General features: G+C 44.7%; 10 protein-coding genes across 12 annotated transcripts in view; 6 read left to right on the forward strand and 4 right to left on the reverse strand.

Moving 5' to 3' along the window:
* The first annotated feature begins 28,867 nt into the window (after positions 1–28,867).
* fgd4a (FYVE, RhoGEF and PH domain containing 4a) lies at positions 28,868–39,659 on the forward strand. Its single transcript, XM_079288094.1, has 15 exons — positions 28,868–28,962; positions 31,156–31,567; positions 34,066–34,155; positions 34,311–34,456; positions 34,643–34,799; positions 34,976–35,114; positions 35,211–35,269; positions 35,364–35,510; positions 35,876–36,048; positions 36,382–36,412; positions 36,538–36,618; positions 36,707–36,832; positions 37,084–37,221; positions 37,312–37,452; positions 37,564–39,659. Exons 1-15 carry the CDS (start codon positions 28,892–28,894, stop codon positions 37,831–37,833), a joined length of 2,181 nt encoding a protein of 726 aa, XP_079144220.1. The 5' UTR covers positions 28,868–28,891; the 3' UTR covers positions 37,834–39,659.
* Positions 39,660–40,071: 412 nt separating this feature from the next.
* On the reverse strand, positions 40,072–55,090 carry nup205 (nucleoporin 205). 2 transcript variants are annotated; one of them, XM_079288339.1, is made up of 42 exons: positions 55,057–55,090; positions 53,779–53,921; positions 53,465–53,636; positions 53,116–53,260; positions 52,828–52,987; positions 52,420–52,648; positions 52,093–52,257; positions 51,790–51,965; positions 51,551–51,667; positions 51,253–51,390; positions 50,966–51,116; positions 50,404–50,609; positions 50,136–50,318; positions 49,806–49,856; positions 49,181–49,390; positions 48,841–49,078; positions 48,552–48,741; positions 48,229–48,349; positions 47,727–47,808; positions 47,413–47,577; positions 47,184–47,308; positions 46,945–47,059; positions 46,536–46,685; positions 46,261–46,335; positions 45,991–46,148; positions 45,812–45,892; positions 45,405–45,596; positions 44,974–45,175; positions 44,779–44,877; positions 44,524–44,669; positions 43,904–44,095; positions 43,679–43,800; positions 43,129–43,261; positions 42,898–43,024; positions 42,697–42,770; positions 42,450–42,578; positions 42,021–42,147; positions 41,558–41,730; positions 41,275–41,404; positions 40,965–41,093; positions 40,730–40,806; positions 40,072–40,580 (listed from the first exon to the last, which is right to left on the reverse strand). In XM_079288339.1, the coding sequence occupies exons 1-42, from the start codon at positions 55,082–55,084 to the stop codon at positions 40,428–40,430; spliced, it is 5,979 nt and encodes a 1,992-aa protein (XP_079144465.1). In that variant the 5' UTR covers positions 55,085–55,090; the 3' UTR covers positions 40,072–40,427. The 2 variants fall into 2 exon arrangements, with proteins under 2 accessions (XP_079144465.1, XP_079144464.1); XM_079288338.1 differs by having other exon boundaries at positions 44,524–44,672.
* A 460-nt stretch (positions 55,091–55,550) lies between these two features.
* Positions 55,551–61,393, forward strand: agk (acylglycerol kinase). Its single transcript, XM_079266313.1, has 14 exons — positions 55,551–55,793; positions 55,878–55,917; positions 56,016–56,095; positions 56,190–56,265; positions 56,367–56,492; positions 56,589–56,683; positions 56,831–56,900; positions 57,209–57,288; positions 57,373–57,430; positions 60,313–60,460; positions 60,622–60,719; positions 60,851–60,921; positions 61,031–61,115; positions 61,246–61,393. Exons 1-14 carry the CDS (start codon positions 55,684–55,686, stop codon positions 61,378–61,380), a joined length of 1,272 nt encoding a protein of 423 aa, XP_079122439.1. The 5' UTR covers positions 55,551–55,683; the 3' UTR covers positions 61,381–61,393.
* A 1,267-nt stretch (positions 61,394–62,660) lies between these two features.
* dennd11 (DENN domain containing 11) lies at positions 62,661–68,381 on the reverse strand. The gene is made up of 9 exons (XM_079266215.1): positions 67,982–68,381; positions 67,319–67,418; positions 67,008–67,166; positions 66,388–66,541; positions 66,163–66,301; positions 65,895–66,026; positions 65,617–65,767; positions 65,355–65,423; positions 62,661–65,195 (listed from the first exon to the last, which is right to left on the reverse strand). Exons 1-9 carry the CDS (start codon positions 68,361–68,363, stop codon positions 65,000–65,002), a joined length of 1,482 nt encoding a protein of 493 aa, XP_079122341.1. The 5' UTR covers positions 68,364–68,381; the 3' UTR covers positions 62,661–64,999.
* A 1,055-nt stretch (positions 68,382–69,436) lies between these two features.
* Positions 69,437–72,807, forward strand: wee2 (WEE2 oocyte meiosis inhibiting kinase; the record flags this gene model as incomplete). The annotated part of the gene is made up of 11 exons (XM_079265235.1): positions 69,437–69,730; positions 69,833–70,041; positions 70,321–70,378; positions 70,688–70,857; positions 70,970–71,091; positions 71,216–71,362; positions 71,465–71,569; positions 71,647–71,732; positions 72,099–72,269; positions 72,366–72,514; positions 72,645–72,807. The coding sequence occupies exons 1-11, from the start codon at positions 69,446–69,448 to the stop codon at positions 72,805–72,807; spliced, it is 1,665 nt and encodes a 554-aa protein (XP_079121361.1). The 5' UTR covers positions 69,437–69,445.
* A 1,317-nt stretch (positions 72,808–74,124) lies between these two features.
* Positions 74,125–86,095, forward strand: bida (BH3 interacting domain death agonist). Its single transcript, XM_079275024.1, has 4 exons — positions 74,125–74,215; positions 74,600–74,840; positions 76,325–76,458; positions 85,584–86,095. Exons 2-4 carry the CDS (start codon positions 74,618–74,620, stop codon positions 85,779–85,781), a joined length of 555 nt encoding a protein of 184 aa, XP_079131150.1. The 5' UTR covers positions 74,125–74,215; positions 74,600–74,617; the 3' UTR covers positions 85,782–86,095.
* A 147-nt stretch (positions 86,096–86,242) lies between these two features.
* Positions 86,243–99,935, reverse strand: bcl2l13 (BCL2 like 13). The gene is made up of 7 exons (XM_079269710.1): positions 99,808–99,935; positions 98,694–98,900; positions 96,977–97,063; positions 96,276–96,432; positions 94,874–94,946; positions 94,625–94,753; positions 86,243–88,735 (listed from the first exon to the last, which is right to left on the reverse strand). Exons 2-7 carry the CDS (start codon positions 98,836–98,838, stop codon positions 87,716–87,718), a joined length of 1,611 nt encoding a protein of 536 aa, XP_079125836.1. The 5' UTR covers positions 98,839–98,900; positions 99,808–99,935; the 3' UTR covers positions 86,243–87,715.
* A 642-nt stretch (positions 99,936–100,577) lies between these two features.
* On the forward strand, positions 100,578–104,767 carry atp6v1e1a (ATPase H+ transporting V1 subunit E1a). Its single transcript, XM_079280202.1, has 9 exons — positions 100,578–100,724; positions 101,165–101,230; positions 101,557–101,666; positions 102,554–102,620; positions 102,805–102,894; positions 102,995–103,063; positions 103,205–103,299; positions 103,448–103,535; positions 104,234–104,767. The coding sequence occupies exons 1-9, from the start codon at positions 100,692–100,694 to the stop codon at positions 104,294–104,296; spliced, it is 681 nt and encodes a 226-aa protein (XP_079136328.1). The 5' UTR covers positions 100,578–100,691; the 3' UTR covers positions 104,297–104,767.
* A 15-nt stretch (positions 104,768–104,782) lies between these two features.
* On the reverse strand, positions 104,783–110,750 carry slc25a18 (solute carrier family 25 member 18). 2 transcript variants are annotated; one of them, XM_079280185.1, is made up of 9 exons: positions 110,634–110,750; positions 110,273–110,398; positions 108,513–108,568; positions 108,208–108,298; positions 107,677–107,792; positions 107,260–107,446; positions 106,557–106,720; positions 106,325–106,400; positions 104,783–106,223 (listed from the first exon to the last, which is right to left on the reverse strand). In XM_079280185.1, exons 1-9 carry the CDS (start codon positions 110,651–110,653, stop codon positions 106,082–106,084), a joined length of 978 nt encoding a protein of 325 aa, XP_079136311.1. In that variant the 5' UTR covers positions 110,654–110,750; the 3' UTR covers positions 104,783–106,081. The 2 variants fall into 2 exon arrangements, with proteins under 2 accessions (XP_079136311.1, XP_079136312.1); XM_079280186.1 differs by having other exon boundaries at positions 110,273–110,395; positions 110,634–110,702.
* A 4,048-nt stretch (positions 110,751–114,798) lies between these two features.
* The window catches only part of cecr2 (CECR2 histone acetyl-lysine reader), a gene marked incomplete at its 5' end in the record, with an annotated part of 32,309 nt that continues 6,737 nt past the window's right edge, over positions 114,799–140,370 (forward strand). Inside the window, 13 exon segments of the mRNA XM_079277955.1 lie at positions 114,799–114,918; positions 130,497–130,591; positions 133,180–133,363; positions 133,616–133,743; positions 133,954–134,037; positions 134,651–134,718; positions 134,862–135,022; positions 137,482–137,571; positions 137,810–137,957; positions 138,908–139,037; positions 139,133–139,170; positions 139,262–139,353; positions 139,496–139,622. Of these exon segments, the coding sequence (XP_079134081.1) occupies positions 114,799–114,918; positions 130,497–130,591; positions 133,180–133,363; positions 133,616–133,743; positions 133,954–134,037; positions 134,651–134,718; positions 134,862–135,022; positions 137,482–137,571; positions 137,810–137,957; positions 138,908–139,037; positions 139,133–139,170; positions 139,262–139,353; positions 139,496–139,622 (1,465 nt within the window).

The raw sequence follows: 140,370 nt of genomic DNA on the forward strand, positions 1-140,370 counted from the left end.
TTAGGACTGATAATGAGGATATGGAGTGATGGTGCAAGAGCTGTCACTGGCTTTATTTCCAGACTTTTCTCATTTACACAGTCCCTATGTGTAGGTAGTGAAGATTTGCCGAGTGAGGTGACTGGAGTGTGTGAAAGTCCCCATGGTTACTCCTCTGCTCCAGTGAGCTCTGATACTCTCATCGGACAGCTGTTTACAGTTTGTATGCGGAATCTGTCACTATGGAATAAACCATAAATGAATAAATAAAGTTGTTTTGACTGCAGCGATTTTACTCACAAACACTTAATGGAACTAAGATGGTACTTGGTGATATACGCACAGTATTGGAAGATTATTGCTCTGTTCTGCAGTTCTTTAACGCTAGTTGACGTTATCGTACAGATGATGATGATTTCATCAGCTGCTCCACAGCTGACCACCCAGAGGCCACACGTCTACCGCTTCAGAGCCGGGAAGGCCCAGAATAACATCCAGAGACCTGAGGGCGGGAGACAAGCATCTATTATTAGATAATAATAATATCTGTATTAGTGCGGGTATATCAATTCATTGATGAATGAGTTCCAGAGGGACAGGGCGGCAATGGAGAAGGCCCTGTCCCCCCAGGTCCGGTGCTTGGATAGAGTAGGGGGGTAAGGAGGTTGGCGTCGGTGGGTCTGAGGTTGCGGTTGGGAGTGTGACAGTGCAGGAGGTCTGAAAGGTATGAAGGGATGAGGTTGTGAAGGGCTTTGTATGTAATGAGGATAATCTTGAACTGTATTCTTTGCTGTATGGGGAGCCAGTGGAGGTTTTGAAGGACTGGGGTGATGTGGTCTCTGGTGCGGGAGTGGGAGAGCAGACGGGCAGCTGAGTTCTGGATGTATTGTAGTTTGTTGATGATTTTGGTGGATGAGTATTTCAGCGGCTGAGGGGGAGAAGGGGAGAGGGGAGGGGCGTAGAAGGGCAATGCTTTCAAAATATCTCACAACATTTAGCGAACACGTAGAACATACATGTGCAGAAATGCACAGTTTTCTACTGCTTGTCGAGCAGCCGTCCATCCTCGTCCACTGCAGGTAACGTTAGCGATGCCATGCAGAGTTTGATAACAGGAACAGACTAATAAATGAAAGCTACTCACTCAGCTAATTGTTTTGCTGCGACTGCGTTTTAAGGATTTGGGAACTTTTTGTAGATTGTCAGACTGAGGCTGCAGCCATGACCCAGCACGTCCCCCCTCCCCCAACCCAAGTCCCTCACGCGAGCAGCTCCAGGGAAGATGACACAGGAGAGGGTGAACCTGTGTCAGAGGGCTGTTACCCAGTGTATTGGTAAAGACAGAGGACTTCTCAACAGAGGAGTCAAATGGATTTAGGTAACTACCAATAAGTCTGTCATGGTGTGTCAATTGAGTTGTTTAAGTTATTAATAATGTTAGTAGCTGTGTTGCTATAAATTAGTGTTAAAAGTTATTTTGAAGCTGCTACTGACACTACAACTCCAGCCCACACACCTTAACAATAATAGTTTACTGTAAAGAAACGACCAATGCTCTCAACTCCAAATATACTCCTGTAGGAATGTTCTCAAATGTACATTTGTTGTTGGCATTGACATATTATAGTCAACAATAGTGAGTTATTTAAACATTTCTCTTGTTGCCGTTCAAGAAAGACTATTTGTTTACATGTGAACAATAAAGCAAGATTTATTCTTTTTTAATAGATTTTTTTATTATCACAAAATAATCAAAAAGAACCGATAAGAGTATCGATAAGGAACCAAACCGATAAGCAGTGTCAACAATAGTACTAGTATCGATCAAATCCTAACCATACCCATCCCTAGTCTGGTAGGGGCGTCTGTGGTTGGAAAGGATTGTGTGTGGAGGTGGTTGTGTTGCTCAGTTGATAACCACAGTGGGCGCAGGCTGCACTCAACAACCACTACATGTGTTTGTTTGTGTGATATCCCTCAGCGGTTCCACAAACATGCTCTCGCGAACAACCAGTATTTCGGATCTGGTTCGGGGCGCTCCAGTTTGCAAGTGTTCCAGTAGGTGGAGGTACAGGCTCAGAAATGTTTCACCCATCGACCAGCAGGTGGGCCGTCGGGCTCAGCGTGTGATGTGGACTCATGCAGAGTCATGTTCTCCTCTGCAACAAAGCAACCATCCACATACACTATATCTCGGCATGATACTGCGCTGCTGTTGCTCCCAAATCAATAAGAAAACAATCAACATTCATCAGTTTTGTTAGATTGTCTCTATAAAAACCAAGAGGTCCTTCCATTTGAAAGCACGTTGTCATGCTTTTTTAATCATTTCATTTTCACTAATACATGGGAACACTGACAATTAGAAAACCAATTATGCCTGCTGGAAAAACAATGAGGAGACTATATCAATGAGCTGCTTTTAGACTGTTTGTATAGAAATGTGTAACATTTCTCCAGAAAAGAAACGAGTATGTTGACTGTATGTGTTTGTGCGTGTGTCACACACCACGCAAGGCCAGGTTGTACTAATGGAATCTGTAATTTACTCTAAATCTATTTCTTATTTTGCCACCAAACCTTCTCGGCTTGGTTTGACACACTGGGAAACACTGTCAGTGTTCACTAGCCTGTATCAAGCCAGTAGAAGCCTAAATATCCGCTGTGTTTCAGCCAGGACACACTGTTTCCTGACTGTAGCGTGTGTCCTTTCCCCCTCCTGACTGGCATTGTTAGCCTGTGAGGCTCTTCCCAGAAAGCTACTGTACCTTACAAGCTCAGTCTGAGCTCTGACAATTCAGACCCGCTGGGCAACGAGGGGACCAAGACGGACTTTGAGGAAGTAACTTTACGGAGAAGATGTGTTGCCCAACCTTTTTTTTTTCTCACCTTTGCGAAATTACGGACATCCCATCTGCAAGAGGACGGAAAGATGTGAAGGTGTTGGTGGTTGGATGACTTGTCTTCCTGTACGGTGCTGTCTTTCTACTCTTCAGTAGAGTGTAGTAGGTCTCAGCATAGCGGACTAACCGGAGGTGTATTTTAGGCCGCCGCTTAGGGACTGAAACTTTGATTCAAGTTGTTTATTACTTTTCGTCGTCTGTTCACTTTCTCTCTCATCTACTGTCGGACACAGGATGGACTGCCTGGCCGCTTGTTACCGGAGGTGTCTCAAACACGTTGCCTCGGGTAGGTGATGCTTACAGGCTGGACAGCACAGTGAGGATGAACACTGTTCATTAGTTGAATATTAGTAGAGGGCCGCCCGTGGGTTGATATTTTCATTTTCAAAATAAAAGATACTGACGTGACAATGAAACTACGGCGCAAGTACTGGTTTTGGAGGCGGAGAGGTAAAAACGCAAAGATGTGTCCGCTCTGCTGTTATGGTAAGAACTTTGAGTCTCCATGTTTGGTTTTACACTGAAAAGTCAAGGAGGAGTTGATGTTAAATTCTGAAAATTACTTGCAAAAAGTTATTTTTCTCTGCCCATCCTTTGGCCATCACCTGTGAGTCATCTCTCATCATTGCCATAAAACATTCCTCGACTTGCTTAGTCCCTGCTGCTCTGTTGCTCTTGTTTGAATACCATCGAGCAGGATTCATCTTCTAATGTTATCACCTGGCTGCTCTCCCCCATACACCGTTTATTTTGCACACTGCTGATGTGCTGCTGTTCCAAATTATCATGATTATTGCAAATGATCTGAAATGTCTCCCTCCCCCCTCTTCAGTACATGTGTGTAATTGTTTTTTTTAAATTTGGTTCGCAGTCAGTGGTTCACCAACGTGTGTTTGGTAAATGCATTTGTGTCAGTATCACTTGTCAGATAGCGTGAACATACTTGGAGTGAGCGTGTTGATTCACTAAGTCGCAGCATTGGTCTCCATGTGGACCGGGCCTGCTGCTGTGTGAGGGAGCATTTGAATCCACCAGGTTGGAAAAAAAGGAAAGTTTTGTTCTCAGAGGCCTGGGAACCGTTTCCCCCCTCCAAGACCCTCTTCTAACCACTCTGGCCTTTTGGCAACATCTCTGATGGCCCATTACCCAACTGCGTTTGTGCTGTGTGTGTGTGTCTATGGATGTGTGAGTATGTGTGTGTTGTAACATTGCAACCCCTCAACTGTGCACCTTTCTTTAGGGTGGTGTGTATTGTTGGTGAGCTGTGGTGAGTCACCCCTTATTTAATAGCGGACGAGAGGAAACACTGTGAGGCATTCTGCTTTCATTCTCATGGGCAGGAAGGAAAAGGCTGGGAACACCAGCAGGCCCGAGTCCTTTCACCACGCTCATTGTTTCAACGTGGGAGAGGGTGTCACAAGTATACCAGGAACACAACTTGTCCATATGAGCGCGAATACACTCATATGTTTGGATTAGCCTTTCTCTATTTTTATGTTAGCCTTCAAAGGGTAGTTCCAGCAGTTCTGGGAAGTGGTTGAGAGTGTGTGGTGGTCTTGCACGTAATGACAGAATTTTCATTTTGAAGTGAACTTATCCTTTAAAATGGATTATGGTCCGGGATGGGGGGATTATATATATATATATATCTATCTATATATATATATATATAGATAGATATATCTATATCTATCTATATATATATATATCTATCTATATCTATATCTATATCTATATAGATATATATATATATATATATATATATATATATATATATATATAATTTCTTTATTGAGTGAGTAAGGGTCTGGGTATGATGCATATATTCAAACACAATAAATCAAATTTCACAATTTCAGTTTGAATACACTGCAACCCCTCTCACACAGACATATATATGCTTGTCACACTCTTAGATCTTAGCACTTAGTCTGGAGGCAAAACAAGAAAGTCAGGTGAAGATGATGATGATGAGCTAAAGTTAGTCATGTTGTTTGTTTCCAATTGGCAAGTCTCGTTGTGTGGTTGTCAGCCTCATGGAGGTGCCTCCAGGAAGTCTTAATTTTTCTTACCTCCATCATATTTTCTACAGTTGCTATTTCCTCTTTCTCCCCCTCAAGTTTCTCTCTCTCTCTCTCTCTACATTGATAAGCATTCCTCCTGGCATGCCTGAGTCCTGACATCATGCTCAGGTTGTTTTGCTGACAGGTGACTAGAGATGTGTGCTCACACTCACCAACAGACACCGTGAGAAATGTTTGCCACGAAGATACACTTACTTAAAAAATATGCTTAGTCATAGATTATATTCTCTCTCTTTCTGAGAATTCACTAATGGGTGATGTACAGCACATTGAATGAAAAAAAGGACTCACGTGAACTGTAATTTTGACTGTGGCCACATGAGGGCTCGCTGTCAACAAGCTTGTCAGCTGATCAAAGGCAGCCGTGCACCACCAGAACTCTGTGTTTCTTGTTGTCCATCCTACCTGTGCTTAAGAGTGATTGTGCAAATAGCGCCACCCACAATAATCAGCATTTTACAAGCTGACTGTATGAACAACTTATGAAGGCCAATCTCAGCACATATAGTCTGAATCACCAGAAGTAGACTGGGGGCATAAGCGGCCACGTAGCGGCATTCGCCTCCCCTTCCACTATGTGCAACACTGCATCTATTTTGCAAGGACATTATCGCTGCATCCTGTGCTTAGCGACGGCATGGACGATTGTGATTGGTTTAAAGAAAGACAAAGAGCACCATAGTGTTTTTTCTTCCCTATACCAGAATGATAATGTGGAGGTTGCGCACTATAAATGCTGAATTACATCTAATTCTTCCAAGTTTCCTGTTTCCAGTGAGAACAGAGCGTCCGATCAGCCCCGTCTGCTGAAATGTGATTGCCCTGTTCGAGCGTTAAATGATGTAGAGGGGAACGTAGTCAATCCTTTTAAGCCAGGATGTGATTTATAAAGTCTGCACAGAATATGATTAATTCAAGCAGGCAGAGTGGAAAGGTCAGTACATGCATGAGGTAGCAATCTAAGTTCAAGCAGTGAATTCTTACAGCACTATTTTAGCAATGCACTTTTTTGACCAAGAAAGGCGAATCAATAATAAGTGAAAAATAATGCGCGTATCCGCCCTGTGCTTGGGATCTACTCCAAAATGTATTGGGTTCTTCCTTGGCCCATGCTACACCCTTCCACAAAGTTTCATGCAAATCAGGCCAGCGCTGGCGGAGGTAACAATTTCATCATGTGTGTACTGTGTAATCATGCACACAGACACACACACACACACACACACACACACACACACACACACACATATCATTAATTAAACCCACGTCCTTAAAATGCATGCACATGTGCACGTTCACCAGCACACCAGCACACACACACACACACACACATACATTTTGCATGCACACACTGCATTTGAGCCCTGGCCGTTTTCATTGACTACCCCCTCCTCCCGGTGCACCACGAACATTATGACGGACAGTGATGAATGATGGGTATTGTCTGCAGACACACACACACACGTGTCCATAGACACACACATGAAAGAACAACATGCAGCTACAAAGACACAGAAGACTAATTACAGAGGCTGAAACCCTACAGCAGCAGAGCACATCTGTCATGAGGGCAGAGCAGGCATCTGCCCCCCCCCCCCCCCCCCCCCCCACATCAGAAGAACAGCTCACCTTGGATTGGTTCCCACAATCAGCCTGGCAGACACACACACACAGACGTACATCAAGCCATCCCTGCTGTCAAATCTGCCCCTGAAAAAAAAAACACAACAACCTGCCAAAAGCGAACGCTGACTGCAGAGTCGGTCCTGAAGCTGCACTGTGAGACGGGTAGTGATTTCTAGACACCAAATTGATTAAACAATTAGTTTACCATCTCAGCACAGAAGACGCTTGGTTGCTTTCATTATCCACCTTATCTTTCTCATCTTTCCTCGCAGTGAACACACAGAAGAAATCCCACTATAATCCACCCTGAGCTCACAATAAGACTTGAGAGCGATCACTGCGAGCGATACGTACTTCATTATTTTCATGTTTGGGAGTGCATCAGTGACAGTGTGTGTGTGTGTGTGTGTGGGAGGCCTGTTGTTCTATGCTTATAGAGATGTGGTAATGGCATGGAGCCATGCTGCTCTCCTCCCATCTCCTCTCTTATCAGGCCAAAGAGAGAGAGAGAGAGGGAGGGATGGACTAGAGTGGTAGGTGGATGTGGTGGAGAGGTGGGGGAGTTTGCGAGGGGAGAGGGAAATGCCAGCTGCAGTGGTACGAAGGTAGAAAAAAAGTGTAAGGTGGGCAGTGTGTGTCTGTGTGTCTGTGATGAGTGGGTGGAAGGTGGTGAGGCATAAGGAAGAAAAAGGACAGAAGAATATATATATATTATGTTCTTTCACGCTTGGAAGTGGGGTTACAAACAGTGACTAACGGCCACTTGAAATGCACCGAGATCAGGTTTAAAAGCCAACTGAATCAAATTGGAATCCTTTAAACTCAATATGAACTGAATTTGTTGCTTTCTAGCTCAGACATATTGTAAAGTTCAAATGTTTTGACAGGTTGTGCAGAGCCATACAGGAAGAGAGAGAGCGTCACCAGGAGGAAACTGTCGAAAATTGCACAAAACCAAACTGAGCTGATTTTAACCTGAAAAGGTAGTTATTTGGACTGGTGCCTTAAAAAGCTGCACTCATCAATATGTTTATACTTACCACAGATCAAATGTCCAAAGAGTCACTCGTAATGATGCTTTGTTTGGTCCCTCTCCATAAAACTAAAGTGTCCCAACTATTCAGTGGTTGGAGGAGTTGTTTAAATAATTAAATAATAATCGAATCCCTCTTAAATTTTAGCTCCAGTTGATCATTTAAATGACCGTGAAAATGTATCGTTAGATTATACTCTCAACAGCTTAACAAACCTGAGTGGGTCCATCTAATGCATATATGCGAATGATTTCAGAGCGCTGATAAGTGAGAGATAAATCTCTCCTCTCTGCTAGCAGCCCGTCCACACCGTCATGAGGATGTCTACATGTCGGAGCATGTGACACCTTCAGGGAAGGCAAAGAAGCGGAAATAATTAAGCTGCACAAAACTTGACATGCTGGTCACGCATGATGCGTTTCATTACTTTTTGAATTCGAACTGGATACCGAGAATCAGGAAGAGTTTGTGCATGTGCGTGAGCTGATGTTCACAGCGCGTGACAACAGATTGATCTGTGGTTGCAAAGCAGCAATGAAGGCCTTATCGACAACACCATGCAGAACGCGCGGTAGCTGTTTGATTGCATTTCTCGTACCAAACAGTGTGCATTTATGAGTCGTCTGTTTCTGCATTCATTTTGTCTGCCTCCTCCCGTGTGAGCTGTGCATGAATCCATGGATTTGTGGGCGGGTCCAGTTCGGTTCCCCTCTGCTTTTTGTTTGAGTTCCTTTACTCTCCTGTTGCTTATTAATGGCAGACCTTTAACTGTTGCAGCACAGTTTTTGGGTCCTAATGAGCTATGAGCATGGACCCTCGAGGCTCAAACAGCAAGTGTTTTTGTGTGAGCGTGAGTGTGTGTGTGTGTGTGTGTGTGTGTGCATGGCTGCAGGCTGTCTGACCTTAGAGCAGCATGTACTGACCTGTCTGTGGTAATGGCTCTGCAGGAAATGACCAGAAAGAAACTGAGAATGCAGTTACCGGTATTTCTGTAGCACCATGATATCCTGCATGTGGTAGACACACGCTCACAGTCCGCAGAGACATGCAGGCAGCACACGTGCCGCTGCTGATGGTGACGTCTGGATAGAGTTATCGACTCTCTGGGCCTTCCGGTCACTCATTACTGTGCTGTGTAAGGAGGCCTGCACAGACTCACAGTGTGTATCAAGGTGTGTGTGTGTGTGTGTGTGTGTGTGAGAGAGAGAGAGAGAGAACATGTGCGTATGTGTGCCGGCTGTGAATAGGTTACTGCTGAATGGATTTCATTTTAATGGGGATACATGTCCGGTTAACAATAAAGGGTGCTGCGTTTGATCATTATACAGAGAATCACCAGCACCATGCTGAACACGTTAGAAATTTAGGAAGTGAGAAGAAGATCGGGAAAGAACAGCTAGTTAATAAATGGAGGGTTTAGGTTAAAAGAAAAAAAAGGGTGAAAATATAGATGCAATGACAGAGAAGGGATGAGAAAAGAGGTCAGGACTGTGATGACTGCCAGTCTGAATTATAAACGAGATGGACGATGAAGCTCCTTCATATAAGGATTTATTTTCAGGCGAGTGCCGGAGGTGTAACTGTGTCTGCATCATATTCAACCGAAAGCTTGTTTCTTCACACGTCTTGTGAAAGCATCACTTCTCTCTGCGTGCCACTGTCACACTTATGGGCTTGCAGGTCTTTTTCACAAACAGGTTTGATAACTTGAGAACAACCGAGTGCTCTTTCTCACCACGTCAACACTTCAGCCACTCCAGCCAAGCACAACAGAGATCTGTCTGCTCTGTAGTCCGCTGTATTCAGCGACAATGGAGGGAGACGACGCAAATACTGATATATTTACTGCATCTATTGATTTTTTGCAGTCCCGAAAAAGACATTTTTGTATTTTATCATGTTTGCACCTCAGCTGGAGTGTTGGTGACGTTGTCTCAGTACTTCGGCTTATGAAATCAACTCAAACTCCAAAGATGAAGGGACAAAAAAAAATTAAAGTTAGTTCCTTAATTGAGACACTTTAGAGTCTTTCACAAGAGCTGTACATTTGAGACTTGAACGTGACTCAGACAGACTTTAGGCTTTAACTGGACTTCACTGCTGTGAGACTTGCCTTACAGAACTGACTTTAAAGCATTCAACACAAAGTCCGTGGCAACTCACAAGTCTGAAGGAGCCTACGCCCTGCTACCTCCTCAGCAACATGCTCACTTAATGGCAATGCTTTGACAATGATCTTTAACAGGTAAGGATTATATGTTCACCATCTTAGGACCAATTATATTTTTGGACCTAATGATGGCACTCTTAAGATAAGTGACGTTATAACAGTTCATCCTAAGGGGAACATGAAAGTCTGCATCAAATTTCATGGAAACCCAATGGTTTGAGCTTTATATAAATACAAATATTAACAGCTTTGAAAGAAAAATGATCATTTCAATCGTCAGTTCACAACACGGATCTGGATTGAAACAACATCTGAATATCTGGATCTATTTCAAATATTTCTGCAGGTGACTCCTCTCAGCAGTGTGTAACCACTGTTTGGTTGTCATGGGGAAAGAGTGGGTGGACTTCACTTCCACTTCTCCGACTATACCTCCAACCTGCTATGTGCTGCTCAGTGTGAACCCTGGAAGAAGGGAGTTCAAAGCCCATCGTCACACACGGCACAGAGAGACGTGAAGATGACTGAGATGAACCTTTCTATAAACCTTTACTTCAGGCCTCTACTTTGTAACACACACACGCATCAATTCTTCATCATATCTCATCTCCAGATGCCTTGTCTTTTTTGGTGTCACACCCCCTTTCCCCCTCTCTTCCTGGAGGGGGTTGTTTTTGTGTCACGCATAGCACCTATATCTGCTACAGCAGGGACAGCAGATGAGTACGGCCATTGGCTTCTTCCCCTCTCACTGGCCCTCCCCTCGCCCAACACAATGGGACCGATTGTCCATGCGACACACACTCACACACAGAGGGGGCTTTACTCTGGGGCTGAGTGTCGCTCCCCCGCCATATGCCCCATCTCCGCTGGAATGTGATTATCTTCACTCGCCACAGAGAAGGAATGAGGAAAGGGTAATAGAAGACGGATAGCATCTGAGGAGGCAAGACGGGAGGTTGAGTGAAAGGGCGAGTCAGTCTGTCACTGAGCGTGCAAGTGTGTGTGTGTGAGAGAGAGAGAGAGAGAGAGAGCGAGAGAGGGAAGGAAGGAAGGGAGGATGCAACCAATGTAGCGAGGCAGCAGTTTAACACAAGCCTGAACCTGACAGTGCGAGCGGCAGAGCGCAGAGAGAGAGAGAGGAGGAAGAGGTCTTTTCACTTCAGTGTAGCAGTGGATTTTAATTCTTTCACTGGACTCCACCTTGCTGCTCTCACCGGACTCAACCTCCACTCAGGTTAGTGCCTCTCTCCTTTTTTATAGACCGGCCTACCAGTCAGTCACCGGAGCACCGGAGCCATCGAGCGCACAATGCAGCCGTGGGGGCGTTGGGTTAACAGAGCTGAAAATGTGGGTGGTTCATGACCACAGAGGCACCCAAAAGCCGTTTGCTATGCTGCACAGACCCACGTCGCCTGCTGAGGCTGATGGTTAACAAAGAGGGGAGCACACATCACAAAACACAAACCCTGGATCTCACCACAGGATGTTCCTCTGGTGCTGTGTCTAAGTGTGGCAGCAGTGTGTGTGTGTGTGTGTGTGTGTGTGTGTGTGTGTGTGTGTGTGTGTGTGTAATAGAGAGCTGTGGGTACTCTAAGCGGTGGGAGCTGTATTAGCTGGAGGGCACTATTCATTTTCTTTAAGGCGTTGTATACTAAGCCTCTCAGCTGTCTCAAGATATTCACATCTGCAACTCACACACACACACACACACACACACACACACGCACGCACATGTTTGTGCACGTAGAGGTGCTGATTTCAGTTAACTCTGTTTGCCATGATTGGCGTAATCAACCTCAGCTGTCTACAGTGGGCTGTGGGGAAATTTGCAGAAGTGTGTGTGTATGTGTGTGTGTGTATATATTGTGTCTTGGTGTTCTTGAACCGTCTGCAAACTATGATTTAAAGTCACTTGTCATTACAGCTGCAATACAATGGCTTGATGATGGACGCAACCCTGACTGCTTGTAGTCGCTGCACCCTATCCTGGTTCCTAACAGCATGAAAGGAAAATTGCTTCGTAATTTGTAGTTACAAAATGATAAATTGTTGCAATGATAATTCTTATTATCGGACAAATAAAAGGGGAAATTTGCCTCGTGCTCTTTTTTCTCTTTAGGCTCGATATCCCGTCGTGTGCACTCACTGGAAGTCATTTGGCGAGCTATCTCTGCAGTTGAAACCATTAACTTTATCTGCAGCAATATATTTTCTATATACTTCCTCCGCTCTCTGAGCTTAGGTCCCCCATACAGGCGGGCGGTGGCAGGGGTGTTATCCTGCTGTACCGTTCAGCGGCCCTTAAACTCGCTGGGTCTGTGTGGGATATCAAGCGAGGGGGCTTCTCCAGGATCAAGCTAGTCTCCGAAACAAATCCGAGAGCTCGGGTGGAAACAAAGAGAGGTTAAGAAGACGAGAGGCCTCTGTGGCTCAAATAGAAATCAGTGACGGGGGTTTTAAAGGGAGACTCGTCTGTAAAAGTTGTGCTGGGGTTTGGTGTTATCAAGATTGATTGCTCCCCAGACTTCTCTAGCTGTCACATTACTAGATTTCATCACAGCAAATTAAGCAAGGGCCGGTATGTGAGCCAGTGAGCCTGGTTTGCACCTCTACTCTAACATGTTTTCATAAACAGACCCTGGTGGACGTCGGCAAAGGCAGATTTTTAGGTGTGATGACTTCCAACATGTCCTTTTCATCACCTTGCTCTTCACTCCCTGTTGGCGGATGAAGTGGAAATGGGTTAAATAACTGAGTAACAGAGGTTGACGTCTTAGCTCGCAGTATCACTGCTCAGGGGGAAGGGAACCTATCATAAAGGTGGCAGGGGCCAGGTACGTGATGTGAACACGTGATGTGATGTGATGTGAGCGCTTGATTCTAAAGAGAAGCTAAAAGGAGGAAGGAGTGCGAACAGCCTCATCACAATGAATACTACTGTCCACACATGAACATTACAGTCTGGTTCTAAGAACGAACGCTCACTTCCTCACAGTATGACTTGCATTTATTACAAGGTATTTGTGTATAAGTGTGTCTGTAAGCAAAATATAAACCGCCCTCCCGCCCTCCCGCCTAGTATCTGCAGCTTAATCACTGTGGGATTGATCCTCCTCATCGTCCCTGCTTCCTTTCTCTCCCTTTACCTCTTGGAATATTCTGTTCATCTTCTTTCTCCAAATGCCAAAGTAAAAAAAACGCTGTGTCATTTTTGCACACGCATCACCGTGTGTGTGTGTGTGTGTGTGTGTGTGTGTGTGTGAATTCAGAGAAACAGGAAAGAAGGTGACCCACTGTGGGTTTAAATGTGGAGAGCGCAGATCATGTCTTCGGAGAATATTTTTGACAATCATGGTGACAGAAATAAGGAAGCGTGGCCATAATTTGAGTTCAAGTGTGAACTGTTAAAGAGGAAGTTTGAGTCATTTGAAATGTTAGTTTCTCTCTTTCTCTCTCTGCCTCATTAGGCCCCCGAACTTGGCTGCAGGCCCGCCTGCAGGCCCGCTTTCGGGATTGCAATGTTTTCTGTGCATTCCAGCTCCGCGCTGAGAATATGGGCACCAGTGCCTCCGGTCAGAGGGGTTCATTCATACCGAGTACAATGATCCTGTTTGAGCCACGGCTTTTTACCCACGCTGTTTGATTGGCATTATATTCAGCATCTATTTACTTCATCCATAATGCATTAAGTCAAATCTGTTCAGCATTAATGAATCTCTGTTGCTTGCCGTTGCCACAAAGCACTGGAATCAAATGAAGGAGATAAACAAAAAGACATTTAAGACGGATCGAAATGAAGAATGAATCAGGAGCACGTTAATTTGATGTGTTGAATTAACTGAGTGTTCGGCGAGCACCAGCCCTCGTCGTTGCTGTTGCTAAACCTGTCGAGCTTTCCGTTCTCTGCAGATGTACCGCTTAAAAATGATTTGTGATTTTTGAAACAATGGGCCCTTGATTTCAGACAGAGGTAGAAAAAAAAGCAAGCTTCTCATTTCTATCCGGCAACTACGTTCAACTGTCCGGAGCAGTTGCACAAGCAGAAGACGTAGAAGACACGGAAATAAAGAAACAGCGTTGTTGTTGTTTGGCAGTGTTGAGCTAGTGAGGAACTATGGAACGCAACACTATCTCGGATAACTAGTTTTGCTGGAGTTGCCCAAATATAATAAAGAGCCGGACATAGTTAATTGCTAATATGTGAAAATACTACACAGAGCTTCTTTTTTTTTAAACGAAAATTCAAACTGCCCAAAGTAAGAAATTCTCCGAAGCCAACTTCTGTTGGCAGTACGCTAGTTAGCAGGCCAAGCTATCATATACAGCTTACTTTAGAGCCTCATGCAGTCTATGGTTAGAGCAGATAAACATACCATTTCTTTATATACATTGTTCTGACTACAGTCAGAACAATGCATCACTTCAACATGTGCAAAATGCAACATCTTAACAGTCCTGTCAGCTTAGCCGGTCAATATGGATATAGTCGTGTAACATCACAATTTCAGTTTTTATTGTATTTACTGGACAAACGGCAAAACCTTCTCAGCGTAATCATCCCTGCAAACAAACTGCACAACAGTTAAAAATGACCTTTCACGAATGCCACGTGCTGTCACTCCTCTTGTGTACAAGGCCTCTGTTGTAGCTCGATGCCTCTTCCTCGGTGCATTACAATATTAATTCCAAGTGCATTTCTATGTTTTTTTTTCCATCTTCAGACAGCAGGAGTTGTTGCCAGCATCAGATGAGTAACAACTCACTAAGCAGCATCGGATTGTGAGAATTTCTCATGGGGTTATTTTTGGAGAATGGAGCTATATTTGAAAGTTCATTTACTTTTGCTGAGCTGATGGAAATTTGAATGGCTATTTTTGTAAACATATTTCCTAAAATATGGATTGCGTTGAACGGAAACTCAATTATAGGAAGAAATACCCTCGGGGCATCACTTCACTGAATTAATACAAACACCAGAGTGCAGCTGGTGTGCTTGAGTTGACTGTGGTTTATTGCTTTTTATAGTGACATTCAGATTTCTTTTTTTTTTACACACAAACAGAATACTTTTCTTCTCAGCTGGACGGCCGTCCCTTCCACATATCTGCACTTGATCTGAGAGACATTTCAAAAGCATTCGCTTCAGTCTTATCATGAAAGAGCACGCTGTGCGATAAGCACTGTTGTTCATTTGTGAACAGACTGGCCTGCTGGGGCCCACTCAGTCGTGGTGATTGGGTGGGACAGGATATTGATTGACACATTTGGGAGCTCCTGCCCAGCAGCTGTGAGCTGTTGTCCGAGGTTGACAGGCAGCTCACAGGGGGGGGGGACTAGAAGGAGAAAGAAGGTGATAGAGAAAGAGACAACAGGCTGGGAGAGAAAAGAAGAAAAGAGGTGAAAGGGGGGAGGTAAGAGAGATAGAGGAGGAGAGAATGACTGGCCTGTCGATGTTATCGCGTACTCTACTTCCAACAATCGATCCTTTTCTCAGTGCCCAGTGATCCCAGAGTCCACTATTTCCACACTGCTGTTTGGATCTAAATTATAGGAGTCTCGACTATTTTTTTTCTTCTAACAATTCACCCAAGGTTTCATACCTGCTGAGATCAGTTATGGAACTAAATGTGTAAATGCAATCTGATATCCAGAGCACGATTCGATATTCAGTTGTGGTCAACCTTCTCTGAATGATGATTATTACTGCCGTGACAGCCAGGGAGCGTCCGTGTTTCTCTCCCTCTCTTTCTCGCTTTCTTTATGTGTTCTCGGAAGTACGGACAGGAAGTGTTTAACAACGGGGGGGGGGGGGGGTGCTGTTCAGGTTCAGGATCACACCACGCCCAGTCTCCCGCTTGGCCTGCCCTCATTAGACGTGGGCCACAGAGCATGTCCAGATCATGCTAAAAGCTTATCTTCACATGCTGAGGCAGTACAGGGAGCTCCCTATAACAATCCCTTCCCCTCAGCTCTACCGTGCATTTTAGTGTCTTCTAACGGCTTGTTTTGGTCGCATTAACTATTGATTCACTCTCATCAAACTCAATAACACAGACAAAGTTAGTGACCAGCTGGTGAACATAGTGGAGCATTTAGCAGCTAAAGATCCGGCTATGTCGTTGGTGGAGACCAAAAACGAGCTAAAAGGTGTGTGAACATTGGACTTCTTCGCGTTGCTAATGTTGCTGCGTGTTTGCGTGATGTGACATTTTCCATATGAACTATATTATAGTATATCAATGTTGTGTTAGCAGCTTGTTGTGCTGCACTACTGCTTGAAAGGGACTATAATCAACATTTGTATTTTACCATATGACTATATATGTATCAGTATGTATCTATATGTATCTATGTATCTATGTATCTATATGTATCTATGTATCTATATGTATCTATGTATCTATATGTATCTATGTATCTATATGTATGACTATCAGTATGTAAAAGGTGTCCCTGTTGATGAAGCCACAGAGAATTAGCATCGGACTCTGCAGCTCATTGTTTGCGTTTAAAGTGTGCCACTGTTTTTGTTCACACTTACCAAATTAGTTTTTGGCCACAGCTCGCAGCTGTTTCCAGGTCAAAACAAGGCTAAAAGGAGAGCCATAAATATACTGTAGACTTGAATAACTGGCTAATTTTTTGTACAATAGTGGAGAGTAAACTACATCATATGTCCATGCTCGCTCCATGCGCTGGAGACTGGGGTCTCATCTGGTTGACCACATAAAGGCTGTAGGTCTTTTCATTTTCACTCTATTATGTTTGTGGCAGAAAACCATAACTCTTTTGGTAATTGTCCATGATGGAGGGACAAGAGAGAAGGGAGACAGACGCATCTGGTCTTATTCAATAGCCAATCTCTTCTGTGTCAAGCATGAAAACCTCAGACATGTGCTCACGCTCACACACACACACACAGACAGACATGCATTATCACCATGAACCTCAGTATGATTAAAGGGGTGTGACTTGGCATATTAATACATTCTTTCCTTTCCATTATTTATGAGTGACATTTGAATACGTATCTCGATCTAGGGCAGACATGCAAATGAAGCTGAGGTTACTCGGTCCTTATAGGCAGAAAAAGTATTTTTCTTTTAAATGTAACAGTATCTGTTTCTCATCATTATAGGATGATAAGTGCAGACTCCCTTCTGGGATTTAGGTATTTTCATTCCAGAATCGTATTCATTTCTGCTGCAGTATATCAGGGCTTTGGATGGGATGATGCAGAGAAAGTGTAATACAGTTTGCATGTGAGAAAATACAGTTAGGATGCGTTAGCAGCAGAACACAGGCAACACAATACTGTGGTTCATCATAGTAGAACATTTGTTTAATAATGGGCTGTTAGACTGTTTGGCAGGGCTGCAGATGGTTATTAAATATTAACGGCTGGTTTATTTACACTTCCCCATCCACGCGTTCCTCTCCCATCCTTTCTCCACCTTACCTCACCACTGATTTACAGTGTTTCCACCTCCTCTTTTAGTTTCTCTCCCCTTCCCACTCCCTCCTCCTCTCACCCTGGGATGCCTTTGCCCTTGAGTGCTGGCTAACCCTTACTTTTCATGATTTCCATAATAAGGTTTGTTATGGAAATCATTAAAAGTCACTGCGACATCTTAAAGGACGACTTCTCCCTCCTCCCCTTTTCTCCCTCACAACTGGTGACTCTGGTTTCCGGGGAACCGGTTGGTACAGTGACGGTACAGGTACTCCAAGGGTTTGATGGGTAAATACAGACATTAAGTAACCAGGCGACAGAGAAACTTGTATCTGAAGAAGGGACGTCAATTTCCGCATCGATGCTAAATACAACTCGACATTCTGCGATGGATAAGCGTCGCGTGGCTGCCAGGATGGCGGAAATGCAGCTGTACTGGACAAGAGTGGTCGCAGGTACCGTAGGGATGTTTTATTTTCTGAAACAGTCGAGCAGCTGAAAAACAATCGAGGAAGTACAGTTCGTTTCGGAGGAACCGGAGGTATCGCCGGTTTTCACACATTCACAGGTGCTGCCAGACAAGTGGCCCAATTAGTGCGGGTGCGGTCACCATAGAAGAACATTCCAAGCATGCAGCTTATGTGTGGTGGAGAAGCGGATTACTCATGACATGGTGAAAGGTGAATGACACAGAGTCTGTATTGTAGGTCGGGCAATTTCAGCTGCGGCTTAACACACATTTACTGCTCTGTTGTGTATTTACGGCCGCAGGGAGGCGTGTCAAAAACTGAAGCACAGCGATGCACATTATGATGGTCGTGAAGGAACTTTATTTAAAGATGCAATATACAGGATGCATTAATATAGCAGCATACAACTATCGGCGTAAAGATATAGTGAAGTCTACCTCGGTTGCATTGGTGTTAATTGTTAGTAGGATCAATTAATTGTGGACTTTTCACAGGATTTGTTGACTTTAAAATATGTTGAAAGATACTTTTTTATTTCTTTTTTTACTCACGCACAATACTTCCATAGTAGGGTCAGAGTAGACTATTTCTGCTCTGGCTGCCATCTGGTTCTACGAAATACAGTTCAACACAGTTTAACACAGTTCTGATGATTTGATAAACGTCGCAGCTCATTAACTTGTCTTTATCTGCTCCTGTGACTTTGATCAGCCCCTGTCTTTACAGCTTTATATCAATAAAACTCAAACCACCAGTTTATGGTGGTATCAGAACGGTGGCCACTCTTATGTAACACACAAGCTTTACACCGCCCAAAGACATACAGGGGGCACATTTAAGATGTATTTGTGTTTAGGTGATCGGTTTTGTTCAATCTGACATGACAGAAATGTGTCAATACATTTGTATTCACCTACTCCTGTGCAGTTTGTGCTACAGGATCTGTCACTTGGACTGCTTTGTTTTCCACTGTTACTGCGGATCATAAAGCTTGAGGCGTCTTTCGCAGCAGTCTTTTTCATAAAAATGTCATGATCACTGCTTCAAGGCTGGATGCAGCTCTGAGTTTCACTATCAGTATTCAGACCTCATAATGAACTGTGTTTCACATCGCTTCTGACATCCTGCCTCACCGATGTAAGATGCGTGTTGATATGTGCACGTGATTTCTTGCAGTTTCTCTTTCGTGTGTTGGTCTGCTTAGAGTTGGGACTTCAGATTATAGAATATGAAAAACAGGAAGTTGACAGACAGGAAGAGGAAGTTGAGGGTCAGGCCAGTAGCTGGACCAGTAGATTCTCTCCATCTTTATTATGTAGGACTACATCATTTTTCAATGCTGACATATAACACATCCCCCACTTCAGGAAACAATAGGCGTGTGATGGCTCTGGTCACATGGCCGAGAGTGGAGGAGGGGGTGGGGGGGGGGTCACAGTTGATGAAGTGGGTTGTCTTTATCGAGAAGTCTCTGATATGTACGTAATGCTTTTGATAAGCTGCTTCCGTGTGCTACAGTCAATTCTGAATAGAGAACTTGTATAACAGATTGAAGTACAATTTATGTATTGTTTATGGGTGTGCGTGTGTGTGTGTGTGAACAGCAGGCAGGCCTGTCATGAGGAGACCAGATGGTGAGTGGAGAAAGCCCTTCTTTAATCCCTGAGCCAGGATATTGTACCCCCCTTCACACACACACACATGCACACACACACACACACACAGTCTGTACCTCCCCTCAACTGGTTGCAGGACCCCACACTGAGCGTGTCCACTTTTCTTTTACGTGGCATTATCCACACTCCATTATGCCGGCCTCGGTTCAGCACTGCTGTGTTGATGTGTCCCAACTGACACTGTGCTGAATACTCCATGCCAATAATAGTTCAGGGTATTCAGGGAAACAATGATGAGTGATGCACAGACAGTCTACGAAAAGATGAATCTAATGACAAAATGTGTGTAAATAGACCCACAGGATATTGTCACAAATAAACAATTACATGTCTAAACAAAAGAGAGACACATTGATTTGCAGCCTGTAGTGATTCTACAGTTCATTGATGGTTTGATGAGCACAGACTATGACCCGTCCTCTATTCGTTAGGTAATCAAGGAAAGAATGAGGCTGATAAGACAATGAAACAGGCTTTTCACTGTTGTGATTGGTTGCTGACAATGTCATCATCAATTTCATGTCATTGCCAACACGATGAGTGAGAAAAAAAAAAGTGGAATGAAGTCGGGTCAACTTTAATTTGTTGAGCAATTGTACAGCTGTGTCACTTGCACATGTTGCTGCATGTCAACAGCTACATTGATCATCATCCTACAGCGTTGCTGCTTCATATTAGATCAGACAGAGCGTGTGTGTGAGTGTGTGAGTGTGTTTTAGCCCATCATTGTATTTACGCCCGTTGCTATTTTCTCTTTAATCTTTTATGTGCATATTAAACGGCTGTGTTGAAAGAGTGTTCGCTCTCCCTGCAGACTGTGCCCTACATATCACAGACAGGCTAATTACGATTTCCATCTCCGAGGGGAGATGTGTTCCCTCTTCATCCTCAAAACAAACACAAGTCCACCCCTGATCTTGATAAATGCTGCTGTTAGCTATTGGAAAATAAGAGGTGTGGCTCTATTTATTACCGAGTCGGTGCTCCACTTAAATAAAACGGGGGGGGGGGGTTGCCTGAAACAGCTTGAAGCTCCTGCCTCAGATGAGTATTCAAAACATCCGCTGGTTTCTTCTTTTTATGGAGAATTGTGTTGCTTTTTGTTGTTGCAGAGAAGAAAGGCAAAGCTGACTGTTTCCAGTCCAAGAACGCTGATGAGGCCTGCGTGGCGGTGAAAATTGAACACTCCAGAGGTAAGCAGCATCACCTGCACTCACCTTACAGCCGCCTCCCTGCTTTTTTTTAATCTCTTTCTTTTAAATGCAGCTGTTTATTTGATGATTTTGTCCCATGAAGCCGCTCCGGGTGTTCAAATGAAAGGTGTATAGCTTCTCGCAGCTCACTTGTGTGAGAGGGTTCTTAATTTTCTGTGGCCGGTGTTTTTAAGCTCTTCATCTCTGTTCTCGTCTTGTGATGTGTGAGAAGTGGCGTCGCCACGGGCCGAAATTGAGATGCGAAGCTTTGTTACTTGTCAGTTCTCTGATTTCACGGCAGGAGGGCTGCCACATGTTTGGCATTTGAAGTCAATACAGTGCCACTCTGGGGATTTTAAGCCGTTCAGTCATATTTTTTAACTTGACCAAATCTGGCAAAAGCGTCTCCTTCTTTTACGGCTGCAGTGAAGTGAACTTTAGGACCAGGTTGATATGCAGAGAGGGGATGCAGGATGAGTGCTGTGAAGGGCAGAGCACTCCTCCCGGCAGCAGGGGTGTGAAGAAAGCTGCTGGTCTCTCCTCTATTTTTATATCAAACCTGTGTGTGTGTGTGGCTCACAGCCTGCACCTGTGTGATGAATGGATGCATTCCTCCAGCCTCTTCCTATTTTTCACTATTTTTCATCATTTTCTCTCCTCTGTATGTGTACCGTCTCATCCTCTCCTGTCACTCCCTCTGTATCCTTTCACCCCTCTTCCGTCGATCCATCTTCTGTGTGCTTGTCTATTTCCATCAAGCCCTCACTGTTCCTTCCTGTTATCCTATTTTTCTTCAGCACTGTTTTTTTTTTTTTTTTTCCCTCACCGTCTGTCTTTTGCTCATTGCTGTGAGATAAATGCCCCCCGACAGTTATGTTCCCCTGTGCGCCTCCTGGTTTCAGCACAGACTGGGGTTCTAATCTCACGCTGGCCCTTGGATTAGAGGATGAGGCCGGGTTAATCTGAAGAAAGTAGTTGAACAGAGGCAGCTAATCCCCCATGCCTGGTGGTAATAGTTATCTGTCACCCTGTCTGTCACACAGGCTCTCACAAACACACACACACACACACACACACACACACACACACACACACACACACACACACACACACACACACACACACACACACTGTCTGAGCTAACAGGATGGAGACAATGAACATCAATGAACTTCATGTACAAGTGATACACCAGACACACTCTAATCTCATTGAGTGATGTATGGCACCAGAAATGGTTAGAAACTAGGTAGTGTGTGTGTGTGTGTGAATGTGTGTGTGTGTGTCAGTTTGTGTTGCTTGTGTGTGACTCTGTAAGGTGGGAAACAGCAGTCAGTGTCACTTTGTCCTTGTATCTGGTATATGTGCGGAAACTATTTTCGCACCTCCTGTGTGTACTTGCACTGAAGTAACCTGGTTACCTTGATCGTTAATGAGTACGCAGGTCTCTTTAATCATGATGTGAGAACCAGGTTAACACGGCGGGAGAAACCTGGCTTATTTTGCCGTGTATGCATTTTGACGTTTGTGCAAGGAGAGGAAAATCTGAAAAGAAAGATGTGTTCTTGTGCCTAAAATAGATGAATCTACTGAAATAAATAAATACGCCAATTCTGCAGCTAAACAGCTGGTTAATGGTGTAATTCAACCATGTGCTCTTCCTGGATTTCCTGTATAACAGTCAGTGTAAGGAAGTCTTTGAGTGCATGTCTGTGCAGCCAATGTTTGGGGTCAGAGGTCGGATGCCACTGGCAGCATCTCTGATGACACCGGTGAATGCTGAAGGTACGTGAGACCCTGCCAACAACAAGGCTGCAGGAGGTTGGCTGCATCAAGTGTTTATTGGCACCGACCTATTGTTGCACCACCGATCTGTGAGCATGAGAATGCAGTTCTGGTCATTCAGGATGTTTTGTCAGTGCTTAAAAACGTCTGTTTGCTGCATTCATCTGGAATGTTAACTGAACTACTGTGCTGCTGCAGGTTCAGGGTATTTAAATGGCATTTAGTGAATGGAATTCCTACTGGTCAAACTGGTTTACTGGAATGCCTATCATTCCCTTTAATCCTGCTCTGGTGACGCGGAACGCACGCTGGTGAGCATGCAGGAGCAATGTGTGTGATATATACATGCGAAACAAGCACACACACACACACACACACACCTTCCACATAACATTTAACTTGTGTTGACTTGCTCAGTTTGTCGACTGGTTCTTCTCAGTTGTCTTGTTTTAATATCTCAAATATTTGCACAGAAAATGCGCCAGAGGAGAAGAAGTTGACGGGACGATGGTTTAAAACAATAGATTAGAGGCTTTGGGCTTGATTTACATTTTAGCAGGCAGATGAGGGAACTGGTGCGTGGCGCTGCAGGCTGCTTCACTGTGGTGTTTGTTAATCATTGATCAGACGGAACGAGGAGTGCAGAGGCTGCTATACAAGCCGTTTGTAGATTTGCAACTTTTCAACTGTAAATGTGCAGATCCTGTCTGTTCCTGAGGTGTGTGTTGTCAACCTGTGTGTGTGTGCCTCTATACTTTTTTTAAAAGCCACTTAAAAAGGGTGTGTGAGTGAAAGTGAAGGAGGAGTCTTGAGCTGCTCTGCGAGTCTTCTCTCTCGGCTGAGTCACTCAGTGGTGCTGCCTGGGAAGATTGCATGGGACCTAAATTTAGTGCTCTTCTGGGACTCACGCACTCGTCTGTCTCAAAGTCCAGGGTGAGTTCTTTCACTGGGATTTTTAACTTAACAGAATATTTTACTTTCTCTGTTCGAGTCCTCTTGGATTGCCTCCTCTGAAATTTGGGCTCCTCTAATTCTCTTTGATTTTAGATGAAATCACACTTTAGTGAAGTCTAGAACAAGCTTGCATGCTCTCATGTTGACCTGCTCTTTTTATCTGCCAATGTACATTGATGTGGCAATCTTTACTACAGTAGCAGAGCATTTTATATGATTAATAGCCTACATATTCAGACTTGTAGTCAGGCCAACTGAAGACTGAATATGTGAAGATATTCTGGACATGACTGTTTTGCTTCAGCTCGCTCACATTTCTTCTATCCGTCTCCTTTCATATTTTAAGGCGTTGCTATAGCTCTGTGGAAGCCACCCCGATGATATTTTAATATGCCAACCCATGTATTAAGAAGAAGCAGAATTGGTAAAAAGCCTTCTCAGACATTCCTTTTGATATGAACGTGGGGCCACGAGGCGAGAAGGCGAAGCCTTGGTTTCAAACTGGACACACACACTCTGCTGCTAGCAAGGTTGGGACGCACTGCAAAACACTCACAGGTGTGCCTTTTTCGTTTGTTGATTCAACCCTCGAGCTCTCACACTGAAGTATTAGCACACATTTTACCAAAGGGGTTTTTGGACGAGCAACTGTCAGGTGAAAACACTGTCAGGGAGGTGGTGACGTCATGAGGTAGAAATGTCTCGAAGGTTCACTTAATAGTGTTTGACTGAGACGCTGAGTGGAGATCAACAGAGTGGCACACCTACCCACAGCCGCGAGGAGTTTGTTTCCGTCCTTTAAAAGAACAAGAAAGAGTCTGACGCTGGTCGCATGGTGTTCTTCTTTGATTGTGCTTCTTTTTTCTTTTTTTTAAACTCATGGAGTGTGTTTTGAGCCATGCATAGCTCCAGATTATCAGGCTAAAAATGGACTCAAAAGCACAAGTCAGAGACAAAAAGTATAAATAAAAGCCCGTACTTGGCAAAAACACAGAAGCTCAGAGGAGACTGTCCAATAAAGACAGACGGCAAGTACCAAAAAACACTGGGCAGAGTTAAAGTCAAAAACACCATGAAAATGCAGAACTAATCGCTGGACCGCTCACTCAAACAGTGAAGACAAAGTGAGCACACTGGCTAAACACCAAAGAGGTGAAACTGATCAGGGTGGGTTATCACACCAGCGAGGAACACACGAGGGGAGGAAGTATCTGAAATAAGAGACAAAAGTGAGTCCCAAAACAAATCAGGAAATAACTTTGTGATTGCCATACAACTCTGCACCAGATTGTACACGATTGATTTCACGTCAATCCATCCAATAGTTATTTTTTGCTGAGGACCAAAATGTTTGACCAACAAACCAACCTTGGCTTCCCCGGAGCCAAACGTATTTTCGGCACTAGTTGGGATGATTCACTATTTTCGGACCCTGTTTTTTGTTTTGCGGAGAAAGACGTTTTGTGTCGGAGAGTGATGCATTCCTTCAGCCTCATTCCTCCAGTGCTTTGATGTGGCAGAGCTGTCGGGCTATCGATGTGTGTGATTGGGTGTGATGTCTTCTATGCTTGTAGTGCCACCACAAGGTTGGCCACACACGTTCTCGGGCAAACCTTGTTGATTGTCTTTGAAAAGGAGATGGGTCTGCTCGGATGTCCTCGTCTTCCTGATAGACTCGCGCATTAAGGGAAGCTGCTGTTCACGTGTGGGGGATATTTGTGAAATCAAAAGACGCTGGGTTCTTTGCAAAGCAGCATTTTGCACGAGTCTTTCTTTTTCTCATCAACACTGCTGCTGACCCCTGACCTTTTGCGAGAGCATTTCTCGTTTGTAGCACTTGGCGTGCGGTTTTGCATGTATTGAGATTGAAGCGGATGCCTTCAGGCTCAGTCCACTTCAGTCGTGAAGTCAATCTTCAGAAGGTAACGGGGTAGTTGCCATGGCAGCAAGTCTAACCGTCCTCCAACAAGGACGCAAAGGTCTACTCTCAGTTTGACTTGTCAACTCCCCGCTTCCTTGACTGCAGCAACGTTGTTCCGGTTTCTCTGCAAAGCAGATTATCGATGTGGAACGTCGTGATGCCATCAGTTAGGATACAAAGATGTTAAGTGACATCCCATAATGTACTTCCTTGGTGTTTATAAAACGAGTCCAGCAGAACTTCCTCTGTTGTTTCTATCATCTGCTTAAGTCTCAGACAACAGGGCTCCTTCGCCGTCACACAGCTGGAGGCGGTGAATCAAAGTGTTGCTGCAGGGTGGCGGCTGGCTGCTACTAATTCACATGGTGGTCTGTCACTTGTGCCAAGCCAGCTTCAATAATGAGAAGATGCCAGAACAGGCATTACCAGCAGTTCCTGGCAAGCACGCCGCTTCCGAGAAAGTAAAGTTCCTGTTTGTATTGTCACAGAACGGAGACTTCATTTTTAGCCATTTATGTATAATAGGGTGCATAACTTTCTGCTGGATATTTTCTTATGATCTCTTAATGTGGCCATGAGGGAAAGCCAAGCACATAATCAAGAGAAATTCCTGAGGCCGACTTCAGAATTGATAATTGGTCATTTTGGGGCCACGCTTAGAGAGCCTGCTCTCCCGAACACAGCGTGGGACCGTTTCCAGTCAGACAGTTCGAGCTGTTGTCTTTAATTACGGTCGGGCTGTAAAAATAGAAACTGTGACTATATGATTCTGTGGTTGTTGTTTTTCTCTTTCTGTTTCTAGACTGGTAAGATAAAGATAACGTGAGCGAAAATAAATAAGGGGCCCCAAGCGCAGTAGTAGCAAACAAACACTAGAGAACCCAACACACCGGTGTATACTGTTTTCATACACTTTAGGGCTGCTACTAACAATCGTTAACATTTTCAATTAATTTACCGTTTATTTTCTCGAATAACCGACAAATCATTTGGCTGATAGAATGTAAAAAATGAATAATTCAATTTTAAATGAATAAATAAATTAAAACTATCAAGCTACTATCACATAAGACAAAGAACATCAGCACGAGCGGCTGGGCCTTGGTAATGTCAATTAGCTGTTGCTTAACTAATGAAATAGTTTCAGATATATTTTCCGTTAATGGAATAATCGATTAATCGACGAATCGTTTTTTAGCTCATACCAGATCATTTTCTGAAAGAGTCATCTTGTTTTCCCGTGTTCTTCTCAAAGCACAGATGCTTTCAGTTTGATCTATTTTGCGACCTGAAACCGTGTCTTTCAAGGAATTCAGACCTCTTATCAATCATTTATATTACAGGGATGGAAATGTCTCTACATGTTAGCAGCAGTGCCAAAAGGAGGAGGAGTACCTAACTCTCCAGTCCATGTACTGTGGACCTTGAAAACAGAACAGATACAAATACAAATAGTCGCAAGTTTAGTTTTTTGCGAAAGTGTAAGTTTGTATCCTTTAAGCTCCACTCTAGCTATTCCACCACACACACTGCTAATCCATACCTGTTAACCAAGCTAAACTAAACTGCATCGACTTCTGCATCCAACTCATACATCAGTGCCACTTGTTAAATCACACACACACACACATGCATTGAAGTGACCACCTTAACTGGAGACTAATGGACGTATACCGTGTAAAATAATGAGAGCGCCGACTGGCTCCTGGCATTGTAGGACCATATATGGAGATTTGCCTAAGCGTACACACGTTTCACTTGCATGTGGTTGTGCATGTGTGTGCGCTGTGAGGTTTAGAGAGAGAGAGAGCGAGAGAGAGAGAGAGGTACAGTATATTCAGGCTGTAGACACAGACTGGCAGTGTTTACTAGCGCCAGTAAATCAGTCTGTCTGCTCTATCTAAACACCGATGCTGTTACCATCTGTGGCCAGCTGGTAACCGCTCCGCCGGAGCTGATCATCAATTGGATCATTAGCTGGATAATCAACTGAACTGTCTGACACTCTTTTAATATTTAGCCTGCAGCTGTTTAAGCATATTTGCAGCAATGAACATGTACAGTATGCCCTGTAGTATGACGGGATGAGATATGAGATAGGAGGAGTTCTTTCTCAGTGCGTGAGACACACTCAGCTTTTTTTTAGCTCTTGAGTGTTTACAGCATTTCCTTTACAACTGCAATCCCACTTACTGTAGGTCAGATATACATCTGCACTATTGCATCAACGGGAGAGTTAATATCTTACTGTCATTAGAAAAATGAAAAACCTGCCAGAAAGAAGAACATTTTCACGTAGTTCACAAGTGTGGAAAGGATACAGCCGTGCCTCACGATCATCTGAGAGACAGTACTGGTGCCTGTGTGTCTAACACTGTTAGACACACTGTTGCTCCGTACAGTATTTGTGTAGTGTCATTTGTGACACAGGAGTCTGTGTCGATGGAGCTGCCGAAGTGTTTTGTGGTTAAAACGAGTGGACTTTGGTGTCCAGGTCATTCACCATCTCTCATTTCCTGTCACCTGTTGTCAACATCACAATATTTGTTTTGTCTTATCAAGAGCCTGTCATAATCTGTATCATCAATCTCATTTTCTCTCTCTCTCTCTCTCTCTCTCTCTCTCTCTCTCTCTCTCTCTCTCTCTCTCTCTCTCTCTCTCTCTCTCTCTCTCTCTCTCTCTCTCTCTCTCTCTCTCTCTCTGTCTCTGTCTCTGTCTGTCCTTCAGCTCTCGGCAGCAGCCCGGCGTGCGAGCGCAGCAACCCGCCCAGTGTGCAGGCGTGTCTGAGTCGAGCGGGCGGTGGGACGACTGACAAGAGCAGGGGGGGGGGTCAATGGAAGAAGCTCTTGCTGCAGGCCCCGGCTGCTTTCTAAACCACAAGGTACACGACGACAGCTCGCAGCCGTTCGACAAAAACACTGCGTAGTGGGAGCGTCAGTGGACACAATTGTATCGGTCTGTGATTCATAATGTCAACGCTGATTGCGCTAACCCTAACCCTAACCCTTTCTCCCACTGTCTAACCGGAGTCTGACTCCAGGGAAACAGTGAGAACAGGAATAGCGTTCTGTAAATTGGCCTGGGATCGGTGAACCTTGAGCCTTGTTCCTTTTTTTCTTTTTTTGAGTTCAGTAAATCATTCTACACAGATAAGACGAGAGACAGAGCTCTATTCTTTCTGCTGCTGTAAGTCACGCAGGGAATTTGGTTCCTAAAACATATATGTGAGACGAGTAAAACTGCTCAGTTATTCTATGCTGAGCTGGGTCGCTTGTTTGTCACTTTCAGGGTGTTAAATACAGCTCAGTGTGTGTGTGTGTTTGTGTGTGTGTGTGTGTGTGTGTGGTAACATTTGGAGTAGCTTATGCCGCCCTCTTCAGGTCCAAACCGACATTGCAGAGACATATTCCCTTATGAGAAAAATACAAGGCAATCATCTGAATCTACCAGCATCCAAGACAGTCTCCAATGTTCAAAGTGTTCCTCTGTCTTCTCTGCAGTGCCTCCAAAGCCGTCACACCTCCAGAGCCCGGTGACGGAGGTCACGTCCCTGCTGGGCCACATCCAGAAAGCACCACTAAAACCGGGCATGGAGAAGGGAGGAGGAGGAGGAGGAGGAGGAGGGGGGGGGAGAGGAGCTATGAACCGGGAGAAAGTCAGGGAGAAACACTCCAAAGTCTCAGACCTCATCAGCCGCTTTGAGGAGAACAGGTAGGGGCTCTTTATGGTTGGTGTGTGTGCCTTTTTTAATTTTTTTAACCATGACACAATAACTCTCTACGCCGCTTCACAGCTTAACACAACCTCACTCTGGCTCTCGTAATCACAGTGACGGAAAACTGTTTCCCTTCCTAATGTTTCCCCTGCCGGTTATTTCAGGGATGAAAAGCAGAAGTCCCTCGTTTTAAGTCTTCAGCCTGACTCACTTGATAGCGGCGCAGACGAGCGGCGTAGACAGAACAAGCTGAGATTAGCCACTTGCCTCGCAAGCCACGCGTTAGCAAAGGGGATGAAAGGAGATTTGCACAGGCGAGGGGAAACACAGATCCTCAGTCAGTTGTGGGACAGGACTCAGTGTTGCGAGATGAAGCCCAGGAGAATGAGGTAGGATCTCTCCCACTGTCTCAACTTGAATGCCTGTACTTTGACAGTTACATGGTGATTTAAGTATTCTGTTGGCTGTTGGCTTACCACTGTCTCCCCCCCCCCCCCCTTTTTTTGGTGCATCACTTTTTTGGTTGTAGCTGAAGCCTTGTCTATGCGAGAGAGGCCCATTGAAAGCAGCGCGAGACACAACAATGGTGCCCTGGTCCTAGCTGCTCATACAATTGAAGACAAAACATATTCGATCTGCAGCAGAAGCATGCCCACTAAAATCTCACTCGGTATCTCCAGTCTCTAGCAGCCTCATAGTCAAACTCATCACTGGCTTGGAATCCCTAACTCAATCCCAGGCGTTCACCTTACCTTTCATCACATTTAGCAGTGTTGATGTGAGGTTAAGCAGAGAAATTGGGTGTATCCTTTTCATTCAGACTCTGTGGGGATTAGCCCTCTAGTGGCCTTGGAACAGAAAGAAGAGAAAGGCCCCCCCCAGCTTCCGAGAACAGAATTAGCCTACTAATATACTAATCTGGTTCACATGGCACTTAAAGGCACAGGACTGCCACATTGGCAAGTGAAGCTGCTCTTAATTCTCCCCTATAGCCTGTTTTAAAACTCTGCCATGTACTGGAGCGCTTACTGTGCTATTGATATGCAAGCGAGGAACTGCACCTACACGCCACAAAGTGTGTTTCTCTGAAAACGGTATTAAACTGCAGCGAATCGTGGTATTACTCGGTCTTCCTGTGGATAATGTCATTTTACGTTCAAACACACTCAGGTAGCCCGACAGCCCAGAAGTGATTCATCTGTGGAGTGTTTCACCAGCCCGTTGTTGTTCCTCTATTGATCATACTTCCTGTTTCTACTGGGCACTGTAAGCACAACAGTTGAACGTCGCAGAGGTTAAATATTTTCACCTGCTTGGCTGGTGTTTTTTGTAAAGGTTAGATCACATATGTAGTATATATCTTGCTTCTTTCTTTCTGCTAGGAATAGTAAGTGCTATCAGTTTTGCCTAGATCTGACAGTTCTGCAAGAGATGTGAGAGCAGCAAAACGGAGCTAAGATACAGTAGCTGCTGTCGGTCGCCTCTTGCTGTAAGACTGGAGGTCCGGAGGGTAATTTACAGGGAAACAGCTGGACTGACTGACTACCGGCCCAGGATGTAGAGCAGCTGAATGGTGACATTGTACATGCATATGTGTGTGTGTGTGTGTTAATCTTGCTTCCGTTCATGTGCTGTATTTCAAATTGTCTCGTGCAAACAGTTTAATTTCATTCATGTTAGAGCAAATAATGGTAGAGATGTTACAGTGTGTGTGTGTATATATATATATATATATATATATATATATATATATATATATATATATATATATATATATATATATATATATATATATAATGTGGGTTCTCCTTGGAAGTAGGACAGCATCTATCTCTGGGGAGTAGTGTTGTACCTCTCCCCCTCCTCCTGTTCTCCTAATTACTGTACCTCCATTCCATCTTTGCTCTGCACACACACACACACACACACACACACACACACTTCCTCTGCAGTACACCAGCTCTCAGCAGAAGGAAGTTTCTGCATCGCCACAGTTTTATTTTTAACTCTCACTCGAGTGCAAAACCTCTCTGCTTACCGACGCATCCATTCTCCCCGAACAAGCGTGCCGGCTTGAGCAGCTCCTGAACCGACTCCTGTCATTTTCGACGACTTCTTTTCCCTTTTTCTCAAGTGTTCTTGTTAGTCAACTCTCTTTTTTTTTTGTGCTCTTGACCAACTTCCTCCAGCGGCACAGAGAACAAGAGAGACTGCTCTCCGCTCAAACAGACCAGCAAGTCGTCTAACTGCAGCCCGGCTCACCGCGCCTACCAGAAGCAGCCGGAGACCGCCGGGACTCAGGAGAACCACACCTCCGCGCCCACCTCGCCGCAGGATGCCCACGAACCGACGGCTAACGGGACGCTAGCTCAGATGGAGCAGGACAAGGACATGGTGGATGAGCCGGAGACGAACAGTGACAGTGTGAGGATAGAGACTGCTGAGCTGGTAAACGGTGATTGCCGGAGCACAGAACAGACTGGTGATCATTCACCTCCACAAACAGACAGCACTGCGACAGAAAGCCACACTGAGAAGGAGGACAGTGGGACTGAAATAGAAAGTGAGCATCAGAACGAAGAAGGGAGCACCGACCACAAGGTACGTTTACCCGAGTGGTCTGTGTGTTTACAGCCTTTGTGTTACATGTTTACAGCCTGACAGCTGCCTCGTTGCTGTGACTCTGCAGTCTCTGAAAGACAAGCTGTCAGCATTTATTGATGCTCTGGGCTTTCAGCACAATTAAATCTTCTGAACCAATTCAACTCTGGGTCACTCCACCATCGTCAGGGTAGAGTTACAGTGTGTGTGTGTGTGTGTGTGTGTCTGAGCAGTTATCTTCTACGAAAGCTGAACAGATGTCCAACGCTTGAGCATCTGAGTTCATGCCTCATCGACTCCCCCCCCAACAGATTATAAATATCTCAGGTTCAGATTAATCTCTGTCAAACAACAGTCTCTATGGTATGAGAGAGGACGAGCCATGAACGGTGCTTTCATTCACCCCCGTGTTCAGTTGTTGCTGTCTGACTTGAAAAGGACCTTTGACACTCTGAGCCATTGCATGTTCTCCAGTCAAATCTAATCGCTGGTCAACATATTATATACATATAAAGTTTGAGTCGCTTGGTTCCTAGTATTGGATTTCTGATCATTTCTTCGTGCTGTTTGGAAACATATTGAATTAACATACGGTAAAGCTTCTCTTTGTGTTGGCTAGTTTAAAACAACTTCTTGGATACCTCTGCCACTTTATTGCACTTTATTTCTGCCTTTTGCGTTGGTGGAACAAGTACTCCGATCCTTTACTTTAGCAAAAGTACCAATAAAACCATGTTAAAAAAAACACAATTCAAGCAAAAGTCCTGCATTTAAGTAAAAGTATTAACTGCACACTGTATTTAAAAGAGACAATTAAAAAAAAAAAGGATCAAGTAGATGGAGCAGAACCAGAGATGTCGTCATGATTTTAATTTCAAGCATTCTTCTTCCCTGTCAAAAATTGGCGCCTACATTTACCCACAAATCAAATTGACCGCTGGCGGTTTGGTCAGAGATTCAGGTGTGTTATGCGAGCAGCTAATGTAGCATCGAGCCACTAGCCTCACGTAGAGATGACCCCTCCAGATTCTTTTGTTTTCAAACTTGTAGTCTTCAGCCCCAACTGACACCGACTGAAGTGACATCACTTGAGGATATTTATCAGACTAAAAGTGTGTTTGGCAGACAAATGCCAGTTAAGTCCAGTGGTGGGACCCTGCAATGGGTGACAAGATATACCTGAGGGGTCGTGAGCTGATTTGTGGGGCAGGAAAGAATAATTGATTTTTCTAATATTTGCATTTTATGTGGAATATTGAAAACAAATGTTGGCCCTGAGCAGTTGCTGAAATGAAGCGATCGGACAAGTTTCACTCTGGAACTGCTCACAACTCATAGACATCTGAAACACGAGGAGGGGCCCCGACTACACACTGCTTCTCTGTCAGGGGTCACGAGTCTAAAAGATAGGGAACAGCTGGTTTCATCTGTAACAATGCATTGCAAACGCTTAAACATATGCTTATCGTGTGTTTTTTTTTAAATATTTAACAACTTTGAATGTCTCAGAGAATTAGCAACACTGTGGATGTATTGACAAGTGAATTGTGTAGAAATATGAGACTGATTGCTGTCAGATCATTTGATCATATATATATATATATATATATATATATATATATATATATATATATATATATATATATATATATATATATATATATATATATATATATATATATATAAATAAATAAATAACCACAAGGACTTCTTATCCTGCTCTCAAATGATCTGACAGCAATCAGTCTCATATTTCTACACAATTCACATACAAAAATATATATATATATATTTTTTATGTTTTTTTATATATATATATATATATATATATATATATATCTCGCACTAAGCTCTGTTAGAGGTAATGGTGTCTTTGTTCGATTTGGTGTCATTTCCCTTCTTCCATAATTTCGTTTCCTGTTCTGAGGGCTCCTGCTGCACCACATCCCGGCCCAACATCAGCTCAGTGTTAAGGACACACACACACACACACACCAGTGCTACATGCTGCTGTATGCCGCAACAGTGAGACAAGGTTTAACACAAAGGCTGCGCAGACGAGTCACTGAGGCGTTTAGCCTGAATCATACGATAAATGCATGCTTTACAGTGAACGTTTTTTAACTGAAATGCAGCACGTAGATGAGATCAGTAACCTGAAATCAAACAGGAACTTGCAAATGACAATGATATGGGAATGAGCACTGAGCTGAAACAAATGAATGCGCTTCAGACATTTTGTCCCACACTTCTGCATTATTCTCATTCAGCTCAATTTAACTCCAGTCGCTGTGTTGAAAAAGCCAGATTTTCCTTTAAGACCAATTTCTCATTAGAAAATGATTAGACTGAAACGGTCATTATACGGACTTCTGACTCTCTGGCTCAACAGAATAATCTCACTTCCTGTCATACTTCACTCATTCATCTACGAGCAGATTTTTATTTAGGATTGCCACACGTGTAAAGACTCCGATTAATGTACCCTCTGTTTTCAGGAGACGAATGAACAGAAGCTGTTTAAGATCGCCAGTGAGCTCTTGCACACAGAGAAGGCCTACGTAACGCGACTTAACCTGCTGGACCAGGTGAGGAACTCTGTGAAAGCGACAGTTCGCTTCTGTTTTTTTTTTTTTGACCGAGTCTGATGAAACGGGGTTTACACGACACGGGGAAGGAAACCTGATTAACTTCTCAATCGTTTGTCACTTACCAGTTCCGCGTTGTACACAACTCTTTTCAGGTTTTCTGTGCCAAGCTCATGGAGGAGGCAAATAAAGGGATGTTCCCTTTGGACGTAGTGAAGAACATCTTCTCCAACATCAGCTCCATCAACGCCTTTCACAGCCAGTTTCTGCTTCCAGATCTGGAGAAACGCATGGGAGAATGGTGAGCTTCATTAAAAGACAATAACTGCAATGGGGGTTCTGTATCAAACTGTAGCTGCCTGCACATTGTCTCTCAAACACTGCTGCAAACTCATGTACACAGAAGCATGAGAATGATAACCAATACAAACCAGAACATTGTGGTTCCATTATTTACCTCCTTCACTTCACTTCTCCCCCCCCGCAGGGAGTCCACACCTCGCATCGGAGACATCCTGCAGAAACTCACGCCCTTCCTCAAGATGTACGCAGAGTACGTGAAGAATTTTGAAAATGCCATGGAGCTGCTGAAACAGTGGAGCGATCGTTCGCCTCAATTCAAGGCCATCATTCAGGAGATACAGGTACTGCACATCAAATTCCAGTCCAGGAAAAAAATGCTGTTTTATTATTGCAAAATCACTGTGATGTTATGACAATTTAATAGGATCAAATTATGAAATTTGGGACAGACGACTGCAACATGACTGGTTGGTATTGGCGTTAATTCTAGTTATTTTTGGGGGTTATTCCTGGACAGAGTCAAGAGGTCTGTGGCTGCCTGACGCTTCAGCACCACATGTTGGAGCCCGTGCAGAGAGTCCCTCGCTATGAGATGCTGCTTAAAGACTATCTGAAGAAGCTGCCTCAGGACGACCCTGACCGACGAGATTCAGAGAGTAAGTCGAGATACTTCAAACTTCAAATTCCCACTCCAAGGAGTCATTGTTTATCTCACTATATTAGGTAAACCATCTTTTTTTCCCCCCCCACAGAATCATTAGAAATTATCGCCACAGCAGCTACTCACTCCAACAGCGCCATTCGAAAATCTGTAAGTCCAGACGTCTTAAACCTTTTTTTCCTCTTAGACTTATAAGACAGAATATCTTAGACACATTAACGTACAACTAACGTCCTCATTTTAGGATAATCTGAAGAAACTGATGGAGATACACGAGATGCTGGGTGAGGAGGAAGATATTGTCAACCCCTCTAACGAGTTCATCAAGGAGGGCCACATCCTGAAGCTGGCGGCCAGGAACACCTCAGCCATGGAGCGATACCTCTTCCTGGTGAGAGAAACTGTCGGGCATGAAAACATCTTCTTATCGAATGAGGGAAACGTGCTGAAGCGAGACTTTGTCTGCACAAGTCAATTGAAACAAATGAATAATTTCCAGCCAGGATCACCTCTGCGTTAAGACACATCAGGGGCACGTGAGCAAGTCTCTCAATTACTGAGATTGCCAGATGATGCGATTACGTCCGGGTCGGTTTCTTATTAGCTTCAGGCTGAATGTCTCCCATCTGTGTAATTCAGGTTACCTGCAGTGTTGAGCACGGCCCCCTTCGGAAAACGAAACAAAGCCAGGAGGCTAAACTGGAATAGCGCTGATCCGTGCTGCAGTGAAAACCTTTTGTTTCTTGTTCTTGCCAGTTCAACAACATGCTGTTGTACTGCGTGCCCAAATTCAGTCTGGGAGGGACTAAGTACACGGTGAGGACGCGGGTCGGCATCGACGGCATGAAGGTCCTGGAAACGAGCAACGATGACTACCCTCATACCTTCCAAGTGTCGGGGAAGGAGAGGATGCTGGAGCTGCAGGCCAGGTACAGTTTATGCAGAATTATTAGAAATAACACAAGAGGAGGTCATTTAAAAAATGTCCTTTTTGCAAAAACATCCCAGCCCCTCCCACATTGAAGGATGTAATTGTAGGTAATCTGGACCCTATACAGTATAATTTTACATATCAATGGAAGACCACTTATAAGCACAGTCAAAACGCCAAATTTAAATCCTGTAAATCTCTAAATGCTCTTTGACCACAGCTAATTGCTGTGTTGATATGACTCGGTGTTATAACAGGACTATCACATGAAGTTATAGCTTTACTTGCATAAATACGTTTGAACGCTTATGGCTTTATTTGTCTTCCTCAGCTCAGAGCAGGACAAGGCAGACTGGATTAAGGTACAATCAATGTACTTTCATTTGATTTTATATATATATATATATATATATATATATATATATATATGTTTGAACGCCATGTAGAAAGAGTGACTCGTGAGTCCGTTGTTGTCCTTGTCCTTCAGGCTTTCCAGGAGACAATTGAGATCTTCCAGCAGAAAAACGAGTCGTTCAAGAATGCTTTGAGGGAAGTGGACGAAGTGTCGGTCAGTGTTGCGTCACAGCTGCATGCACAGTTCAACTTTCACTCTTCTTTGCCGTCAACACCCGAGTAATCTTTTTATTTTGATACAGAATGCAGAGCTGGGGAAGCGTGCCCCTCGCTGGATCCGCGACAATGAAGTGACGATGTGTATGAAGTGCAGGGAGTCTTTCAATGCTCTGACACGGCGGAGGCACCACTGCAGAGCCTGCGGCTATGTAAGTAGTCTTGATGCTGTTAAGCCTCGCGCAATGCATGAGAGAGCGTCCATACGGGCAGTCGAGAGCAACGGGGAACTTCAAACATTCAGAGGGGAAAATGTTGATTTGATCAAGTCTGTATGATGAGACCAGTCACCTTTGAATTAAAGGGATTAAATAAGATAATACATTAAAGTAATAATACAGCATGGTCATGGTCATAGTTGATTGAATGATGCTTGAAGATCTTCTCTAATTTTCTCCTGCAGGTGGTGTGCTGGAAATGTTCAGACAATAAGGTTGCACTTGAATATGATGGCAACAAGGTGAACAAAGTCTGCAGTGACTGTCATTCTATCCTGAGTGGCAAAACGAGATCCGAGGTCAAGAAGAAGGGCATCCTGGAGGTGAGGAGGAGATGCTGATGCAGACATTTTAGAGTTGCTCGAGTTGCTTCATGATTTTCTCGCTAATGTGCGGTCGTCCTCGCTGTGCAGATCGAGGCGGCTCAGTTCACAGGCAGCAGCATCGTGTGCGGCTTACTGCAGTACTGTGAGAAGAACAAACCTTGGCAGAAGGTGTGGGGCGTCATCCCCGAGAAGGAGAGTCTGGTGCTCTATCTCTACGGCGCTCCGCAGGTAAAACATCAAGAGAACATGAAGGGAAACATTTGATCCCCCATATGAATTTATGAATCTATGCATACAGATAGATGACACTCTCTTCATCCCTGATTGTCCTCCTTTTAGGACGTGAAGGCCCAGTGTACTATCCCCCTGCTGGGCTACAGTGTGGATGACAGCGCTCGGCCCACGGACCCCCCTGCCAGCTTCCGCCTCTCCCAGTCCAAGTCCACCCACAACTTTGCTGCCGATTCGGAGGAGCTCAAGCAGCGCTGGCTGAAAGTGATTCGAGTGGCGGTGACGGGAGAGCTGCCCGAATGCCCTCAGACCAACGGGGGCAATGCCAACATGACGGACAACAACAACACACAAGAGGCGGGTACCGATAGCTCATAAGGGCGTGTTTTCTACAAGCCAACTGCTGCTTGGATTGCTCGAGAAAGACGGGATGTGCAGATGCACACTCGCCGTGCTGTCCTTGAACCTTAAAGACAAGTGGGAAAAAGAAATCTGTGCTGGATAAGCTGCCCTTCCTTGCCACTCTCCTGTTTCTTATTTGGTCTCCTGGATTTTCTCATAAACTCCACATAAAGAACTTCTGATTCACTGCTAGAGCTGTGCTGGATTACTAAAGGACATGTCTAGAGCAGAGGGGCCTCAGGACTGATCAACTTCCCTCAAACAGGCTCCATTAAGGACAGCTCAAAGTCGATAAAGACTTTGAATCTGTGTCGGCTCCTCTTGAGCTAATGGATACCACAGCCGTACACAGCGCCCTGGACAGGATGTGAATCAAAGCGAGAGGACGGTCCGAACTTAGTCTGCTGGTGCTGTAACGCAACTCTGCGTAACCCTGTACAGGATAAATGTGTTTCCTTTTCAAAAAGGAACATTTGTGTTGTTATGTACAGAAATCAATCCCAAACTTTGTTTTGATAACATAGAAAACATCTAAGTATGATATAAAGTATTTACAGTATGTTTGCAGTTCTTTGCTTGAGGAGATGTTTCCAAAGCTGTGAAAGGTAATCACGTGGTTGAATAGTGACGGTCTCCGTCTCTCATCCCTCAGTGAAGCGTCATCATCTGTCGAATGCTTTTCAAACTCTGGATGCACGTTGGCGGAGCCGTCTGCTTTGCAATTAGTTGCACCTGGCGTAGTGTGTATTCTATGAAGCAGAGGAACTAGTTTGCTAATCAAACACGTTTTGAATACAGTTTAAGTTCTTTTTTTATATTTAATCCAGAAAAACGGTCAAGATGGAAGCAGCAGAGGCTGAGATATCCTCCGAGTAAAAAACAAGCTTAAGCAGACTGGAGCCTACAATTCCCACAATGCAACTCTATAGCAACTTACATGAGGCCTTCCCGGCCACTTAAATGCCGACGTTTTGTCAGATCTACGAAGCCTGAAGCCTAACTCAAGATAACCCTGATGACGTCATCGTGACATCATCCAACCGTTTCCTCAGCTTGAGCAGCACTCTCCATGACAAGTAAAGGTATCGCCACCTTGGTGGGAACAATATAATAATGCCACAAATCGCTATGATCCAACAATGTGTATTGTCATACACATTGCCCAAATCTATGGCCCGGACCGTGCAGTTTGTATTAAAGTAGCGCGCTGAAATCAGGTGTATTCTATGTGGTATAATAACTGATGGATGATAGTTGTTCATATGCAAAGCTGAGGAGGATGAAGCTAAATGTTTGACGATCTACAGGACATTCATGACATTCAATCCATGTAGAAGGGAGATGAACAGGGACCATCAGGTTTTCTATTTAATGCCAACGCAGAACAATCACAGATTTAAGCAAGCTGCTGCGAGAAATGTAAATGGTTTTAATGCTGTAATTAATTTTCTTATTTAAAGTAATTTATAGAGTATGATGAGCATGATCTGTTAGAGTAGCACAAATGTGTTCCCCGACTGTCGACTAAGAAGCACAGTAGGTAGATTCTGAGAGCAGATGTTCCACTAACTAACCAATCATCGGTTCTTCAGTGTGACAGCGACACACATGCTTGTGTGCAGAGTTCCCCCTGTGCTCGCCCGAGTCTCACCCCTCTCAATGCGTTCCCCTCAATACTCAAAGAACAAGAGCACAAAACTTCCCCATCTGAATGTATATCCAGTTTTTTTATGCCCCCCCTCAAACGTTTGAGAATCTACGCACTTTAGTCTTAAAGTGTACCTTAAAAGAAAATAAAATGATTAAATACTCTATGGAGATCTTGCTTGTTTGTAATGTTGCATTGCTGCTTGACCTACGATGTGTTATGGCGATATAAACCAGTGCGACGCCTCAGTCATTGTGATGCTACTTTCACAGAGAAATGTCCTGTTTTGGTTCCTTGTTTTGCTTCTCCCAGTAATATGTTTTTCACAATGAGTCACCCCAGACATGCACATGGAAACAGGTGAAGTCAGAAGTGGTGAACACTTTGAAGATGCGATAAGTAAAGCCCAAAGATATGGTGCGATCTGTAGCTTCTGTCACAAAGTGCCAGCAAAGTGAGAATGTCAGCGGAACAAAGAATCCTCAAACAGGAAGAACCTGTCTATTCATAGTGTACACACACTGTATGGTCTGTTGTCTAGTACACACACATAACAAGTACTCCAACAGATTTAGAAAAACTTTATTTTCACAAGAAAAACAAACAAGAATATCAAATTATGAGTAAAAATGTCCGTGTTGCGCCGGTTACTTTCCCCCGCTTCTTTGAGAAACACTACTTGCACAGCGCTAGTCAAACAAAATTAGTATAGCTCACAAAGAATGCACAATGATGCCGTTTACATCTCATAACACGAATGGAGCTGCAACAGGTCGGTAAGAAGGAGCGATGTTGCCAGAAAAAGCCACCCGACAGAAAGTTGGGATCCTCAGTAGTTCTCCGGCGTTGCTTGACAGAAGTTGAGTCAATATGAAACAGAGTTTGGGGTTTTGAGAGTCTTTGTATGTGTAATGTGTCTGTCTCAGCTTTTGGGCTGTCGGAGCAGGCCTCGGATCCTGCGAACCAGGGCCTGGATGAAGGTGTAGCGGGAGCGAACCTGGCTGTACAGACCCTCCACCTCCAGCAGCTTCCTCTGCAGAGCCTCCCCGAAACCTGCCGCCATGTCGCTCTTCAGCTGCAGTCACACAAACAGAAGCAAAGACAAGAGGGATCAGGAGTAATGTCGGTGGAAACGCATGTAAACATATGTACACACACACCATGATGTTTGTCAGAGCTGCATTCAAAGTGTAAGACATTTTGCCCACGTGTGCCGTTTCTCACCAGGTCGAGGTCTTGTTGGCTGACTCTGGACAGGCCGAGGCCACGACCTCCACTTGCCTGCAACCCGCCAAACGAGTCTGAAGAACAAAAAAAATGTAATGAAATAAATGCATTAAGCTAAATTCGCTCAATTCCACAACCAGAGACTCGAAACAATAGCTTATGCAGGTGAGTTTTCTGCTCATTATGTCAGGTCTGCTTAACATGTGCGTATATCTGGAAGGTGTTTTCTCACCGTCTGTGAGGCGAGATCTATACAGACTGGCTCCGGGCATCAGGGAGTCTTTGGGGTCGGTGGGAGTGCAATGCAACAGGTAGTACTCCAGGTGGCGCCACAACACAAACAGACACGTCTCGATAACATCTGAGGAAGAGGCCGGTCAAGGCATTTCAAGGAGATTCATGATGCGGCGTTTCTACACACGTCTAGCTCGTTATCCCAACTGACTGAAGAGAACTTTCAAAGACAGATATAAAATGACATTCTGATGCCAATATGCGAGTGCTGGGACTACAAACTGTGCCTGTAAAAGGCCAAAGGATACAGGAGCACAGGGACAGCAGCTTGGCTCTGTTGTTGATGAGTTGGACCAGTCGTCTCTTGGCCAGCAAGCTCCTCTGGACCGACGAGATTTTCTCCACCCCTCCGGGGCCCGACACCAGGCCTTGGCACAACTGCAGAGAAGATGTGATTAGAACCGAGGACAATGCATGTTGGAGCAGAAGATAAAGAACAGTTACTTTGTATTTATACCTTTGTTTAATTTCCATGTACAGCAGTGTGGTGAGAGTGAGACAGAGTGAATCAGTGTATTGGTCCTTCATTACCTCCTTCAGCTCCTCAGGAGGCAGCTGATCCAGGGTCTGCAGCTTGCCCAGACTTTGTCTGTGACTCTGGTGGAACCGGAAGAAATCGGCGGTGCTGTTCTTCAGCAGGTACAGGACCAGCCCCAGGCTGGGGACCCGGGAGTAAGCCATCGATGGCAGAGTGGATGACAGATCTTTAAAAAAAAAAATAAGAGCTGCGGTTCAGTCTCGTACTGTGGAAGTGGACGCGAAGTGCTGCTGGACACAAAAAGCTAATGTGTGGTAAAAGCTAACCGACATTAATCTCATCAGCTATCAGACACTGAAAAAAGGATATTCTTAAAAAAACAAAAAAAGGACAATTCACAGAAGGAAGACGACTAATAGATTAAAAGAAGTTTAAAAGTATGCTTGTTCACACGGTATACAGCCGCATGATTTAAAGTCCTTTTCCTCTTCTTGCTACTGGCAGAATCTCACTGACCTGAGCGTCCTCCGTCCCTGCCAGCTGGCTCGCTGCCTGACGGGCTGAACAGGCAGATGCTGAACTGGGCCTGGGCTGAGCTCTGCAGCAGCAGGGTTTGGCAGTACTCCATGATGTTAGCACACACCTGAGGACAGAGGACAGCACCTCTCAGGTCAGACTGTGCAGTACTGAGGAACAATCATGACTATGCATAAAACACTCAACACACATTGTTTCAGTGTCATTTTTAATCTCTTTCCCCTCCCTGTCCATTTTACTGTTGGTGTTCTCAGTAACTTCTCACTAGGAAGATACTACTGACATTCCGAGACAAGCTCACATAAACTAAACTGCTTCAGGAATAACAAAACACGAAGTGATCACAGGCACCAGCACCCTCGTCATGCATCTCGCACTACTTCATTCACAGAAGGCTTTTCGTCCGACCTGCTGCATGGACACCTCCATCTCCTCTCGTCTTTCTGCAGAGTCTCCAGGTGCGGCGATCTCAGCCTGCTTCAGCAACCTCTCCCGCTCGCTCCCCGCCAGACGGCCAAGCAGCGACAGACAGAGACGCTGGAACGCGAAGAGACGCATTAATCAACTGGACAACTCGCACACTGGAACGGGTGTGCATGAGCAAGAAGACGACATCGATACGACGCATGATTAAAAAGAAAGGCAGCCGTCTGACCTGAAATCTGTTGATGTGTCCCTGGAACTCCATAAGAGCAGCACTGTTGATCTCCCCACCGGTCTCAAGGGCACCTGAGAGACCAAGCAGAGCATGAACACCACCATTCACGCAGTCCTCTGAATGTCAACATGTGGCTTGCACAATGGAAACACACAACTACAATAGATGGCTAAGAAGAGAAGGACGGTAGTATTGTACCTGGCAAAGCAGTCTTACTGATGATGCCAGTAAGCAAAGAGAGCTCCTGCAACGCTCCCAGACTGAGCTCCTGACAGCGCAACAGGGACTGGATGGTGTCGGCGTGCACTATCAGCCACTGGAGAACCTACACACACACACACACACACACAGAAATGAGAGCGTTAGGATGCTTGTGCAATGACCAAACAATACAAACAGTCTTGGCGATATCAATAGCTGTGTGCTTACCTGTGCCGCCCCCTGCTGGTGATTCATTGTTGTAGAGGTCAAGATCACCTGGAAGAGCCTCAGGGTTGGGAGGAGAATCTGCCTGTAGCGGTCCATGGGGCTGGGGATGAAGCCTGACGGGTCCCTCATCACCCTGTTGGACCATCGGGGGACACACACACACATTTAGGGAATGCTATTAATAGACAGCTTAGGAACAGACGTCATCTGAGCGAGACAGTCAGTTAAACGCGCCGGGATAAAGCAAAACAACTTCTATTTAAAAGTCCTCTTGAGGAAGACGTTGCTCGCTCACTATAATCACTTGCAAGCTTTTCATTGTGTTTCTTTCGACAGGAATTATGAAACAAACATATAATATCCATTATTCTTTACATTCATTTGGTAGAAATCAGGTCTGAGTGGAAGAAACTGACTTATTCCGGGGGCATTTTATCCAAAATTACCAATTTGAAAACCCTTTATCAATAACATCACAATTTCATAATAATCAAAAAAAACACTTGGAAGTTACTTCGCCCCCTCTTTCCTTCCCTCTTCGCTTCCATACCTGTGTGCATCGCTGTCGGGTACCATGTCAAACACCTGACACTCTATCAGCTGTGCCACCAGGCCACAGCGCAGCAGCTCCACAGCTCCCTGACCCGTCTTCGCCACACGAGTCAGCAGAGCCTGAGAACACACAGCAGAGTCCGTTCCGTCATAAGAGGATTGAGACCGAGGCTACGGGTCGACTTTTCAAAAGAACACGGGTAGAAGTGCACATTGTGCTCACCATCTTGCTCTCGTAGATGTAAAGCGGTTTGAGGAGTGGTGGCTGAGGTGTGAGCAGGCTCTGCAGGGCGACATCGTCCTGCCTCAGGCTCTCCACTAGCGACCGCAGGTAGCCACTGTTGCAGACATAAAGCAGCCACTGGTTCTGGCGGTCTATGGAAAGGATCCGGTCCAGCACCGCCAGAGCCAACATCTGACAGACGGGGAGAGGAGACAAAGCAAGCACAGAGTCAAACAAAGAGCCTGGCTAGACCACATTAACATCATGTCAGTATGAGGTAGGGGTGGGCGATATGACCTAAAATTAAAAAAACATTGTAAATATATAACGTGGGTTTTTTCCACCTCTTTTCATCACAGCCAAAATGGGAATATTACACTTAAGAGAATTAGCATCTTTGAAGAAACGGAAAAGATGCCCAAAGAGCACGAGCAGTGCGGCTGTTCTAGAGATTCAGCGTGTGTCACATAGTTTTTCTCAGCTTTGTGTTGAATTGCAAAAATCCATGTCGCGGCAGAACGTGACACCGGTGATGGTGATGAAACTGGGATACCGCCCACCCCGAGTGTGAGGGGTAATAACTCGTATTGTTGCATGGACCTAACAGTGTGGCTCTTTACCCGGCTGATTTCATGGCCGTCACAGGCGTCCCGACACACCACCTCCATGAGAGCGTTGCCATAGCTCTCAATGATAGCCAGGTTCTCTCGCTGCAGTTTGGAGAAACCATCTTCGGGGGCTGTGAGACGCTCCCACATTGCTTTCCCTGCTGGAGGGACGGAGAGGGAGATTTTCTCAGATGACCAAACAACATCTGTACATTTTCCCTTTGCATATTTCCCAGACTGTCTGTATTCATGTTTCTGTTGTTGTACCCGTCTGCAGAGTGTCTGGTTCTTCGGGTTTCTGGGCGATTTGAAGGTAGTACAGCAGGGAGCCATACAAGTGAGCACGCAGACGCTGGTATCCACCGCCTTTAAATGCAAAAGATGACATTGTGAAATCTAACCTCACCAAGGTTTATCAGAGCAACAAATGTGTGAGAAGTGAGTGCTTATGTCATCACTAACCAGTACAAAGGATGAAGTCCAGCAGCTTGCGGAGAATCAGGTGCAGGGCGGAGTTGGCGATGGAGGCAAAGCCAGAGGACGCTTCGAGTCGCGCCCCCTGCTGCTGCTCAGACAGGACTGATTGGCTGAGGTGGGCTGTCAGAGTGAAGACTGCCCCAGCAACAATGGGCATCAGTTCTCCTGCAGCCTCCTCAGACAACACCTGGGCAACGAACACAACGTTTACATTTGTCATGTCAGCTCTTACAGGAATTAACAATTTCTCAGGTTTTTCTCTACTTTGATTGATTGATTGATTTAATACACATGTAATGAGGACCACTGAATAAAAGCAATGACACCCTTGAAGACGTTGCGCACTAGGAGTATGGGGGGGGGGATTCAGATTGTACCTCTTCATAAATGACTGCATCCAAAGTGCAACAGCTGACCTTATCATGCAGGTCTAGCAGCAAGTCTCTGATGATGAGCTGCCTGTCATCGGCAGGTATGAGATCAGCAGGGCAGGCGGTCAGCAGCGTCTCCACCAGGCTCCTCCAGGACTGCAGCGCATGGCGCTTCGCACTCAAACTCCTGCGGACGCGATTGCGCTCCACCACCTGCTGCAGGATGGAGTTCACCTCCTAGAAGGACACACACAGGGACACATGGGAGTGAATTCACCTCTGAGAGAGCGACTGCATTCGAGAAGGCTGGTTGGCTTTTAATCACAGCATGGAGTCATTTTTTAAATTTGAACTGGAAGTTGGAAACCACATTTTCAAAAGATGCCACTGGATGATGGCTTCTTTCTGGTTATTGTGGCCCCACAACATGCCGCTAAGTTTAGTTAACTAACCTCCATCAACAGGGGCCTCTGTCCAATGGCTGCCATTCCCTGCAGTGCATTCACCTCAGCAACCAGCACTCTATGTAGCAGCTGTAAGAAAACGAAAACAAAATATGACACATTGGCGGAAGATCAAACACAAAGTAAATAGTTGAAACAACACAAACGTGCTGAACCTGGAAACCCACCTTCACGTTGCACACGGTGTGTCCTTTCTCATTGACATGCTCACAGCTGGAGATCACCTGCTCTATCTGAGTGCGCTCAAAGAAGTCCAGCTGCAGCAGCTCAGGCATATCCTGACTGAAATCGATGGCGTCCAGCACACTCAGCAACTTCCTGCGCACTGACGGCGTCAAACAAGGACAAGACGAGAGTAAAAGTAGAGACCCATCTGGTGTCACTCTAAAAGAACAAGAACGATGTTTGATTTAAATGTGTACTGAGGTGGCACAAACCTTTAGAAACTGTGTCAAAATGCAGGAACCCGCTGACAGATCTGGTTTCTTCTTCCATTCCTGATTCCCCATCAGCTATAAAGAGAAATTATGAGGTTTTAGGTTCATACAGTAATGAGCGGTCATGTGTTTGGGAGTTTGAGTGTGTGTGGTCATTACTTTGTGTGCCTGTCATTTTAAAACATTTTAGACCATAAACATTGAAAATGAAAGGCCAGAATTACTTCACTTGTTTCAAAAAGCTTGAATAAATTGAAATGTGTGCGACAACATACCTGTATGTTGAGTGTGTGGCTGGTCGTCCAACAGGAGGCTGACGAGGCGTTGCGTGTGTGAACGCTGGCGGTTCAGTGAGGTCACTCTCAGCTCAATGGCAGCTGTTTTCATGAGCCAAGACATCTGGGAGAGGGCAGCGATCTGATTACCTGAGGAGAGCAGACAGAGTCCAATCAATGAAAAGACAAGTCATTCTACTTTCACTGTATTGTCATAAACACACACCTACAATCACATTCTAACAGTCATACGATACAAAGCTTTGCAATATTTACTCAGCCTTTCAGCCGGAACACAAAACAACCACTAATTTCCATTAAGGTTCCGCATTTCCTGCAGAACATCCTGCCTCCTTCCCTAATGTTGATATATATTTTTAGGGAACAAGGGGATCAGTACTGTACTCACTAGGCAGGATGAAGGGTAGGTGCTGCAGGTGAGAGAACAGGAAGTCCTGGCTAGTCCTCAAATAGCGCATAGTAGGGCCGGATGTGTCTGAGCAGGCGCAGAGCTGGTAGATCACCTGAGAGGGGGAGACAATGACAAGCAAACAGGAACAAATAATCAGCCCACACACAGATTCCATGTTTACTTTCCACCTACGAGGCATAAAACGCAAGTAGTAGAGAGTAGAGGATGAGGAGTACCTGGTAGCAGAGCTCAGCCAGGTGTGGGGCCTGCTGTGTGAGGACAGGTCCGGATCTCTTCTCCGTGCCTCTCTGCAGCAGACTCAGGATGGCGTGCAGGCAGCTCCGTGGACATCCCAACACACCTGTAACCGCAAAGACTCACCGTCAACTGACACATTACACTCCAAACCAGAACCACCAAAATATTGCTAAAATCCAATGCCAACAGCTCCGGTGGTGGTCTGACCTGGGTCCTGGAGGTTGGTGGAGGACACGGGCTTCTTGACTTCATAGCCCAAAAGATACAAGGCCAGATTTGGCGTCTTCAGCTCCAAGGAGGTGATGAGCAGGTTCAGCATATGGATCTGAGTTTCGTGTCGGATTCTTGCGACCTTCTTTTGTGGGTCTGAGTCTGGAAGTAATAAAGTAGGTGAGTTTGATGGTTATGATATCAGCTTTAGCTTTCACAGTGTTAAAACAACAGGGTTCAAACCAAATGCAAAAGACGGACCGGCGTTCAGGCCGTTTCATTTATGATGGACAACGTGACTCGTCTCTCACCATCTCCGTTCTCTGTTCCCTCCTCTGCCTCTTCACTGTCCAGACACTCCACAAAGCCGGCCATAAGCTTGTCACTCACAGACTGAAAGACGGAGACAAAAAATGCTCTCAACTTCAAACACAACACAAGTGTCACACATCACCAGAGTGAAGGTCGCCAACACAGACACAGCTCAGGGGATCAAGTTCCTGAAGCCTCTCGGATAGAATTACATTTTGACTTTGATATTACGCCAGACATTATGAGTACTGGGATAATGCACCAATACATTCTAAAGAAAATTGCAGTGTCTACACTTCACGTAATACATTTTGGGTTTATATAATCCACATCGAAGGGTCTATATAAAAAGTAGATTGGCCTCCGGGATTTAGTTCTAGAATTAAATACGTAATTAAGAAGATATAAAGCAACTGTACGATATTTTGGTTTTCTTGTTCTTTTGCTTAATGCTTATCATTTTGTGAAGTATAGTAAATCTTTGTGGGAATATAAATATACCTGGTCGTGTGTGAAGTCTCCCACCAGCCTCGTCTGAATGTTGGGGTAGTTGGAGATACGACGCAGGATCTTTGCGCTGTGGAAAGCAGCCTCTGGGTTGGAGCTGCTGTGGTACAGATACCTGCACGGACAAACATAGGCCGCCATGAAGTTACACTCATTCTGTACAAACTAGCCTTAGTTTTTACCCTACAATGACTTACGATTAGGTTTTATAACATTTGATCTCTGTTAAGTAACAGGAACATACGAGAACAGACTCAACAAAAATCACAAGCACGGCGTCAGTACCACAGTTGGTATTATAACCGGGACACCCTTACCTGGCAATATTGACAATGTGATCTGCCCTTCGAGTTTGAGGACTGACCCCCTGGAGGAGCTGCTCCAACGGAGAGACCAGCAGGGAGGCCTGGCTCTCCCTGAGGAGGTCCATGAACACCACCTCCTTCTGCAGAGCCAAGTCCAGCAGGCACAGGCAGCGCAGCACCGCCGACTCCAAGTGCTTCTTACCTGTAAGGGAAGAGCGACGGAGCACGTGGTCAGAACAAACACACATACACACACGAGCGATCTCTCTTTCCCCGACAGCAGCTGCAGATGTTCTCTCACCAGGGAAGGGTGCGTAGGTGTCCAGCTGGCGTACGCCCTCCTCCAGCAGGCTGAGGCAGAGCGCCAGCACGGGCGAGTCGTTGAGCAGGTGGAACATGATGCTGTGGCCGGGGGGCTTGTGGGCCGCGACCTGCTCGCCCTGCAGCTCCATCATCTCCGGGACAAAGTCTGACGGCTGGGGCTCGTGGTCCCGCAGCAGCTTGTGGAACACCTCCAGCACAGCATCAGCAACCTCCCACTGAGAGATGGCACAGACGGAAAACCAAATTAACAGATGTTCAAAGAGCATACATGCACACTGCAGCGACACGTCTCCAGGGAGCACTACACAGCACTTTACCTTCTCGGCTGGATGGCGATATGCTCTGGTGGGGAAGGGGAGGAACACAGAGTCACGCAAGAAGTTCAGGTAGGGCTGAAAGCCTGGCACGCGATGCCCCGCCCCCAAGTTAATGGGCAGGCTGCTCTCGACCAATGTGCTGATCAGATGACAGAAGCCTCGTGTCAGGGGATACTCCTCGGAGCTTGACTCAATCTCATTCAGCTCCACCTGAGACGAAAAACAGAAAAAAAGTCAGTTTACCACCCAAATGTGCATCTACTTACAGGTTACACAACTTTTAACAGGAAGTGTTCACTTTATGAGAGGCGAAAGTCTCCGAGATGTTATCTATTAATGTTACTGTGCTAGATTCAGTAAAAAGCTATTCTCTTCCAGTCAGCATTATTTTGCAACACATTCGAGTCTTAAAAATATTCCCTTTGGGCATCAGTCAAACGTTATCTTAAAGTGAACAAGTTAAAAATGGTCCTGGCGGCTCCACGTGGTCTACTTGCTCTCTGTGGCAACTAATGAACCGTCTTGTTTGCCTATAGTTAAGAGAGACAGAACTCATTCAAAGCCTTCCTTCACATTGGGTTGAATGAGTAGTGAACATCAAATTCACTAACCACAAACATCTCACCTCAATTCCAGCTGCCTGCCTTTGTCCTGGGGCTCGCACTGTCTGAAGGATCTGTGGTGAAAATAACATGAAGTTATAAAACTTTAAAACTCAAAACACTGTCTTACCACTACAAGAACACGATCTGTCAGATGAAGATGAGAAACACTAAACCACTTGAGAAAATCTGACAGCCACATAATATGCGACTAAAGCTAAATTTAAAATTTTAAGATCACGTCACAGACTCGATCCTGAGCTTGAGAAAGATAACAGAGTTCCAGTAATAATGTTTGTACTTGGCAGACTTTACTTCTTATAAACTGTCCTACTCATTAAGTAACGGCTAACCTGTGTGTACTCCAGTGACTGCCAGAGCGAGGCAGCGATCTCCGGTGACTTCCCAAAGGCCGCCAGGCAGAGCAGGAGCTCCGCCTTCAGGACGGGAGGAACGCTGCACTGTAGCAACCCCAACATCACCACAACCGGGGTCCACTGGGGATGCTCACACAACGCCAGACGAGCATTTTCACTCTAGAGAAAAAAAAGAAAACATCATACAAAACACACCCCAATAAAGTTGGATAAGAGAGATCTCAGCAACCTGAATGTTCTGTACCCATGTAATGATGGTGGTCAGCAACTGCAAAAATGAGGTGAGTCCTTCCATCTCCCTTTGGGTGATGCCCCTTAGTGATGGGTGGCGGTACTGCGATGCGTCTGGATTTGGAAAGTCTCGCCGCAGGTTCTCATGGTAGAGCATGAGGGAGTGAAAGAAATGTTCCCAGGACACCGGGCTGCCTGAAACGCCCTGGATGTTGTCACCTGCATACATGAACATGAGGTTAATATCCACTCATGTGGATATGTATTCAACTAAAGCAGCAGGCTTTTGGAGTCTGATGTTCACATCACCTACATTTGAAGGTAAATTACTCAGGATTTGAAATGGTCGACATTCCTTTCTTATTTACTAAACAGTTACATACCGCAAAAATAGTCAATACACTAATTACAAAACCAGATTACCACAAAATCTAATCTGCAAGGAGGCCAAACTGCACATCAACTGTTCAATAGCTCCGATTTCAGATATCGATCTGAAAATATGTTCATCCTTATTCGATCACAGACGACAAGTTCACGAAGTCTTTCTCGTGATAACAACGATCTGCTCTTACTGTGCGAGGCTCCGTTGGTTTTAAGCAGACTGAAGGAGTAGTGGGCACACTGGGGACCATTGGCGAGGCCTTTCAGCATCCGGAGATAGGAGATGTAGAGCGTGGAGGGGAGGAGGTCTCCCATCTGACGCACAAACTTGGACAGAACCACCTACAATAAAGAAAAGAGAAAAACGTTCAACAGAACGCCAGAGTAATGCAAATTCAACATTTTAAAAACATCCTACTACAATTCTTGGTGCGAGGAGACACTTGTGCTACAAGGTTCTAGAAAACACAGCTCCTACCTGTTTATGTGGAGGCCTTTGCAGCGCCATTCCCAGGTAAGATCCCTGCAGGGAGGTGTGTTGAAGAGACTCTGTGTGACCCCAGAACTCCAGACCCAACTCCAGCCCAAATGAGTCCTTACTGTAAAACTCTCCGATCTGGAAAGACAAAGCAGTAACCAACACTGTTACAAACTCAAACCCACAGTGACTTATTCTCCTCCTGCTCAGTACCTCCATTTCAGTTATCAGTTCAACTCTTAAAATGTGAAAGGTGATGTTGCTAAATGTGTGTGTGTGTGTGTGTGCAAACACTGACGAGGATCATGAGGTGTTCTAAGTCCTTGCGCATCGATGATGGAAGCTCGCTGTCCATCTGTAAGGACATGTGCACCAGACGGGCATCCTCATCAGCGCGGTTACGAAGCTGTTTCACCTACAAAACACAGTAAAAATATGTTAAACGATTTAATCAACATGCAAAACAACAAAACAACAACCTGATAACTCATCAGAGAGAAGCTAACACTACAACATGACATCTGTAGCATCTCTCACCTTCATTGGCATGAGTGCCAGGAAGTCTGTGATGAGTGAATGGAGGCGGCGGATGTAGAACTCTTCCTGGGCAAAACTCTCACATCCCAGAATGCCCTCCTTCATGAACAGGAAGACATCTCCCAGTAGAGCCTGGTCAGCCAGAGCCTCGTCTGCCTCGGTGAACTCCACCAGGGCTGCGCATCACACATTTTAAAATATACTCCTTTTAAATGGCTATTATCTTTGAGATCTCATTCAAAACGTGTTCTTAAAACAGCTAGAAGGTATATTTAATGCATAGCCAAGAACAAAAACCCTTACCACATCCCTGTGGTAGCTGAGAAAGGACCCTCAGAGACAGAGCCCAGGCCAGACGACACACAGCCTGCAGACCTGGAAGTTTCCACGGCTGGCCGTCCATCAGACGGTTGTGTACTGCAGCCACATATTGCCTCTCGGTCAGCAACGGCAGTGTCTGGATGAGATCTAGAGGAACACAGAGATAATCCTTCACCAGCTGTAGAAGAGATTTATTGAAACCAACAGCAATCTTCTGCATAGCAAGGAGTCGTACGTTTAAGTGGATTTGACAAGCAACTTCGATCAAAGTTCAATTATACACACAATATGTATTCAACATGTTCTCACCATCTCTATCTTCTGTTCCCTGTTCTACAAAACTGACATCCAAGCAGTAGAGTAGTGCCATGACCAGAGCCAGGTTCACACTGTCCAATGAGCCGTCAGCTTGAGAGGTCACTGTCTCCAGGTGGCCGATAAGAGCCAGGGTGTCATCTTTAGACAAAGGTGATTGGCAGGTCCATGAAAACAGGCTGTCTGCTAGGGCCTGTCGGCACTCTTTGATGAGGTCAGAGACCTTGGGACAAGAGAGGGAGTTAAATGCTGTCCATATTCAACTCGCCTTATTCTTCTCCTCCATGTTTCTTCTTCGGTGACAACAGAAAGCTCTTGGCTTTACACAAGTCGAGTAAGATTGAACAGATTGCAAAAAGATGATTATCTCTGTTTCAAGTCAACACAAAGATTTGCTCCCACCTCTTTCCTGTGCTTCTCATTGCCCAAGCCGCGCTCCTTCTGCAGTCGTTCAAACTCGCGCGTCACATTTATCTCCGACACCAAGGTTAGGATGCGTTTGGTGAGACCCTGGATCATTAGTTCATCTGTAAAACGCGTCGTCAAAGCCACCAGCTCTGCACTGAATGAGAAAAACAAACAGTACACGTCAATCAGGGGGGGGAATCAGGACAATAACATGCTCATCATGTGGAGCATTAAATGCACATGTCATTGCTTGTATGTGCTAGTCGTAGATAGCTTTATTACCTCAGGTCCAGGGTGAAGGTCTTGCCATGGCGTGACTGGATGAGTGTGCGCAAGGAGTTGGCCACGCAGAGCTTTCCATCCCAGTAGAGCAGCACAGCTACGAGACCTCGTGTCAGACCTGGGAAATGGGGCTGCTGTTGCTCACCTGGAGACAGATGAATATATTTCGAGAATAAATTGCGTGAAACTTCAATGTCTTCTCTGAAAGTCATGCAAGGCTTTGTCTCCAAATCATGGATTTGATCAAGACGAACCTAAAACAAAATACCACATTATACACACTCACCAAATGTACGACATAACTTCCTTTATAACTTTGCTTCCAGTCTTTTTCTTATGTCCACTTTACCTGCTAACAGAAGCTCCAAAGCCACCAACTCTCCAATATCAAACAAATCGCTGAGGATGAAGGCCTCTGAGAGGAGCTGCTCTGGAAGGAGCCGGGACCCCTGCTGACCTTGGATGGCGATGCCCTCTGTGCTGGCTTTACGCACCTTCTCTCTCTGCTCAGCACTCTTTGGCTAAAACAATGAAGCGGAGACCAGATCCTATCAACATTACAGCCTCGAGACATCAAAAATGAGTCTGTCTGCACCAAGGACGTTGCAGGATACACAGGACGAATACTATTGTTACAAATGATGTGTTTGCACAGCATCTCACCGGGTTCTTATAGAGTGAGAGAAAGTGCGGTTTGTGTTTCTTCAGCTGCAAGTCGAGGAGGTGGACGCTCTCTAGCTGCCTCCTCAACACCGCCCCGTCCACCGTCTCCCACAGCTCCTTCAGCGGCCCCCACAGACTGGCTCCTGGGGGGGTAAATGGGTTTCCAAAGGTCTTGTATCAGCACACATGCACAGGACTGATTCTCCTAGTTCTATAGTGTTAGTTTCTTATAACCATACTTGGCTTTGGGTGGCTTTATGCATTTTGAGTATCTCATATATGACACATGACTGATTCAGCACTCCTAACTGGACTCACATTTTGCAAGTAAAATTATATTCTGGCAAGTTAATGTGAATTATTGTTAATACAACAAAAGTATCTTTAATATCTGATGTAAATAACTGACAGGATGGGGCTGAGCCTGTGAGTTTTTCATGTTGACATTTCAGACCTCTTACAGACTGCAACAATGAGCACTGTAACTAATACGGATGCTGATGTGTAAACACCATACAGAGTTAGAAGATGAAAGATTGACATGTGATTTGACAGTAACCTACAGAACCAGTTAAATGACCGTCACGTTACATTACCGATATCAGTTTTCTTATAAGAGCTTTTCACCTGTTACACTTGTTATTGTAGATTAAGCCTCATAATTATACTTTGAGTTAATTGATTATTGTATTACAGGTTTGTACAAATACATCTGACCAACCTCACCAGTAAACAACTGACACAGATTCATTGCCCACTGACAGGTGTATTGAAACCAGAAGGCTAGATTGAGTCTGGACGTTAGCTGAACTGATTTACACAAACTTTACTGTGACCGAACTGTGGAAACCAAGGACAGCATGCCAAGCAGGCAAATATGTTGTTGTTTCACTTTGCTTCCAATGAACGTTAAGTAAACTCGTCTGTTGGCCCATTTACCAGGAGTTGCGCCAGATAAGTCATATTGCCGTATGTCATTTGTTATAATGTGAAAACACGTTAACGTTAACCGTTTAACAGTGTAGCGTTAAACGTCTTTACCCACCGAATAATTGTGAAACCAACGTTAGCTAAACTAACGTTTACTCGTAAGCTATGCTAATTTAGCTTAGCAGTCTGAAATTGAGTGATCCATCACCATGTGGTCAAAACAGGACATGCGACAAAACAGGCGCTAATAAGCGACTATCCACAAATGTATCTGTGAAAAAACAAACACTAGCCACAGCTAGGAATCAACACAATGAAGCTATTTAATCAAAAAACTATAGTTCATACCCGAATTTACCGCCATCTGCGCCGCCATGATACACTCGGAAGATTGGAGAGGAGCAGCTTCTAGGTTTGTGCCGGTGTGAAATTTAAAATGATTAAAATTCTATAAACACATTTTGACAACATTTGCTCTGATAAAATGTACTAGTTTAATTAAAATGTGAATATTAGGTAATTATGTGGGTACAAATATTTCAAACATTGCCGTAATACTGTATATTCCCTTCAGGCGAGGTCCTCGGACCGTAGGAACCGGCTAGCTGGAAGGGAATTGTAGTTTAATAATGCAAATCAACTCAACTGTCAATTTAATTTAAATTCCAATGGGTTTAATAAATTACGTTCTGTTTCTAATATTATTTTCTATGATATTTTTATAAAGCTGTACTCGTTTTTAATTTGAAACGCGTTAATGAAACATAACATGTAACGTTACCAATATTGGTTCCGCTCTGTGTTGGACCACGTACTGTTTTGACGTTACACCAACATGTCCACGCTCCGCCTGACAGTTGCGGATCCATGACCGCTGAGATGGAAATTTGTCATTCGTGAATACAATACTTCGCTGCCGCCGTAAAGGTAGCACCGCATTTAAACCGAGGGCTTTGATATATTTTAATCAAAACGATGGCTCGGGTTGTGAAAGTGTTTCGGACTCTGCGGAACAACTGGAAGAAGTCCACATTTGCTGTGTGCGTCCTGTCTTACGGGGGCCACTGGCTGTATGGCATCCACTGGTGAGTATTTCAGGTTATGATATTTCCTCAGATTAGAATAATTACACTGATTGTTCGTGTGTCTCACATTTTGTGTCTGATCAGTGACAGTGTTCTGCGGAAAGAGGCTTGTCTCGCCGCCAGGGTAAGACATCACTTATTCTTGCACTTCATGTTGTCAGCATTTAAAGCAAAAACCCCTCTTCAGGGGCCTATAGTCCTCACCATCATCATTTATTTTAGGAATTCGGGCGTCAACAGATAGCACCGCAGGAGCGTCTGAGGAAAGCGACTGTGATCTTGAACCCTGCAGCTTGCAGTGGGTAAGAAGACTCTCTTCACTGACAGGTTTGTCTGGAACCTCAGACAACAGTCTCTCTCAGAATATGTCCAACTATCTCTCTCAATCTTTCCCAGGAAAGCCAACAAACTGTTTGAAAAGAATGCTGCTCCGATTTTACACCTGGCTGGAGTGGAGATTACAATAGTAAAGGTAATTTCCCTTGGAGCCCATCAGTGCTATGAGTGGCTCTCGTGGGGATCCCATCGTGTGGCACCGTGATCACATGATATTGATCCTGTTTTCCTCTCCAGACGGATTATGAAGGCCAGGCGAAAAAACTGATGGAGCTCATGGAACAGACGGATGTGCTCATCGTGGCCGGAGGGGACGGCACCTTGCAGGAAGTCGTCACTGGTTTACTGCGAAGACCGGATCAAGTAGGTGTCGCACAGCTATTGTGTTGATCTGCGAGACGACTAAATTCAAACTTTTCTTTTATTGATGTCACTGATGGACGGTTTTTTTGATTACAGGACACAGTCTGTAACACACCGATTGGATTCATTCCACTGGGCTCTCGCAATTCCCTGAGTCCAAGTCTTCACCTCCTCAGTGACAACAAGGTGAAGTAAGTACCTCTTCAATATCATGAGGAAAGTTCCAGATGTTATCATCACATCATCTTTTGACCTGTGTAAAGTAAACATACGTGGATATGGACATGCTACACGTTTTCCACATATGTAATTTAAACCCATTTGTCCACCCTTTCCAGAGACATTACATCAGCAACACTGTCCATCCTAAAGGGAGAAACCGTTCCTCTGGATGTGCTGCAAATCAAAGTGAGAAACTGCCTCTGTCTATTCTACAAAGCCTCAAAGTTATCGACATAGTATTTGTTCTTGAATGCAGATACTTGCTGATGTCACTATTTGTTTTCAGGTCAAATTAACAAATATTTTGAGAAATATATGATTTCACACTTTATAATGTGGCTTTTTAAAAATCAAATAGGATAATGAAGTTAAATTGTCACAAACTGTTTTGTTTTGTCTGTGCAGTGTGAGATATTATGTGTCAGCGGTTGGACAGGAATTCAAGTGTGTGTGTATGTGTGTGTGTGTGTGTGTGTGTGTGTGTGTGTTTTTAGGGGGAGAAAGATCAGCCAGTCTTCGCTCTGACGGGACTACGTTGGGGTGCTTTTAGAGATGTGGCTGCAACAATCAGCAAGTAAGAATACACAATCGGTCACTCTTATTATAACCATGACATAGTTCCGCAAACAAAATAATAATTAACCATATTTCCTCATAGATATTGGTACCTTGGACCACTGAAGACAAATGCAGCACATTGGCTGAGCACTCTACGGGTAAGGCAATATATTTTTCTGAACATGTTTGGCCTTTTATAAGATAGCTGATATTTGAAAGCCATGTCAGCTCCCGTCAATGTCATAGAGCAGGGGTCGCCAATTGGCGGACCGCGGTCCGGAACCGGACCCAGGCGCCATTGTATCCGGACCCAGGACCTCAAATCGTTTTTATTTTGACAGAGCGCTTCTATTTTAACCGGCGCTGCGCAGCTTTTTCAGCCTTCACGGCACTCGTTCAGCGATGCAGGAAACGCACCGACCAATGCGTTGGAAATCACAACACGTGATGCAGCTCACCGAATCAAATATGGGTATTCAGAGATGTACACACACACCGGGGGAGAGACGAGGGAAGAGCAGGAGAATATTACGTGACTCAGAGAAGTTATTTCACATGACGTTCTCCAAAAAGAGAAAAGTGGTCAAAGAGACCAGAGTCTTGAACCAGGAATGAACAGACTCTTATAGGTTAATTCTTTACACGGACAGTTTAAAACCAGTGTGTCTCTCATGTTTGGAGACCGTGACGATAATTAAAAGCGGTAAATGAAGCCCCACTACGAGACAAAGCATAACTCTTTTGAACAAATGTACCTAAATCTAAATGAAGACATAGAAAATAAACATAAGAGCCCAACATGATTAGAACCCTAACGCATGAATTCACTTCACAACAAGGATGTTAACAGAGAGAATAGAGCTGAAACAAGTGGCTTAATAACCACAGATTAAGATCATGCTCACTAATTTCTCTTTTTAGAAGATGAGAAAAATATAATATTGTGGCTTTTTGACATCACTTCACACCTGAATGAACTGAATTTAAAGCTGCAGGACAATTCAGTGAAATTCATTTTTTCTAAAATGAATTACTTTATTTTAAGATGCACATTTTTGAAAAGCTTTCTGTTATGTCAGTTATTCTTTAATCCAGCCCTTACTGTACTTGAAATTAGAAGAACAGTTATTTATGTATTTCTATGTATTATTTATAATCCATCCAGTTGAATTTGAAAACAGAGTAATAATTTGTTAAAATATAATTGATGTGTACTTTCTTTGAATTGACAGTTGTTGACTACACAGAGACGTTGTTACTACTATTAGGCTTCTTGAATATATTTATATATATATATGGCAGTAAATAGCGCGAGCTAGATATTATTGTAATGTTTCGGACCTTTGCCCGAGGAGATTTTCTCGATCTGGACCTTTTGGAATTTTAGTTGAATACCCCTGTCATAGAGGTTCCTCCCTGTTGTGAAAAAAATATTTGAAGGATGTTTTTTCCTTTGTGCAACTCTCTGGTTATGACTTTGACAACTGTTTTCTTTCAAAGGAAGCGTCTGTGGCATTTATTGCTTATGACCAATGTTCCCTCTAATTTTTCATGTGTCTGGGCATACACACAAGCTCCCTGAGCACACTGAGGACCACTGTGAGCAACATCAGATGTGCACGCTGTGGCCACACACCAGTATCACACCTGTTCAAAACCTTGGATCATAGCAAGTTACATGGCTTATTAAAATAATCAAATTACAGCAGCAATTTTCACTAGTTTACTTTTAATATAAGTGATTGACAAACTTTAAAGGAAAAAGACAAAAATCTTGTTGTTCATGAGATGTGTAGTATGTTTTATGTGAGAGTCCTGCTTGGCCATGGGAAGAGTCTTGCTTTGGCCTGTGTGAGGTCCTGTTGTGGCCTGTGTGAGGGTCCTGTTCTGGAAGAAATGATACATATACACCTTTCAGACATAACATTTTGTTCACATTAAAACATTCACATTTTGCACAATGACGTGTGCTGTAGCTTGTGATACAGTGTAAATTCCTGTAAATCTGACTTAAATTTTACCTTATTTTTCACGTCTGTCCTTCTCACTTCTCCAATGGTTGTACACTTTGTCCAGGTTGATGGCTTCGTCTGCTTCTTGCTTTGACTTTATGCGCATCAGCTGGTCCAAATGTGCCACTTCAAGACGATTTCTGGATGCTGTTTTGATTTTATTTTTATTTTTTTCTGCTGAATGTGACGCTTGAGGTAGTCCAACTTCCATTCAGTCCACATTTTTCCCTCGGAAAACTCATTTGCTACTTTAGCTTCGCTGCATGTTTTGCAGAGTAGACCCTTCCCCCTCGAAAAAGAAAAAATCTCACCCAGTTTCACCGCTTGTTCTTCTATTTGAACATACTCCGACAGCCATTCCATCTTAAAAGAACCACATTTCTTTTTTCCAATGGCTTGGTGAGTGGATGTGTCGCTGCCCGTTCGTTTCGCCATGATAAGGGGTTAGCATTTGCGTCTCGTAACTCCGCCGCACTGTTGTTAGCTAGCTAACCTGCACGGCGCGAATGGGCAGGGCAATAGTTTTCAATGCTATGATTGGCTGCGTAGCGTAAGTGAACCGAATCGTATCATTGGCTGAACACCTGTCACTCACTGAGTTACGTTGCAAAATAGTACAGAAAACAAAATTATTATTATTATTATTATTGGTTTAATTGATTAGATAAGATTAGGACTAATATTAGATATTAATTAATACGTTTATGTTGAATTTTATTTTATGCGCTGCATAGATTTTCTTGTGCGCTGAGAATGTGCGAGCAGTGCGCGATTGCTCAAGCGCGCAGCTTAGAGGGAACATTGCTTATGACTTATACTTTTGAATAAGACACTAAATACATTTTAAACAGTTTAAATATGGAATATCTAGCCTCAATATCGAACATCATTATCTCATCAAAGACAGTAGATGTCTTGAGGTTATTGCTGTATTTCATGTCTTCCCCTGTCTTCCTCGTCACCCATGACTGTTCTAGTTCTGCGGCTGCAGATGTATTTTAATCTTACGCTGTTGTAAAATCCCTCAGGAGTGGCCCCTGGTCCGCGAGGTCTCGGTGTCCTACCTGGCTCCCAGCCTACGGCCCCCTGACCTGCCCCCTCAGAAGCCCCCCAGACCTAACCTGCTGTACCGCATCATGCTCAGGCTCAAAAACCACTGGTACCCTCCTGTCGAAGGTAGTGTGTGTGTGTGTGTGTGTGTGTGTGTGTGTGTGTGTGTGTGTGTGTGTGTGTGTGTGTGTGTCATTGTGTTGATACTTCGATCACAGCAAGACAACGTGAGTCAAAGACTGATGAGTTGTATTTGTTTTGGGTGGTTTGTGTGTGTCTTTGCTCAGAGCCTCCAAAAGTGGAAGAGCCAGAGCAGTGGAAGGAGGAGCATCTGTCGACGTTGGAGCTGTTTATTCAAACGCACAACAAAAACCCAGTGGAGAGGGTCAGTCCAAAAGCATTTCCTTTTCTAAACCTTGTACCTGTCCTTATTAAAATCATGATAATATCCCACTATTGTACCTCGTTTTGCTTTTAGAAAAAATATAATTTGTGTCTATTTATTTGAACTTGCAGCGCATAAATGACTCCCTGATGATCTGTGCGGAACCGGACAACTTCACAGTGGGCGAGTACATCACTGTCGGGTCAGTAGATTCAGTTTTTGTTTAGTCAACTTCAAACGGAGGCGATGTACATTATAAATGAGTTGGTACATTCAAGTAAAAGAATGTCAATGTAAATTCTTCATAATAGGAGTAAAAAAGAGGAGGACCCCGCCGTATTCACCAAAGACTCCACAAAACTGGAAGCCAGTGCTTGCCAGCTGCAGCTGCCAGAGGTTAGAAACCCGTTGAAGTGACTCGATCCTATTTCGTTGTCGCATGAAAGAAAATCTTAACTATTTCAGGATTGTGCTTCGTATCATTTAGTTTACTTTCTAAAGCTTTGTATGTATGATGACCCCGCAGGGTGCCGCTGGCTTCTACAGCATTGACAACGAGGAGTACGAGGCCATGCCCGTAGAGGTGAGGCTGTTGCCGCGGAAACTCCGCTTCTTCATCAGTGCAGAGCGCAGAGAGCAGCTCCTCTCACAGATGCAGTGATGGAAAAAGAAAAGTTGAACCAGAAAGAAGACAAGGACAGATTTGAAGAGAAACACGAAAGCAAAGAACCAGATGCCGTGAGACTCTGAAGTCTGAAGACTCTGAACTGCTTTGCCAGCAGTTTTAAATGCTCATGACGTACCGATGGATTGTTTTACGACCTGTGAACATTCAGTTGAACTATTATAAGGAGGATTACATGCTGTTGTATATTAAAGGACCACGGCTTTGTTTCTTTAAGCCAGGAACCCGTGTAACGGTTGTCTTACAAAATGACTGTTTACTATTCCCTATACATTTGAACTTGGTCAATAAAAAAATATTTCTGTCCACTTCAACACAAAGTTGTTTGTTTCCTATGAGTTTGACATTCGTATGTAAGCATTTAGCGAATGCCTGGTTTAAATAAAGAGTGCAGGTGTCGGCTGGAGATATAGAGCTGGGGGGGGGGCAAAGTAGAGGCGATGGACAGAGTGCAAAGAACAGAGATAAGATTATAGATATGCTTGAGGTATAGATAGAACGAATGTAGGGATGCTGCAGCATTCCGAATGTGTTGCAAAAGATGTTAGACCAGGAGTGTGGCAGACTCCTTGGTGAGGCTGGGTGTGATCTGACAGATGGTGTAGACAGCAAATCTCCAGGATTAAGCAAGTGGCTGTATCCCAGACCTTATCTTATTTGTTCAGGAAAACAAAGAGGCTCCTGGTTTTGTGGTTGAAAATCCTGGTCGGGGAATGGCAGTGACTGAATAAGTACAATTTTAGAGGAACTTGTACTTTAATGGTATCCGTGGAAGGCCCTTTTAATGAAGCGGTAAATAAAGTACCGGTAGTTAAAATTGGCTCCATCAACACATCTACAACAGTAAAATGCTGCTTAACATGTTAAAGCCCCAATAACTATTTCATCCTAAAGTATATTCTAACAAGTTTTGTTTGCATGGTAAGTACTTCCACTTTTAATAATGCAAGTACATTTGCTTATACTTTTACAAAAGTAAAAGTATTTTGAATGCAAATGACTTATTTGTAATATTTTACACTGTTGTATTGATATTTTTACTGTTAAAATGATCTAAATATTAGCTGCAAGACGATCGGGTCATCCTGAAAGTGGTTGTGTGTCTTGGAAAGCGATGACAGCAGTGATCCTGAGGAGAGGTGTAGCTGGAGCAGGATTATGAAGGAAACAGGAGCATAGTAAGAAGCAGAGGATTAGGTAACACCTAAACTGTATCGATGTTTAATTGTTTTACAATGGCAGTACAGTGAAATGAACAATTGCTCATGCTATTGAGTTCATGTGTACATTATTGACATCTCTTACAGTGTTTCACATTAGTAAAGGTGAAGACATTTTGTTATTCTGTGAATACAATCAAAGAGGAAACAGTTACACGACTTGGATGTGTTGCTGCATGTGTGCAATACTTTCGCTGTCTTTGACATTCGGTAGAGTGACGCGCTGTACAAACGACTCTTTTAGCCAATGCTGGTACACATCTGTGAACGACTCCCCCAAAGAAGGCCTTTTTATACAGCGGTACATGTCATGTCACATTTAACAGACGCCTGAAAGCAAACACTGTCAGCGGCAAGAGTATTACGTCCGCTGACAAGTAAATAGACCAGTCAAGAGTCAACAGGTTTAACTGGACCCGGCCGGTGAGGTCATTCAGAAGTGCCGTCAGCAATGAGTCGGTCACTTCCGTGTAAGTTTGAGAGAATCACATTTCCTTCAGGCCCCGTTCAAACAACAAAGCGCTTTCAAATACAACACTTGGTGCACTTTTTCCATTTTGGTAACCCACCCAGAAAACCTCTTTGGGGTTTAAGTCAAAAGCACAGCGGTTGTCAACATAAGGAATGTGATAAGGAATTTAAAAAATGGATATTTGTAGATTCATGTACATGTTTAAAAAAAAAAAAACGACTTGGTGTTTTAGCTTGTTTCAGGGGGTTCACGAGAAGGCGGATAACCACTACTCCAAATTTATACGAGACATCAGCTCCGCGTGTTCCAACATGGAACAAATTATGACTCTGATTGGCAACGTGATGGATTAAATCAACCAATCTGCCAGGACAATCCAAAAGACGCAGTTCATCAGGAGCTAGATTCCCTCAATAGGACTGTGATGAAAAGACAGAAAAAAAAAACCTCAGCTAAAACAGACTTGGGGGGGGGGGGGGGGGGGGGGGCTCTTAAAGCTCCCGCCCATCCTTCACTGGGACCAACACCAGATCTCCAAAAACACAAAGAGATCTTTGTCAGGGACACAGACACGCAAAGAGGATCTCTCTGAAGCTGATCAACGAGTAAACCACAAGCGGCTCCAACGAGGACTCTTCCCTCAACACGATCACAACATATATTGGCTGCCGTTGATGAACTAGCCTCTGGTTAGAGTACAAAAAAAGAACAATGACAGCACACAAAGCGCCTTCACACCACTTGCTGGCTCAGACGGTTAGTCATCAACATAGCGTAAAAAAGGTACAGTTAAGCATGATCACTGTGTGCATCAGGAACTATTCCAGTGGTGGACATGGTGCAGCATTCATGATGAGTTAGTGGAATAGAGTCACATTCATTGAGTTCAGGGTAAAACATGTAACAGGAAGTTCCCAGAACGCCTCCATGAGACTGATCAAACACAGAGACGCGTCGTCAGGTCGACCTCGTGCTGAAGGTGCATGAAATGTGAACAAAGTATTTGACAGCTTTTCTCTCCTCATTCTCAGCTTCATATTAATTATGATAATTATATTATCCATTATAAAAAGAGGATATCACACTCTTTTGCAAAACATCCTCCCCGCTCACTTTCCGTTGTGAAAGAAATAGTGAAAACTAGAAAAAGGCATTTACATGAAGAGGGCTGGTTTCAACTAACAGGCTTCTATTGCTTACTTTTTGAAAAGGTAAATAAAGTAGTCAAAGAGCATTCGATTAACTAAATATAATCATCGAAATATGTTATTACATCAGGATGAATTTGTTGCACATTATGACGGCTAGAATCTTCAATAAAATCTATTTGCAGCACACAAATTCATTTGCAGCAGTTCAACCGCACCCACACAACATTCATCTTTTTCTTCAGACCCCAAAGCTGCGTCGTACAGATGTTTTCACTGACTTCTTCATTGTGAGGGGTGCAGTGAAGAACGACCAAATCATCCTGCAGCAATGACCAGACCCAATCAAGACCTCCAGCCCTGGCCACTTCAGCTGGAATCAAAGTAAAACAAGAGCACACAAGCAAACTAGTATCTCTGACAAAAAAAAACAACAGCACTGAGCGACGGAAGATGTGAATGGCTGCAAGACCACGCAGCTGCCAAGTGGCACCGTCTACGAGGCAAGTGTTTATCAGCCCCCGTGGAGCAGTGCACCAACTGCCCTCATCAACCACACTGTTTGGAAACAGTCTCCACAGGTGAGATGAGACACACAAAAGAGGGAAAACAGACACCCGGGAGGGGACAGCAGGCGACAGATGGAGGTCCCAGGGTGGAGGCAGTGTCTACGTTGTCTTGGTGTGAGTGGGCCTTGAAGGCACAAATATCCAGTGCCGTTCCGAGTGTTTCCCCAAGTTGACGGGGGGGGGGGCTCAGGTACAGCAGAGGCTGTCTATGGCCAGTGTGACGTCAATCCCGTACACATCCAGCAGGTGCACCAGGAAGGATCGATCGCCCTGGGGATCCAGCCCCATGGCCCTCACGTGCTCAGCGGTGAGGGTGGGATCGGTGCTCCCTGCTACGTCCGACAGGGTCTGGAAGATGCGGTTATTGAGCTCCATGAAGAACCTGGGACGGGATTTAAAGACAAGTGCGTCACGCAGTGGTCCTCCGCATCACATTAAAATGAAAAAAACAATATAATTGAACGACTCTCCTTAAAACATACTGCCTGTGATTAGGACTCAAGCACACAAGCAGCTGTGAATACACTTGTCAAGGACTCACAGAATGAAAAGATCCTCTTCATTTGACGTGCAGTCTCCATCCACCTCCTGAGAGTAGAGCAGCATCTGCCTGGAAATAAAAAGCCATCATCTATCATTATATGTGAAAAGTAATTTCGCCCCTCACTGGCTAGTATTTACCCATTATGAGTGTCCACGTTCATTTTGCAGCCTAATTTGAACAGACAACTGTCAAACATTGATGCATGTATCACATTTGAAAATCAGTTACGATATACAGTATTTGACAGTGTGTAATGTACCTCTGTTCACTCAGCTTCCTGTACTTCTCCTTATCGGCAGCATTCAGTCGAAGCAGCGGCTGCAAATGGCTTCTGTGCGTTTTCACATTCTGGTTATCGATGTAGACGTCGTACAGCTCCTTCTTGTCCTCGAAAATCTTCTCTGTGGTGCCTTAATAAATGAATGCCATCATTTAAATTTTTTTTTTAAAAAGCCACGCTCGTACATAAGGAGTCATTTCCATATATTACAGATAGCGGTCAATCAGCCATTTACATGCAGCGAAAGCTTCACTCACAGGCCACGTATGACAGCTCTGTTTCCAGGGCAGTGATGTCGGCTATGTTGACGTAGAAGAACGGCCGTAATTCAGGCACGGAGACACCAACTCCAGGTAAAGAGACATTGGCCAGGCAGCAACAGCAATACACTGCGGGGAAGAACGAGAACATAGGGAGTGAAGGATCTCCAGGGAAATAGAAAATGACACGGAACATTTGTACATATATTACACCCGGACCTGTTTGCATAAAGTGTGTGTTGACATGTGCATTAGAGCTTCTCACCCCTGTAGCAGACCACACCTATGGGTGGAGGGGAGAAGATGAGGATCCGTTTCCTCAGCATTGCAAACTTCCACAGCACCATTATCTGCTCCCCGAAAAACTGGATGAACTGGGACATGCAGCCAGCTGGGTGGGTGATCTGCAGGGAGAAGAAAGAAAGACAAATATGTTTTGTTGTTGTTGTTGTTGTTGCTGTGCAAACAACGTGCTCTGCTGCTTTCGCACCTTCATTTCTGGGTGCATACAGCGGTTGATGGTGGTAACACTCCAGGTCGGGCAAGCGGTGACCAGACCATTTGCTGTCGGGGGAAGGACGGCCTTCTTATCCTCGTAGAAGGCCTCCAGCGGAGAGTACTGGCCCGGACACTTCAGCTGGAGTCTACAAGGCAATGACCGGGAGAAGAGAAGATGGAGAGGAGAGAGGAAGAATGTCATGTACGAGTCATCCAAGCCTTTTGGAAAATGTAGAACTGAGCAGACTAAGCTAGCTCGAGTGCGTATTCATTATCTGCCGATGTCGCTCGACCATGAACACTCAGCTCACGCAGGTTTAAAGGCAATTACTAAAGCAATGTAGTTTGATATTCGTTACACAACGTCAATGGAGGTCTGTGTGGATCAAGACACTATTTAGGATAGTTCAAGATTACAGATGGTGCTCGGTCAGTGAACCGTCCCTTGTTCCTAAATTGCATTGTGGGATCATTGAAGGTAACACACGGTCCATCAATAAAATAATTTGAATACCAGACTCCGTTCACATTAATTCAGGTCCACTTGTATTTGGTTGTAAACAGAACACAAAAAGGTGCCGATGTAAGATGAAATGACACAGCGCGTCTCACCTGACTTGGTTCTCCAGAAAGTGCATGTAGCGGTACAGCAGAGTGTAGGAGGGAGACAGAATGCCCACTGACTTCATCCTCGCTCCTCGCTCCAGCTCACTCTCCACAGGCATGTTTGCGAAGCAGGCCAGCCCAAAGTAACACCCTTTACGGAAATATCTATCCGCAGGCCAAACAAAGAGCAGGAGTGAACACAGAGTGACACATTGCACACGGACAGATCGAACACACACACACGTGTTCCTCTATGGAGTGGGTTTCATGCTTCATGATTGGTGGGGGCGAGCAGTGGGGAGACTGGGAGTACATACATAAAGTCACTGGTGATCCGATGGGAACCGCTGGCAATTGACTTGAATTCAACTCCATCTAGGTTGATGTCGTGAGGCAGGCACCACTCCACCATATTCCCTGTAATTTACACACACACACACACACACACACACACACACACACACACACACACACACACACACACACACACACACACACACACACACACACACACGCACACACACACACACACACAGACACACACCATCAAGTTACTTTCCATTCTGGCTTCTTTCATCCCGGCGACTTCCTCTAATTCTGTATTTCAGTCATGTAGCAGCAAAAGGTCAGGGGCAGTAAGAAAGCTCTGACTCAGCTACTTTTACTCTCTGTCCACTTAACATTTCCATGTGTGACGCTGAAGCACTGACATCCTGGTCTTGTTCTAATGGGATGGTTGTCCTTCCATACCAGCTTGGGTACCAACTAACTGAATTGAAGCTATTTATTAGGGTCTTGACATTTGAAATGTTTGACAACCCCACCTGGAGTGATTGCAACATACACCCCCATGACTCAGTATAACGCACTAAAGAACATCAGACATTCCAAGATAATATTAATTTGAGTTATCTAGTCCACAGATGACACTAATACACATGGGAGATGAGAGATCCCTTGCTACAGTCTGATTTGCTTACCTGATCTTGTATCAAAGGTAACCACAAACACAGCCACGATCTGGTCTTTTTCCTCCCACTGATCCCTCGCGGAGAGGCCGGGGAAGGGAACATGACGATATGTACCGAGAGGCTCTGTCCACGGACGGCCCGGGCTTCCGTTCCCGCTGACAACCGCAGCTTTTCCACCGCTCGTCGGGCTGCGTGTGATGGTGGCGGCCGCGGTGCTCCACCCAGTGCGAGCCGCGGTGCCCGTCGGTGCGTACCGCCCGGCTGGCTGCGAACTTTTCGGTGCGACCCCCTCCCTGGGCGGCGGCGGCTGCTGCTGGGCCGCCTGGTTCGGATCGGGCGGTGGGATCTCCTCCCAGTCCAGCAGCGGGGCTCGGTCCGACTGCTTCACCATGGTGCTGCTGCCTCTGAGGACTCGGGAAGGGAGAGAAAAATATCAAAAAACGTGTCCGTCCAGTTGAATCGAGTAGACTACACAAGATGCTGGAGCCGGATCATCATTTGCTGCTGCTCGCTGGGTTGTTTGCTATGTATTTGTAAGCGTGTCACATCCACTGATGGGCTGTTTTTCCTCCGCCTGTCTCACTGTTTTGATGACGTCACTGACTTCCGCCCACGTGTCTTTATTACTATTTCATCCAGTGACCTAATGTGGTTTATGGGCTGTGAGGGGAATTCACATTCTTATGGACATTCAGCCGTAGTGTGCCTGTTTTATTCATGACATAATCCTTCACGATACTTTAATCTGATCGAGTTTAGTTTGATCTACAATGTGAATTTTAAGTTGTAATTACATGATATGCATAGGCATCCATATGCTTTGTGGAGTTAGATTTCCATATAGTTTTATCATAACGCCGTGTTAAATTGTCTACGCAATTAACAGCCATGTTATAGTCAGGTGTGTGGTGTATGAACAATTCAGCCAATCAGAGAGCTAGATTGCGTTAAACTGGCAGCGTAGATTACTTAAACAGGAAGTAATTTACATACAAGGCGCTAAATTCAAGCGTGGTGATGGTGGTCGTGAGGGGATGTGACTTGTTGGTGAGTATTCATGATGAACACACATTGTTACTCAACTTAAATTACATATTGATGTGTGCGTTAATGACCAGTACGTGACGCACCTGTTGAGCTTGAAAATGGCATCATGGCTTGACTGGGATTCTGCTTTTCAATTGCCCTAAATTACATGATTTGGTTGGAAGAATTAAAAAGTAGTAATTTTGACTTCTTGATACATTTATGGGACTTATGTTGTGCAAGTAAAAATTACCTTTTATCATACTGGATATATGTAAGCCTACTGTTTTTAGAGATTGACTGTCATTTGTTTGCTCTCATCTTGCTGAAGAGACTTTAATTAACATAAATCCAACATTTTAAAGTGCCATTTTTGCTCTATAAAAGCAGGCAAATGTTGGATTAATCATTTTATGGGAAACTTTTGCTGAAACTCAGGCCCCAAGCATGGCGACATTGTCTGACGAGATCAGCCAGCAGCTGGACTTCACTAGCTGTGGAGAGGAGGGGAGTAGCAGTGACAACAGCTCCGATGACTGCGCCTTCAGGATCCAAAGTCCCAGGATCCGAAGTCCCATGATCCACAGTCCCGGCTCTGCGTGCAGGACGCCCAGGGTGCAACGCCACCGCAGTAGAAGCAACACCCTGTGTTCCCCTTTACAGTGCACCAGCCCAATACCTTACGCCTCCTGGAGTAAACTGAGGCTCTGTGACTCTCCCAGCACACCCAAGGTAGGAAGTAATTCAGATTGAGAGTCCTTGGTGTGCCCCTGTGGTCCAAACCACTTTAACTTCAGTGGGAGGAATTGCGTTTGTCTCCCCCCCCCCCAGTAGAGCCTGCTATCGAAGTCGTCCCAGCCTTGCTCCAGCACCAAGATAAGCCGTCCTCAGCGGATCCTGCGTTTCGCCTCAGCTGCTGCTAACCTCGTCCAGGCACCTGCCGTCAATGTGAATCCTTTCACCCCTGACACTGTCCGCAGGAACAGCGAGCAGCAGTGGAAGAACCGTTGTAGGAGTGATAATGATGGGGATTATGGACGCAGGTAACTAGGCTCCACGCTTTACTGTAGATCTGTAAGGGCATTGTAGGAGCCAATACGTGCCCAACATTTTTACTCACAGATGGGGATGGGATGATAATGTGTGGGAAGTTGCCCAAATGTGTATTTTAGAATATCTTGCCCAACAGAAATGAGTAGGTGTCAAAATAAGAGCCATTTTCTTACAGCAAACATTTGAATGTCGTCATTGGTTGGTAGATTCGCAAGACGGTGAAATTTAAAAAGTAATTTTAATTCTTCAAGACTATTTTTATATTTCAGGTTGAAACACAGCCTAATCTCATCTGAGGAGGATGATGAAGCTTTTCTCCCACCAAAGGTAAAACTATTTTTATCAGTGCTGGATGTAACCCTCCCTCTCAGATGCTTCCGATATGATTTCATCATCAGCCTTATTCATCGTCGCCTGCCTCCTCACTTTTTTGTCCAAAATTACCAATTCTACTTCCGGGATTTCTCGAAGGAATCTCCAAAGAAAAAAAAGTTCCGTCATACTCTTTTTCTCAAGGAAGTGCTACCATATTTGGTGACGCAAAGAAAACCCCACTCAAGACTGACGCGTGTTCCTTCTTTTTGAAATGTGTTTGATTTTTACCACAAGGCCCTCCTCCGTCTGTTTATCTGGCAGAGGCGAGCTGTCCAAGCCTTCATGCTGTCGCGCTATGAGAGTGAGTTCCTGGAGCTGGAGTTCATTGGTGTGGGAGAGTTTGGGACCGTGTACAAGTGTGTGAAGAGGCTGGATGGCTGCTTGTACGCCATAAAGCGCTCTCGCCAACCCCTGGCAGGTTCTGCCGATGAGTGAGTCAGCAGCATGTCGCTCTGTGCCAGAGACGGAACAGTTCATTTCAGTAAAAAAATGTTGTTCCTGAATTGATCCACATTTATCTGACCATTTTTCATGTCCTCTCAGGCAGCTGGCCCTAAAGGAAGTGTATGCGCATGCTGTTCTTGGGCACCACCCACATGTTGTTCGCTATTATTCGGCATGGGCCGAAGACGATCACATGATTATTCAGAATGAATACTGTGATGGTAAGTTTCCCCTAACCACCAAAAGCACAGTTTAGGTCGACTTAAATGAAATGAAATTCTAAATATTTTTAGGTGAACTAGATTGAACTATGTGGTTTTGATACTGTCGATGTCTGGGTGACAGGTGGAAGCCTCAGTGATGTCATTGTGACAAAGGAGGAGCAGGGTGAGCTATTTGCAGAGGCCGAGCTGAGAGATCTGCTCTTACAAGTGTCGATGGGGCTAAAATACATCCACAGCTCAGGCCTCGTGCACCTGGACATCAAGCCAAGTAAGTGTCATTGGGCGGTTCCCCATGTAATTCTTGTAATGTCCCGTCTAAACCTGAAGTCTCTTGTGCCTAAAAACCTTTCTCGTTGCATCCCTTTTGCAGGTAATATATTCATTTGCCAGCGTCCCAGCACAAGTGCAGCGGGTGAAGGGGAGAGTGAGGAGGAAGATGAGAGAAGCACTTCAGCAGGAGTCATTTACAAAATTGGTACTGTGTTTTAATGTTGGATACATTTCTACCTTACATCGTTGTCTCCGCTCAAGTCTGAGTCTTGTTTTCTGCAGGGGATCTGGGTCATGTGACATCGAGCAGCAGTCCTCGGGTTGAGGAAGGGGACAGCCGCTTTCTGGCCAGAGAGGTCCTGCTTGAGGTGAAGATGTTGCAAAGCAATTAGTGTTGAAGGAAAAAAGTAGGCCTGACTTCTGAGTTAATTGCACCTCACTGTAGGTTAAAGGGCCAGTGTGTAGCATTTTAGGGGGATCTGTTGGCAGAAATGGAATAAAATGTTTCTGTATAACCAACTGAAAATAAGAATCTGCTATAGGTAGGGCCACTCACGTTTGTGCATCGACCGCCGTTGTTCTTCTACACGCTTGGCACACAGGAGAAGCTTCAGCCGGTTGTAATCTGCAACCTCACCGCTAGATGCAGCCAAATCCTACACACTGTACTTTTAAAGAAAACAATCTCAAATTCAGAGGTCCAGCTGTATTTGCGTTGTCTCTCTGCTTTCTAGGAGTACAGCCACCTGCCAAAGGCAGACATCTTTGCTCTGGGCCTGACAATTCTGCTGGCGGCCGGTGCTCCTCCTCTGCCTCAAAATGGAAATGAGTGGCACAGCCTCAGAGAGGGGAAGCTCCCCAAACTGCCGAAGGAGCTATCGCCTCCCTTCAGAGGCCTACTTCAGGTGCTCTTGTTTCTGTTGTTTTTGAGCTGATACCTGTGACAAAAACACTTTGCCACTAGTATAGCTTGTCAAAAATGCCTTTTTTCTTTGAGTCAGTTGTTGCTGGATCCAGACCTGACGAAGCGTCCGTCTGCCAGGGAGCTTTGCAAGCACACGGTCTTGCGGGAGGATAGGACTGGGAGGGTGGCTGCTGAGCTTCGCAGAGAGCTCAATGTAGAGAAGTTCAGGACGGCCATGCTTGAAAAGTAAGAGGGAAAGCATGAGGGATAATTTAACATGCATCGCCAGTTCGGTTTTCTTAATCATTCAGTCAGTCTGAAGACTTGAATGCTGATGCCGGTTAAAAGCATTTACTTATTTCCATTTTCTCCACAGAGAGCTCCAGGAGGCTCGTCAGGCAGCTTTGTCACCCAAGCAGCACCTGTGTCCCGGGCTGAAACCTGCTAAGATGGGGTCCCTACCCAGAGCTGGAAAGAGGCTCGTCGGTGGGAGGACTGTGCGGTCCATGAGCTTTGGCTGCTCGGGATATGGAGTCTGATGGGACGTCATGACGCCCACACGCCTGTCCTTTGCTCGGATGATATGCGAGTCCTTCTGCAACCAGGCTGTGGTAAAAAATGTCTCAAGGAGAGGACCGACTATACAGCAAAGATTTCGAGGGAACTGATAACTGGATTGAATCTTCCTATAAATCTTCAGAGTGATGTAGAGCTGTGGTTTGTGTGTTTTTAAAGGACTTCTCTGACTCACTCAAACAAGTGATTTTCTGGCAGAGGCGAGGTGTAACTGCTGCAGACAAATGTTCTTCTTTTTCTTTTTTTAACTGTAAATAAAAAGTTTTAAGCATTTTATCAGATGGCTTTCCTTTTTTTGTTAGTTGTTATCTTTGCTACTCTTAACTCTTGTACTATGTAATCCGAAAAGCACATTAAATAAAGGCTGTTGGACAGAGCCACACAGGGACTTTCCACTGGCTCTTATCTAGAGCTGCAGACAACTGTGTGACTGAGGCTAGGGGTGGACTTAGGAAGGAGCTATGAGCTAGCCTACTGCAGGGGTCTTCAATGTTTTTCAGGCCAAACTGATAAAGAGATGGAGCAGGGACCCCCGACTATATATATATATATATATATATATATATATTGTATAAAATTGTGTTTTATAATATATGGGCATAGTACCGTGTATACCTCTTTGTTGTGCATTCAATACTAAGCATTAACAGTAGCACTAACATTGTCTGTTAATTGCATGATAATCATGCAAGCTATTCAAATTGATGTTTTCATTTTAAATGTGGAAATGAAAAATTAGTGGCCTATTACCACTGCCATGCATAAAGATACCTGCTATCTTTCATTCAATACTGAACTATTCAAATAATAGAACGATTCAGGTTTAGAGATTTTTTTTTTTTTAATAGGCTAGTTAACCAAACATTTTGCGGACCCCCTGCAGTACCTCCGCAGGTTTGTTACACTTGTTTTTGACAATACAGTCATTTGCTTGATCTTTGTATTCCATCGTACCTGCAGTAATTAAGGTGTTTTACGACAGGTTACATATAAGTGACATTAAGTAACCATCAGTAATATAAAGAATCCTAAAAAACACACTGGAATCGTTATTTCATATGTCTTGGTACTTCAAGGAAGTCTATTTTCATTTTATGTTTCTGTTCCAGCTTATTACTTCTTTTCTTTGGTTGTCTGATCTTGTGGAGTTTCTGTTTTGTGTGCAGTGAATTTCCGACTGTACATGAAGGCACCATGAGGCATTCATGGTCCACCCCGCCCCCAAACTCTGATTATACAACACAATTGGAAGATGTGCTGTTTGTTCTCGTGCAGCTCACGCAACAGTACGGTGCTCGATGGTGCATCACTAGCAAATCAACTATTAGTAGGAATTTAAAAAGCTGAAGCAGCCCGGCATAAGAAACGAATGTGAGTGAAATTATCCACACTAACAAACAAATCTCCGGTTTTACTAATGCTTTAAGTTACGTTAACTTTATTATCGACATTTAACTAATGCTAGCTAATGTAGCATTGATAACTTAAGTTAGCATTAGCTTTGACTTTTGGCCAGTTTACCCGACGTCAGACTTTCAAATTATTTATTAGCTTAGTAGTTGTGGTTTATAGTTGATGCTGATACTTAATGCTATAACGTTACATGTTTGTTCATACTAATGGTAGTCCTCTAACGTTAAGCGCGGCCCTCTTTTATAAAACCTAACTTTGTGAGTGGTTTAGCTGACTTTGCGTGAGTTTGTTTCATCACGTCGGTGAACATTGCTAGCGTTAACCTCCTATTCTGGTTTTTAGACCCGAGTGGGATTATCGATGGATGACCTGGGGGATCTCACCAGTGGGCAAGACGTTGCCCTGGTCATTCTGTCCTTCCTCCAAGCTGACTGTGGAACTTCAGAGTACGGGAAGGAGCTCCTCTCCCTGGAAAATGACTTTAATCTGACCCGGGACATCAACCTCAACGGCCCCAGACCAGACGATGGAGACCTCGAAACCGATGGTCACATGTGCAGCAGCATCATCACAGCTGCTCTAGGTGATGTTGAGCCTTAGCAGGGGTGCCCACACTTTTTCGGCTTGTGAGCTACTTTTAAAATGACCAAGTCAAAATGATCCACCTACATTAAAAATGCTGAATATCTATATATACTGAGTACACTTTATATTTACAATATATGTTGGCGTACCTTGCATAACTGCATGAACCCTTATGGCACAATACAATTCTGTACATTTTTGGTCATCACCTTACTCTGATGACTTGCACTGAATGGATTGGCCAGAGTTGCATAGTCCGTACAGCTGCTGGTATCCGCCTCAAGCAGACGTCATATGATCATCAGTCGTGGTGGAACGGTGTATGGACTTAATGTTCTTCATGTGGGAAAAGGCTGACTCACATAAATGAGTCGAGCCGAATAATGCAGTCAAGAAGGTATCACATGTCCTCATGTTTGGGTACTTTTCCTCTGTGAGGAAACTGTCCGTGAGCCCTGGACTTCAGCTGAATGTCAGCTTGCAGTGTCAACATCTCATCCTCCACTCCAGACGAGTTCAGGTGAAACAGCGTTGCAATTTTTGATGAGAGTGACTCAACCTTAATATCTTCCCGAAATGTGCAGCACATAAGTGTTGCAACTGGCTCGAGTAAAGCAAAGTCTCGGAAGCGCTTGTCAAACTCTGACTGAAACTCTGTCAATCTGCTCTGTGTAGCGCGCACTGTCACGTTACGCACACGCCTTCCGTTGCGTCTCCAGTTCTGACGCCAGGTTTTGGACGTTTCCCAAATCATGGCGCTACAGCTTTAGCTTCTTTAGTAGAAATAAATTGTAAGGCTAACTAATTAGCTCGCCGGAGTTTTGCAGTAGCTCGCGCGGTTGACCCGTATGTTAGAAAATCAAGTGGCAAATGCCATGCGGACATCTCACTTCTTTTGAATGGCATGCGATCTACCCACACTACCTCCGCGGTCGATCGCGATCAACGTATTGGGCACCCCTGCTTCAGTGGAACTGCAGTGGCCCAGTGAGTACCTGGATCACTAACTTTAAACTGTACTCTGCTCATATACAGGTGACATTATAGAGTCTGTCATAGTAGCACACCACAGACAGTATATCAACTGTTTATCTTTGAGGCTTGTTTGTGGGTCTTATTGCTGAAAGCAAAATGTAAGCTTTTTTTGCTGGATGAGTCAAAAACATGTGGTTTAACACACCAGTGATCTCGTATAATGTAGAAGTTTTCCACTTTAGCACAGTCCGAGTTATGAAACAACTTGTGTGAAAGCAGGAAGTGACAGCTGTTCAACCATTTCATGTAATTGCTGTCTCTGTTGAGGCAAACTCAGATCCACATTCATACACCTCTCACTTGATCACTGCATACTACTTTTAACCCCATATCATCAAGTTATGTGGGCTAAAGAGGTCAAATGTGTGATATTGTTGTCCAGAATATTGAAATAGGGTTAATTTGTGATTTGTGCACTGATGTTTGGACCGTCTTGTTTTCCTGCAGGGAACCGTGCAGAGACAGCAGAAATTCAGCAGCTGGCAGAAGGGCTGCGAGGAATCGCCGAACAGCTTCAACACAATGTTGTAGCTGAGGCTATGCAGAACCTCAGCAGGAACATATCGGCCTCCCCCTCTGAGGTGAGTCTACGCTGAGCTCGGGAGGTGTTGATGTTGTGACGGTCATTGTCTGTAATAGATAGGACTATAGATGATCTGAGTCAAAGTTAGAGACACAACTACCGTGTACAGTAATAATATAATCCACAGGAGATCACCACATCCACATTTTGTAACTTGCAATTTAACAGTTATTGAATTTGTCCGTGGTTTCCACTTTGAATCAAGTTTAGCTGAGGCAGTAAGCCACCCAGGTACTGACTTATTATCTTGTGATCCATTAGCCACAGTCACTAAATACACAGCCTGAGCTGTGTTAAATACTGAAAGCTACTACAAGGGACTTTGATTGTGTGTTGGTTTTGGTGGCGTCAGACCGTGCTGCAGTAAAATGAGAGGTTCTCTAAAGAGATCCTGGTGCTCGGTGGTGGTTCTGGTTCTCCGGGGGCCTCCCTTCCCTCCAGCGGGGCCAACAATACGGCCTGGGTCTCCAGCAGTGTTGGGTCATTGTTGATTGATTTAATGTGATCTCGGTGGTAATGATGACAAGCTTTAAGAATATCTACAAAGAAACAGACAATGTTGTCTCTGATGGTCTCGTTTGGTTATGTCGGTCATATAGAGTCATCAGAAATACATTGAGACTTTTTCATAACTAGTTAAAAGTACTTAGTTTGGTGGTTTCTGTTTGAGGATAGGTGAGGACCCATGTCCACTGTAAAACACCATGGGAAACCCTAAATGATGAACGTTATGCTTTACATCAGGGGTTCTTAACCTTTTTGACCTCGGGGCCCAACTTTTCAAGTACAAAGTGTCCCGGGGCCCACTCTGACTATATGCATCAAAAGTGTCAGACAACCTGTAGGTCATACAGAAACAGAGCAGTGGGCCTTTGGAGTCAGTACAAATTTAAGATTTTTGTCCGCATAAAATAAAAAAGTATCTTTCAGTATAAATAACTGCCGGTGGCTGTATCTGTACAGGTAAAGGACAGTATAGGGCTGCAACTACACTATCAGTGAACAATTGCCTCAAATTTGAAGAAGATTGGACAAAGTATGACCATTCTACAGAGTTTCTTCCATGAAGAGATCCAGGCGGAGCTCTAAAAGGACATTTGGAGACCCAAATGGACACATGGTAACCACATGATATTCTGACACACTAAAGGTGTTTCTCCCTTTATATTGTGATATTATATTATTTTCCTTTTATTTTTAGCCTTTACAAATTGCAAAAACGATGTATATATGGTCGAAGACATGGTGTGTGAGTAGCGGACTTGCTGTGCTTAATGGCTGCGCACGAATGAGAATAGCTCAGTTACGCAAACGTTGGTTGACGGCTTATGGAAGAGGAGGATAAGGTTTGTACTATAAGTACTAGCGTTTCCTGAAGGCAGTAGCTCCATGGTAACATCCGCTAGCACGTTGTCGGGTCTGTAATGTGTCTTTTTCCGTCGAAATGCTGCAAGATACGACTTGCAGCGGTTATAGCGACTTTGGACAGTGTGTGTTTGGGCTCCTTTTGTGGAGAAACCATAAGAAATGAAAGAAAATCTATGATTTCTTTGCAAAGATGAGGATTTTGGGCATGCTGGGATACCAAACACGGACATGTTTTGTGACGTATTTGCGCAAACAAGCCGTTGGAACGGAAGGGGAGGGGATGGAGGACGCCGGTGTTGAACAGGCAAAACCCTTGTTAAATAAATGAGATGATACAATGTGATGATCACAAAGACATTTATTATCATGTGTATGTAAACCTGCATACACAACAAGAAGCCCAACAGACTTTCCCACGAGCGTTGGATGTTTCGTCGCTACGTGTCGCTTTATTTTTGAAGGCTCCAGTGCTTCGTTTGATAGCATTAGCCCACATTCCACACACTGAGCACTCGGCTCTGCCTCGTTGCCTCCGTTCACAAAGCTTAAGAAACTTAAGAAAGTCAGGGTTGTACTTGCGCACACATTTAGACTTTTGGGGGGTATGGCACTACTGTCGTCTTCATTTTTTCTTTTTAATAACTTATCCATAACTTTCGCTACAGGCTAGCGGCTAGCTGAGTGTCTTCTTCTGCTTATTGCAGCTTGTTAAACAACTGACTGACGCATTACCGCCACCTGGTGGTGGGAAGCTGTATCGTAACTGAGTGTCTCATGGATAACAGTGATATCTCTGGTGTCTTCAATTGATAACCTATGCAGTCCCGCGGCCCTCGCGGCCCACAGGTGCAAAACTGAACGTTTTTCGCGGGCCTCTAGGTGGCGCTCGCGGCCCAATCATGGGCCGCGGCCCTATGGTTAAGAATCACTGATCTAACCAACATGTTTCAGCACAACAGCTTACTGGCACTATAGGCCATTAGTTGGAGATAATAAGTCACACGTTAGATATTCCATTAAAAGTGTGACATTGTGTCACTTAACTTACTGAAGTCCAGGGGTGGAAGAATAATCCAGATCTAATACACCGCTACTATATTTACTATCTGTAATAATATATTCTAACCTACCTTATGTTGTTATCAACAATCTAACTTTGCAAAGTAACTATAACTAAAGCTTTGAAATATAGTTAATTAATTAGTTAGATTCCACCACTGCAAAAGTAAACATCCGCTCTTATTCATTCAAGGGGTTTGTCAGCAGTTGATACATGATCTAGAATATATATCTCTGTATGTTGTTAGATATTCAGTGAAGCAGATCATGATGGGAAAGCTATACTGTCAGCAAAAAATGTGGCTTTATCATAGTTATTTGGATAATAGTTGAGACTGAGAAGTATTTATTACGACTTGACGTTACAGTAAAGCACATCAACTGTTTTGTGATTATTATTTTTCTTTTGGTTGTGATTATGTTAATATAAGTGATAACTACGCCTAATAGTTTGGGCATTCAAGATACGACCAAAGGGAGAAGTGAGCCATTTAATAAGAAAAGAGCCATATATGCCTGGCTTAAGGATGTGATGTTTTTTTTAAGTCTTGAAAAAATTAAACATGCACTTAGAGCAGGGGTGTCAAGCTCATCTTCACTCCGGGCCACATCAGCATCACGGTCGGCCTCAAAGGGCCGGTTGTAAATGTAAGACGGTGTAAATGTAACTACTCCCAACAGATTGGTAAATAACTGTCTCTGCATTTGATTGTTTATTCAAATGTTAAAATATTGTACATGCAGTTATATAAATGTAAAACTATATTTCAGCACATTTCTGTTATTATAACTTAAATCCTTTTAATTTAGGGTTAAGAAACCCAGATTACTCTATCAAAGATCAAACTATTAAAGAAAATAGCAAACACAAGTAATTATAATAACTTTGTTCAAAGCTTAAAATCCTTTCAAGGGTGCGTTTGCACAATCCCACGTGAAGTGTTTCATGTGTTGTAAAGCCACGTTTAAAGTAGTCATCAATATACTCACAATAATATTTGCAAGTGTACAGTAAGCAGCCAAAGAGCTGCTTCTGTGACTGTGTGTTTAAGTAGCTCATCATTATGCCTTTCTATCTCATAACTTCGACTTTCGATCTCATGATTTCGACGATGGGGATATTTTTATTATCAAATCTAACTTTTTATTTAATTTTTTTTAAATCAAAAGAAAATAAATTCTGGTGGATTCGTGGGCCACATAAAATGACGTGGCGGCACCCCTGACTTAAACTGTCTGAGAAGTTCGAGGGAGGTCAGAGACTTTCTAGTGGGTTGGTGGTTTTGCCCGTCCTGGCTCTCTGTCCTTCTCTCCAGCCCCTGCTCACTCCCCAGACCTGCCAGTCCTGGTCACATGACAGCCCCTCCCACCTACACACCTGTTCCCACTTTCCTCATCAGACCTGTAGTTTCTAGAAAACGCACCGAAAACATTTTACTCTACTATATATTTGAAGATTTTTTACGATAAGTAATTGTTTGTATGTGAGAAACATTTCACCAACAAAGACCACGCTTCTTATGATTGCAAATTAGTTTGAAATAAAATAACATACATCACAAAAAACAAAACAAATAGAACTGAAGCCACCGGGAGATCATTGACACACTTATACAGGGAGACACAGCTTGTTAAATCAGGAGAAACTTAATTTACAGTGAACAAATACATTTATTAAATTGTGCAAAGTAAAGTTAAAATTTTGGAGAGTCGACACTGGTAGAGTTGTTGAAGACAGTAGGGGCAGGTTGAAGATAGATGATGGCATGTGGAGTGGGACTGCCCTCAGTGGAAGAAACCTTGAACACCAGATGTAATGATGAATGGGGAGGAGGGTCACATCGGTTCGTACTGAAATGACAGCTGACTGCACAGAAGAGAACAGGTCTTTAAAGTTTGACAGGAAATATATGATTGGCTGAGGGAGGCCGTGGCGAAATCGCCCACTGTCAGCTGATAGAGTAGGAGCCAGAGAGCGAGAGTCAGAGAGATGAGGGAGTGAATAAGAGCATACAAAGACTGTCCTAATGTAGGAAGTTAGAGTAAATCCTCAAACTTTACATACCGGTAGTTATAGTATTTATAGTCATACAGTTGTAAATTAATTATTTCAAAATATCACTCCTCTGAGCAAAGCTCTATACGTTTTACTGTACTTGACCCTCAGTAAATAATCAATGCTAACAATTTGATATTCAAGGAGGGATTTGGTAATCCTTAAATTATTATAGTGGCACCAAACATACTAAGCCAAATTACGAAAAGTGCTGACGGACAAAGTCTATTCTGAATCCAATGCTACAGGTCAGATATGCTGCTGGTTCACACGACAGGAGTTTGGTGAGAGTATATTACCCCATCATTGTACATCGGACACCGGAAGTACCCAAACGCATGTTGGCACATGATTTGAAGACTGGCCATCCCCTTGTTTGATACTACTGAAACAGCAGCCCAACACAGCGACATGTCACCGTTCAGGACTCTCACTCAGGAGATACGTGACTGCCTCTCCCCGACAGTACACGCTCACTGTCACGATCAGGGCAACCAGGGAAGTTACTCTTGCATGTGTCACAACTACGTTAGAGGCAAGACCAGTGTCCAGATATAACAATGATCCATAGAAACTTGTGAGGAGAGAAAGCACAGAGAGTGAGTGAATGACAGCATGAAAACACTGTCCTAATAGGAGGTTAGAGTAAATGCCAACATTTTACACAGTTAGTTCATTATTTTACAACTGTATGATTATAAATACTATATTTCAAAATATCCCTCCTCTAAGCAAAGCTCTCTAAGTTTTACTGTACTTTACTCTCAGTAAATAATCAATGCTAACAATTTGATATTCAAGGAGGGATTTGGTAATCCTTCAATTATAATAGTGGCACCAAACATCGTGAGCCAAATTATGAAAAGTGGTAGCAGTCAAAGTCTATTCTGAATCCAAAGTTACAGGTCAGATATGCTCCTGGTTTACACGACAGGAGTTTGGTGAGGGTATCTGACCCCAGCAGCCGACATCGGACACACCGGAAGCCTGAAGTGAGGTTGAAAAGCTTGCAAGTTCATCTGCCAATTTGCCAGATGACAGACCTTCACCTCAACAGGGAGTCTGACCAGTCATATAAAATAAAATAAAATACTTTACAAGAAATTTTGAGGAGTGGTTTTGCCTGTGGCTTCCCTCAGAGCTGTCCAGCTGTCCTCTGTGGAGCACTGGGCTTCATCCACAAGATGACACCTCAACATTCTAATCCCAGAACTCAGCTGTGTTCCAGTTCCATCCAGCATTCTATTCTATTCTGTTCTATTCTATGAATTCACTATTTGCTAGTCCAGTGTTGAGCATGTTTTCCATGGCAGTTTTCACAAAACTCCACACATTATGACCCATTAGCAGTAATGATACAACACTGTATATTAAAAAAAATTATTTTGTCTGTTGCTTTGCAGATATTTAAAATCATACATGCAACAAGTCACAACAAAAGTTTAAGCTGTTGCAAGTAACTCCACAAATGATCCTTTTAACATTGCTGAATCGGTGGCAGCCCTCCCATTAGTCTCCCATTACCCCATCTGGGGGTAATGGGAGACAATGACACCCGAAGTCTGTTCTTGATGTCCACTCTACTCCGCCATTTTGTTTTGATTGCTGTCACTGCAGAACATCCCGCTTCACAAAGAGGATGTTGGAAATGGAAGCAGGGTTTTCAGTGCTTTAGTGGCGATCTCAGGATATTCAGCCTCGATTTTAATCCAAAACACCAGCAGAGTTGTGACCGAGACAAAGCGTCTTGACATGTCAAGAGGCACAGGCGGATGAAATTGCGAGAGAATCCGGTCATTTTTCAAAATAAAACTTCCTTCAGACTCTGATAATCAATAAAACGGAAATAATATAATATTTATTCTTCCTGTGCGGCCCGGTACCGGTGGTTGGGGACCACTGCTCTAAACTAAAGCTAACCTCAGTTGCTATAAACAATGATATAATTATCAGTGAGGTTATGTCGGCCATATGATCAACATGCAGTAGATTCAGACTAAATCATCATGATGGGCCTTAATGTTGCCACCTGTCCTGTAAAATGCATTTATCAGCTGTTTTTGATTTATATTACGTTCTGCTGTCCCCTTGGCCAGGACCATATACTTTTTCCTTTCTATAAGTTCACTTGAGACTGTTGTATTCATTTTGCTTTTAAGTTCTGAACAAAAAAAGAGAAAACACTCAGTACTTTTCATTTATTGAAGTCACAGCAGTATACAAAAATATACTTGACCATGTGGTCATTTCATAATAAGGTTATTTATGTCTCAAAATGACGTAAAAAATACAGAAAAAAATACAGAAATTGAAAAAAATACAGAAATACACTGCATTATAATTTTACAGTAATATGCTGTTAAGTCATTTCACGGTATGAATACTGTAGAATTACAGTACATTGCTGGCGTCTCTGCTGCCAGCACTTTACTGTTATTTGACAGAGAAATTGTAGTGTAGGAATGTTTCTTTTATATTTATATTGAATGAGAGGACTACAGATGTTTGTTCCTCATTGTGAGAATTAAGCCTCCAGAGAGGCGGATACAAAGATTCATCACTTTACTTTGCAGCTCTGCAGAACGTTTAAGCCTCTTTAAGCTCATTGTTTTGGTTTAGGACACATTTAGGGTTTGGTTCGGTGTCCCCACTCTCGTCAACAAGCAGCTGTTTTGAGCTGACACACCAATACAAATCCACTGAGCGCTGCCTGCTCGGCACCAAATAACGGACAGAAAGTGGAGCGGTCAGTGTCTTAGAGCAGGGGTTCTTAACCTTTTTGACCTCGGGGCCCAACTTTTCAAGTACAAAGTGTCCCGGGGCCCACTCTGACTATATGCATCAAAAGTGTCAGACAACCTGTAGGTCATACAGAAACAGAGCAGTGGGCCTTTGGAGTCAGTACAAATTTAAGATTTTTGTCCGCATAAAATAAAAAAGTATCTTTCAGTATAAATAACTGCCGGTGGCTGTATCTGTACAGGTAAAGGACAGTATAGGGCTGCAACTACACTATCAGTGAACAACTGCCTCAAATTTGAAGAAGATTGGACAAAGTATGACCATTCTACAGAGTTTCTTCCATGAAGAGATCCAGGCGGAGCTCTAAAAGGACATTTGGAGACCCAAATGGACACATGGTAACCACATGATATTCTGACACACTAAAGGTGTTTCTCCCTTTATATTGTGATATTATATTATTTTCCTTTTATTTTTAGCCTTTACAAATTGCAAAAACGATGTATATATGGTCGAAGACATGGTGTGTGAGTAGCGGACTTGCTGTGCTTAATGGCTGCGACCGAGCGCACGAACGAGAATGAGAATAGCTCAGTTACGCAAACGTTGGTTGACGGCTTATGGAAGAGGAGGATAAGGTTTGTACTATAAGTACTAGCGTTTTCTGAAGGCAGTAGCTCCATGGTAACATCCGCTAGCACGTTGTCGGGTCTGTAATGTGTCTTTTTCCGTCGAAATGCTGCAAGATACGACTTGCAGCGGTTATGGCGACTTTGGACAGTGTGTGTGTGGGCTCCTTTTGTGGAGAAACCATAAGAAATGAAAGAAAATCGATGATTTCTTTGCAAAGATGAGGATTTTGGGCATGCTGGGATACCAAACACGGACATGTTTTGTGACGTATTTGCGCAAACAAGCCGTAGGAACGGAAGGGGAGGGGATGGAGGACGCCGGTGTTGAACAGGCAAAACCCTTGTTAAATAAATGAGATGATACAATGTGATGATCACAAAGACATTTATTATCATGTGTATGTAAACCTGCATACACAACAAGAAGCCAACAGACTTTCCCACAAGCGTTGGATGTTTCGTCGCTACGCGTCGCTTTATTTTTGAAGGCTCCAGTGCTTCGTTTGATAGCATTAGCCCACATTCCACACACTGAGCACTCGGCTCTGCCTCGTTGCCTCCGTTCACAAAGCTTAAGAAACTTAAGAAAGTCAGGGTTGTACTTGCGCACACATTTAGACTTTTGGGGGGTATGGCACTACTGTCGTCTTCATTTTTTCTTTTTAATAACTTATCCATAACTTTCGCTACAGGCTAGCGGCTAGCTGAGTGTCTTCTTCTGCTTATTGCAGCTTGTTAAACAACTGACTGACGCATTACCGCCACCTGGTGGTGGGAAGCTGTATCGTAACTGAGTGTCTCATGGATAACAGTGATATCTCTGGTGTCTTCAATTGATAACCTATGCAGTCCCGAGGCCCTCGCGGCCCACAGGTGCAAAACTGAACGTTTTTCGCGGCCCTCTAGGTGGCGCTCGCGGCCCAATCATGGGCCGCGGCCCTATGGTTAAGAATCACTGCTTTACATTATATTGTATTCATTTTATTGTTAGGTATTCCATGTTTAGTATTACAAGAACACATTTACCTCACAGATGTACTCGCTACTTCGGTGGGCAAGATATGCAATCTATTTTTGCCACCCAAAAGAAAAGTGCTTATTGACTGTATTGCTTTTGCCAAAGGAAGTACACATTAGATTTCTGTAATAGAGCAATGTTTATATACTGAGATTAGCTGGATTAAGGTCATTCAATTACAATTTTTACATAAATGAATTGAAAACTTCATGTACCAATTGATCCCTTTGTTCATTTGTGCTTCGCAGCAGTGGAAAGATCACCTTTGGTGGGAGGTGGACAGAGCGATGAGGATGGGCGTGGGCCTGGAGCATCTTCCCCAGCAGCGCGTCATCCTGGCCCTCACGCTCACCCTGGTGAAGGGAGTGTGCGAGCGGGCCCCCCGGCTCCTCAGGAACCTATTCGACACCGTACTGCAGTGCTTCAGCCCTGCGAGGGCCAGATGACTTGTGAGGAAACGCGCGGTGGAAGACAGCAGAATGTGAAACTGGCATCTGCTCGTCACGACCGGTAGACCGTGTTGATTAAACGGAAGTAAAAACACTTTTCACACGTAGAATGATGAGTTTACAGTCATATTTGACAAACGGGAAATAGGTTGATTTTGAGACTTGAATATTGTCATTCCTTCATTTGTTTACCATTGCTTAAAAAATTTATTTTTTCATTTTGTACTTGAAAGACAATTTTGTGTTCGATTAATTTTCTTTTGGCGTGTACTTGTATGTCTATTATATAGTGTCATGTGATTAAATCTATTTTCCTGTGAACTGAGTCTAATTTCAACCTGAAATACTTTGAGATTGTATTTTATTGAACATTAAGTGTGTTGATCTTTGGCAATGCAAAATTTAAATTTACACACATTTGAACAAACCACCACAGAACAGATTCTCATTGTTTTAATTATTCTCATCTCAAACAGTGTTGTAGGAAACTCTAGGTACAAAGTGTGTTTGGGACCTTTTGCCATCCACCCGACTTACATACATGGAAATGGTTCATCAAACACAATGTCCTAACAGCCATTCCTGAATTTTCACAGTGATGAAACGTACCATAATATCCCCAAATTCTTTACAAGAAAACAGAAGTGGCGAGGCAGCAGCGGACAAAACGCAGTTTTTCCCCTTTTAGTAAACGGTTCTGATGATGACTATCAGGTGCGCTCTCAAAGGGGCGGGACAACTAAAGGTCTACATTTAACAAGGGACAAGAATGTGGGATATTCCACTAGAACACTTCACTTTCTGTTTAAGAGCTCCTGCACTGTACTGAAGATTGGCTCACTAGTAACTGCAGAGGTGATATGCATGCAAAAATGTATTTCATAGCAACATGAGGTTGAAACTTACTTCTAAAAACAAATCTTGATGAAGTGCGTTGATGCCGTTTTGATTGTCGCTGAACAACTCATTTTTGCCATCAATACCTCATTCTACTGGTGAACAGGACAAAGTAACTGGAACACACCGAATAGTCATTGGAAAGCTGAGGCATGAGTCGGGTACATCATAAGCAGTGGAGAAATAATAGTGACGTGTACAAAGCAAAATACTGAGAACTAAAGTTCAGTTAACGTTAAGACGGGGAAGAAACTGCAGAGAACGAGGTTTAACGGAGGAAGTAGCACAACCAGTCAATCCAATCCCGAAAGCTGTTTCCATTAAAAGGCTGATTGAATTGACATTTCTACGAGAGAAGCAGCAGAACTGAAACACTTTCATCCAATCATTGTTTCAATACACAAAAATGGAAAGATGGAACATAAATCTAAGCCAATATGCATGTTGTGTCAGAAGTAGTTTGAAACGGACAAATAAACTTGGATTAGTTTCTTGTCCATATCATACATTTGGTTTGTTGATCAGAATAAGTCATCACAGTTAGAGGGGGGGGGGGGGGGGACATATAAATAAATGCCACTCTGCTGCAGAGAAAGAGAGGAAGCGAGAAGTCTCACAGCAACAGTAAATGTCGACTTTGAGGTTCACCGTAGAAAAGGGAGCGTCAGTGAATGTAAAAACACTGACTCATAACAGTGCTGACAGCCACAAGAGAAAGCAAAACAACAGGAAGAGGGGTAAAGTACACAAACCTTCCAATCAAAGACATGAAGGGCTGGAGTCTTAAGAACGAAGAGGAGAAAAACACCAAAAGTAAGGAGTGCACCTGGTGCAGTGGATCAGCAGTAAGGTTGTGGATGAGGTGAGATTTTGGTTTCCTGGGAGTTATTCTCACAGATTTAAAACCTTCCAAAAAAGGATAGCAGATAAAGCAGCCTCATTTAGTAAGAAGAGTCCCACCATGTGTGTACTAATACATTTATTTCTACCGTAACATTGCTTAATTTACATTCTCCATCCCTGAGAAAGATTTTCTACTTCCTCCTGTAGCTCATGACACCATACGCCATTACGGCAGCGAGGACCACCAGTGTAGCGCCTCCGTAAAGCATCGCTGAGAGATCTGATTCTGGGTCAGGCTGCATTGGGGGCTCCTCGACTGGGGGTTCTACAGGGGCCACTACGGCCTCTGGGACAACGAGTGCAGCCTGCAGGACCTCTGCCACGGTCTCTGGCTCTGGCTCCTCTGGCTGGGGAGGCACTGCGACGGGCTCCTGTTCTGGTTCAGGAGCGGGTTCCGAGGTGGCGTCATGCTCTGCTGGTGCTGCTGGGGTTTCCTTGGCTCGAGATTGGGGTGCCACCTCAGCAGGCACTGGGGCGGCTGTTGCAGCAGCTGGTTCTGGCTCAGGCTCTTGTTCTACCGCAGGAACAGATAACGGTGCTGCAGGTTGGGGCTCAGAGGGAGGCCGCTCTGGTTCTAAGGAGATGAGGGAAGGCTCCACCGACAAGCTCGTGGGAATCTCTATTACAACCGGGTCCTCCAATGAAAGCAGGGACGCTGGGTCTGTCGAGTCCGCCTCAGCCGACACTGGAACAGGTGGAGTCTGCTCCCTAAATTCTTCCCTCAGCTCGGCCAGCTCGCTCTCCGTGCCCAAAACGCTCATCATGCTCTCGTCTATCGCTCCGACGTCGCCGCCGCCTTCCTCGAGCAGCTCGGCGTCTTCGCGCTCGACATGGACAATGTCCGAGTTCGAGGAGTTGTTCTCGCTGCGCTCCTCGGCCAGAGCCGCGCCCTCGTTGCTGTCCAGGCTCTTGACGTCTTCGCGGTCCATCGCGCAGACCTGTGCCCAAGACTCGTGGCCGGCCAGAGACACGGGAAAGCTTTCCGTCTGCCAGGAGCTCTGCGCACTGCTGTTGTCCCCAGTGCAGAGCAGCGAGGAGGGGGGGCTGAGCTGGTCGGGATGCTGGTCCCCGGAGAGGATGTAGATGTCGTTGCTGTCTTCAGCAATGGTCACACCTCGCTCCTCCTCTGGCTCGAGGCTGAAGAGTTCACCCTGTGGTAGACAGACGGAGACACATGGCATCAACAATCTGGATTTGCAAAATGTGTAAATGTGTTGTTTTGTATCATGAGTTTGCTCTTTGGGTGCAGCAGTCTACACACAGCACAACGCTGCACTGCTTTACACCTGATGTTAGCCTTGTATCGCCACCTAGTGGTACACAGCTATCAATCACCAGACATCTGCAAGCCTCTCTCCTCTTATGTAACACGCTTATCGTATGATCACGTGGGTGTGAGTGACTGACACAGAGGTCGGCTTGCTGAAGTGAAATATGTTGAAGTAAATCCATCGGTAGAGTCTGCGGAACTAAACACACATTTCACCTCAAAAATATTGAAAAGGGTCAAACTTCTTTTTTGTTGCCAAAGCCAGTTTTTCATGTCAGCGTTTCATGAAACTGTAAGGAAAACAAAAAAACCTTGTAGCACGAGAGAACGACCCCGGCCGGCCACATCTTTCCATTTTGCTGAGTGTGCAGTGATGAGGTGCAGAACTCGCAGTATGTGGCTCAGAAATAGGCCGTTGTTCACAATGAGCTCAGAGGAGCACGATATACATACTGACATCATGCTCACTGTCTGGAGGGCATGCGTGTTGAACACACCGCGTGAATAAAGAGGCTAATAGGCCCTTTTTCACACCAGCCACTTTGACGTCTCATTGCAGGGCAAACACAGGTGCAATTAATTACATTAATCATGGCCCTGGTCCTATTACGCCAGCCGTGGCACCGTGCATGCTGGCTCACTGTTACACACGACATAGGACGTGGCCATAATGCATCTGATCAACTACACCTGTGTTTACCCTGCTCTGTCAAAATACATACATCCAGCAGCAGGTTAAATGCTAACTTCATCATGCTGACATGATCACAATGATATTGTCAACATGCTGGCGTTTAGCAAGTATGATATTTAGCATTTTAGCATGCTAACATTTGCTTATTAGCACAAAATGCAAGTTACAGCTATGGCTGATGTCATTGGTTCAGCTTGGGTATTTGGTCAAAACCCCTGAGAATTAGACACATTAAATCATTGATCTGATGATGGTACTCGATGAACAGTTATTACCAAAAAGTAAGATTCAACCAGAGGGGGACATACACATCTTACTGTACAAAAGTCACAGCAATCTATCCGACATGTGTTGAGATATTTCACTCAGAACGACAATAGTGTAGCTCAAGGTGGCCCTAGATTGAAAAGTCAGGGGATCATTAAAGTCTGTCGGCTTCATCCTCTGGGGACCATGAACGTCCGTATAAAGCTTCATTGCAATCCGTCCAACACTAGCAGAGACATTTCCGTCTGAACCAAAGTGGTGGGATTATCGTCAGCGAAGCCAAAAATAGTCACAAAAAGAGAAAAGGAGATGCTGAACGTAGGCTGGGTGTATCGTAAACAATTCATCTGGGTCTACAGATAAACCGTGCCGGACTGGTTTGAAGTAAAATGCCAGTAAAATGGCGTCTCCGTCTTGTTTCTGTGCATGTCACAGAGGTGTCACCTGAACAGACGGAATTCAAACAGACAGTGAGCACAGAGGTGTTTGTTGTGCGAGCGCAGCAGACAGAAATGTTCTGACAGCAAAGATCAGCAACAACGTCTCTTTGATAATAACATGATCATATATCATGATGTTCTTCAGAGACTAATTTACCTCCAATTTGCATCTGATCCACACCGTAGAGTTTCTGAGGAAGCATACAGTATGGAAATGATTATTGACCCGTGTAAATACAACTGTTAGCTGACATGGCCAAGCTGTGAAGGTTGTTTTCCTTACAAGGACAGTCGGTGGATGCAACGGTAGCTGAGAGATTAAATCTCACAGCCTTCCATCGTTATCCAACTATTTGTGTGATAACGCTTCATGCAATTTGGTCATAGTCGTCATAGAATCCATGTGATCTATCCTGGACAAATTCGCTGTCGAAGCAAGTGAAGTCTAAAGCTAGATTCATAGTGATTCCTGAAAATACAAATTCACATAGAAGGATTCATGAAAAACAAAATGTACAAATACACAAAAATAATTCATCTTTGTCCGTATCTTCACAAAGGATAAATAACAAAACTACACACCTGACTTTATGCTTATATTTGCTCTTAAAGCTCCATGTCGTTCTCCTCCTGCTGGAGCTGGGAAACACACGGATGTTTTAAGTGTTGTTCTGTCGAGAGGCGTGTCCCATAGTTCTCCACCCTCACCCCGAGGCAAACGCAAACTTTATAAAACAAGTTCTCATTCCTGCTGGTAAGGCGAGGGTGTACCTCTCCCTACATTACACTGCTCTCATATCAAACTGAATCAGACAGGCATCCCCGACATCGGAGGGCCGAGTCACGTAGCCACTGCCCGAAAGAACCTTTGAAAAAAAACTAAGAAATATCTCTAAAGACGCTGGTATATTCTTGTGACGGTTACAAATACTTGCTACATACCGCTGCTTTGGAAATCCAAACATTAGATCTTGGGTGTAACAAAAGGCTCAGTTTCCATATTTACAAAATGTCAAATCCACAAGAATACAAAACAAACCGGGTTTCACAGGTTTTTTTCGAATGATTATTCAAACCAGAGACTTGTAACTGTGGGACTATTTTCACGTGATATTCACTGGCTCATACGTGCTCTTGACATTTGTGAGGATTATGTCATCACTGTTCCTGACCGACGAGCACTGCAGGAGGTCACACAGCAGCTGACAGAGACCTCATCACTGTTTGTACCTTTGACTCTCAGTGGGACTCTGGTCAGTCATCACACAGAATGGCTATGCAAACTGTGGCCGGTGCGCTTTCACTTTAGGATACATGCAAAACCAAATACACCACCGAAGGAAGAATTTTCATAATTTTGAATGAATAGGTTCATAGTGGATGACCCGCTCCGTCTCCTGCCGCTACAGTCGGCTGTGCAGCATCAAAATTTGCATGGGTAAATATAGGTTTTTGTCCCGTTATCATAACCAGTGTTGTGGCAGCAGGGAGGCTGATGGACAGACGGGAGGCTGGAGAGGAGGGATGGCTGCCCTGTTTAAACCTTGGCAGGCAGCCAGCGTGCTGCTGCCGTACAAGTTATGAAGCGAGCCACAAGTGGGCCAGTCCTCGGTGATGATGATATTAGAGGATTAAGAGTTATTTTATTTGGGGGGGGGGGGGGCTTCCTCAGCCTACACAGGCAGTCTACTCTGGTCTAGTCTCACGCCAATGCAGTGGCACAGCGATGCACATGTTTCACCCCCGGAGCAGGAGAGAGGGCTCTTACATAACACGGGGGAGAACTGTTACACTGCGCAGCGTGACGCGACACGGCCCAGGCTGGAACCCTTGAAGCATCATCACAAAATGTCATCGCTGCACCGTCACCACCGGAGCAGCAGCAGAAGCAGCGACTGCAAATGTAGAACTGAGAAGTTGCTTTATTCACCTTTTAAGATATGCCGCTTTGACTATGAATTTACCATCAAATATACTGCAGTAAAATGACATGACTCCATTATGCCTTTTCTCTTTGCTAAAGGGTCAGGTGCAGTTGTCTGCGCGCCACTTTTAAACCCCAGGAGTCCCATTACATCACACGCACAAGGACAGCCATATGAAATGGCTGTTGTGCACACTCAGTTCTCGTCCAGCAGTTTTCACTGGAGGACAATCATCTTGATTCCTCATTCGGAAAGACAAACCATCGAACGCGCGCGCACGCACACACACACACACACACACCACACACACAGAACTACAACCAACTAACTCTACCCTCCAGTTTAGAGCTTCCAGTAAGTCTCTTTCATTTCAGAATCTCTTCCTCCATGTAGGCCATTTTCTTTTACTCGTCTCCCCCCTCGTCCCCCCCCCCCCCCCCCCCCGCCCAATCATGCCCCCCCTCCCCCCACCTGTGCACCGTCTTCAGGCTGCTGGTTTTGTTCCTGTCAAATGAAGTGTACAGCACATTAAGGTCATAATAATCCGTATTGTATTCTGATGTAACCGACAATGGCATCATGAGAGGCACTCAAATCTAGCAACTTCACTGGAACGTGACCAACCCGGTACTAATCTGTGCATTTAGGATTTGTTTTTTTCGTGTCGCTTCAACAAAAAATGCGGGAACAGATTAACAAATAAATTAGATAAATATGATGAACAAAACATGCATTTAGCATTTTTGTATTTTTTTTTGCTCTGCAAGTTCACATTTCATGGAATGAGATTATTGTGCTACAATAAATTTAAACAAAACCTGTACAGTACGTTTACTCGCAACCACTTAACAATGACCCGAACTAGAACTATTGCTCGAGCGGAGAGATCTATTCGACAGCTACGAGTTCTCAGAGTAAACATTCGTGCACGCAAATGCATCCAGACCAATGAGCTCACTCTGCCGTTGCTTCCAACATCACGATCAAATCGTCCTACCTCAACGTGAAGTCTTGAAAACTCTGGATGGCCTGAATAAGCAGGAGACGGTCCGAGTGTCTGCTGTCTATTGGACCGCTCGTGGAGAGGATGCAGAGAGAGAAGTGTGCATGCAGGCAGCTGTCAAACCAATGGAGATTTCACTTCGCTCTCACTGGCTCACCATGCCCACCCTCTTTCTCTCGCCCCTCCCCTCCTATCGCCAGTCTCTTCATGCAATCTCCCCCCCTCCCCCTCCTCCTTTCTCTCTCTCCATCCCTCCATTGCTGATCCTGGCCCAGCCTCTCATCCGGTCATCCCCTGTGACATAACGCAGAGCAAGAATGTCGCTTTGTTTGGAGCCAGCGCTTTATATTCACGTTCATTTGCACGAAACCGGGCCGAGTGTCGTGATAATGAGGTAGTGGCGACCGGAGCGGCGGTTAACGCGTCAAGTCACGTGACCCTTAAATCAGCATGACCTCGTTCGTGGAGCCATCTGTGACACAGTGTTCCACTTATTACAACTAAACGCTCACAATGGGACGACATATCAGTGGCACCTTGCATAGTTTAAATGCAAACTGCAGAGATTACTGGTCCGCTCACATGAGAGTTCATGTTGTGGGATGGTTAAATATGCTAAAGTCAAAATCCAAAGCATTAATATATCTGCTATGTAAAGATGTGGTGGAGTGATGGTTGCGCTCCCTCCGTGTGTGTTGTAATCGGAGCTTCTCTGTGCTTTGTTTACATACCTGGACCGTGCATGAGTCCCGGTGTGTTGTGCCCCACTGGCTAGCTAATGGCCGCCACGCAACGACCCCACCCTCTGCTTCCCCCTCAGGGTTACACAGCTAGCTCAGTCAGCAGTGTTGCCATTGTTCGCACTGCTCGGGCTGTTAGCACCACGAGCTGTAAGTCGTCACCGCATTGAGAGCCTTGTGGAGTCAAACCCTCAAATGTAGACGTGCTCTGAATGTGGAAGTCTGTACCTTTAAATAAGCAGATTATCCTCGTCAAAAAACGTCAACAATTAATTTCTCCCGAAGAAACAGCAACATCTTATGAAACACAAATACTATCACATGTTAAACCCATGATTAAGTGTTGTCAAAAGATGGACATTCAAGTTGTAAATGACCACAAAGAAGATCGTATGAAGCGTTTAATTCGTTCTGGCTGATAGGAGGACAGGTGTTACTGGTTGTGTCAGTATTATTTTGTAAAAAAAAAAAGACCAAACAGGGCCAGTGAAAGGGTCTCTTGGGTATAAAACATCTGTGCAGGTAACTCACTGACGCCCTCATCTGGCTATTCTGAGTTCTGCACATCTCATTGACTTCATATTTAAGCATGGTGGAAGCATTCTCCATCTAAATATGCACTACAAGAACTATTTAGACTTCCAGGTGACCAAGTATCAAATAAAAGGGCGGGCATATAAAGCTTTGGTTTAAAAACTCACCCATCCCCCTTGCTGGATGATGTAGCCCGCTTCATCCTCCTCTAGGAAGCGCACCCCCAGGTGCAGCAGAGTGGTCAGAGGCTGGCCTTCGCTTTGTAAAGCCTGCAGCAGCACCAAAGGGACGAGCACCTGGGAGAGAGGAGTAGACGTCCAAAGGTGAGGGGAGAAGCAGAAAGGACGGCAGAGGTAATCCATCTATGAAATGGAAGATTAAATGTTGCACCGTTTGCATGTTTCATAAGAACCCACCTTGCTCCAGCCTCCCTGTGTGTGTATTGAGAGATCCTGTGTTGTGTCTCTGAATCTCTGGTAGTCCAGAGGCCTGAAACACACAGACATAATCACTGGTAGTAAACATAAAAGGTCTACATATCGCTGTTTATATCGGGGCGACTGTGGCTAAGTGGAGCGCAGGGCCGTCCGTCAATCAGAGGGTCGGCAGTTCGATCCCCGGCAAGACACTTAACCCCAAAATTGCTCAGAATCTGAATTGTAAGTCGCTTTGGATAAAAGCGTCTGCTGAATGACTGTAATGTTTAAGAATTAGATAGATGTGTCTAGAATACAAGAGTTATTGACACTCAGCATCCAACATTAACTTTTTTTATTCACCTGCCAAGAGCTGCTAAATAAAAGCCTCTCTTGTATTCATTGCATATTGTATTTCTGCGACCATGAAGTCAGATCTATGTTGGGTTGGTGTTCACAAAGTTCACTAACTGATCCCGTGTGTGTGCCAGTGAAGCCACACACTCCTCCTTGGTCAAATTCACACACACAGCTGTAATGGCTTTGTGTTATGCATTGTGCTATAGAATATAAATGTGTTTGACTTGTAAAGCGGATGTCATGCTTCAAATTAAACCCTATTTTATGGCCGGAAATTGGTGTCCCTTGGTTTTCTTCCCTTTTTTTTGCATATGATTCAATATCCATGGAGCACGTCCAAAAAGCTGCTTCATATTATCTGGGGTACTTCCCCTGAGCATGAATGGTCTTTTGCTCAGGAACACAGTTGGACGTTGCCCAGTACAACCACAGTCTTATCTGTTGGTCACAGAGCAACTCCAGGAACAGCTGGTGCTGATGCCTTGCTCAGGTGAACCTCCCCTTTGTTCAAATGACTTCGATTCAAATCTACAATAGTGTGGTTGCATATTCATCGTCTGTGTGAACGCTGTGTGACAACACCGTTCCCCGTGATTGATGGATTTTCAAAGCGGTCTGGTTTAGAAAATTAAAAATGAATGTGTGTGTGTGTGTATACGCGTATGGGAAAGAATGTGTGTTACGTCAAAAACTCATGCATGTTATTGTGTTCAATCTTAATACGATCAAAGCTGAATGCAAACCTTTCAGACACTTTCATGCCGTACAGTTCAAGAGTTCACCAACAAAGAAAATGACCTAAACAGCAGTACATCAACATTGACATTGTCATTCCTATGAGATTGTAGCTCACACGCTGTATGAATATAGTGAGGAAAACAATCATTGCTGACTGCTGTAGTTGCTGCACCGGCTCCCACCATTCTGTTTTGCGGTCAGCCGAAGCGCAGATCGTCTCAGAGCAGCGATGCCGCCGATCTACACCAGTGTCGACGTGAAAAATACAAAATCGATCGAGAAAGTCAGAGAGTTGTAAACTGACCCTGCGAGGAGTGTGTGTACAGCTGCTGCCAGATGTGCGTCGAGCTCCGCGGCCACGCGGTCTCCCACTGCAGCGAGGCAGTCTTCAATTGAGGACTCTGGGAGGACCGGACTGAACACCAGCGACGTGTGCCGGTCAAAGCCTGTTGTGGAAAAGGCTGCGAACACACAGAGCACAGGAGAGAGAGAGAGTTATCTCAGACAGGAAGTGCAGTTCATTAGGAATTATTCCCATTGGCAAATGAGTTATCTATGGAACTATGGTTATCTGAGTAGCATGAATAAGTGTCTCGCACACCTCCATTGAAAAATAAAGGATGTTGGCTGTCAGTGAGAGAGGGGATTCTCTCCTCATGAATTGGGTTTACACCAAACCATCCCCCACTCAAGAAGCTCACCGCTTCCTTACTAGACACTCACTCGTGTCATGCTACTCAGAGAACTGTGGTTATGTAAAGAAACCAAAGTTCTCTTTCGCTGCATACATCTGATGTTGTACATTGACCCGTGGACTCCTTTACATAAGGAGACCAATGCTTTGCATGAACAACGAATGGCACAAAGAAAAGACAGAGTTTTACAACATTCAAGGTTTTTGTGCGTTTCTTTAATTTATGTATACTGTGCCTTCGAGTTATGATAATTCCAGTTCATGAGACCTGAATAGTACTCGTATTGTGTGTGTGTGTGTGTCCACTTTACATGCAGTGATTTCATCGTCCAGTTGTCTCAGCTCTTCTTCGTGCTCTTTTATCATTGTGCGCCCCTCGCTCTCATTTTGGGCATCTCCTGAAAGAGAGATAAACACATGACATATGAACGGTGTCTCTCTCGCTCTATCACCCAAACACAGACAGACTCCTCACAAAGACGATACAACCACCAATTAATGAAAACTGTTGTGCACGTATATAAACACCAACTGTCCTGGAGGGGAGAAACATGTTTGCGGGCTCGGGTTCTACTAATACCAACGGCCTTTCACTTTCAACCCATTCTGCTGAACTCAAACAGGAAATAGTTGAAAATGGAGCTCTCTCAGGACTGAGACAAAGGCTGCTGGTGAATGACTATAGAATATGTGGAGCCCCGGCATTGATCAGACTCCTTCCGGTTCACTCGCTCCGCTCAAAGACGTTGGTTGTATCCACTATCATGGAATGTGGACGATCAGGTAATAGAAAAGAAACACAAAGGGCCTTTAGGTATCGCTCCTCATTGGTTTTTCCAATTAATGTTTTTGCGACGGAAATCTGGCGTTTATTTAATTTATTGTATTTAAACAGGAAGGAAGAGGAAACTCAGCCAACCCCCCCCCCCCCCTTTTCCCATTCTGTGTGTCCCTGCAGCTCATACATGAACCCCCTAAAAGGGCCACTGTTGTTTTTTCCTGGGCTCGGTGCTGTTTCAGCATTCAGCCAGACGGCTAACCGGACAACTATTTTGCGTTGGTTCATTGGCGTGTGAGTTATCCTGCAGTGATTACACATGACAGGCTGTCACGAATGGGACCGGGCCAAGCGGAAAGCTGGGATCAGCCCGGGATCAGCCCCTCCGCGCCCATTCCAAGCATGCACACAACAATAAAAAAGGGATGGGAAATATAGGGACCTCCCCCCTCTGTCTCTTTACTATCGCTCACTTCTGCTTTTTCTTGCTCATAATGCATACGCAGTTTTGTCTTTCCCTTCCAAGTGTTTCTCAGCCTGTAATCAGTCAGATTTCTTTCGCCACTAACAGACTGTGGCCATGGCTTCTTTATGGTCTCTCTGCGCACATTGATTGACTAAAGAATTACAAATGGGACATATCTATACGTGTCAAATAGGTCAAACTCTGTTCAAACGGCACTCTGCCGTGTGTGTGTGTGTGTGTGTGTTAGTATGCTCGGTACACAGGGAACAAGCTGGAACGACTGCATGCTGCGAGCCTGAAGTCATGGCGCAACCTCTGTAAAGAAAGACCAGTCTTCAGCCACGCTGGACACCGTATTGAAAGGATCGTAGCTTTCACATGACATCTATTTGTTTGCAAGCAGCGGGTACTATATTTACTGTCATGATTACATGGGCACAACAGTCTCCGGGTGCGTTTCTGTGCCACTGTCAGCGAAGGCTAAATCGAGCAACGAAAATAGGTGGCAACCTGCCTGCACACCCTGAATATCTGTCACTGCGCTGTGTCGATGTGCGCACAACTCTATTTGTGTACTGCGTTAATGCATGTGTGAGGTTTGCCCTGAGATGTAGAGAGCGGTTAAACAGGGTGTCCTTGACAGTACTTCTCTTTGGGAGACATGAGATATGTCATTGCTGCACTTTAACTTCAGATTGAAGCACTACCTCACGTCAGGTTACACCTAAACTACATTAGGAGTGAGAAGAACATTTACCCGCTAATCTAAAGTCTTTCCCCTCACCTTGAGGAATGGTTCGTGCCTGTGATCTGCCGACGGGCAGCATTGCCAGGTAGTTGAGCACAATGTACTTGGTTTCATAATGGAAACCCTCAGGCACAGTGGCGGTGATGGAGGCAGAAGAGGTGGCGGGGCCTGAGGTAGCCATTGAACAGACGTCAGACTCTCAGGCACATGCGTTTTTTTTACAGTCACAGCCGGACGTCTCACCTGAGGAAAATCAGAGCCACAGGAGGAAAATTAATATGTTGATTTGACAATCATGATAGCTGTAGTTCCGTCAAATCTGGCCAAAACACCCATTCATGAAATTCACATCACATCAGACTTAAATGTCCTATCTGACATCTGTAAAATGAAATGAATGTGTCACTCAGTGTCATCACAGGCATGGTATCAAAATGTCTTATGCCCATTATGCAAAGTGGACATGGTTACTTCCTCATCCAGCAAAGTGACTGCATGGCTGCTGACTGAGAACCCAGAGGTAGATAGACCCAAGACACATGGGTACTTCACCGTACACGTGGTGTACAGAGGGGGTTAAAAGGGCAGTACGTGGCTTTATTAAACTAGTATTAAATGGAAGTTCAGCTCACATCGTCCTCCAGAGATGCGGCAACACCATGCGGACCAAAAGTGAAATTATTGTCAAGTTCGACAAATTAAAAGAAGAAACACTTTCCGGCTTGAGCTGTCAAAATAAAACCTCTAGCTGCTCTATGGCGATTCCGATACCAAAGTTTCTACGTTCAGATAATAACTTTATAACGACTATAACAATTGGAATACAACCCACCATTATGTTCATTCTTCCAAAGTGACGGCATGGCTCCAAAATACAAAGACATAACGTTATAAGCTCATACGCAATTACCTAAATACCGTTTGTCTCGTTAGATAACCGAATTAACTAGAATTAACTGACACATTTCATAATTGTCTGGTACGCTGAAAAAGTACGCTTTTAGTCGTTTTCGCCGGAACACCTTCTCACACATGCGAGCTATAACGTGTTAGCTAGCTCAACGTTGACGTTTCACGTTCAAGGTGATATTTCGGAGACGCTAAACTTTCATTGAACTTAAATTCAGCCAAAGTAGAGTCGACTTCTTACCGTACTTGACCAACGGCAAACAGGTGCTGACAAACGACAGGTAGAATGGAAATATGCGACACAATCCCCTGCAGCAGCAGCAGAAGAGAGCAGACCACCACTGGCAGGCAGCAGCAGCGCTAGGACAGTGTGTGCTTTGGAAGCTTGACAAGCTGGCGATATTACATCACCAAACGTCCTGTTACAACTTTCAAAACAACACTCTCGGTAGTAACGGGGTTACAACTTTTTTTTTTAACGATAACGTAACGCTTACTTTGTGTTGGATCGAACATTAATCTTCCCAGTGCCTTTCAAAGTGTCTTTCAGTGCATCCATGGGAAACCCACGAGGATGTCAGTAGAGCACCTCTGTAACCGTTCGGTACAGAAAGGCCGAACGTGACTTCTCGTAGATGAAAATTATAATCGTCCCTGATTCTTATAATTAACTCTACAGAGAGATATATTTTAAACTTATATACATAACTAACATCATGATACTCAAATATGTAACATCCTGTCAAATATGACATATGGGACTATAACAATTACTTAAAAAGCGGGCAAAAAAGTGTGCACAAGAAGCTTGCCTGCCCGAGTAAACACAATGCAGCATTATTGAGAGGTATCGTGAATAAATATGTGTATGGTGTTCTGCTCACAGTTAAATAAATTGAAATATTGGAAAATATATAATATACCCTATTCCAAGGGTGACATGTCTTATTTTGAAAGTTATAACCGGATGTTGTCTTCGTCTCGTATCGCTAGCTCGACTTTAATGCAAAAGAAGAGGAGAAGCATGTTGTCCTAACTGTTTCTGTGTAACTGGACTGTCCAAGTGGTCGGGAAGACGTTGTTTTTTTACAGTCTCATAATAAACAAAGTTATTTAAGGACAGACATGGCGCTTACAGATGCTGACGTACAGAAACAGGTAACGCTAAAGTAATGTTAGACTCGAAACTATAATGTTCAACCACATGTATCCCTAACTTAACGTAAGTTCTAACTTTAGGTTGAGTTAGCGAACATATAACGTTACACAACACGTTAACGCTAGCCAATGGGCTAAAACCTGAACTAAGTTACCGTTGCGTGTTAAAGTTAGCTGCTTAATCTATATATGCACTAAACTGTCGTTTTAACTTGTGACGTTGTTGCTAAACTCGCGTTATTTAGTTTGGCTGTTGGTCCATTCTACATAATTGTGTTAGCTAACGTTAGCTGTTACATTATCACACAAATTAAACCGCTAACGTTCCCAGTCACATAGTCTGGCAGCGTGACGTTAATGTTGAACGAAATACGTCTTTCTTAAGCTGAAGTTGGATGAGTTCTCAATCTCAACAAACTATATTTTGTCTCTTGTGGCAGATCAAGCACATGATGGGCTTCATCGAACAAGAGGCCAGTGAGAAAGTGGAGGAAATTGACGCGAAGGTAATTGCAGTTTAGTCTGTCTCTGTGTCTGTCTGTCTGTCTCAGTCTGTCTGTCTGTCTGTCTCAGTTAGTGTGTCTCTGTCTGTCACTGTCTTGTCTGTCTCTGTCAGTCAGTGTGTCTCTGTCAGTGTGTCTCTGTCAGTCAGTGTGTCTCTGTCAGTCACTGTCTTGTCTGTCTCAGTGTGTCTCTGTCAGTGTGTCTCTGTCAGTCAGCGTGTCTCTGTCAGTCTGTCTCTGTCAGTCTGTCTCTGTCAGTCTGTCTTAGTCAGTCTTGTGATGTCCACTGCTACATCAGTAACAGGCCTCGTCGTTCCGTCTGTTTTCAGGCGGAGGAAGAGTTCAACATCGAGAAAGGTCGTCTGGTGCAGACTCAGAGGGTGAAGATCATGCAGCACTATGAGAAGAAGGACAAGCAGATTGAACAACATAAGAAAATGTGTGTTGTTGGTCACTTATTGCCAGTTTAGGGAAACAATGCTATTGGTAGAGAAGGATAACGTTTATCTTTTTTTTTTTTACACACCCTAAAAGTGTGAGCAGTGCATATACAGGGCCTGCCCATTGGACCGTCTCATGTTTTTTTTTTTTTTATTGAATCAGTTGATGTAATCAGGTTTCAGACACTGATCGAACGAAAAAACGATATAATGTCATATAAATTCAGCGAAATTATGACACAAATTATTGTTCCTTCCCCTTTAAATCCTTATTTAACGGAGGCACCTTTGGTGTTTTTAAGCTTTACTGAATAAAGACAAAGTAGCGTTCCCATATCTTATGTTCAGGGACCTGGACTTCACAGGACAAGGATCACAGACTACATTAGTGTGAGGGTACTCACTGACCTGGAGATAATGCTACACCACAACAGCCTTTTTTTGGAGCTATTGTATGGGTTTGCCGTCATTGTTTTTCACACACTTCATCCAAATTCTTCAATTTGAATATCCACAGCCTTGCATTTTGTGAGACTTTGGCAGTCTTGAGTGGTCCTCCGATAGATCGAGAGACCAAGTTGAACTAATATTCTAGCTGCGTCAACATATTGAATCAATTCTTATCAGATACATTTTTTTTTTCTTCTTTCAGTCACTTTTGTTGCTCTGAGCTTTTCTTTAGTTCTCGTTACAGTTGAACGGAAATAAATATATGTAACCACATCGCCTTCCTGGACATGGACGTCCCACGATTCGCCTCGTAAAATCCCGTTGTAATACCTAAGGCGTCTTTAAATCGGTGTGTTGTGAGGACTGGGTATCATGCGGAACGTTTTCATGTCTGCGGATCATTTGCTCGTTTGACTTTTCCTTCCGCTCTTCACAGTCAGATGTCCAACCTGATGAACCAAGCAAGGCTGAAGGTGCTGAAGTCCCGCGACGAGATGATCACGGTGAGAGATCAAGGCTCATATTTTACACACGTGTATATATTGACACAGTCCTGCTTGTATACCGTGATATAAATGTTATTTGTTCCAAAAGATCTGAAGGTTCATGAGCAACACGTTTATGTCTTTAAAGTTATCTAAATAACTCAGGGAAACCTCTGTGCTCTACTTGTCTTCCTGTCCTCAGGATTTGTTGAGCGAGGCTCGTCAGAGACTTGCAGAGATTGCAAAGGACGCTGCGAGTTACTCCACCTTACTGGAGGGCCTGGTGCTTCAGGTAGAGTCGCTCTCATGGGAGGGTACAGGTGGACACACAGCTGATCGGTGTGTTGCTTCACTGCGTTTTCTGAGTGTGCGTTTCACTTTTTTTATTTTAGGGTTTCTATCAACTGCTGGAACCGAAAGTTACCATTCGCTGCCGACAGCAGGATGTAGAGATGGTTCAGGTGAGGTTGAGTTAAATATGGGGCTTTATGTCGTAGTTATTGTAACAAGGTAATTAGAAAAAAACAGCTGCTTCATCCTTTGTTACATGTATGATAGCAGCTAGTGTTGTGTTTGTAAGTCTTTGCTTTATTGCTTGACAGGCTGCGGTTAATAAGATCATCCCAATCTACAAAGAGGCCGTGAAGATCAACATAGTCGTCAAAATCGACCAGGAACGCTTTCTTCCGTCAGAGATGTAAGACGGTTTAATGGACTTTAAGACCAACTCTTAGTCTACGATGTTCTATGTATTGTCAGATTACTTTTTTTTAATGACAAAGCGGGAAGAGAAAACAATAACAGTTTGGTTATCTCACAATTGTGTAAACTCTTTGTTTGAACAGCTGCGGCGGGATAGAAGTGTACAATGATAACAGGAAGATCAAGGTTTCCAACGCTTTGGAGAACAGGCTTGAGCTGATGGCACAACAGGTAGAATTTGTAATTTGTGATTTTGGGCTATACAAAAATAAATTGAATTGAATTTAATATAATGTATCTAAACTCCAAAGCACACATTTATCACACTGTTGATGTAGTTTCTGCTGTTTGCCTGTGGAGGGCAGCAGAGCCCACAGAGCTACACACATGTTACCTGAACTTTAATTGGGTGTTACTTAATTAAGCAATATTTTTACGAATGGGGGAACACTGATTCTTCTTTTTGCTTGGATTGTAGATTCAGGGGCAGCAGGAAAGCCGGTTGTTTACCAATTACAGACACTAAACTGTCTTCAGTCACGCTTTGTGTTTGGGCGACCTGCTCGTGTTACAGATGAACCTTGAGAGGGATTTGTTTTGAGCAAGCGTCACGACATGGTTTCTGCTTCCTACACACAGCTGCTGATGCCTTATCACTACATAGACATCCTCTAAGTCTAAGATGTATTTTAATATTATTTAATAAACCCCACGTCTGCACAAAGCAAGGCCAAACATCTTTGTCAAAATATATATATTTTTCACTTTTTGCAAGCAAGAAGCTTTCACTTATCTTTAAGTTTTGCCACTCAACGTCTGCGTCCTCAACGTTGTTCATGGAGATTGTTGGGAGGTTCAATGATTTATCCAGGTTTGTCCTTTGAGTGTCTTGCGTGTACTTATTTGTGTCCTGACTTTACGCCTGACAGATGATGCCTGAAATCCGAGTGGACTTGTTTGGAGCCAATCCAAACCGCAGGTTCACGGATTAGCAGCGGATTGGAAGAGAGCAGTGTGGACACGGCTGACCAAAGACCTTCATCATCGTGAGCACGAGTCTGTACAATCACTTGATGGGATGCTACTGATGTGTTGAAATAGCTTTTTTTTTTATTGTTTGCACTAATTGACGTACGGTAATAATGCAACAAGTGCACTTTTATTTACCGGTATGTGTAAGCGCCCTCTGTCTTACCTCTGCTTTACGTCTTCCTTCAGTTGTTTTGGGAAATCTGTTGTAATCAAAGCTACATATTTAGGTCACCAAATATACACATATTCCCTTCACATGCCTAGTCTACAGTCCAGCCTATAATGCTGTGGATTATATGGTATGTTTGCCAAACATCTCTTCTTTTTAAATAGTTTTACTACGTGTGCATGCGGACAGCGAAAGGATGTTTACCATTGTTCTGAAGCACTTAACATACGAAAGCCAAATAAATAAAAAATAAATAAATGTGTGTGACACCGGGAAATGAGCACGTATGAGAAATCTTTATTTACAGCTTGTAAACAAACATTTTACTCCGGCTACGACTCGACAATGAGGAAGATGTAGTAGTCTGGGTACGACAGCCACATCAAAATCCGTCTTGCATTAAAAATGTAAAAAAAAAAAAAAACGTGGACTTCAGTGATGGCAAACAGTTGGCAAGACAAGGTGCCCTACCTTTATGTAGGTGCCCTACCTTTACGATATTTGTTAGACCCCATGTGTCTAACAAATATCACTGTCCTCGCTAAGTGGGACTCGAATCAATGTTTCAAAACTCCCAATTCCACTGAATTCATTTAAGACATACAGTTCTGATGATTTAGAAATCTACCAGCATTACAAGGTGCTAATTGCAATTTTTTTTCCGTTTTTGTGCGCACGTCATTTGTATTTTTATGTGTAACTAAGCGTAATATATGCTTCTCAGGTTTTATTAAAGCCCTGCCGAGCTGTGTGGAACAGAGGAAGTGAAGGCTACGAGACAGGGGCCCAGCGGTCTAACCGGTGGCCTTTAGGCAGGAAGTGAGCCGTGTGTGAGGGTGTATTGTACGTTAATGCCGGGGATTAAAGCATTACCATCAGATTAACAACTGACCTCAGAGTTTCTGGCGGCCAGCAACTCCCAGTCCACCGACGGAATCCCAAGATTACAACTCGGACCTCCCGGGTGGAGTGGGAGGAACGCATTACACAGGGTAAGCAGAAGGAGAGTGAGCGAAGTTTCCAGAGAAACGCGTCAAACATTTCAATCTGATGAGGCATTTGACGCCAGTTTAGACTCTGACATTCAATGTGATGCAATCTTAGCTTTTGATGAAGATTGAAACTTGCATAGGATGGTGCACAGTTCTCTGTCATGACCACACAAATGGTCAGATTGGCTTTTTTAGTCAGCAGCCTCAAACCACATGCAGCAGCTCTCTCTTAATAATCCTTCTCGGGTGAAAGGTAACAGACCCAGACATATTGCAGCAAGCACATGGCATCACCTCGACAATTTGGGACACACATCCTCTGATTAGTCACACACATACACAGGACCCTGTTTGGCAGCATGAAAAAAACCCGAGAGAGACTTGATTAGTGATTAGAATCCGTTGGTCCACATATTAGTAAATAGACCCTCTTCATATGTCAGACCATCCCTCTTCCTTTGGTTAGGCAGACTGCGGCCGTATTTCCCTCTCTCTGTGTTCAGCGTTCGCTCAGTTGTGTCATTCATTCACTTAATTAAAGCAGCGGGGACAAACGCGTTCACCGCCACCAATGCCAAGCGCCGCTATCCCAGCAAGCCCAGCACCGTCTCCCCGACCCCAAGGAAGTAGACACCCTGCGCAATGCCGAAAAGAGGAGCGATGACCAGAGCGCGACACGCCGCGCCCTTCAGGAATGCCGACGGGCCCTCCCGCGCCATGATGCGCCTGCAAAAGTACACAGAGAAAGGAGAGGGAACATGTTACATGGCCCTCCACACTTAAAGACATTAAGGCAACACATGCTTTCTTACAGGCTAAATTCTTACCGTGTGCAGTCAACAATTCCTTTGTAGGTGTCCTCCCCGTCACCTTTTTGCAAGGTCTGCAGACGAGTCTTTATGACTGTACAGGCATTTAAACCACAGAGGTGTAATGTCATTTCATCACATCAATATACATATATGTATATACACCTGCTATCTTAGTGAGATCCCCATTCACACCCCACCTCCTGCCCTACGATCTTCCTCACTTTGTCTGTATCTTCCTCCCACTTACCATCCAATGGCGTGACAGCCACAGCTGCCACTGAGCCTGCGCCGCAGCCGGCCAGAAAGGACTGCCAGAATGGCGCCCGAGCCTGCACGTCACCCACTTTTTCCCGGCCCAGCGCGTTTAGGTTGGCAAACAGCGGGAAGTAGATCATTGAGAAGGGGACATCCCTGAAAATAAGGATTACGGAAATGTTTGATTGAAGGAAAGGCAGAAAGGAAATCATCTGAGAGGGATGCTAAGGGGATGGACTGTAAACAAAGGGAGAGAGAGAGAGAGAGAGACATGGCCCCATTCAACGGCAGTATGGCAGCCAGACAGCTGCAGGAATCTATTGATCAGAGTTGTCAGGAAGTACAATAAACTCATTAAAGCAGTGGTGATAGACTTGAATGAAAGGGGAGACGGAGAACGCAAGCAACTGTGCATGTACGTGGTTGTGATATTTTTCAAAGGTTTCCAGCACGAGAGCAAAGTATAAATAGCATAATGTCATGGACTGAGTGACACCACTGAAATCAGGAAGACACGGAATTACACTGGAGACCAGAAGTGTTTGGAATAATTCAAAACATTTCAAGATTCTGGAAAAAGACCAGATTGTGACCGGTATGAAGCTTTGATTTGCCTCTGTCTTTTTAATTTCATTGTCAAATATAAAATATCACGTATTGAAAGTGTGTGTGTTTTATCTTTTTGTGTGTATGACCTCATTAAGGTAGCTCCTGCTCCTCTGTAGAGGCCCTCCAGTCCACGAGTCTTCAGCAGCTCCACAGTGATGCCGGTGGCCGAGGGCCGAGGTGCCGGGCTCGGTCGCGCCGGTCGGGGGGCCGCCAATGATTGAGCTGGACCGGGGGCTGCAGCCGGAGCTGGAGTTGGAACAGGCCTCTGGGCAGCTGATAGTCAAACGCAGACTGCCCCAGGTTAGCAACAATCAATAGCTCAATAACAATACTCACATTATGTCTTAATTATTGGGAGGCATTGCGCGTATATGACTTAAGTTACACCAAGACCAGTGAATTGCATCCTTTTACGCTGACATGCATTTTGACAAACTGCTTCTTGGTATTTGTACGAGAAGAAAAACTGAAAGAAAACGCATTAAATCCAGGAACCAACTCACTGAGCCTTCCTGCATCCTGCAGCTGGATCTTAAGCAGCTCCATAGGAGTGGTGACGACCACCTGACAGGTCCCGGCCCCACAGCCTGCCAGTACCTCCCCCCACAGGGGTAAATGCCTGGAAACACAGCGGTGTCAATAACACATATACAACATGATCAAGAGCACGCTTTTGCAGTAAAAGGCAATTACTCCGTTTATTGAAGAGCAAACACACACTCCACATTTTGCTTCAAGCACTCGGCAAACCATGCAACAGTATCTTCTTTTTTTATTTTATTTTATTTTTAGCAAATTACACTAATCCATCTAAGACCTTAGACTTAAGTGCTTTAACACTGAAAACAAGATCAACAAACACACTTGTCACCGATTTGACTTTCATGGCGAATTTGTTGTTGTTGTTAATTAAGAGAACAGTATCGACTGTCATGCAACGAGTAGGTTTCAGCCGGACCTATTGCGTTGCTTGAGATGCTGTTTACGCGGCTTCCTTATATGATGCATCATTGAAGGGCAAGAATCTTATTCACCCATCCTTAGTGAGCTTCTGTCTGAAGATGTCATTGGCAGCCAGCTTGATGGCTTTTTCTGGTGTAACAAGAGTGAGGTTGACTGCTGCACCTGGAGGAGACAAACAGGCTGATGACAGACAGCAGCTTCCACTGAGGTACTCTAATAGAGCGGACCTACACGGTAGCTGATGGCTCACGTCTAATGGCAGTCGACGCTGGTTGTTAAGACAATAAGATGGAGGAGCGTAGGTGGCCAGATTAAGTTTATAGTAAAGCACGGTCGAAGTGTTGTTTGTCACTGGGATTAGAAATGCAAGAAATACCTCTGTAGCAGCCGAAATAGCCCTCCGAGCGCACCGTCTTTGCCAGGCAGTCCAACCTAAAAAAGAAGGCAATTTACATTTTGTCCCACCATAGCAATGTTCATATGTTTCACCATTAACTCTACTGACAGACGTTAAGGTCAAGTCAATTATATGCTTGATTTACAAGCATCATCACCGGTCTGGCCTTCACCCAAATCCACCAGGACCCTTTGTTCAGCCACAGCAACACACGGAACAGAGACCAGTGCTGTTAATGTTGAAGTTCTCTGCCTTTTCTTTGCAAAGAGCAAAAAAAAACAAAAGCCAGCCTTGTGACTGGGCCTTGAAGGGAAATTATCCGGGCTATTTTTCCATGTCTGACTCAGAGTGGAAAGCCTCAGTCTAAAATGTGGTAAACACAGGATGACCACACCCAATCAGCCAGCAATGGTGATGCCCACCAGATATGTGCAGTTACACATCTGTGGTTGGTGTGTCCTTTAAGGACACAGCATCTGTCTTTTGCTCTGCAGCTCTTCATTTTGTGTCCGGTTAACACACAATCACAAACTTAAGTAATTGAATGTGAAACAGTCCGAGTGCATTCGTTTGAACTTTTGTCTGGTTGTGGTTAAGCTACCATGGCAGGCTATCAAAACACACACTGTATACAGCCTTTCCCTTTCACTCACATGACGCCGTGAGGGAGTTTTGTACAAACTCACCAAAACACTGGGCCAAATATGGGAAGAGTATGTTGAGCTGTGCTGCTCCACCCTCTGAGATTCAGCGGAAAAGTATGTCGGCATCGTCTAAATCAGGGGTGTCAAACTCATTTTCACTCTGGGGCCACATCAGCATCACGGTCGCCCTCAAAGGGCCGGTTGTAAATGTAAGACGGTGTAAATGTAACTACGGTACTCCTAACATAGTTAGTTTAGTTTCCCGGGATATCTGTGACTTCCACAACACGTACTTCCAGTTGTGTGATTTCTCCTCCGCCATTGTTTCCTGTTGCTGGTGCAAAATGCATTCTGGGATATTTGGCTGTCCCAAGTACAGACAAGTCACCTCCGATGCATCCCGGGTAAAATGGGCAGAGCGAGCCACATCCGGGCATTAGGGCCGTGCTTGGCTCGATGTGAACTTTGAATTGGAACAGTACTTGGGCTGAGACTGATGACGTTTCAGTACAGAGAAGTACGCATGTTGAGAAACTTGTTGGAAATCCTCTTTATGGGCTGTTGCATCTCCTGTCCACCTGTTGTGATAGTTTTAATGTCGGCACACAGACAACATGCCATCTCATCACTTCGACTTTCTATCTCATAATTTCGACCATGGGGATATTTTTATTTTCACATCTAACTTTAAATTTTTGTAAAAATAAAAAAATAAATATTTTTTTTTTTTTTTGCTGGCGGATTCGTGGGCCACATAAAATGACGTGGTGGGCCGGGTCCGGCCCGCGGGCCGTATGTTTGACACCCCTGGTCTAAATACTTCTGACTTGTTTGAAGCTCAAATTTAGAGAGTGCTGTTTACCAAAGAGCACATTTAGCTATCATTCATCACCAGCAGATATTTTGCAACGGTTTTACAGTTCAGAGACTTGGCTTGGATTTGCATGCAGAAGAAAAAAGATTTGTCTTCCTTTCCTAACTCATAAAGATGACTTAAGAGGCTTTTTTTTCCCAACAAAAACTATTGTTTAGGGATGCTAAGAACAACTGCATACATGTATCGGGTTAACTCTGGGCCAGGGGAGCCCTACTCACATTCCTTTGTAGACTTGGACGCCCTGCTGGTTCTGTAGGCGGGTCTTGGCCAGGTCAATAGGAAATACACATGTCACACCAACCAGGCCTGCCACGCCCCCGTTAATCAGCTTAGCGGGGAGGCTGCTGAGGGATCAACACAGACACGGGCCCACATGCATGCACAGACCCATTGAAACACAGTCACCAACACAAGTCATGCAAATGACACATCCATTCAAGGACAAAAATAGAAATAAAAGGGACACAGAGAGAGAGAGAGGGTAAAAGCCCGATGTCAACCCAGCTGATGCTTCCACATTATAAGAATGCATTCTGATCCGTTTTCATTACGCTAAACAAACGTGGCAAAGATACTCACCTAACTTTCTTCTCCGCCATCCTGCTTATGTTTGGACTCCAGGCCCAAGACCACGACTCCTCCTCCTCCTCCTCCTCCTCCCCCTCCTCTTCGTCTTCCCTTTCCTCTTCCTCTTTCCTCCCACACTTCGGCACGCCACCCAATGTTGTCAACGCAGTTTAACCCTCACCTGCCCGCCCACGCCACAAAAGCAGCTCACTGCTTCTTTTAATGGGGCAGCAACGGACCGCCTTCGTACCCCCCTTGGAAGCCCTTTTTTTCTGTTGTGGACAAAACCACAACAGAATCTGTTGGTTCTGTGTCTTCTGGCCCAGCCTTTCTGCTTTGTTGCACCTCACACCAAAACCCAATCTTAAATCTGCCACTGCCTGGAAACACAAAACACATGCAATTAATAAGGATTAAGTCATTCGAAAGAGTACAAGTGAGACCACTGTTTCTCTAGTCTGTATGAGGTTTATCTTTCTCAAAGCCCTGTGTAGGAGTGTGTCTCTGTGATGGAGGATGGACACGCCTCACATTAACAATAGAGCCTATCAAGTCCAGATTTAGTCATTCATAAATGTGAATAGCGGCATACCCCAGGACTACCACACGGAGCCAGAACATCTTGAGTCTCTCTAATCTGCCCGCTAACAGGGATCAGAGTATTTGATCTCGCGAGGTGGGCCGAACTGAAAATGAGTGGAGCTTGCCGGTATTGTTTTACCGCATTTGGAATGCAGCATTTAACAAAGGACTGAAAAGGAGATTTGAATAGAAGTGGAAAAACTAGTTTGACATATTTTATTTGTTTGTTCTGGAAGTACAATATGTTGCCGCCCTGGGGAGATAATACAGATTGAAACCGTATCTTGATTCCACAGCCATTTCTTTCCTTTACTATGTTCTCCGTTTCTTCCATTCCTTTTCTCCTCCTGACTTCCCCATCTCCGTCAACTCCTTAATTAATCTCTCTCTTAATCTCTCCACCTCCATCCCGCCTCTATTTTTACCACTTTAAACCTTCACTCTATCCTCGCCTGTCCTCTCCTCTGAGAGTAACGGAAACATTTCATCATCAGTCATTTTGCTTTGTTCGTCTTCTCATCTTGATTTGTATAATTTCCCATCACCTCAACTTTTTCTTCCATATATGTCCCCTTCATACTCTGTCTTTTCCATCGCTGTATCCTGGTCACATTCTACACATGCCTTTTTGCTGAGTCTCTTTCTGTGAAACTTTCTTTCAGCTCAGCTCCATTCACGCACAGCAGTGACCCTGCCAAAACACAGACAAACGGTGCCTCACCCCAAGCCAACCTCCAGCTCCCGGACCCCCTTTTTTCCTCCAAAAAAACTGCACTGGAACACCCCGCCTGCCACCCAGTTCACACAGCACGAGTCCCAATGTGACAGCTTTCAGAAAAACTTCATTTTCGAGCATCACAGAGATATAGCAGCTGAAAATAGACGGGTCTTACCTCTGTCGGTGCATCCCACAGACAGGATCAAGCTGTCCACTTTCCTCTCACTTCAACAATGCGTGCAGCAATGGTAGTCAAGCGAGAGCGGTCTGAGAGAGCCAGCCGCCACTCAGGGGCCGTTGCACAAACACCGGCTTTGTCCTGCTGCCTAAGCCCCTCCCTCTCGTGGTGACAGCCTCAGCAACACAGCTCTGCACTAACACAACTTGACATAAACTCATGCTGCTGCCACAAGGCACACAACAGCCGGGGCAAACGCAGACAGTTATAACTCAATGTGTATTTTCTCTAAGAACATTATGTTTATATACAACATGAACAACAAGAAAGGGCTGCCCATCAGTCATGAGCTCTCTATTCAACGGTCCTGGTATTACATAACACCTCGAGGCACATTGAATTCCAAGAATGTTAACAGACTTACAATTACGACCAATGTAACAGGGGCATACCAATATATCACTGTCTGGGACAAGTTCATTATTTATATTGGGGAATATGTAAAGTTAGGTAATTATGAAAGAACAGAAAGTTATGTAAGGACATCAACAAGAAGAGCATGTGACTGCCACAGCAACCACTCATTGAGCCTAATAATGAGCATTGATTGATGTATTGATTCCTGTTGATGGAAAAAACAATTACTATCAGTGATCATTTCCCTCATCAGCTGGGATGACTTGTAAGCATCCATAGTGGAAGGAATCAAAGGGGATTTTTTTTTTAATAATTAATTTCAGCGTAAGTGGCAAAATGTGGCCCCTTATTTAATATATAGGGAAAAGCATAAGATGGAGACAGATCAACTTTCTCAGTCCCATGTGCATACACATATACTATTTCGTCGCTGATCATATGTGTTACAAAACCACAAGGCGCACTTTTTAATGAAAAGCTCTCCTGGGAAATATAACCTGATAGTTGTGGTGTCCTGATTTATTTGTTACTATTCACAAGTATAAGCAGCATTTTAATGAAGCTGGTCGAGGTGGAGCAAATTTGAATGACTTATTATACTGTTAGATAGCGTAATCAATAAAAGTGCATCATACTGATCTTATATTTTGAATGTATAAGTATAAAATAGCATGTATGGTATGTCAAAATTGTACAACAGCACATGAGCAAATGTACTGAGTTAGATTTCACCAAAATCCATCTATAGAGGCACCAGTCACCTCGTCTCAACCCAGAACAACCTGTTTCACCACCATCATCAAAACACCAAATTAATATATTTCAGAAGAATGGAGTTCAGTGAACTGTACAATATATGTTGAGCTGTCGTTTTGATTTGTCATTCTATATTATTCTATATAATAATATGGAACAGGCTCCCAGGACAATACACCCTGCTGGAGAAATCATGAGCTTTCCTCTTGCACCACCTTTAGGCCAAAACGTTAACTTGCACACTGGATATCTCATGAATCTGATCATTTAATTGTATGACATTAAATGAAATGCCTTGAATGGGGTTTACGTTTTGGACATAACTTTTTGAATTGAATTTGATTTATTTAAATGCATGATTATGCGTTAATTATACTTCCAATTTTACACATACTTTGAATCAGTACAAGCTATTTGAGTCAAGTGTTTTTTTTAAGAAAAGTTATTAAATCAAACCATTTTACCACATGTTTACCATTGTGTTTTTTTTCCTTTGGCAAACACCTGAGCTAGAAAACTTGGGGAATGTGTGACATGACCTTTCTTTCTTTTTTTTATCAATACAATGGGATATAATAAGAGATATGTGCATGGGCATCCAACCCTGAACACAGCCGTGCAGGGCAGAGTGTTTACTTTGGCCCTGATTTATTTGATGAATTTATTACTTTGGCTCTAACTGTCACCGAGCGCAACTGCTGTCTCATTGCGTGCACTTTTCACACATTGCGATGGAGGGAGCCCCCGTGCAGTGTAGAGGACAACTCCCACCGTGATGGTGTTTACAAAATCTAGCCTACACGGAGAGCTGGCAGTTTACTGTACACAACAATGATCAGCTGAACGATCATTTTGTGATTGATTGAAGGCTGTTGTAAATCAAATCAAAGGGGTGGTAGGTAAAAACAAAACAAAAAAAACGTTGACAACAGGAAATTAACGAAATTATAACGAATGTGCCAAACGATTTGAACTAAACCCTCATCTCCGCGCACGGAAACAACACTGATGCAACTTAAAACAAGTTACCTGGCTCATACCTGGTTCATGTTTTTATTTTTTTTTAATTCATTCACCATTCACAGGCATTCCCTTTAAACGGCGGCCGCAATAACCAAACCAATGGGTTACTGTTGACGTTAGACTTTTGCTACTGTGACGAGCAGAGATATCTAAGTGCAAACATGTTTAAAAGTGACATGTTATTATTGTAAAATATCAACATGGTCGACACTATAAAGAGTACTTGCGTCCAAATATAGTTTAACATATAGGTAAAGTAGAAGCCCCCCCCCCCCCCCCCCTCCTCGCCGTGCGGTGGTATCGCCCTCCCCATCTGTTCGGCTCCAGTGAGACTCTGATTGAAACAGATTGTAGCGCTCCTCGGGTCGCGATGGCAAATGTCCGACAAGGACGACACCAGCAACTTTTGTCGTGTTTGTAATGTTACGGAGACATTGTAAGTCGCCGAGGAAACTACCATCTAATGTGAACAACAGACGTGACACAATATCTCAAGTCCGAAGATGTCCCATGGATGTAGAGTTTCTGTGGAAGAGATCCAGTCCTGGTGGGAAGTCCCCGCCATAGCGCACTTCTGCTCGCTGTTCAGGACCGCGTTCAACCTGCCAGACTTTGAAATAGAGGTAAAATACAACTGTGGTAGCTTTCGGTAACACGAGTGTCTTTCATTGCGGAAATGAAAAGTTGTTTGTGTCAGCTTTTTTGTCTGCTTGGTCTCTTGGACCGCATTTAGTGTAACTAGCTATCCGGGTAACCAGCTTAGTGTCTTATGAACTTCTCGTTCACGAAGGCACTCCTGTTTGGTAACGAGCTAGCGTATTAGCACAGCAAAAAGCTAGCTTTAATTGCTAATTTCTGCTCTTTAAAGTTGTAAAATGACAGTGAAGACGTCCGCTGAATTTAGCAGCCATGCTACAGTTTAAATAAATAAAGTTACGTGTGGCTTTTATTATATATGAACGTCTGCTCTGCTGCCCCAGAGTAACTTTAGATAAAGGTGCTCTTGTAGCAACCATGTGCCCCGCTCGTTTGTTTTCATTTGGCCAGAGTCGCGTGCTGTCTATGTTGAAGAGCGACCCCATTCCAGGTCATTCACACAAACTGCAAACCAGAGGAGATGATGAGATTATGCTTGTGTGACAAAACGAGTGGGAAAACACGTGAACATTTAGGCATCATGTGTTTAGATTATATGTATATGCGACGCGTAGAGCCGAAAAGTCGCGTGATAACTCTGCTCGTGGTCTTACTGTTTCGCTTCCTTTTATCTGTCAATTGGCGTAAAAGTTAAGTTAATAGCACGAGGTTCGAGTTTATTGTCTTGCAGTTTGCGAGCCATCTGGCTCGAGGAGCCACAGGGACGCAGATGCTGCTCGGCATTGTTTGCTCGTCACGTACTGTTTTTGTTTCAAGAAGCGATGGTTCAAACGTGTATTCCCGATATCAATCGAGTTAGAAAAGCGACAGATGTAAGCCCTCTGACCATTAGAGAATAAACTACATGTATCTTATAAACGATTAGGCGACATAATACAACTTTACCACTCGACTCGACCCCCGTGTTAAAAATGTATTCGGACTTCACAGACCAGCTAATTCCAGCATGGATTTATTCGAGGTTTCTTTTCACATCACAGTTAATGTAGATCGTTTAATTCATCGAGGAATGATTGCACTTTTAGAGGAACTGGTGCGGTCAACATCACGCATCAACAGTCTCCCATCACTCATTCATCCCCACCCCCTTCAGGCGGAGGAGCACACGTAGGCATCGCTTTGTTATTAAACGAGGTGCGAGCTAGATGGGGGATCGCATTGCGCCAAGTTTACGTGAAAGTTGAGGGTCTTGTGCTGTTGCGTTTCTCCTCTAGAGATGAAACTGGACTAACGCGAAAATCCCCGCATTGTATTTGTGGGTTTTTTTTCTCAGTTACAAGGAAAGCTTCTGGATTTTGACTTTAACGCATCTGCAGACCAAAACAGGGTTTGAACCGTGCAGCCCACAGAGTCGTCTTTAACTGCATCACTGAGCACGTCGCATACAGATACACCCCCATCAACTGTTTCTATATTTATAGAGGATAGATTGAGATTAATGTAGTCGTCTGATACATCCCATCAGTGGTCAAGGTCATTACTCCTTTGGTGCTCAGTAGGTCTAATATCTACATTTATGATTATAATAGTCAATGGTGATAGAAGCTTACTGCTGTTGGTGCTTTGATTTGAAAGCCAGTGGAAATCCATGTCTTCCAATGAAACTTAAGTAATACTGTGTCAGTGGAGTGTAGTGTCGGTGCTGAAACCTCCACTTTAAACCATTCTGGTGGGAAAACATATTGCGAGTTCTCATCTTGTCACATATTTGTGGTATCAGAACCCAGTCCACGTCACTGAGGGGATGTTGGCGTTCTTCTGCTGGGACATGGGATCATATGTCATCACATCACGTTCTGTCAATGGCAGAGTCCCACTTCTTTAAAAGTCGCTGTGTTTGGATGAACATGTGTGAAACATATTCAACATTTGGATGGAATACTACTTGTAACCGGTGGGATCCGTTCTGATTGATGTTAGTCCAGGCAGAAGCCCCACAGTTCTGTGGGAAAGAACTGTAAAACTGTTTTAAAACCATCTTTGAAGCAGTCACGTGGTGACGCTTACTCAAAACATTTATAGTCCTGTTGGTTTGGTTGCTAGCTAGGCCTGTTTATTTGCAGCTTTTGATGAAGTTATTCAATTGCAAATGTTGTGCATCATCCGAGCACTACATCAATATATTTGACTTGATGTATGTACAGGTAACATATTGTCACGCACTCAAGCATATTTGGTCAGCTTAAGGAAACACTGTCTTGATACGTGTGCCTAATGGCTGAAGAAATCATGTTTTTCTTGCTTTCTTTCCTCAGTTTTTATTTCTAAAGATGTAGTTTCTTGCTTTTGAATTACTGAAACACCTGCACATGTTTGCCCACTTAAGTTAAGTGTTGTTTGTTTCTTAAACAGTGTGCCCAATGTAGTTCCTAGGGTTGTTGTGCATCAGAACATGACCTTTATATGGTCTTTCAGGCCAGACTGTGCTTTGGAGCTCAGCTTTGACGCCTAATGGGCTCCATACCATTTGGTGCGTAAAGTGGGCTTTTGGTCAGCTTTCATGTCAGGAAGTTATAAAAATTAGGCAACGCAGAACACCTTAATCCGACCTTCTGTGTTTCACACCGCAGATACCAGGAGGACTGCACAAATAGCTGCACTAAAGATATGACGATAAAAGCTCAAGGAGTCGTGGCCCAACTTGTCCAGCCCGTAAGCTGTCCACATTATCTTCTGGCTCTCGGTTAATGTAGGACAGTAGTCTGGAATGGCTTGTTCCAAAGTGAGGACATCAGAGAAATAAGAGGAAACTGTTAGTGAGACATGTTTGTTTTGCTGAATGCCACATACCGGCAACAAGACAAGCTGGCTCGGGCACTGTAACCGTTGTTTCCTTTGTCTCCACATACAGTTATATGGTTGAGAAAGTTGATGAGCCACGCATACATATTACTCGATCAATATTAAATTGACACCTGACAGTCTTTCAACTTGATGTCTCTTCTCTTTAGTCTTCCTCTTTCATGTGCTTTCGGCTGCACACGTGTTATAAACGGTACGGTAATGTCAGTCAGCTCCAGTTACAATCTCTGTATGTGCAGGTTGAATTACCCAAGAATCGGGGCTGGGAAACGGGCAGGAAGTGGCTGTCATTGGTCATGACAGAGTGGGGGGGGGGGGGGGGGTGGGGGCGTTGAGTGATTTCACTCTGTCATGTGCTTTAGTGTCCACACACTGACATAGCGTCAGTCCTTTTCTTGTGGACATAGCGTCGTATTGGCTGCCGTTGTCCTTTGTCCGTCACCATGTCCCCTAGTTTATAGACGGCGGGGGTCAATGTTGTGACCGCTGAGGGCCTCAACCAACTCTGCAGGGCAAAGCATTGCTATGCATTTCCTGGTTAGAGACCTATTCTGGATGTGTCACCTGTGGGGAGATGAGTTTTAAGGGTAGTGGGGGTGCATACTTTCACTCGTCTGAGGTCCGGTTGCCTATTTAAACACTAAACGCGTTTGAGTTTTTTTTGTTCGATGCGAGCTGAAGTGTAATGAGTAGAAAGATGGGTCCGATACTGACTCTTCACAGCTGGATTCGGTATCTGTGACAATCGGCTGATCTGGTGTCGAATGCCGTCATTTTAATAGCTAACTATCCAGTATTGCTATCTATAAATTAAGAAAGCAATGTTTTAGTCGAGCCTGATGTTGCCTTACATCAGGATTTAATAAATGAGCTGTCACTTCCACACAGTGAGGCATACAGCCTTATAATTCAACACTGCTATTAGATCGGTACTTGGTATCGACTGGAACCCAAAGCCCAGATATCAGTATCGGGACTTTAAAAGTTTGATGAATGCACCCTGAGTAAAAGTATTGAGAACTGGCCGAGGCAGCTGACGAAATACCTGCTGTCGTCTCACTGAACCACCTGTTTCTTTTTCTCTTAATAGAGACTCCTGTGATGGATGGCACATTTGAGATCACTGTGTTTTGTGCTCTGTGAAACCTATACCAGGGTGCATTTTGTCTGACGGTACTACTGTGGTACTGTTGGGGAAGCTCTTTTCTTTTTAAGGTGCTGGTCAGTGATAATCGAGCCCCCAAAAACAAATCTCCTTTGCTAGCCTTACAAAACAGCCCCATGCTCATTGTTCCTTGGGCTGATACACTTCACTGACACTGGTTTCCACTTTCCTCCGGCTGCAGGCAGCGAGCTGGGAAAGCGGTGCGTGGATGTGTGTGTGTGTGGACGAGACAGTCAAGTGGGTGAGATGGAGAGGAAAAGAAAGAGAGTGGGAGGGAAAGAGGGGCAGTGGAGGAAAAAGTGTACTCGAGATCGAGCGAGCGCGCTTCGAAGTGAATGGACATTAGTGTGGAGGAGTGGGAGGGTGATCTGCAGGAAGGAGGCCCGGGGTCGACATGCCTGTCCCCTGGCTTTTTGTCTCTGTGGCGAATGCTTGATTTCTTGGCTGTGTGTCTTTTTGAAATGAAGCCTCGAGCCCACAGACGCTGGTATAGGTCTCTGTTGCTGGATTGAGAATGATGTGCCCTTCATCACCAGACACGGACTTCTTTTGCCGATGACCTCTGTCCCCGTCATCTTCCCGCTCCGCTGGTGGCCCCGTTTGGCACATCGTCGTGCATTTGTTTTTCCGTATATCTTCATCAGCCGCCCGTCATAATCTACGTGGTGAACTCCTCTTAGGAGATACCCATTATTGGTGATTAGCTAAGAGACATGGGCTATTTATGAGCCTTCAAAGTGGACTTTCATTTTTTTTTTTTTCTCTCGTACAAATTACCACGCTCTGTGCAGTTCGCCATAATGCAGTTGTTTGTGTAAAAGCGCATTTCTTAGAAGCGTTTGACTGTGGCATTTTTAGGTTTATACTTTAAATTTGGCAAGAATGATATAACAGGAAAAAGAGAAATGACACCGCAGCACACAAAGCCAGGCAGCAGTTTTGATGTATTTGGAGGTAGAACGTTCCTTGTTCCATAACGAGATGTTTTCAGCGAGCCATTACCATCCTTGTGTGGGCCAAGAAACGAAGAGACACTCAACAAACTCTTTTTTTCCCTGAATACTGAAGGGACATTTTTTTAAATGTCTGTCTGGAGAAGAACCTTTGAGTTTGGGCATAAGACGCATAGATCTATTGGTGCCGTGGCTCTATGGATGGTGTTGTTGGTTGAACTGTATGTCAGTCCTCCCGCCACTTTGATCCACTCTGAAATATCTCAGCAGCTAATGGATGGCATCCACTTATCCTGTAACATATCTCTACATCTACGTGATGGACGGGCACAAGCATTTGTACAGACACACTCATGGTTCCCAGAGGATGTATCCTAATGACTGTGGTTATGTCACTCACAGCTGTACTTTGTGTTTGCCGCTTATTAGCAAATGTTAGCATGCCTAACTAAGACGGAAGTTATGGTGAACATTTTACATGCTAAACATCAACACGGTGTTGGCGTTCAGCTCAAGGAACAGCCTCGCAGTGCTGCTAACATGGCTTCAGTCTTCAAAGTGGAAACTAAGCCAATCGGGTAATAAGCTGATTTACTAACGTAAGCATCTAAAAGAAGAAAAGATGTTAAATCGTTAGTGGCAAGAGCGCCGCCATGTTGCCGTGCTCCTGCCTATGATTCTCTTCTTGTGGTTGATATTCATGAATTCAAGGGTTTCAAATGTGAAAATGTTCACGCTGTTTCTAGAACATTTGCATTACAGCAGTCGTTCTTTTACAGTAGCCGTGGTTTAAATCATGTCAGCCTGGTGTGAGATGGTTTCTGGAACCAGAAAGCAGTATTTACTGAAAGGACTGTAGCTGCAGAGGCGGTTTACTTTATAACAATTTAGAAAATAAGTGTTTTCGGTTGGATAAAAAAAATGACTTCTAGATAAAGGTAACGGGGTCTGCTTACAGCTCGGAGCTAAATATCATTTATTCTCAAAAACACTTTACTGCGGGGCCACTAATGAAGAATTTATTCTTACTGTGATTTTGTAGATTTGTGAGTGTTTCAGAGGATTGCTTTCTGATTGGTTATTTTGGATGATTTATATCTTTATGATTGATTGGTGTGAAACACTATTTATTTTGTGCACTTGTTGGCAAAGAGCTCAGCTAGTCAGTGTGGTGCAGTGTGTGCTTTTCCTCTTCTCATTTCTACAGCTGCTACAAAGACCTTGAGATCAGATTATAACTGGCATGAAGAACATTTGCTTCTGTCTTTCACGCAGCGTACAGAATAACATTGTCGAACTCTTGGTCTCTATGGCACCTAGTTTTAATAGCCAGCTCGCGTTTGTTTTTTTAACTACCCGTTTATTATTCTCTTTTGTTTTGATTGTTTTAATTCCAACCACACCTGGATTTTATTGTTCAGCCTGTTAACAGTGTGGACCGCCGCCGTTCCTCATTATCTCCGGAAGGCCTCACACACCAGTAGTCGTCCCACACAGCTGTTTTCACTTACGTTGCCTGATTAGTGCGTTCAGGTACAGATTGTCGGCTCCCTCACTTTCCAGTTACGTTGCATCTGTTGGGGTTTGTACAATTATAAATTGCCGTTATTAGGTCATTGAGCAACGCCCAACTTCGGCCCGATTAGCTGTCCAACCTGCCAGGCCACCTGCTTGGATGTGCTGAGCCTTGAAGATCCCATTAAGCGTTCAAGGACTAGCCTCTCTGTCTACCTCTCACCACGTCCCATTCGCTTTGCCATCGCTTGTCTCAGTGCCTCGTACCCGTTAGCTGTCGCTCTACCCCGTCCCTCTCTCTCCCCAGCCCCGGCTCCTGGCATCACCATGACTAAACCCCAGATGGTGAGTCTTTCTTTCCCATCCCCCTGGAGGGTGGAGGCTCTCCACTCTGACTGGGTGCTAGCTACTGCTGCTGCTGCTGCTGCAGCCCTTCTGGGGAGGGGGGGGTCCTATTCTTGCAAAGCCTCCGGTGTGATTGTAAAAGAAGATTTAGTCCTATTAGATCTGGTAAATAAGCAAGAGCGGGCAGCCTGTGAGCAACATACTTGTTTCAGTTGTCTCCAAAGCAAATGGATTAACGGGGAATAGGATCAGGGCTTAAGTGTTTCTCCGTCATGGCTTCTGCTGATTCCCTGTTTTGTGGATTATAACTGTAGAAAGCAGTTAACGTAACGTTACTTGCCAGTCTGGCCTAGGGCTGTCAAAATTGGCCACAAATGACGTTCAAATATTTGTTCACTTTGAAAGGGGTGACGCACGATTGATGAGGAACGGCGAAAGAGTTATTGAGACCCCGTCATTTCACTACAAAACCCTAAATACGGTGGCAGCAGAAGGGCTGAAGATGTGCGGCAGGATATCATTAGCAAAAGCAGGCATGGAGGATGGACTTCTGAGGTTTGTCTTGAGTTGCACTGTTGAACTGCACCACCATCGGGGTTCAGTAAAATCACAGATAACATGTTTACCTTCAACCTGAGGCTGCTTTACCTACTGTAACTCAACAAGAAGGATCCATTCTCATCTCAGATCAGCGCCGTTAACTCATCGCTTCCCCTTTCTGTCCCACCCGCTGACACATCCCCAGCTCAGCCCGTGTTACAGCCTCGCAGACTCCAACCTCTGACACTCTCTTGCCAGATCAGGCTCCACATGAAGGCCTCAAGACTTTTTTCACACTGTGGGAGTACCCCTCAAAGATCAAGAACCGCTTTGCATGTCTTTTTTTTTTTTTTTTTGTAATGCCCTCCCTTGCATGCGCTGTGAGGGTGGCTTTGTAAAGGGGCTGCTGCCCCTCCCCCCAATTGTGATTGACAAGTGAGAGCAGCAGTACATGCATCAGATGGTTTCACATGGGGAGTGTGTGCACAGAGGGGGAGGCAGAGGGGCACATACACCGGGGTTTGTTTCAGCCGGCTCCATTGTTGAAGCTCCCCATGGTGCCCTCTGTCTGTCTCCAGCCCCTCCAGTGATGCTGTCTCACTTTGTGCCTCAGCGGCTGCTTGTGCAGCCGAGACGAGAAGCCTGAGAGAAACCAAGTGACGAGAACTTCACCAAACCAGGTCTCATCCAGTGGGAGACCCTGAAAACTTAGTGGAGTCACTGGTTTACGTGTTTGGCGTGCTTAGAAACAGTGTTTTGTGTTGTCTGTTTCAACAGCACAGTTAGAGGAAGTAATAAAGAGAGCCGTTTAACATGTTGCTGTTTGTTCCTGTCGGAAACGCACTCTTCAACAGTACGATGCATAACGAGGGAGGGAGTATTGTGAATATTATTCTAAAAGGTTGCGTTGACTTTTTTTTTTATAGCGACGCTGACCAGAGTGTCGTCTGAGAGCTGGCACAAGGGGATGGGGGGGGGGGTCTGTGGGGCCTTATTGGGGGGCAGACTGGCACACACTTGGCTGACTACATGGATTGCTGGAGGCCGCGGGCTTAAGTGAGGATCTCTGGTTGGCACACTTTGAATGTTCTCAACCCCACATTGTTACACATGTTGTCAAAATACTAACTGGTGACTCATAACAAATGTTCGGTCTGAATGGGCGTTGACAATACAACATATTGCATGATTGCGGGCTTGTCGTTCAGTTACTAGTGGCAACACAATAAAATGCAATCCAGGAACGTGGCGTCTGTCTCACTCTGGATGATGTTGCGTTGCAGCAAAAGTTGAGCAAATTTCAACTGTTTTACGAAGCCCTCTGCACTGGCACCTTCATTGCTTCAATGGAGGGGCGTCATTCAAAGGAATGAATGAGCAGGAAACTACAAAAAACGATCTTGATGTGCGGCAACACTTATTTTATCAGCCATGCGTAGAAGCAGTCAATGGAGGGGTCTTCTTTTAATGAATTAGTGGGCTGTTTTTTTCACACCGCGTTTAAACGTGGCCTCAGTGCTTCTGGAGCGATTGCACCATTGTTTGGGAATGTCAGGACCTTGACACACCAACAGGCTGAACTCAAATAACTAGAGTGAAAAAGACCCAACACCGTCCCCTCGTGTTAAATGTTGCATTCAACACAATGCAAAGACTACAACTCAAAATACAGTACCTACTGATTCAGTAGGCTTTTCAAACAGCTTCCACTTTTGGAGAAGGCGGAGACTTTCTTGTGTACATAGGACACTAATGATTTGGATTTTTGATATACAAGCATCCACGTCTTACTCAATCAGCCATGAAGATCTCTACTGTCTTCAGCCTTTATTTGACAAACCTGTGCTCAGGGAGGCGCAGAAGATCCTGAACACAACACACGTGTTGTGTTGCCTTCAGGCGGACGGTTCAAAATGTCATACAGGTTCATTCTCCATCAAATCATTAAATAGTGACAAGTAATATTTCATGATTTTATTTAGGGACTAAGATATTGCAATTTTCTTATTTATTATCTGGTTGATTATTCCCGTTTTTTCTTTCTTGAAACTATTGTTTTTAATTACTTTGAAGAAGTATTGTCTCACACTGAACAGGTGAATTTAAGCACGTCCATGCATAAGGGTATGTATTTATGTATGTATGTATTCACTGCGGGACAATAAAGTAAATCTTATCCTAACTTCCTGTGATACACAAATTCAGCACACTGAATTGAAGTATTCAACCGTTTCTCTTACACTTTTGATAAAGAGATGCAAGATAAACACCGTTCTTACTATACATGTCTGAATCAAACACCTTCTGTAAAGGTTACTCTTCCTCTCTTGTCAAGAAGCTGTCTGTCTCCTCGTGTCTTTTTGCTTTGACTCCGTGGCTGCAAGCCATCTGCTCCATGTTGTTTTCGCCATTTCTAGACTCCTCCCTCTGACGTCTATAACCATTCTGGGCAGGGACCATTTTTTCCAGCAGGCAAAAAATTTTACCGAACTGTTTGTGTGGGCATGTGCACGTGTATGCGGGCGCATGTTTGTGCAGTCAGCGAATGGGACCTCTGGGATGTCGGCTGAAGCAGGAAGCTCCATTTTCATATCAGGAAGTCGATGATGTGGTTTCCTCAGAGCTGACAGTGGAGCATGGGAGGCCTCCCATCTCCTGGGCTTAATGATTTTCACCCACATAGCAAGCAGGGTAGGCAAAGGGTCTTGGTTTGTCTTCGGAAGGATCTGTCCATGCCTCAACACTCACACTCACACAGAGCCTCTCCTCCACTACCCCTTCACACAGCCCTGCCACCTGTCCCTTTTAGCCCTGAGGCACTATAATAAAACTCAGTTGGAAGTTGAAACTGACCTTACAGGGAAAAAAGGGTTTCATTTTTTCTTTACAGTAGTGTAGTCGCTTATACGCTATATTTAGTGTTGGTGGCCGTTCCCACCTGGTAGTGCAGCTCAGTGAGATCAACTGTTCAACGGTTCTTCCTGTTCACATATTTTCATAAACAAATGGTGTCCTTGCCTGGAGGCTCTAGTTGTTTTGAATGTGTCATAAGGCTAGTCAGGACAGGTGTGGAGTACACAACTTTCCACTGTGGCTCAGACAGACATGTTGTCGATCAAGAATAACTGTCCAGGCAAAAGCAGCCAACAAGTTCTTGTTTTGATGCGTCTGGCAGCAGCTGAAAGATGTTCGACGCTCCCCTCTGATGATCAGATGAACGGTACATCCTGAGGATGCGAGGGGGCGTCTTCCTGCGGTGTTATGGCTGATGTGTGCGCATGTTTGCCATGTGGCAGGAGGTGGTTACGTGTGGGGGGGCTGGAGGGTGTTGTCAGATGATGGCTCCTGGAGGAACCATGTGGGAGATGAAAGTGGGAGGGGAGTGGGGGAGGAAGAAATAAAGAAAGCAGAGGAAGAGAGAGGGCCCTTTACACAACAAACAGGCCTCCCTTCCCCCCCCCTCCCGCTGGCTGTGCACACATCCTCCAACTGTTGGTGATATAGACCCCGGAGGAGCTGTTAACGGCAGTGGCATGGAAAGTATCTGCTGTGAGGCTGGAGCCAGAGAGGCCAACCCCCGATACTACGGTCTCTGTAGATCTGCCACAACCTTGGGCTGCTGATACATATCCGCTCCACTGCATATCACAACCCCATGACTCTCTCTCTCTGTCTCTGTCTCTCGCTGCATGCATTGGCCAGACACTCGTACATCTTTTTATCTCAGTTTCTCTCGCTCTACCGATATGAATGGGACACATCACGGGGCCGTCGGTGTCCACTGAGGAAAGCGCATTTCACTTTTATCTGCAAATGCAGATGGTGTGTTGTCCCTTGAACTCGGTGTAGCCTTGACGTCGCCTTTCTTTTGAAAAGTCTGCTCCTCTCCTTTCTCAGGTGATTTACGTCACATGTCTCGTAACATTTACCGTCCCGGTGCTCGTGTCAAGCAGAGACCTGGAGCGGTGTCCTCCTCCTCCCCGTGGAGGCTCATCTTTAGCTTGGCATCATTAAACCCCTTTTATACAGCAGATGTGCGTGTGACGCAGTATTTCTGACTGTGCATTGGACCCATTCTTATGAGGTAGTCACAGGGGAATCTCTGGTTATGACCTTAAGCAGAGACTCCAGTCTGCAGTAATGTGCTACACATTCCACTGGTAAACCACAGAGTAATGGGAAGAACCCGTAAGGACCGCCAGCTACACGTCACAAGTGCGGTTAGTGAAATAGACATTTCTATCGAGGCTTGCCCATGTCGGCATTATGTGAGAGGCACGAGAACAGATCGCGGGTGACAGGTGTTACTTCTCACACTGTTTGCCTGATTCTATTTAATACATTGATAGGTGAGACTGCACCTTGAACACTTTTTCAAACACCCCCCCCCCCATTGCAGATCACAACAGGAGATCTGCTCCATCCTCCGCTACTGTGCAGCCAGCCACCGGCTCCGGCTTGAGTGGGGGGACAATGTGTGGAGGGAGCCGAGAGATAAGGAGTACAGAGAGAGAGGAGAAGAGTGGGGTGGAGAGAGGAGAAAGGGTGTTGTCAGGGGAATAATAGAATGTCTCAGAGGCCCTTGTAGGCACAGTGCAGCAAGACAGGGGGAGGAAAATGGTGTGGAAGAGAGGAATAAGAGGTTAAGCCAGCGAGAGAGAGAGAAACAGCAGGGGAGTCGGGTGAGAGGAGCAGCAAATACCTTCAGGGCAGATTGCTGATTGTAAGCCAGGCCTACAGAAGGGCGGTGGTGATGACACACCTTTTGACAAGCCTCGACTCTCCCTCCGCTCTCCGTCCTGTGTGTGAATACGAATAAGCCAGATTTGTTTAGTGAGAAATATGGCAGTTTGGCTCTAGGATTTATACTCTTTTAAAGCTGATCACGTATCCTGCGCTCTTATCTTTGAGTCCCTTTGATCATTAATACGAAGCAGCCAAAGTACTGCAAATTGTTTATTCTGTTGCGACACGTGTGTGTACAATGAATGTTGGTAAAGGTGCGTTTTCTGTCTGTTGTTGACCTCATGTTTGCCAAAGGTTGCGTGCGGGTTGTGTCCTTCAGGGCCGCGTCCCGTCATCGAGATGAGTGTCACTTAGCACCGGGCCTCACAGGGATTGGCCGGCTGGACGGATGGCTGACAGAAAGACACGCACACTATGTTAATTCCCCTTCCCTCTGCCATCGGAGATGCAGTGTGGCACTTCAAAGGTGGAGCAGGGTGTTGTTAATCCAGGAGCCGTAGCAAGCCCTCCACTGTGCCGCGCCGCACTCAACTCTCAGGCTCGTCCCCTGGCCGTGCCCCCCCCCCGGCCTTTTGCGAAGTGTGATCAAAGTGCAGTCTGTCTCTGATGGATGGGCTCGCTCTGGCCCAGAGGCTGCCTGACAGGGGGACCAGGAAGTGGAAGGGAGCGTGACACAGGATCTCTCTGCATCCTATGTCCTACTGCGTGTACACACAGGGATACAGGGTACACTCTGTGCTCGCTATCTTTTTAAGGGTCATAGTTCATGGCTATGGCATAGTTCTGCTGCTGAGTAGCGTACGTACGCGCGAACAAGCCATGACACATGCGCTTGCTTGAGCAACCGTTAAACTTTTAATCAGTCTCTGTTGTCAAAGCTCCTCCCTTGATGTAGGCTAGATGAAAGTACGTGACTATATTCTTTACATTTCTGGTCTTTTACTGTAAATGTGTGAAGGCACACATCTTTCAGCCAGTTGCTGTGACATCATGTGACAGGACTTCAGTCACCATGGATGTTGTTGAGATGTCCTGCTACCTTTAGACCTAAAATACCATCTCGTGTGCTCTTGCCTTACTCTCACGTGCTCTGACTCGCCAACTCTTCCTGCTTATGGCTTCTTCTTGAATAATTTTTGTTAATATTCTTCAGAATCTGTCTCATTTGCCACTGAGTGTGTTGATTTGTAGACTTTTAACTTGGTCATTAGAATGCGTTCATAAAACCTAATGAACCGTTCTTCCTTTGAGTAGTGAGACGTGGCTGATTTTTATTCCCAGTCATCAGCGTTGCTCTCCTGGTGTCTTTCTTTAGGGTCAGTCGGACGCAAAAGCGGGCTGTTGAGTCTCCCTCTCTTCTAAGTCGCAACATTAATCTTACCCTCTTTTTCAACTTCTTTCTGCCTCTCCTCCTCCTTCCTCCTCTTCCCCCCCCCCCCCCTCTGTTTGCCATCGTCCTGACTAGTCGGCTCCTGGCGTCCGTCGTTTTCCGTGACGGGGATGTGTGTACGCTGACCGGCATGTTCCTCTAGAGCAGCGGTTCCCAAACTTTTTAGGCCACGCACCCCCTTCTACATCCAGACCGGGTTCACGCACCCCCAATCCCCCCCCCACACACACACCTTTAAAAAAAAAAAGCAACAGAGCCGCATAAAAATCGGACTAATGAGAGAACAGTTTGCTCGCGCATGGCGTTTGTTTACAAGATAAAAAACACAAAAAACTCTTCCTGCACCGTGCCTTCTGAAAGGTAACGGACGTACACCAGATGATTGGCCAGATTGGCCACATCTGTAGGCTCGTCTACTTGCAGAGAGTAAAACTCACTCTTCGCTCAATCACGACAGATTAATGTAGCCAGGATGTCTTCGGACAAAGCATCGATGCGCGCGACAGTGTTGTTGGACGCGGGATCACGTCCAACTTGTTCGCTTCTCTCTCTCCAATCATACATTCCATCATCTCTTTAACATTTTTTTCCCTCTCCACCACCGCCTCTCCTTCTCCCTATTACGCGGTCAGAATACCACAACACGCCGCCTGTCTCCGGCAGAAATGCGCTCATACACACACGCACCTCCCCAGCAACGAGGCACATCACCCGGTCACAATACCTCCAGAATGTCCCCGGGTGAAATCCGGGACTTGGTTTTATGGTTCCGAGTGGCCGGCGCTCACTCGTTGGCGCCGGGACGCGAGGTCTCCAGCCGCCCCCGCCGCGAGGCACCCGATCGTCAGGTCTGTCAGCCCTCGGAACAGGCCGCTGGTCAATAACTCGTGGGTGGCGGGGCAGAGGCGAGGCAGATCACAGAAACATCATAAAGACTAAAGTATGGCAAAGATATGTTGATGAGAAACGTATTTGTAATATGTCAAACACAAACGTAATCAGGGAGAAAATACGTTTGTGGTCAAACGTAATTGAGAATGCATTTTAGTTTTGGGGGAACGTAATTTTTAGGAGACGGGACTGCACCGCCATTACACTTTTTCTCTCGCGCACCCCCTAGAGGCAGCTTGCGCACCCCCAGGGGTGCGCGAGCTGCGTTTTTTTCTTTTTTTGAACCTGAGGATCGAGGAAGAGTGACACAGAGAGAGAGTTTGGATCTGTTGTGTGTGAGGGCAAGGACTAGGGGCTGTAAGGAGTGGTCAGCTGTAGGCAGGCATGTTCTGTTTGGCTCCAGCCTGCATAAGGGGGCTTTAAGTGAAATGGACACTTGGCTGACCGAGCACTCTGCATTTGCATTTCTGCCCTCTCAGCCTCCTGTTCCCTCCGTCTCTCCCCTCCTGTTCTACTCCAGAGCTTTTTGGGGTATCATTTGGGAGAGCAGTGCATGCTGGGAAGCTGTGTGGGGTGCTGCGTTTTGGTTGGTCAGCAAAGGAGAGGAGGGGGGGGGGGGAGCGCGGCTGTGTTGCAGCTCTAGGCCCCTGCTGCCTCCCATCTCTCCTCGGCGCTTTCAGGCCTTTTAGAGTTTGCTCTACCGGTTACTGCCGCTTCATAAAACCTCAATGGCGGAAACACAATGCCAGGAGAGAAGGGGTCATGGCTGAACTTGAACCTCTGCTTCAGCCAAACAACCACTGGCAAACCAAGAAGCCCGAATCGGACAACGACACAATTCCCACCGCCCCTCCTGCTGTCTGCCTCTGCCAGCTTACCTTAACACTGGTACCAGCTCTGTCGAAAACATATGCAGAGGGCTCACGAATATCACGTCTTATTCTTCATTCATTAACTCAGCGGAGATATGGCCTTTCCTTTTCTCATGTGATGACCACCGATCGTTTGATACATAATTAATCCCCTGTGTTTTGCTTGTAATGCCTTTGCCTTATTGAAAGAGTTTTCCCTTGAAGCTCCTCTGGTTTCATAATGTTGCAGCAGAGCTGTGGCAACAATTAGTAATATCTTATATATGTAGTATGTATTCTTCACGTGTGTATTGACCCTGCTGTCTCTTTTGTTGTGTTTCTCCAGGAGTTGGAGAAGGCCCTGTCAGAGCAGGACTTGGACTTCCTCAGGGACCTCATTGCTTGTCTTTTGCAGGGCTGCTACCAGCGCAATGACATCACGTACGTATCGAGTGGGGAAAAAAGAAGAATCTTGTATATCGGCAAAGGCTATCGAAACTGTCGGTGCAGCTTAACACAAGAGTTGGATGAGGATTTGAGTCGGGGCCGAAGGAGAAGTTGAAGTGAACTGGAATCACCGGTGTAGATAATAACAAAACGTTGACAGTTGACAGTCATAGCAAATGACACTGAAGTCTGGCGGTAAAGAGGTACGCACGGTTCACGATTCAATCATAGTTTTGGTTCACAGCCCGAGTGTCCAGTGTTCTCTCCATTAGTGTTGCGAATCATTCAAAGTGTTGTGATAAGATACCAATATGAAATTGATATGACACCTTTGTTTGGGTTGCTGTACCAGAAAAGCATATTATTGATATATCTTGCTTTGACAAATACAAAAAGAAATTCTCTACAAAATCTTTCAGATTAAATAAATTAAGCTGAAGTCCGAAATGATGACCAAGCAGCACATATAACAGCTTTGCTTAAAAAAATAGTTTAAATGAGGAACATTTGGATTTCAATGTAAAATGCAAAGTGATGAATCGTACCATGAATGCTATGCTAGCTTTGGGTACTTAGTAGTTCTGAAGGATAAAGGACGAGGGAATAGTACAAGACCACCTGCGTCCTAATGTGTAATGTGCTTAAAGCAGTTGTACACCTGCACTCTAGGTCTTAATCTTGCCAGATCTAGAATAGTGGAAGCATCTCCTTTTTAAATAAAACATCATAGGCACAGTAGAAATAATAATCAATACAGGGTTTTTTTTCTGACATGTAGCTGCCAGGATAAAAGCAGTACCGGTATTTCCATCAATTCACTTTAAATTAGTCATAGCACCCAAGAGCCTTCACAGGAAGTCTGAGTCACCGGCACAATGACTCGCAGAGGCGTCAGAGTTTACTCACCATGCGATGACTTACGGTCTGTGGTGAAAGAGTGCTCTACTACTACGGCAATACATGTGTACACCTCAGCCACTGAAACTTTTTTTCCTCCTCTGTAACCAAATGATGGGAGAAAGTGAGTTATTATTCAAATCCTCAAATGGCTTTAATCTCTCATGGGGCGTCCCCCCCCCCCCCCCCCCCCCCTTTCGAACACACCTCCTACCCTCACCCATCAGCAGAAAGATGCATAGTGGTCCCAGTGAACCGATATAAGCAGAGGAATGATCCAGTTCTTCCACCCAGGCAACCGGTAACAGGAGGACAACCTGCTTTATTGGAGTGGACAGGCGCTGGCATCCCGGGGGTGGCTGCTCAACGCTAGCCTTTCACAGAGCTGCCCTTTTCATCCGCACGTGTTAAACGCTCTGCCGGAGCGGGGGAGAGGAGGGAGGGGAGGCATGTTGGGGAGAACGAGGGACAGAGAGTGGGAGAGAGATTGGGTAGTGAGGGGGTAGGGGTGGGTGGGTGTGGGGGGTGGCTGCAGCTGTGTGAAAAGTGCACACTGCTCTTTCAAGATTAGCCATTTTCCTGGCCCTCTTTCTCTGTGCCGTTGCGTAGATGCTCACCCGAGCCCTTGTTCTGTTCGGCTGGGTTGGAACTGAAAGGTACAGATTAATCGGACCTGAACCGGAACCAACATTTATTTACCAGCTTCCACTCACGGCAGAGATACAACCGCACTCACCCATTCAAGGAAATGAGTGCAGCCCCTGTCTCAAAGCCAATAGGGCAGTTTGAACTTTGTTTGTTTCCTAAACTGTGCATTCTGAAAGGACACTAGTAGACTTTCAGACATGGCGTGTTGGCCGAACAATGTGCACACAGCATTTGCAATTGAATTGGTTGCATTTATCCATACTGACAGATCTCAATGGACCAAAAAAACCCCTTATTTGTTATAATAAACGTCATATGCATCTTAATTTTGTAATTGATACAAACCAAAGTTCCTTATAACCCCATGATCCAATAAACATTTGTAACAAGTCACGAATCTAACATAAATGAATCCATAATTTAGTGGTTACAACTAATAGAATCCTAAGTATTATTATAAAAGTATGCTTCATTTGTATAGCCCTACATGCATGTTTCAAATGTATTTACAGTGGATGAGCATACCTCAATGGAACTGATCATCGTTACAAAACAAACTTAGGAAACAGTTAACCACAAGACACAAGTAGGACATAAGGGACGTACCGAACCCTCCTCGTCTGGCTTTACCTGCTCAGCACCACCAACCTGAGACCCTCACAGGAAGCAAAGGCACCACTCCATCACACCTCTCCACACTAACAATACAATGGAAGATCTTAGGTGGGGGGGCAACTGAACCAGAATGGTTCATTGTGCCGATTATGTAAAGACAAAACAGCGGAGTAGATGCTGACGCACAATGAGACAACCACACCAAGAAAAACAAAACATTCTTGTGACAATGTAATAGTACATCAGTGTGTGTAAAGTGTTCTTTTGTAATGAATTTGCTCTGCTGGCATGTCAGTGTTTGTATCTGAAGAGATTTGACCCGGTGTTGAAAAGGTTTTCATCCTGTTTTAAAGTTGAGAAACCTATCGCGCCTGCCTCTGTCACTCTCGGTCTCTCATCTGTTCCTTCGCCCTGCCCTTTAGCCCCCAGGCATTTAGCAGTTACCTGGACGACATCATCAGCTACCGGTGGGAGCTGGAGGAGGGGAAGCCCAACCCACTGCGAGAGGGTCCCTTTGAGAATCTCCCTCCTCGCACTCAGGTGGAACTGCTGCACCGGCTGTGCGACTACCGCCTGGATGCTGCCGACGTCTTTGACCTGCTCAAGGTAAACGTCCCCTCTCATATATTCTACAGTTTTCTCACGACAGAAGTTCTTTCCAAATAAATCAGTAGATTAAATTTCCGAATGTGCTCGGAAAGATACTGAAAGTGCTCCGTGTGTGTGTATGATTCACAGCCATGTAGGCTCAAAGGACTTGAATGACATCACCCGCTGATGACAGATGATTTAAAATCCCAGTCCTACACATGATTTAAGAAATGTGATGTGTCCCCCCCCCCCCCCCCCCCTCACCAGGGACTGGATGCAGACAGCCTGAGAGTGGAGCCGCTGGGGCAGGATGGATATGGAGCCCTCTACTGGTACTTCTACGGCACTCGCATGTACAAAGAAGAGCCAGTCGAGAGGAGAGCAGAGAAGATCAGGTAAATATAGCACCGGGCATTTTGTATCGTCTTCCTCCGTCCAGTACAACAAGGACAGATGTTATGTCACTGGTCATGTTTTCGCTCTGGTTAACTTGTGCATGTGGTAAGTGTTGACCCTCACTCACAGGTCTGTTAAGGGTTAATTATAGAGGTCTCATATTGCTTATTGCTTGAAAGACTTCCTTTCTACTTGATGTTGTTTTTCAGTGAAACCACTGAGCTGACATTACCAGAGAAAAAGAAAAGGGGAAGACCACCAAAGAAGATAAAACTGGAAGAACCTCGGCTATGGTGAGAATAAACGTTCACATGTGCAGTTATGTCAAAGGAAAATCTGCATTTAGCTGTCACAACAGATGCCATGGCTGTGTCCACAGATGATAGAGAGGGTTTGAACAATCATGACTCAGGAAAGTGATGCATGATCAGAGTTTTGGAGACTTGTGTTATGATCCCCTTTGCCGTCAGTGAGTCGTTGACTGGCCTGTAGCCCACTGCTGTATCTGAAATGGAATTAAATAATAAAGAGTATTTCTTGGCCACATACTCGCATACACCAACCATATTCTCACCACAGGTGTAGACCCTTTGTATTTGAATCGTCTCTGTGGGGAAAATATCATGGAGGTCATATATGTTGCAGTATATTTACCGTCATCGTAGCTACTGTGCAGTTTGAATTTGGCTGTAAGGCTAAGGGAGTACGAGGAGAATGTAACTCCTGAACTCCCTGCTATATACACTTTGTCTCCAGTTGTACATAAGAGTAATCTAATGTCTAAAAAGCGTAATAGTCACAAAGTGCCTAGCGGTCGCTTTAGATTACCACTAGCTGAAGATGTAATACTTCTAATCCCTCTGGAATATTTTGTTTGTATTATTCTCTGTTTTCTTTTACCTTCAGTGAGCTGGAAAGTGAAGTGACAGAAGTGAAGTCAGAAAACGAGCTGGAAGATCTCCGCCCTAGCACAGGTAAAAGAATCTCATGAATATAAGCACATTTCTTTTCTTTTCTTTTTTTTATACTTTCCACGACCAGTTTCACTGATATTAATGTCTCTGTACATTTCCCCTTGAATCAATAAGTCAATGTCTCTCTCCTCTGCTCCTACCAGGCCTTAAGCGAGGCGCTTGGTCGCTTGTGTGTGATTCGGAGGAGCAGTGGGTCAGTCTGGTAGAGAGCATCCAGGACAAACCGTCCCCACAGGACCGCCACCTCCACCGGGTCATCAGCCAGAACTTCCTGCCGGAGATCCGCAGCATGATTGAGCACAAGGTCAGACACCAAAGAGACCTCGTTACTATCCGCTCCAATTACAGCGCTACGTAATGTCTTCATTAGGGTCCAGTTTGTCAGCCTCTGCCTCAAGCAATATTAATGAATACCAGCTCACGAACCAGTGCCAGTGTTTACGTCTAAAAATGCTAATTTAACCAATCACGGGAGGGATGTTTTTTTGGTACGTTTGTCATTTATCAACTTAAATCAATGTTAACTTTAGTCCCTATCCGTATAACTCTTTGACATTGGCCGTTCCGATGGAGTTCGAAAGATCTCTGTTCAGTTCCTGTCATGTTCTGAAGGATCACTGACCCCCTCAAGGAGTTTCTTTCATGATCCGGGACACTTTAGCGGGGCCAGCTGCAGGAGAGCTGAAGCGAAGGAAAGCCGGTCTGTGCTTGCCCTTAATGCTGCACACGAGCTTCGTAATGAAGTTTGCCCTCGGCCTGACTGTGGGGAGTTCTGTGGTGGTCTTCAATGGGCTTGGCCATACCTGTGGGTCATGTTCATGCTCATTTGTCATCAAATGTTGTGTTAAGTACCTCAGGGGGGAGATCATAGAGATATTCTTTCCCGCTGTTCATAGCAAACACTAGACACTCAGGTTTTCCTTCCAACTCGTTTCTATAGTTTGCGATGGAATTAGTTTCAGTAATTGGACGCTACAGCTATTCAAAGCTGAGGTTGGTCCCTGTGTTTATCCCACCTGCTTGTGTAAAGAAGGTGGTTTGGCCAGCGGTCAGTAGATGAATGTCGTGTTAACACTCAGCTCTACTCGTACTCTCATGAAATATATGGCGTTTAAAAGGCCTTTCTGTCCAAAGCTTTTCTGAATGCGGAGTGTTATTGAAGCCTTGTGGGGGTTTTGTAATGAAAGCGGTTTCACTGCTAGTACAGCTACCTGGTGTACTCGGTGTGGGCTGGTCAGTGGAGGAGCATCTTGGAGACTTCTTGTGTTAATTTGCTCTTGTACATGTTTTGAAAGCACGCAATTCCACTACAGCGCGTTCGACTTAAAGAGACGGTTTCATGTCAAAAAGAACAGAGAACATGGGTTCTGTCAGACTTGATCACAGTGTGGCATTGCTAGGCAACAGCTGGGGTCTGTGTTTACTTCCTGTCAGCTTCTGTCATTCACATGAACTACAACAGGTAATAAACCGTGACACTTTTGGAATGTTTACAACAGTGAAATGGTCTATAAACCATCGTTATCTTTGTGGATGTTATTGAGTGTTTACTACAAATACATATTTATAATTCCTTTAACCTCCTTAATCCTCTAGTTTACATGAAGATGTGATTTCCCAGAGCCCAAAGTAATGTCTTCAAATAGCCGGTTTTGTTTCACCAATAGTCCAAAATCCCAAACTATTCAATTTACAACTATACAGAAATGATAAACGCAACCGCTCCCCAGATTAAAGCTGTAACCGTCAGATGTTTTGGCATTAATTGACGTAAGTATATCGGGGTGTGTGTGTGTGTGTAGCCTCTTGAATCCTTTCCTCTACATGTCTCAGGCTGCTGTCACCAGCCATTTCATGGGGCACTGACAGGATGGAGCCTCTTGAATGACAGCTCTGCTGCGCCGCAGGATTCTCTCGACCTCTCTTAAGTGTCGACACCAGAGGCACTCGATCTTGTGTGTGTGTTGGGTGGAGGAGGGACTTAGTGCTGGCGGTAATGTAAGGAGGAATTGTGGAGCCCCGGGATATGTCTGTGCTTCACACTGAGACGAGGCAGAGATAGAGTGGGGGGGACAGAAGAGTTTCAGAGGGCACTATAGATCAGATCATGACCATCGGTCTCTCTCCTCTCTACCACCCATGTCTCCCTTCTTTTGCCTCCTCACCTCGCACACATGCACAGGTTTGACACAGCTGGTAATGCATTCTTGAGGCCTCTCATGATTGTTTTATGGACGACCAGAAGCCAGAGTGTGACACCTCTCAGTGCTGTTGGCCGCCCCGGGCAGACAGTTATTCACAGTCCATCTTCCCTGATGAACTCTGGCATGAGCTGCAGAGACCGGCCCCTGATAAAGACAGGAGATCTGTTCACAGCTCTCTGGCTGGTGTTCCTCCCCTCCTGTGTGCTCTATCTGGATCACCGGTTGAAATGTGGATCATCTGTGTTGAAGACTCAATCAGTAATTTATGAACCATATACTGTAAATGATACGGGCATATCCACATCTGTAAGTCAGAAATAAAATTAAAAAAAGTTGGAATGATTAAAATCGAGCATACTTTTAAAATGTAATTCTTACTATTAGAAAAAACAGTAACTTTAGTAGTCATCGGTTGCTGTTGGCCTATTAAAAAACAATGAATCAGTTCTGGAGCGACGTTCCAGTGCAGGATTAGCCTTTTGTTTACATTTGCATGATGGAGTGTGCCTCTAACAGCTGTAAGGAGCAGAGTTGATCTTCTTCTCTTTTTTCCCTTCAGGAGCGGGAGCAGAAACAGAAGCTGCTGGACCCAGCCCCAGTTCGCATATCACAACGGTTCTCTGAAAAACACTTAAACCAAGAGGAGGAGGTGTGTGTGTGTGTGTGTGTACATGGTTTTTGATGGACAAGTTCAATGAGTTTGTTCAGCACTATCTTTGGTTTGGAATGTGCCACTTGTCTAGTTTGTCCTTCAGACATTATTCCTGGTGTTGCATGATTAACACTGATATAGTTACAGATAACCAACTTTCAGCTTCCACGTGTTGAACACTACAAGCCGTCTTTCCATGAGTTCAGAGTTGACTAATGGGCTTATATGTGTTCAGGACAATCTGAAGGCCATAGCAGAGGAGAAGAGGAAAGACGAAGAGCTGGACAGGCAGGTCCTGCTGGCCGAGCAACGACGGGAAGAGGAAAGGCTTCAGCAGGAGGAGCAACAGAGAGAAAAGATGGAGAAGATCAAAGCTGTGGAGGGTAAGATGGATGTAACACAAATGGAAAGCTGTAAAACTTCTGTTTGTGCAAAAAGTACCTTGATTTTCAGATCTAAATAATATCCCTGATGTACTGCAACAAGCCCACACGCGTATAAGTCTGCTGCTCGTATATGCAGAAGGGTTAAAAAACTAAAAAATGAATCTCTGCCAAAAGTCGACTATCAAAGGAGCATCAATGGTTTCACATTCTTTCATCAGCGACCTGTAAGCAGCAGGTAGGGGGCTTTCGCACTCTTACAACCCGCGGATCAAGGGCAGAATGGATTGTGAAGGGCGCCCCACCCACAGACCGTCACATCTCCGGTGCTGTGATTTGGCTCATAAAGGTTTAAAAATCTGCAGTATAGCAGCGCTCCGAGCCTTGTGATTTATGTATCATACACAGAGACTGTGAGAGGGAATGTTCAGGGCCTTTCATCACAGGATCACTCCCCCCTCTGATGTCATCCGTCAAGGGTTAATGAACTGCTGATTTTGCTTCAGTGGAGGAGCCTCATTAATGTATTATAGATGAACCGCAGGAACCGGCCAGCTCTCTGTGTGGATCGCCTATGTGGAATCCTCCCTCAAATCTCTTTTGTTCACATGGCAGGGGCGGCAGGCCTCTCGTGTTAAAAGATAAAGCAGCGATACATTTGCACTCTCTCCGCTCCGCTCTTTTGATCAACCGAGGCCGAAGAAAAGATGGCTGACGAATGGCTTTCTTTCTACTTATCTGAGCGGCGGCTGTCTCTGATGGCCAAGGCCTGGTTCTCATTGACTCTCCTGACAGCCTCAATGGGCAGCAAGTGCAATTTAAACTGTAACTCAAGAGCCTGAGAGAGAGAAAAAAAAGCAATTAACATGTGCCTGCCGCCTCCTGAGACTGGTGTGTTTTATATTGTTTGTGCCTCTAATTGCCCCCCTGTGTTCGTCCTTCTCTCTCAGAGCGAGCAAAGAGGAGGAAGATGCGAGAGGAAAGGGCTTGGTTACTGTCTCAAGGAAAGGACCTGCCACCCGAGCTCCTCAATTTGGAGCCTTCTTCTCCCGTCCACAGAACACGCAGGAATAAAGCATTGTGAGAGGCTTTCTACATTTGACTCCACATTTCACTTTCTGCATAAATGACTGAAGGTTGACTATTTGTAACATGTCGTGTGTTCCACATTTCAGCTACGAGATTGATGACGACTACACTACTCTATACAAAGGTATGCTTCTGAGCAGTCACTCAAGGCGGTTGCGTTATCTCAGTCTGCCTTGATATGTGTTCTAATGTCTGATCTGATCTCTCCTCTGTAGTGCTTGAGGTCTTGAAGGCCCATAAAGATGCTTGGCCTTTCTTGGAGCCTGTGGATGATTCTTACGCCCCCAATTACAATGAGCTCATCCAGGTGCTGAACACAAGACACTGATAGCTGGCATGTAGCGGCAGTTAGTGAGATATTGTTTGGTTCACATCCCAACGAACCACGAATATCGTATCACTTAAGAGCTTTAAACGTTTGAACTTAACTGTTCTTCCAATCCCCTCAGACACCGATGGACCTGTCCACCATTGAAAAGAAGCTCAATGACGGGGAGTACGTTGCTAAGGAGGAGTTTGTTGCCGACGTGAAGCTCATGTTTGAGAACTGCATTGAGTACAACGGAGAAGACAGCGGTAAATGAACACATTTGCACAAACACAAACCGGCTTTACAGTCCAGCTTCCTCCATTAAGACGTTGGCCTCAGCTTCAAAATCAATTTCAGTTGGTGTGTGTTGTGAGAAAGAAATGCATATATGAATTTTTGGGGTGACAGTCGGGGGGTGACGGTGGGGGAGAGAGAGAGCAAAAGAAAGGGGGCCGGACTTAGTGCTGTGTTGGGGCCGGGGCCAGGGCAGCCTTGACAGTGATTAATGAGGAGTGATTGAGCTGTGCTCCAGTGCTCAGGGGGATCTGAGCCCTGCAGTGCCAGAAAAACATTCCAGGCCGTAAGCCCCCTGTCTGGAGCCATCCATCCAACTGAATACTCTCCCTGGGGACAGGGGGAGGAGCGTGGTAAGGGGGCCCAGGGTGGAGCAGGAGGAGGAGGGGTCAACCTATGCCCTCTGACCTGGTCAGTCGGCCAGCGCTGGGATGAGAACAGAGGAGCAAGTGTGTGTGTCCATGGATACATGGCATGCGTATTGGTCCGTAGTGTTTGAGTGTGAAGGAATGACTGAGCGATGGACTGAGGTGTTTGTAGGAGTGTGTGGTCATGTGATAGGGAGAGAGTGACGGATGCAAAGCTATTATTTGAGTGTGCTGGAGTGGATGTGCTACAGGTATGTGCTTCCATTTGTGTGGCTGCGTTTATGGGGTAGCAGAACATGTGGTTGTTTGTAATAACTTGTATGTGTTTTATCCGATTAACATAGCGAATGTT

The sequence above is a fragment of the Melanostigma gelatinosum genome (genome assembly GCF_949748355.1).
Source record: "Melanostigma gelatinosum genome assembly, chromosome: 1".
NCBI classification, from domain to species: Eukaryota; Metazoa; Chordata; class Actinopteri; order Perciformes; family Zoarcidae; genus Melanostigma; species Melanostigma gelatinosum.

What these genes read in the sequence shown, in the direction of transcription:
- fgd4a (XM_079288094.1), top strand. Translation starts at nt 28,892, where the DNA reads ATGAACCGGGAGAAAGTCAGGGAGAAACACTCCAAAGTCTCAGACCTC. An exon ending in GACTTAACCTGCTGGACCAG is followed by an intron (nt 34,156 to 34,310) that starts GTGAGGAACTCT and finishes AACTCTTTTCAG; the next exon opens with GTTTTCTGTGCCAAGCTCAT. An exon ending in CCATCATTCAGGAGATACAG is followed by an intron (nt 34,800 to 34,975) that starts GTACTGCACATC and finishes ATTCCTGGACAG; the next exon opens with AGTCAAGAGGTCTGTGGCTG.
- nup205 (XM_079288338.1), bottom strand. Translation starts at nt 55,084, where the DNA reads ATGGCGGCGCAGATGGCGGTAAATTCGG. An exon ending in GCAGATGGCGGTAAATTCGG is followed by an intron (nt 53,922 to 55,056) that starts GTATGAACTATA and finishes TTACCCCCCCAG; the next exon opens with GAGCCAGTCTGTGGGGGCCG. An exon ending in AGAGGCCCCTGTTGATGGAG is followed by an intron (nt 45,597 to 45,811) that starts GTTAGTTAACTA and finishes GTGTCCTTCTAG; the next exon opens with GAGGTGAACTCCATCCTGCA.
- agk (XM_079266313.1), top strand. Translation starts at nt 55,684, where the DNA reads ATGGCTCGGGTTGTGAAAGTGTTTCGGACTCTGCGGAACAACTGGAAG. An exon ending in AGGCTTGTCTCGCCGCCAGG is followed by an intron (nt 55,918 to 56,015) that starts GTAAGACATCAC and finishes CATTTATTTTAG; the next exon opens with GAATTCGGGCGTCAACAGAT. An exon ending in ATTGGCTGAGCACTCTACGG is followed by an intron (nt 57,431 to 60,312) that starts GTAAGGCAATAT and finishes AAAATCCCTCAG; the next exon opens with GAGTGGCCCCTGGTCCGCGA.
- dennd11 (XM_079266215.1), bottom strand. Translation starts at nt 68,363, where the DNA reads ATGGTGAAGCAGTCGGACCGAGCCCCGCTGCTGGACTGGGAGGAGATC. An exon ending in TACCTTTGATACAAGATCAG is followed by an intron (nt 67,419 to 67,981) that starts GTAAGCAAATCA and finishes TGTAAATTACAG; the next exon opens with GGAATATGGTGGAGTGGTGC. An exon ending in AGAGCTGTCATACGTGGCCT is followed by an intron (nt 65,768 to 65,894) that starts GTGAGTGAAGCT and finishes TCATTTATTAAG; the next exon opens with GCACCACAGAGAAGATTTTC.
- bida (XM_079275024.1), top strand. Translation starts at nt 74,618, where the DNA reads ATGGATGACCTGGGGGATCTCACCAGTGGGCAAGACGTTGCCCTGGTC. An exon ending in CATCATCACAGCTGCTCTAG is followed by an intron (nt 74,841 to 76,324) that starts GTGATGTTGAGC and finishes GTTTTCCTGCAG; the next exon opens with GGAACCGTGCAGAGACAGCA. An exon ending in TATCGGCCTCCCCCTCTGAG is followed by an intron (nt 76,459 to 85,583) that starts GTGAGTCTACGC and finishes TGTGCTTCGCAG; the next exon opens with CAGTGGAAAGATCACCTTTG.
- bcl2l13 (XM_079269710.1), bottom strand. Translation starts at nt 98,838, where the DNA reads ATGGCTACCTCAGGCCCCGCCACCTCTTCTGCCTCCATCACCGCCACT. An exon ending in GGACGATGAAATCACTGCAT is followed by an intron (nt 96,433 to 96,976) that starts GTAAAGTGGACA and finishes GTGTGTTCGCAG; the next exon opens with CCTTTTCCACAACAGGCTTT. An exon ending in CACAGGGAGGCTGGAGCAAG is followed by an intron (nt 94,754 to 94,873) that starts GTGGGTTCTTAT and finishes CCTCTCTCCCAG; the next exon opens with GTGCTCGTCCCTTTGGTGCT.
- atp6v1e1a (XM_079280202.1), top strand. Translation starts at nt 100,692, where the DNA reads ATGGCGCTTACAGATGCTGACGTACAGAAACAG. An exon ending in ATTGAACAACATAAGAAAAT is followed by an intron (nt 101,667 to 102,553) that starts GTGTGTTGTTGG and finishes CGCTCTTCACAG; the next exon opens with TCAGATGTCCAACCTGATGA. An exon ending in CGCTTTCTTCCGTCAGAGAT is followed by an intron (nt 103,300 to 103,447) that starts GTAAGACGGTTT and finishes TTGTTTGAACAG; the next exon opens with CTGCGGCGGGATAGAAGTGT.
- slc25a18 (XM_079280185.1), bottom strand. Translation starts at nt 110,653, where the DNA reads ATGGCGGAGAAGAAAGTTAG. An exon ending in GCAGGATGCAGGAAGGCTCA is followed by an intron (nt 107,447 to 107,676) that starts GTGAGTTGGTTC and finishes TTTGACTATCAG; the next exon opens with CTGCCCAGAGGCCTGTTCCA. An exon ending in GGAATTGTTGACTGCACACG is followed by an intron (nt 106,224 to 106,324) that starts GTAAGAATTTAG and finishes GTACTTTTGCAG; the next exon opens with GCGCATCATGGCGCGGGAGG.